Source organism: Sabethes cyaneus, chromosome 1 (assembly GCF_943734655.1).
Source record: "Sabethes cyaneus chromosome 1, idSabCyanKW18_F2, whole genome shotgun sequence".
Classification (NCBI taxonomy): Eukaryota; Metazoa; Arthropoda; class Insecta; order Diptera; family Culicidae; genus Sabethes; species Sabethes cyaneus.
This window is the reverse complement of record NC_071353.1, coordinates 172922965-173044860: the sequence shown is the minus strand read 5'-3', so window position 1 is coordinate 173044860 and position 121896 is coordinate 172922965. Positions and strand designations below refer to the sequence as shown.

Below are 121896 nucleotides of genomic sequence, written 5' to 3'. Positions count from 1 at the left end.
CCTTGGGACGTCTGCTCTATCCAAAAGCCTGTCTCGAGTCCCGCTTCTTTCTCTCTCTTCCCGCCTCTGTCATTCTTCTCGCCGTTCACACTTCGACGCTCTTTCTCTCTCATACACACTCGCCTGCTCTACTTTATCGACAACACCAAGGCTGCACCACTACAGAATACAAACGAGACATATCGAAGTTATGGAACGTTACAGGAAAAAAAGCAGTAGGGTATGTTGCTACATCGTCGTAATTCCCATCCTATCAAACACAAATTATTAAAAATATCAGCATTTTTATGACACACAATGCAAAACTAGTTATTCCCTAATATTTTAGTTTGTTGTCTATCATACACGATCAATCAAAGTGAGCTCAGATCTTTTTAAATGCTTTTTATCATTAAAGAAGTCCAACCAGCTAAATTTCCTACGTTTTTTCGTGCGACGAAGAAGAAAATATCGACTAATCGTTCTAATTTCCGTCATTCATAAATAAACATAGCTCACGCAAGGCATTGTCGTTATTCTACAGCCAGGAAAACTTGCCTGACCTGCAGAAATTTTGTAGAATAACATTAGTCATGCCGTCCTACACAAATACATGCGCGTTAGCTTCGTAAACATTGTTGTGATTTTTAGTTCGGATGATGAAAAATTTTGATGGACGGATTTTGAAACGGTACGACGAATTTTAGAAATAAAGTCAGTTGCGTAATTTCAATAATATGCTTTAATAGTCGCTTTTCTGTGATTTCAAAGTTCACGGATCGGAAGGTAAGTGTGTTTTAGTCAAATCAGCACAAGAACTTTTGGAGTATTCATTAAATCCATCCAACAAATGATGAAAATTAGAATGGATTTACTTATTACGCCGGGAATTAGAAAAAAACCCTACAATAAAAGGAACAACGGAATAAAAAATTGAAAGGCAATTAAACGGGATAGAAAACAAAAAACGAGACTGGAAAAGGCAAAACGGGCCTGAAAATAGAAGAAAAATAAAGAAAAAGAGGAAACAGCATTTAGAAAAAATGGAAGTCGTGAGTGAAAAGGGGGGCAAACGAGACACTTAGAGCGAAGATAGAACAAAAATGACAAAAACGAAGAAAAGAAGATTACAACGGAACAAAAAACAAGACAAACCAGAGAAAAAAAGAGGAATATCGAGAGAGAGAGAGAGAGAGAGAGAGAGAGAGCCGATAGAAGAACTGAAGAAAACAGAAAAAAGAGGTTAAACGGGATAAAACAACAGGAGAAATATGGGACAAAATGGAAAAGAGATGAGAAAATAGAACAGAATAAGAAGAAAAGAAAAGAAGAAAAATGTACCTACCAAGGCAAAAGGTAAAAGCGGAGTGAAAAGTCCGAAAAATGGGAGATAAAAAGCAAAACTGGACGGTGAAGGAAATAAAAAGGATCCAAAAATAGAATAAACGTGACAGAAAAAACAGCGGTAGATGCCCCCAGGAAAAAAGGAACAGACAAAGACCGGAAACGAGAAGTAGGGTTAGAAAGAGACGAATACTGGAGATTAAAAAGGAAAACGCGAAATGAAAAGACGGAAAGCGGGGAGAAAATGCAAAATATAGAGTGAAAAACAAGAGAAAAAACTGAAAATTAGAAAAAGTGGAACAAGACACTAAGCAAAACGGACCAATAGAACAGAAAGCACGAGACAGAAAAAACGAAAGAAAAAGTTTTGCATCTTTTGGAAGAATAAAGAAGAAAAGAGCGAAAACCAAGAATATATTCTAGAAAAGAAAAAAATGTACAAAAAGTGGAAAAACGAGACTAAAAAATGAAAACAAAAGAGGTAAGAGGGAATATATCAACTTCAAGCAAAACTTTGTGTGTAATTTCATGTCCATGTCCAAATTTGGTTCTAATGTTATGTCCTGTTTCTAGTTCATTTCATCTGAACAGATCTCATGTCTAATTTTAAGTAAAACTTCCAATTCAAGTTACTCCAAATTAAGACCCAATTTCAAATCCGATTTCAAATCAACTCTGATTCTATTGCAGTTCCAAGTCTAATTTCTAGTCCACATTATACTTTGATTTTAAATCCAATTCCCCTCGAGAGTCCGTAGTTTTCTACGGAGCCATTCGACAATTACTCGATTTTCCAGGCCAAAATATTCTTCTGCAAGGTCGGCTACCCACCTTATGTTAATGTTTGGGCACGCTAGTGATTTTGAGTGGAGTAACCTCCTCGGGTACTGAGGGTAGTACGAGTCTCTATAAGACCCTTAATTCATGAACAACAGTCCTGTAACCAATCAAAGACGGGAAGTTTTTTTTTATTTCACAACTCGGTCAATAATTTTATTTTCACAATACATACATACATCTTGTTAGCATTTTAAATGCGCATCTACATCCTAATCATACATTAAAGCTCTTCTAATTGATATTTGTTCTATATTCGTTTTACATCAATGTGTATTTTGTTGGCTCATTACTGAGCCGTTCGGTATATTTCCATGTATAATATTTATTTGTTTTCAACATTAGCAAAACAGGTATCCAAAAGCATTTGGACACAAATAGCAATTTCTTCTGTGGTCTAAATAGCATAACAAAATATTTTGCTGTCATTTGCTGCTAAATGTACTTCAATTTGCCGGATTAGTCCTCAGATGGAGTTTACGGATTAGTTCACACGGTAGTAGGCGGGAGTTAGTACACAGCTCGTCACAATGGATAGTTCAATTTGCTAAGCTTAGTAAATAACTAAAACTGGTGATTCTCAAAATAGCTTGCTAAACTGCACATTAAATGCATCAAAACGACTATTGCATGCTTGTTTATATTAGGTAGCTCACAGTGAACTTACTGCATAGTTTCTTAACTATACCTACACTCAATACTAATCAGTTGAACATTTAAACACTATTTTATAACTACATATCGACAACAGTCAATCACCACTACGCAGTTTGGGACTAGATTTGATAATAATATACTTTTTTCTTGGGAAAACATCTTCTGATGTTTCGCCGCCAAAAGTTTCTATACTGGATCAAGCGAAATTTCAATGATATTTACAGTTTTAGGAAATCTTTAAATTTTTCGATGTTTCGATATGCAATCAACCCCCCAGTGTTACGTATAATTTTCTGTTCGCGGTATGATATTTTCTTTAGTGATTTGTTAATCAAAGTTTCCTGTAAGTTGAACAATTCGCCATCCAACGATCGTAGAATCGCTTGAGGTGCACATGTATCCCATTTATATGTAGTACCCTTGCTGAGCAAAAACAGCTCCGCTTCACCAGTAATGACCTTTAATATCTTGTGACCCGCCCCTGACGAGTAAACAATGTCGTATTTTAGTTGATTCTTAAGGAACTCTACGTATTTAGATTGTTCCGATGGTGATAATATTGCAATTCTATCTTCGTTTTCAACCGCAAGTACATTATTAAATTTCAAATCGCCTACAGTCAATCCCCAGTAGATTCTGCTCTCGTAATCGTCAGATTCATTTTTACTAGCAAATGGTTGGTTAACTACACCAAGTATTGGGTCACCACAGACTGTTTCGTAAACACCAATCAACACTGTAACACAAGTCAATCCTGACGCCATAATGTTTGGATATTTAGTGGTTTTATCTTGTGCACGAATGTACTCCGCAGTTGCATCTATCGGATCAATCCAGATGCCTAGTTCGGAAATATCATTGTCCAAAGCAATTGATTCATCCGGAATTTGCCACTTATCCAGATCGATTTCGACTTCTCGAAATACTTCCTCAACCAGTTGCACGGCTGCTTCTCTATCGCCATTCAAGACCTAAAAGGTATGTTTACGTAACAATCAATGCAGTATGCCATAAACATAGAACATACAACCTTTTGAATATTATCGATGGTATCACCCTTATCGTCGGTCACAGTAACTGTAATTGATTCACCAGTTGCATTAGTAAACTTGGGATTTTCCTCCCCTCGAATATTATCTTGCAATCCTGGAAACTATTTAGCAATGTTGTACAATATCAATCGAAATATGCACAGGGATATTTGTAAGATTACCATTTTTCCAATATCACGCTTGACTGTTTCCTGAATTAAACAATCGGCCAATGTCTTGAAATCATGTTCGAATCTTGTGTTGGACTCTTCGGCACTCTTTTCTTGCACCAGTAAACTAAAAAGATGCTCATCTTTGCGGCAGATTCGGGCAATATTGGCGGCCTTTTCCGAGGCTTTGATAAGTTCCTTAAGCAATTCGATGGCTGACATGTTCTAATTCAATTACACTCGAATACAGCTAAAATTACTTTTCTTCAACGTATATTTTGATTTGTTGCTAATATTTATGTGAGAATTATTCAAAACAACTTCGGGGACCTTCAAACCAACTTGGGAAATTACTGGGATATGCAGTTAATAAGAAAACTACTTCAGATCAACTTTCTTTCACAATCCATCCGACATATGCGGACAATTCTCCTATCTGTCTATATAACAGTGTGACCTTGAAGGAAAATATTGCCGTTGCACTATTTTTCCAGCCTAGAGGTGTACGCGATAGCCTTAGGAATTCTATTTTAAGTTACAACTTTGGCATCCTTCCCATAAATTATTCCTATAAGAATGACGTTCGCACGGTCGGGGTGTTGCTTGCCTGCAAACCTATAAAATGCAATCAACATTTTGTTTATAGCATCTGCGTAGGTGGGGTGAGCTTTCCCAAACATAATATTTATAGAGCATAAAAAATAGAGTTTATAACCACCAAACCCAGACACTTTAGTCCAAGAAATGGTGCCAGAGTTGAATTCATTTAGGAATTTTTTTCCATTAAATACACTTCGTAAGTGTTAGTGTTACCACTGTAGATATTTCTATAAATGTCTACAGGTTATGGGCTTATTGCACAAATTACGAAAATGGATCATGCACGTATCTATTGCTGTGAAATTTTTTGTTCAGCTGGAAGGAATTTGGCTACAGTGAAACGTGTGAAGAAACTAGATTGGGCTCACCAGACGTCCCGGATTATCAAGCCCAGAAAGTATCCCACATTGCGTAATTTCTTTATCGTGTCAGATGACTGTTGAAACGCTACTGATGAGCTCTGTGAGCTTTTTATGAAATTCTCTATTTACGAACTATGAAACAAGTGCATTCAACTGAAAAATTTATGTAAGATTTTATTGATGTGCCTTTAAATTAATTTATTATATATTACCCAACCTATTTAGCAAATAATCCCTTCAATATGTCTAACGCTCGTAGTCGTCGTCGTTATCATAGAACCGGGCTGGTTCGTGCTGTTTTAAAGAGTTATCTCCATTCAATTCAATTTTGAGCCACTCGCCGGTAACTTCTCAGAAGTCACAAGTCGCTTTCCAGGTCATCAAGCCATGAGAGATGCGCGTTTGTCCCCTTTGAGCCTCTTCTTTACATATATTTGATCTTCGGCGCATTTATTTTTAGTCTCTCCAATTCCGTTTTTATTACATTCAGATCAAAGATGTGAAATTCCGTAAGTAAATTGAACTCAGGAATTATTCGGTTAACTACCGAAAATATCACGTTCAGTAGCAGTGCTGCACCAGGGTCGAAAAACCTGAAGTCCCGCAATTAAGTTGAGCTTGGGAAGTAACCAGATTGATCCTCTTTCACTGGTTGGCTACTTTTCCGTCAGTTACCGCTGGGTGCGTGGACTGCCAATTAAATACCTACTGGATTGGCTCTACCAGCTGACTACTGGTTAGAATCAGTTAATCACAGATTACTTCGAAAAAAGGAACATTCTTCCTGGAATTAGTTACCCTAATCCGTTAAAAATCTAGTCTCCACTAGAATAATCGCAAGGTACGGCTGGGCCAATAACCTTCTTACTTAGTTGATTAGTAAGACAAGTTTTGGCTTATTGTTTCATCAAGATAAACATTTACAACATCCTCACCCGCGAGCAAGCCGAAAGCGTCAAACGAAAGCCTGGTCCCGGAAGCCCGACGGTGCTGCGCAATCGTAACGTGCTGCAGAAGCTGAAAATGAAGACTGTGGGCAAGGTGGTCTCATCGTTCCGCACCTTGGGCCTGGAGTTTGGAGCAACCGGTTAAATAGTGAATAAGAACTTGGCCAAAATAAACATTTTTATGCGAATGCGTCAGTCGAGGCTGTCTGTGCGTGAGTAGCCCATCAGGGAACGGCTGAAGGTGATGTCTTAATGGGTGACGAAAACTACTTGACGCTGGATGGCAATGACTGGCAGATAGATGACCGAGTACTTTACGTCTTTACGAGATTGGTTTTGGGGACGGGTTCGTGATAAAAGGTCATGACTTGGTAAAGGATCTGTTTCATTGGCATCCGTGTGAAAACCAGTGTTTTGTGACTGATAAGAAATCGTAGATACACAGGGGTAGATGCCTCGCCAGGCGTTTTTTGCACTTCATTAAAGGCCCAAACAGAATGCTGTGTCAACGCTGCCGTCAGCGTCAATTTGACAGTAAACACATGGGACAACAGACTGTCAGAATAACGCTTACGGACGCGTTGACGCAGCATTCTGTTTGGCCATTAAGTCCCATGTTAGACTGCACAGTTTCAGCATGCATGCTGCAATGGACAGTGGACTTCAGTTCATCTCAAAAGAACTGAGTGCACCAAATTGGCCCTGGGTTCGTCCAGTATTGAAATATTGGGGGTAATGAAGCGAAAACAGTGTAGGAAGAGAACAGTCACACAATTTCATGTTTTATTCTTAGAAACTGTTTCGAATAAAAAATTTATCAATGCGGGACACTTTCCGGAATGCTTAGTAATCCGGGACAAGCCATCCAAATCCAAGATAGTTCCGCGTAATCCTTGACGTCTGGCCAGCCTAATTTAGGGAAACGAGGGAGCGTCAAATTATGTTTCCTCCAAGGGCGCCACAATGTCGCACTACGATTCTGTTTGACCTTAAAGTTGCCCAAGTGGATTTGGATGTCCCCTTTCGGGATTTGCTCAACCACACTGTTTAGCTGGCTGTGTAAACTCAGCAGGGCCGCATGTGCCGCTGGGCTCAATAGGAATCCAACTCCTCTTTCTCGAGTAGCATTTTCACCTCATATGCCCGAGTAGAGAAAAACATGCCTGCCCAGGTAACCAATAAGCATTAAAATAAGCAGTAAATCAGTCGTTTATTAGCATCCCTGGCGTTTTATACTGCAGTCTGTTGTTTATCAGCCTTTTGACTGCATAACTGTTGTAAATTGGCATCCACAATTCTATTTAAATTCTTCTTGTCGGTAACTAGCTGCAAATAAGCATTATCAGCACTATAAGAGGGCTAGCAGTAAAGTAGCCGCATATTTCGCCAAAATAGCATTTAATGCAACTTAAATGCTTATTGGCTTGCATTTAAATTGCATTGGAAATGCTTATTAGTTACCTGGGTGGATGATGCCTTGTGCCAGCGGTCCTCGTAGGGTTGCCAAGTCTGAAAATTACAAAAACCGGCCGGTCGGTCCTGTCTTAAAAAATGCGGAATGGGGGGAGGCGGTTGTGACAGCATATTGTAGCATGCCTGGAATGTGTAATGTGCGTTAGACAGTCGCAGTTTCCCGTGTAAATAGGATGAGCAGTCAGTTGTGGAAATAGCGAACGGCAGGAGATCACAGTCGCAACCACAGCGAACCTTGAATGGATATTGAAGAAGTTTTAGAGTGACAACTACTTGCTTCTGGCACCAGTGGACAATTTAATGTCTATTACCGTCAGAAGCAAGGTATTGTCACTGTAAAACTGGCTATCTTCAATGATCCAATGCTCAGGATTGCTAATAAATTTATCGGCAAATCCAAGGCAAAAAGTACAAATCCGGCTTCATATGTCGGAAAACCGGATTGACCGGCCACCGGCTTTACAATTGAAAAACTGGTTACTTGGAAACTCTATAGAGGTCCTATAGGTCCTCGCTAAGCCCCAGAATTTCAAACTTCAGGTGGTCCCAGCTTTCGTTGCAAGTTTCTATTGTTTCTAAGTATTCAAATTTACTTAATGGTGTGACTACAGCGCTGGTACCAAAAGTGGGTAATATGCGTTTACCTAAAAAACAACTTCCCGTGCAGAAGTGCCGTTTTATGTGAAATGTAAATCTTTTTATTGCAGGTTGCAGTGAAACAACTAAACGCACAGCAACTGCAAGGAAACAGCCAAAGATCTGCAATCAGTGCTGCGATCTAAATGGCCATTGCAGTGCTTCATAATAGAGAATATTATCAGCCGTTTTTCTTCTTCAAACAATATCAATCAAATTGTTTCCACGCTATTTTCTATTTTCAGAATATTTTTAACAAAAATTGTGTGATAGAATCTAAAAACATCACATGTTATGCTGCGAGCATGTTTGTTACATTAATGCAATTTTTTATTCCAAAGTTTTTCGAAACTTTAGCATCACTGGATACGAGCACAACAGCTCTGACAGCTTTTGGTAAACAAACATAGTGGCACCGAATTTTCGTAACATGAATTTATGTCTTGTTAAATTTAGGTCACTTTGCACTATATGTTGAATTATTTGCAGTTGTATATTTCGAAATAACCATCAAACGATCCCAGAACGTATCTATTATCTCACTCTTCTTCTGCGTCTACTGTTTAGTAATCACCCATTTGACGTCTCGCAAAAATTTGGCATGAATCAATGACAGCTCGCTGCTGGGATTTTACTTGCATTTTGTCTGCAAGTTCCTTGTATTTCGCGTTTTTGATGCAATCTGCAATATTTAGATTGAAAAATATTTTTCTGTGTATTTATAAATTACTTTCATGCGGAAGCGCTAGGTAGCGCTGACCATTGCTATAATTTTAAAGCACTACCAAAATCCGTCTCCGGCACAGACGTCACATAAGTGACGTTTATGATGCTGCTGCTAGTAGTGCTCCTTATGATTTATGCTGTGCTGGATTATTGACCATTTTATTAAAATCCGTCATAACAAGGGGTTTTCAAGTGCATTTCTCGCATTTTCATGTATTTCACACATTAGGCATTGATTTTCAGTAAAAACAATAAGGTTTATTGTGTGTAAGTGTTAACCGGTGCTGGTGCTGTGACCAATTAGTTAAGTGGCTTTTTTCTCTCCTTATTTCGACTAGGATCTTGCATAGGTCTATCATCAAAAGTGAAAAATGGATGATCTAATTACACTTATACGAACGGAAATTCCGGAAGGAAGGCAAAACCTTCAGGAGAGTTACACAAACCTGGAGCGTGTTGCCGAGTATTGCGAAGACACCTATTATCGGTAAGTCCTAATCCAAGTCATCTTTGGGTGGGGCAATATGAGTGCTGACATTCCATGGTGCATCATAATGCATTTTTCACATTTGAATTTCACTGAGTGTCACGCTCTGTTAATTTATCATCCAGTTGAAATTCAACCAATTTGCTAACGATTTCTCATTGTCAATATTAAAATAAAGACTCAGTCTTCGATTTTTAACTAAAATTCGTACATATTCTATACATCCCACTTAAGTTCCGACAACAAAAAGGCTTCTTTGGAGGAAACTAAAAACTATACTACCCAGTCGCTGGCCAGTGTAGCGTATCAAATCAACACGCTGGCATACAATTTTCTGCAACTGATGGATCTTCAAGCCACTCAAATAACCGAGATGGAGTCCCAAATGAATCACATTTCCCAAACCGTAATGATCCACAAGGAGAAGGTGGCTCGCCGCGAAATAGGTGTACTGACGGCAAACAAAGTCAGCACAAGACAGTACAAAATAGTGGCCCCATTAAACCCGGAAAAACCTATTAAATACGTTCGCAAACCAATTGATTACAGTTTGCTTGATGATATCGGCCATGGTGTGGCATTAACTAACAACAATCAAAAGAAGCATCGTGTATCCAGCCAAGGGTCGATTCAGTCCCTGGCAGCTAACATTTCGGTGGGTCCACCACCAACCACGAAACCACCGACTCCACCACAGATCACACGTAGTGCAGGACACACCGGTACTTTAGGGAAATCATCCGGCAATACCGGCACACTTGGGAAAGCATCCCGAGAGTATCGTACACCGCCGGTGGTAAATCCACCAACGGTTCCCTCTCATTACGCACCAAACTTTCCAGTAGGACATCCTCGACGCACATCGGGTGGTGAACGTGGTCCTGGCTACAGTGCACTTCCGATGCCAATGCCGCCGAGTCAGATTGCGATGCACCATCCACCGCAAGTAGGCATGGTCCATCCGATGCCTCCGTCAACCATTCAACATCAGTCAACCTTCGATGAGCGGAACAGTATGCCACGTTAGTATCCTAGCAACGCTCTAATGCAATTTGTTTATTTAGCTAACCATTGCTGGTCAATGCCGTTCTAAAAAAGGACGTTTCCCTATTGTTTAGTTAAGTTTTGTTTTTTTACATTGTTTTGCTTATTTTTATCCGATCGGTAAGTAATTTCACTTTCAGAGTATAAAGAATTGGTGTCAAAGATTTGTGATGTTCATTAACATGAAATCATTTTTCCCATTTAATTTCTGTACACAATTAGTGCAACTTTGTTGAAGTTGGGAAGCAAAACATACCTCTAGTATCTCTTGTATTACTGCCAAAACACTCATAACGAACGCAAGACCAGTAAAGTGTTGCAAGTAACCCCATGTACAGGGTAACTTGCAACACCCCTATTGTCGGTTCTTTCCTCAGATTTTTCTAGTTGCTATTTTTCTCATAATCATAATTCAAAAATACTAATAACTTAGACCCTAACGTTACAATTCGAAAGTTATACCAAGTCAAAGTCGAAGTTCAGTGTTGCAAGTATCCTATAATAGTATCTATAATATTTTTCCAGCGCCTCCTTCACCGTTGACCGTAACTCACGAGATGCCGGACCACAGTCACATCGGAATGCATACGCTTAGTCGCAACATGCCCCGTCCGGGCTCGCAGTCTCCACCGCTGCCACCGCCTCCGCCACCGGAGGAATCCGATCATGCCGACTTTGGTCGACCGAGAAACACCCAAAGCCTGGTGGCACCGATCGTTCCGGCTGATCAGAACCTTCCCGGTTGGGTGCCGAAGAATTACATCGAAAAGGTGGTGGCCATCTACGACTACTACGCCGACAAGGACGACGAGCTGAGCTTCCAGGAAAGCTCCGTACTGTATGTGCTGAAAAAGAACGACGACGGCTGGTGGGAGGGCGTGATGGACGGAGTCACCGGTTTGTTTCCTGGCAATTATGTTGAACCATGCGTATAATTTAAAATATACATTTAACTACTACCGTACCGGACGATATAGGAGTTCGATTAATGTCTAGTATCGCAATTAAATAGTCTCTATCAACATATAAATTATAATTTCCGATATAAATTACATTCGATACCAGTTTTCTTTCCATATGCTGGAACGTATACAGTCATCTGAAGAACAATAAAGCCTTTGAATAGGTCTAAAATGTATTTTTTACCATTAACGATAATGAAAGAAACTGCAAAGTTTTCTATTATTGCTTTTAATTTTGATTTAATCTACTCATTCATCACTTGACGTGCTTTGAGTGCTGCCAAAGCTGCTGCGGATCCGATTGATCGAGGGAAGCTTAGAGCCAACCGGTGGACCCATTACGCGGTCTGGATTGATTACGTTGCCTTCAGCATCGACCGGTGGCATTGGCGACGAGCACCACTCGGAACCAGAGCTTGAGCTTCCGGGGGAGTTTATGCTAGAAGAAAAATTTTATGTAGAAATGCACTGGTAGTTGGAGTTACTAAAAACAGTCTATTTTGTTTAATAACCACTAACGAATGACAATCTTTATTGAACAAATTGAGCTCATAACATTGGCAGAGCAAGGCCTACTACATCTGCCCCCTTAAAGGTAGGTTAACCATCTTAGGAGTTTTAATTCACGGATAGAACGTCATCTTGATCGGATGGCTTCGATGTTGGTGTGGATCAAGCTTCGTCCTCTGCTTCTTCAATAATCGAACAGGATACTAGCCGGATGTACCTACTGCTGGACCGATTCTTGCAGGTGCCATTATAGATTGAACCTCATCGTTGGTAGTTGTTGCGTCTCTCTCTCTCATAAGTGTCACAATTGTATCGAAAACGCATTTGGTTGACATTCGACATCACTAGCTTCGATTCACCTGTCATATCCAGCACAACGATGTAGTCTACGGAATCCTTCCGTTCGATGACTTGGCCAAGAACACAAGACTTAGTGACCTAGTCGGCTTATTCAAATCTGTAATTGATAACTCCATGTGGACGATTGAACTGCTCATCTTGTTCGAGGTTTCTTTCAGTTTGTGTTACAGGACCAGGTTTCCTTAGCGGGTCTAACATGTTGCGCACCGGTGTACCAAGGAACGCTTCAACTAAAGATGTCTATTCTATTTGGGTATGGAGTGATACAAAGAAAAGAATGTGTGCAGATGCTCCAGTGAGGTGAATCTTCTCCGTAGCTCAGCTTGCTCAGGTCTCGCGTGAGAGTAGACAAACCGTTCTGGTTAGCCGTGGTATGGAGCAATATGGAGATAGGTGATACCATTTCCACGACAAAATTACTGGAACCTCAAGTCTCACGCAGCACGTCTATCGATTGGGCCAGCGAAGGAAATATGAACACTTTGCCACGGCCGGACTGCAATGGGCGACGACTTCAGGGTTGCTTTCGATGGAGAATTCGTTGCTTCGCTGCTTACGGCACATCGCCACCGACATTGGGCCAGTAGATGTAACTGCTCGCCATAGCTTTCATATAATTTCATCCATTTCAGGATGGTCACGATGCAGCCGACGAATAATCCGCTTCCGCGACTTCGATGGTACGATGATACGATCGCCGAACATAACTCATTCGAAGACAACTTAGAGTCCATCTCGTCTAGCGAAGAATTTCTTGACATCAGGATCGGCAATCTGATTCGCATGTGCTACAGAACTGCATCCTTCGTTTCAGTCACGATCATCTGGTGCATAACTTGTAGGTTGGTGATGGTGCTGTCGAGAACCGCTTTCGTTTCATATTCAACGTAAAGGGAGGCAATCACCAGCTCCAGCCAATTCTGCAAAGATATCGTCTGGGTTTGGCAGAGGATGCCGGTCACATTCCAGCGCCGTAATCTTCACACACACGAACAGTTACGTTGTCTGATTTGCGTACGACGACTACTGCCCAGTCCGAGAATTGAACCGGAGAAATGATATCGTTTTTCTGCAGTCTTTGAAGGTCAACGTCTACTTTGGGCGGTGCGGCGTCTGCAACGACACGCTTGGGATGAGCGTCGGGATCCAGGTACAGTTTCACTTGCGGTTTCTCAGCGTGCTTTGGAATACTGCCGGGAACTGGAACGTTGACAAAGCTGGTAATCGGCACCGACCAAAGATCGAAAAGATCCATAATCTCGATTCCCAAAACGTTGAGTTCAGCGTTGTCTGAGATGAAGATGCGAAGATGGTGCTTGCGCCCAATGTCACAAATCGTTCGACTGCTTTGATCCCAATGCCAATAGCCTCTTTCTTAAGTGCTTGTTTCTTAGATCTGTAGGAGGTGTGCGAAGTGAACGGATACTCACGGACATAGTGCTGGTCACCGCACTTCCAGAGAGTTTTGGACACTTTTTAGCTCTTCTTTGTGGCAGGATTCTTCTAGTTTTCTGGAGAGACAATGTTGACGTTGTGTGCTTCTCTGATCTACACCACCAGTGTGTCCTGCTTAAGGTTGGCTACGTCTCCTGCCGCGATTTCATCGGCTATCAGCTTCAAAAGCAATCTGACTCGGACGTCCAGATTCTGTACCGATTGGAGTCCACAGACAAAACGGAGCGCTTTGAATCGATCCGGTGTCAGCTTGGAGAGATGAAACACTTCACAGTGTTTGTTCACGGCACGGTAGGCATTGGTAACGGCAATGGAAAACGGACTTCTGGCGACCGAACGATTGCCTCAGCTTCTTGGCGGTCTCGTCCAGAGTCCCAGGGATGATTGGGAAGAATAGTATTTACGTAGGATCTCTCGTATAACGGTGTGCTCAGCTTGCATAGAAGCAATCAATAAAGACAAATCAGCCTACGAATCAATAAAGGCAAATCAAATCAAGCCATCTCACTCGCGCGGCATCATCCAAGTCTTCGCCATTCTTCATGAAAACGTCTTCGTATCTCGCATACCAGCCGCAGAGAAAACTTCTGCGATTGGTGAGCTGCAGAAGCACGTTCTTCAGATCCGCATAAGACCTTTTCGTCAGGCATGAAAATTCCGATATACTTGAAGGACTTTGAGATGCTTCTCGTCGTTAATTCCTCTAACCGTAACCATTACCTTTGGTAAAGACGGTAGTTGGAGTAACTAAAAACAGTCTATTTTGCTTGGTGGTTGACTAACGGATGACAATCTTTATTAAACAAATTAAACTCTGTAAAACTTTAAAACTGTACTCAGCTCGTGTGTGTCCGCAGCTCTTATGGATTGTATGTCCATCTCTGAACGTACGTACCGTTGAGCTCTTCCAGCACACCTCCTGCAGCGCTACGACGTCGAACTTGCTGCTCTTCCATACGTCGGAGAACACTCGAGTGCTCCCTTGGAAGTTAAGAGTTCCACATCCCGAATTTCCAGTCCATAGTCCTTTTTCGTCGCATTGCTCTATTTCGCATGTAACAGTTCGAATTTTTTTCCTCATTCATTGCTTAATAGTTTCTCGTGGTGGCAGCTTGCAAGGCCTACGGCACCAATCCCCTGTTTCGCCGGAGGACCAACAAGGCTCGAAAGAGCCCGCTTTCCCGGTCAGCATACGATCTTGGCTTCCATTGGGGTTGGTTACCCGATCTCCAATAAGGTTAATCGTATCTCGGCTGTTTTCACGAGGAGGCAGGGATGGGAGTTGCTGAATAAGAGGCTGTGAACCAGTGTAGGAAAATGTTGCTAAATCTTTTGTATATCTTGTCGCCTGTGCATGATCCATCCTTTCTCAGTGGCAAGATTTCTTCAGCAAGACGACTGTCTTGAAGAGCATTACGATAAAACTTGTTAACAATTTAGGCAATTACCGTCTAACAGCTAACAGCGGAGATGCCGAGCATGGCTTTCAAGGAGTATAAAGGACATGGGTGGTTGGAGTAATATCCATCCTAGCGCGTAGTCAGTTAGTAGCAGCATAGGGCATGGGTAGACGTAGACATAGAATCCTATAATCTTTGTTATATTACTAATCCAAAAATGGCAATCAACATGTTGACTAAAATTCTGCCCGTGTTTTCTTTTTCTTTTTTTTTTGTTTTTTTTATGGGGGCGACAAGAGAGTAACAGATGATGGCGTAAGTACGACGACTACGACAAATGAGTCCTTGAGGCCAAGATATAAATGGACGTGGAACAAGACAAATGGAGAAAAAGAAGTTACGGGGCTTAGAGAAAGCCAATCTCTGTCATTTCTTCCGCCTCATTAATTCATCAACAATTAATTATGGCAATAGCGGGGTCCGCATGGACTCTTTTAGCCATTATCGCCACTCCTGTCAACCAGGGCTTTTAAGGAACATGAGAACAGACTTGGCGGTGCTTGCTAGAGTCAGTAGCATCGTTACACTGGCCCCGTGATTTTTCTGTACTCTAACAACCGGCTGCGAAGTCTGTCGATAAAGAAGGGTAATGTCTAATGACGGTTTAAGCCCTTGACTTTGCTCTGGGAAACGGAAACAGAAACGGAATGGTTTTCGTATTTTTTGGCTTTTTAACTCCTTTTCTATTCCGTTTTTCGTTTTCTTTTATTCCGTTCTTTCACTTGTTACGTCCTGCTTTCCTTCTTTTGTGTCACGTTCTGTTTACCTTTTCCGTTCTTTGTCTTCCGTTTTAATTTTTCTCTCTATTTTTTCGTTTTCTGTCTCCTTTTTTCTCATTTTCTGTTCTCCATTTTCTTGATCCCGTATTTTCTTTCTTTTCCTTCTTCTTTTTCTTCTCCTTTTGTGTCATTTTTTTCATGTTTTCGACCAAGTTTTCTTACTCACTCCTCATTTTCTTGCTTGTTTTCCTAGTTTTCCTGATGGTTTTCCTTTCTTTTCTATAATTTTTCTCATTTTATCTTCTGCCCTTCACCTTTTCTGTCCAGTCTTCTTGTTTTCTGCGTCCTTCTCCCCCTTTTCGCCTGTATTTTCTCGGTTTTTGTTACTTTTTTCTGTCCCGTATTTTTTTCTTTTTTGCCCCGTTTCTTCTTCTTGTTTGTCCTTTTTTCTCCTTTTCAGTCCAGTTTATCTTCATGTTCTTTCTCGTTTTCATACAAAAAATTGCTTGCGCGTACAGCGTATTCGGTAAATATACAAGAAAACAGAATTTTATTCAAGCATAACTTAGGAACAACAAAAAAAAATGTAAAAATTGAAATTTTATCACCAAAAGATTAAAAATTGACAAGCAAAAATAATTTTTCGTTTTTTCTTTGGAGTTTTCCACCATCACTTAACATAAAAAATAGACTTAAAAATGAAAATGAATATCAACTGGTTTTAAATTGAACTTGAAACTAAACTTGAAATTGGATTGCAAATCTGACTTGAAATTATTCTTGAAGTTGGACTTCAAGATCAAGAAATTGTAATACGTACCCTCGCTCCCGGAAATAAATTGGTGGCAATTTATTCTCTGCGTAGTCACGACCAGCTGTGTGCCGTCCGCTGCTGTACGTACTGGCATGTATTTCCTGCTGGTAGAGTGCGTACAGCTCACGTAAATCCTCTGGAAGCTCTACTTTTCCCTCTAAATGTATCGTTCGGTGGAATCAATAATAAATGACAACAAAAGTTTAGCATAATTGCCATACCTTCGATTATTCTTCTCTGCGTGCTGATGATATCCTCACACAATCTTCTTTGCCGCTCGGCTCGCAGCAATTGCAAATCCCGCCGTCTCAGTTCCGCTTGACGAGCCAGCCGTTCGGCTTGCAAGGAAACCTTCGATTTAAAGGTCAGAAAATAAAGTAATTAAATCTGGAATTCATAAAACGTTAAACCAAAACAAACCTTATCGGCTTCCAATTCATGGACTCTACACAATAGGGATAGAAGTTCACGTTCTTCATCGCTACTGATTCGCTCCGGTAATTCCTGTTAGCAGCGTGTTTTGATGGTAATTTTTTTTACTATTATGTTCTACATTAAGAATAACTCTAAACTCTCTAAATGATTACTAAATAAACTGTTTTTATTTTCAACTATAATTAAGAACTTACATCTTCCAAAGTAACTCCCCTCTTTCGACATTCCTCTAAATCGTGCTCAGTCGAAACCCGTATCTCGTTGTATCGTTTCACCTCCTTTTCTATGGCAGACAACTCATTCCACGCCGAGCGCAAAGCAGAATTACCTTCCGAATCCGAGTCTGGAAATAGCAAACATTCCTGCTTATTGTTGAACTTTTTCATTATTCGGAAAAAACCTTCTTACCCTCCTCGACATCCATCCGATCGTACAGCTTGCCCTGGCGGCTCTGCCAGTGGGAAATCACCATGTGCTGCCGTTCCGCATCCAGCTCCAGCCCCAGCAGATGGCTGTCGGCTTCCAGCAGCCGTCGCCGCAGCTTCATTTGCTGCTTAAAAGTGTGCACTATTTGCTCCCGCAAATACTTCAGCTCAGCCTTTTTCACGTGACCCTCATCGGAGCTGGAATCTTGCTGCTGCTGGTGCTGCTGCTGCTGTTGCCGCTGTGCGGCCGCACCACTTCGTGGTCGATCGGAAAGCATTTTCTCCCGCAGTCGGCTTACTTCTTCGCGCAGTTCCGAAACCAGCGATTGATAGTGAGCCATCGGAAGTTCACGATTTTCCTCTAAAATCGTGGGATTTTGAAGTCTCGTTGTGATGTGGTTAGCCCTATCCGCGTAGACCAGTGTGTTCTTTGTTTCGTCCCGGTGCTTTGCATCCGGGGCGACATGGGCTATCATTACCGTTTTACAGCGTCCGCTTAGGGCCTCTTTCAGAAGGCGAGTTAATTTCGAATCTCTATAATTAACGTATCTGGCGCCGCCGGCTAAGGCGTTGATGCAATTTCCCAGAGCTAACAAGCTTCGATTGATGTGGGCTCCTTCCTGTAGGCGTTTACCACGGTTCTTCGTTTTTCTGGCACGCTCCGAACCGGCCAGATCGGTTAGAAATAATCGGCCTTGTTTAGTGCCGATCGAAGTTTCATTTTGCACCGTGATGCTCAGTAGGGCATGGCTTCGCGAGGAAGTCTGATTAGCTGCCGTTGGTTCTACCGTACGAGCCTTGTTGCCTTTGATCAGCAGTTGAATGACTTCCTGCTTTGAAGCGGTTGATATTTCCGACAGTCCGGTCACTAATTGATTGCCTTTGTTATCCTGCCAAAAATGTAAAGGATGCTAAAGCTGATGAGTTTCTGCTTAGCAAGTTACCAACAAACCTCACGCAATTCCAGCGGTCCACCGGGATTCAACAGATCTCGAATGAGTTCATTGTAAATTTCCAAGTACGATAGCGTTATCTAGTGGGGTTATGAAAACAAACTTTGGTTACCATTGGTGATGGATGAGGGAAATTTAATAGTTCATGTATAACCGCGCGCCTCCATTAACTCACATTTGATGGAGACGCATTGTGGTTTTCGTTGCCAAGTTCTTCTCTTTAAATGTTCTTTGAGTTATATCTGCATTTCAAAACCACTGAAAACTCTTCAAAGAAAGCGCATTTCGGACAACATTTATATGATTATGTTTCGTTTGTTTCAATTCATCATACATTATAGAATTTATGTTTTAGGAGAATTGAAAGTTATCTTTTAATGTGAACTCAGCAACTGTAATAATATTGGTTACGCAATTACACTTCAGCCTTTGCCGGTATCATAAAAACAGTTGATTTTAATTTTTCCTTTTTACCTTGTCATAAGAATAGCAGATCGTTACACAATTCGAGCTAGCAACTAGCTTCCATTCCCGAAGCTAATGAAATAATTGAAATTACCAGGACCTGAACGGCAGTTGGGCATAGCTGTTGGTTTGATTAATTGACGGTGGTGGCGTGAGCGCTGAACCGCTTGCAGTGAAAAATCATTTATAATTACATAGGTACATATTTCCATCAATTTGCTGCACCGGACCGCAACCGATTCGGTAACTGAAATATTCCTATGCGGGTATGTGAGTTACTAACTATATGTCGGTTCGGTTTTGCCACAGATGGATGGATGAATTGGTCAGTAATAGTTGAACGGCACCGCACCCGTATTGGAGTGTAATGTCAAGGGTTTCACTATCGATATACGTCAAATGAGTTTATTTTGTTGGGTATAGTATTCTAGCAAAAACGAATGCTATATATTAAATTTCAATTTTGATTATTGGCGATTGGTCAATGGTTAATGGCTTATGCATTATAGAAAAGTTTATACATTATAGAAAACTTTTACTTGGAATTAGACATGAAATCGGACTTAATTCTTTTAACAAATATGAAAATGAATGTATCTAATGGATTGGTTAAAACTTAGACAACATTGTTACAGAAAGGTGCGTATATATTTCGACTACTGTATAAAACAGCCTACAGTCCTTCTATGGGTCAATGTTAAATTTTATGAGTTTGCCGATCAATAACGGAAACTGTGAGTACAACTTTCTTTCGAAAACATCATGACAAGCATTACGTGCAAAGTGTTCAGACCAATGAATGCGCTTGCTAACAGCTTTAATTGCTTTTTATTGATTACGAGCCGTTTATTGACTGTTGTCATTCAAACCGATCTTCAGTGCTGCGGGCTATTCGTTTAATTATTAATTCCAACAGTCGAACGTAAACAGTATTTACTGGAGATCCTGAAACATTAAAGGGTTACAAGCGTACACAATCCTATTTCTGAATAAATTATTCGAAAAAAATACCTTCAGTAGAATAAATCGTGACGCCCCTGACATGAAAACGTTCCGTTTGCCGTAAACCGTTATCACTATAAATATGTCTAAAAATTTTCATAACCGATCATATACGCGGAGGTTCCGGAAACTAATATACACCATTTCACCAGGACCAGATCACATCATTTACATCGATGAATTTTTTAATGAAAACATTTACCCTACGCATGATGGCGGTTCAGTTTTAGTAGCTGATGCTCTACCACGTTGATGGTTCTTACTTTTTCATCTCTACTGGTTGAAATTACATTCCACTGGAAGGTAGTTTCCTTGCAGCTGCTTGAATATGAGTACTATATCGTTGCTATACCCGATCTATTCATCGGAATAGCAACAAATTCGTTTCAAGGTTCACGCCTTATGGAAGTAATTTCACTTCAGATTAAACTAGGGCAGAAGGATGCTAATGAACAATTGAATTTGAAAAACTAATATAATTTCGAACGAAATTATTCTATTTTTTATGAGTAATTAGTCTTTGTTCGTTTGAAATTTACAGACAAAAGATATAATTATTCCGGAATCCTATATGCGTTACCAATGAACTTCAATCACATTAATAGCATACAATAATATCAAACTTGAATTCAAATTTTGTACCGTCTTCGATAAATCGATCCGAAAGGGCTCACACTGCTAGTATTAGGTTATTAGAGTTCGTTAATGCCATTATGTCACATTCCGGCGGCATTACCTTGTGTATAATGAACGGTCATATTAAGATGTCATCAAACCTCTTCATGCAAGGCACGTGGAGTTCAGTTCCCGTTTCAACGGTCCTCCTGCCAGTTAGTCAGTACCGACTAATATCGTATCGGTGACGTGCAAGTGCGTGATAAAGCGAAAATATCGATTTCCCAGCATTACACGCAAACGTTTGCTTGCCTGCTTTCCTGCCTGTCTGACTACGGAATGTTATTTCAAGATACATACCTACCTTCTTGCCAACAGGAATATGCCAGTCAATTAATAACTCTTCTAGAAAGTGTTGATTTACCTTGAGTTTATGTTTCCTTGAATAGAAAGCTAAACAGACCTTCACTGGCAGACTTTACAACACACCTCTAGCGGAGTGATTGGTATTTGATAAATGACAATGTTTAGGGCTTCAATTCCTTTAACATTTTATGCCATTTGTTTGCAGGCAAATCTGATTATTTTAGTATAAACAAAAAAGGGGTAAAAAATGGGATCGCTAATTTTTCTAGCAAACATTAAATAAATTGTAAGTATATAATCGTTTTAGCCATTCTACATAGATATTACTTTAAAAATCAGGAAAAACGGTCAAATTACCGCAACGTTTAAAAGGCTGTATTGTAACGAAAATTCTCACAATGCAAGAAACAAAATCATTTTTCTTCACTTTAATGTGTCTACTTTTTACTACTTACGGTAATCCCTATAAACCGACATTCATAACCACCCGACCGACATTTATACCACCCTTTCAGAAATCGCCTCTTATCGTCCAGCCACTAGCCTACAACTGCTATCGTTCCAGATGTAAGAGAGACGCACCCCTTTACTGATTTGAGCCTTCCTCCCGGCTTATAAGAGACCACCTGCTCCTTTTGTCAGCACCTCTGCGCTGATTCTTTTATGCCAAAAAACATATGTGCCAAGTTTTATGAAGAACCATCCCGGCGTTCCGGAGTTATAGCGGAACTTACATTCATACTCATGTTTCTCGTCCCCCCTTTTGGCTTCTTCCTGATCAGAGCAAGAGAAACGCAACCTTTTTTACTTATTTGGACCACAAAAAAAAATAGCGTCGAAAAAATTCTGCACAAGTCCATCGAAAATGAGCTATGGATAACGAGACCTACGTGAAAGCGGACTACAACTAGATTCCGGGGAATCAGTATTTCACTGCAAAGGATAAGTTTGATGTACCAGAGAACCTCCGAAAACTAAATATGTCACAGTTTGGCAAGAAATTCTTGAGATGGCAGGCAATTTGTCCCCAAAAGCGACTTCTGCCTCTTCTGAAGTCTCACTATTGTTCTACGATTCTCTGGTAAGATTTGGCTTCATGCCATTAAGTAAAGGCCGTGCTAGAGTGGCATAAGGCAAATAATATTCGTGCCGAAAGATCATAACCCCTCAAATACACCAGTGCTGCGACCAATCGAGAAATATAGGACTATTATGAAGCAGAGTTTTCTGAAACATCCTAAAGTAGTCAAAACAGTTGAAGAAATGAAGAAAGTATGGGTAAATATGCAAAACATGTCGATTTTGAGGTTCTGCAAAATCGTGTGGGTGGAGTTTTGGCCGAAGCACGGGCATTCGGATTCGGAGGCGAAATTTAATAAAATAAAGACGGTAAAACTAAGTTTAGTTGTTTCATTTGATGCCCTGAAAGTTTGATAGCATTCGTATAAAAACTCGAATTTTGCGAATGAATTTTGTGTGGGTTGCAATTTAACCGCGGACACCCTCTAATTGCTAATCATTTCTACGTTAATATCAGATGGACAGATCTTAATGTTTTGTGCAAATCTTTTACTTAACTCCTGGTGATCACGAGAAAATCGACTCGACTCGGTTCTTTTTGGTCTACCGTCAATAAATGTTGACACAAGGCTCGTCGGTAATTCATTTAGACCATTCCTGGTTCAACAGCGAGAAAACATATAAGATCATGAGAAAGAGACCAAACGAAAAAAGAAACTAAAGGTTGTTCCTAGTGAAGGTGCTAAAAAGCATTTCCTAAAGGATCGCAACGTCGTCGGCAAAAGGCAGAGAAAATGCAATTCTAAATCATTAATTTTTGTTATATGCTCCTTAAACACAGAATAAAATAAACTGTTTGATAATTTAATAACAAGCATTGTTAAAAAAAAATATTTTATTGCCGAAAAAAAATAATAGAAGAGGCATGTCCAAGGTAACTCTGTCAGTTACATAAAGACGCTTGATTTACTTGTTGTTCTACGAAAAAACTAAAAAAGCAATATTATATCATTATAATATGCTATATATCTATATTTGAAATGATAACGATACAAATGAGTAAACGGTAGAATAACCAGAATAACGCATAATATTGAGAGTCAAACTTCGAATATACCGGAAAAATGTCAAAAGTAGTCGTCGTTCGACGGTACACGTTTTGACATTTCTTTTGGATACAAAAAATTCATCTTCGCTTATCTATGTTTACTCTACTACTCTATTATAATATGAACTTATCCTGACAACAAACGCCTACTGCGATTCTTACTACAGAAATACAGAGACGACAAGACACCCACCGTTCGAATCAAAGCGGAATATTCCCCTCAAGTTCTCATGCCAAAAATGCAGGGCCCAGATAAATATCACGTAACATCAAATTCGAGTGCCACGAGTAGAAAACTGTTCTTTGGCTAATTTGAGTTTGAAGGACCCAAAAGCATACGAACATGCTGTACCATACAGAAGAAGCACCGACCAACATGTTCGTACGCTTTCGGGTGCTATTGGTGTTAAAAGCATAGTTAGACACATAAATCATAAATTAGACTTGAAACCGGACTAGAAATTAGTACTAAAATTGGACTTGAAATCGGACCTTGCAAACGGCATTCACTTTGGAATAATTTGAGTTGGAAGCTTTATTTCGAACTGAAGTGCAAAGTGGAGCTAAACTTGGAGTAGATTTGGACTGGACGTTTACTTGGAATTAGACATGAAATCATAGTTAAGAGAGAATTTAAAGTTTTTTTTTAAATTGGATTAGAAATTTTGGTTGAAATAGGAAATGAATTACACTTGGAATTGGACTTGCACTTGGCCTTTTTTGTTTATTTTTCATTTTAACTTAAAAATAAAGCTAAATTGGATCATCAAATTGGATTTAAAATAATGCTCAAAATTGAACTTAAAATTGAAATTAAAATTGGACGTAAATTGGACTACAGATTAAATTTGGAGTTACATTTGAAATTGGAATTCAAATTTTACTAGAAATTGGATTTGAAATCAGTGTTTAAATATGACATAAAATTGGAATTAAATTGGACTTGAAGTTGAATTTGACATTGAACAGAAAACTAGACTAGAAGTTTTACTTGAAATTTCTCTTGTTATTTTTTTTTAATCAGGTTTTCGGTTTCATTTCACTGTTTTTCTTCGTTTTCTGTCCAAATTTAACTCTTATTTTTCACTCATTTTTTATAATTTTCAATCCCGTTTTGTATCTTTTCTTCGTTTCTAGTTTTCGTCTTTTTCTAACTCTCCACTTACACGTTTTTTATTTTCGTCTGCTCCGTTTCTCTTTTAGATGATTTAGATTTTTTTCTTTTCTGTCACGTTTATTCTGTTTCGGCTCCCTGTTCTCCGTTTCCTATTTCTCTCCCATTTTTCTCTCCAGTGTTACCTTTTTCTTTGGTCCGGTAGTTTCTGTTTTTATTTTCTTCTTGTCTGTCCAATTTTTTTCATTCCATTTCCATTCCCATCTTTTTCCATGCTACCTTTTTCCATTTATGTCCAGTTTGACCTTTTTATTCTAGTCATCTAGTTTTCTTTCTAGTTTTCTCCCGCTATTCTCCTTTTCCCTTCTTTTGTTTTCTGTTCCGTTTCCCTTTCTTATCCTGTTTCTCCTCGCGTTTTTCTTTCGCGTTTTTCCACCTTTTCTGTTTCGTCTCCCCACTATTTGCAATGTGCAATGCAATCCTTTTCTCCCTCTAAAACCTTTTTCCTGCCCGCATTTCTCTTTCTCCTCTTTTCCTGTCCCGTTTTTCACCGCTTTCCGCTTCGATTTTCCACTAGTTTTTTCTCTTTTCTGCTCCATTCTTCATCTTTTTCCTTCATTTTTTACTTGTTGACTGTCCCGTTGATTGTTTATCCTTTTTGTTTTTGTCTGTTCCGATGTTTCCAGTTATTATGTCCTGCTTTTCTTCCTTTTCTGTCAGGATTTGTTTGTTGTTTCGGCTTGTTTGTCTTCTATTTTCATTTTTTCTTTCCGTTTTCCTCTTTTTCCGTTCTCGTCGCTCAATTTTTCTGCTCCTGTATATTCGTATTTTTTCGTTTTTCCTTCTTTTGTCTCATTCCTTTTCGTTTCTCTTCCGTTTTTCCTGTTTTTCTGTCCAATCTCCCCATTAAATTTACATTTTAAATTAAAATTGAAATTGCACTTGAAATTGTATTTGAATTGAACTGAAACTAAAACTTAGAACTAAACTTAGAATTAGACTTGAGACCAGTGTTGAAATTTGACAAGAGCAGTATTGAAGGAAGGGTTAAACCCAACTACATAACAATCAATATTAAGCATAAAGAGAAAAAGAAAAAAAAAATGAAAATTTTTCATTATTCAGAAACCAGTTTTTTCGATTCATTCTTTTCTGTTTCATTTTTTTATCTTTTTCTTTCACGAGACTCTTTTCCAGTCTCGTTTTTTGTTTTCTGTCCCGTTGACAGCTGTCTATTTTGTTTCCATCTGTTCTGATCTTCCCTCTATAGATAATATTTAAGAAAATTGTGGAAGTGATTGCTAACGTTAGCCAGAAAACGCCTCGCACAGAAAATATGAATGTTAAAAAAATAAAAAAGAAGACCCAAGTTGTATTGGAGAAGCAACTTATCTTTCTCTGATGGATTGGGTTCATTTTAATAAAAGGAATTACAAATCCGAATAAAAGGGATTGTTAGTTGATTGTTAGTCGGCCATTGGCGAATATTAAGTGTAAACATTTTCATATGATCACAGACATACTTTAGCTGTGATAAGTTTTCGTGTTATTGACAAATTATTGTTTATCAGAATGGAGATAATAAGAAATCAATATGGTTACCTTAAATTTCTCCGCACTCTCAGATTCCTCTATAAATTTGAATATATCCGCAACCGCCTTTATCATCAGTCCACTTTCCTGCGATTTACCGTACGAGGTCGCGCTATCGACCTGGTCACCTTTTCTCGGGTTAGGGCCAAGCATGGTGTGAGTTTTGCCGGATCCGGTGGCACCGTAGGCAAACACCGCCGCGTTGTAACCATTCAGGACGTCCTGCACCAAAGGTGCCGTCGTTGTTTTGTACACCTCTTCCTAGACGACGATTAGGGCCGGGCGGGGGGAAAAACAACCAAAAATATCGATTTTTATTTGATTTCAGTTCAGTCGATAGCCGTCACGCGAACTATAATGTGGCACGTGAAATGACTGGATTACTCGATGCATCCTTTTTGGAATACACTGACTGACTATTAGCTGAACGTTAGCTGAAGATGTTTTGGTTTAGAAATGTGCTGCAATTGCAATCCTGAACACGTCAATGTTAACAAAGTCGTAACTAGATTTGCGAATTATCAACAACACAAAAAATGCATTGAAGTCCTCCAGCATTTCCAGTCGTCAAAGCTTTAAAAGTTAAAACACAACAAAACATACTTGCGTTGAGCTTTCGCCAAACACATAATCGTAGTTGTACTTCTTCGGCTTGTTGCGGTTACCCTCGTCGAAATGTAGCGTCCGATTCGAAAGGACCTGTACACAGTTGGGTTCATTGCTGTCGCTTAGAGGACGGATTCGTACGGCGACCTAGTTGGGGAAGGAAACACAACACAAGCAGTTCAGCATAAAATTAGCATAATACCTCGTTCTCGAGTTCTACTTATGCGGTTGGTTTGGTTGTCTGTAGTGATGTTCATTTCTTCGAAACGGGTGGAGTTTCAAACTTTCTAAGCATTTTATCGCAACGGATTTATCTTCATAAGAACTTGAAAGGAACTAGCAATTTCTTGCACGAAATTTCGAACGAAAATAGATTTAGATTTGCGTGACAGTACCTCATAAGTACCACTCACAAGCGAAGATCGGAAACTTTCCAAGGTAAAATTTGGTGAATAAAATGCAGGAGCTTAACTTGAAAATTACTTTCTTCTATCAACCAATGGAATGACCCAATTCATTTTTTCTTATCACCTAAATAATTTCACTTACCATTAAACGTTCGTCAGAATGTGCATTGGTGAAAGAGGAATTGCTTCCGGAACTGCTTGGTATAGCATTAGTTTGAGAGGCCATTTTGGAGTTTTGTAGTTTCAAATTCCTTTATTTAAACACACTGCTTTTGGGGAACACTTTTATGTACAATGGGAACTAATAATTAGGATAAATCAGCACTTCAAAGCTGCACTTTTTTCATTGTTGTTCGTTCAACTGCACCGCTGAAATGGATTGTGTTTGAGCAGATCACAATTTACTCCGTGCTTCTGGCACTAATTCCATTCAGTTCTTTGAAGATAATTGTATTAACAGTTCATCCATTTTTAACTGAGCAACTTAATTTCCGCCCACATGAAAACAGACCCACCGTTGATAAATGTTTAACGATCAAACAAAGTCCACCGCTAATATGCCAAATGTTTTTACTTAACAATCAAATCGATTCCGAGCGTATGTTTGGACCCGTTTCCCACGAAAGTCCTAGCAACTACTGCATCATAGAACTGTGGAAAGTATTCCACAGAAGCCACTATTCCTCGAACTACTACCGACCACTAGCTACTACCGACTGACGACACCACCTGTGCAGGACTAACCTTTCGTACGTTCATTTCCAGTCCGCCAGTTTTCCGCATTATCCTGCTGCCGTGTGTACATTTCAAATATTAACGTGTACTGTACAGGCGGGCAGAATGGTGTAGGAAAATGGAATTTGAAAAAAGTTAATAGAGGTAAGCACCTAATGTGGGCAACCGTGGCTAAGGATCATACCAGTCAGTCAGTCTACCACTGACTGGTTTGGGGGAAAACCTATCCGATACCACCGCACCTTGAAAGCTCAGTGGCAAACGGGTTGACTTATTATACGCTTTAACTAAAGCTCTATAGATGATTGAGAGATAGTCACGCAATAATTGCGGTTAACCAGCAGAAGGTATCAAGGCAATATATTTTAGTTTGTTTCTGGTTTGCAAAATCACAAAAAGCGTAAACATCAACCAGGTAGTAATAATACTCAATTAAAGTGCTTCTTAACTGTTGAGATTCTCGTAAATATGTTCGTCTAGAAAGCACTATTCCCTGAAACATTACAAACAGATCGTTTTACGAAGACGTAATTTATTGGGTATAAATATTTAATATGGCTTTGTCGCTTTAATAGATCCGGTGTGACTTTTGTTTACGCAACTGTCAAATAAAACTAATGAATTATATTTCTCACTTGTCCATCATTGCAATTGGAGGTCACCTTGTACAGACTAATAACAATTACCAAATGACTAACGTGTGGTAAAAACTGTCCACTCACAGCAAATCGTATGTCGCTGAGACCCAGCATGGATTCTTACCAAAACGTTCTACCGTTGTGAACCTCTTGTCATGATGCACCGAACTTATCTGCTGCCTTCGATAAGACTGGCAATGCCATCACGGCTGCTTAACTGGATAAACTGCAGCTTTTGGATCAAAAGTTTCACGTTGGTTTCAATCGAACCTAGTAATGAAAAAATCCATCATCACCATCGTGGTGAACACAGTAGTTAATGTTATATACCATTAAAATAATAAATTAATAAATCAAATATATCTACATCCCATTAAAATATTCACTACAAAAATTAGAGCCGTTCATAAAAATATTACAATCTTCAAATCATAAATATAAATATAAAAGTATACAAAATAAAATGGACTACGTATAAATTTATCCGTTTTTACCTTTGTTATACTATATAACAAAGGTTTAGGAATTGGTCGAAAAACACGAAGTTGATCTAAGGCCCGGAGGGCCGAGTCACATATATCAATCGATAGGGTTCGACGAATTGAGCAATGTCTGTGTGTGTGTGTGTGTGTGTGTGTGTGTGTGTGTGTGTGTGTGTGTGTGTGTGTGTGTGTGTGTGTGTGTGTGTGTGTGTGTGTGTGCGCTGCTTATTTTCTATCGCCTATTTCTCGGAGATGGCTGAACCGATTCGTCTGCTATTAGTTTCATTTGAAAGGTATTATTACCTAGTATATCACTTTAAAAATTGTTTCGTGATCCGACTATTAGTTTAAAAGTTATAAGCAAAAATGTGAAAATTACGTGACACGATTTTCTCCGGAACCACATAACCGATTTCATCGATCTTAGTACCAAATGGAAGCTCTTACTATCGCTAAACTTTACACCAATTTTTATTGAAAACAAACAAGTGGTTTAAAAGTTAGCCTTAAAAAACCAGTTTTGACAAGGTTCAAATGATCGCCTGTTTCTCAGAGATGGCCAAACCGATTTACCCGCTACTAGTTTCATTTGGCAGGTAATATAGCCGGATAGATCACTATTGAATGGTTTTTTGATTGGATGTTTAATTTGAAAGTTATGAGTATTTGAATACACCACACCAAAATTAACAATAATTTATAATGATTTTAACCAAGATAAATAACCTAATTTCAATTATTTTAATATCAAACGGGAGGTTTTCACACTACGAATATATATGCAAAATTTCATAAGAATTGGTTTTGCCGGTCATAAGATATTAACCCTCGAACACTAGCACCAACTTTTATAACACAGTTACTCGCGCGCACAATAGCCCAAAACCAAAGAAAACGTGCGCAGTAGAGTTTTGACTAGGAAAATTTGGTTTTAAGTTTATCAAACCTTTGGAAGAGTTTCTTAAAATTGAAAGCTCTATCGTCTGGTAGAATCTGAATTTTGATTAATCCCCCTAAAAGTGAAATAAAAAAATTATTTTCCATCAGTTTCAATATAACACATTGATGTGTTCTGCAAAGTTTTAGAGCATATTATGACAAGAAATTTTGCCGAGGATAGTAACCTTCTATCTCTTCAACGAAGAGATCTTATTTATTGTATATAAGTTTGTAAAATCAGTTTTTCTATTTTAGCTCTTTCTGTAATTGTTTTATGACTTTTTCAAGTATTACAAAGTTGTATAAATAATAAAAATACACAACTTTGCTGAACATAGGATACCTCTATGTTTGCTTGTTTACGAACTGTAGAACTTTGATTATAAAAAATACCCTGATTTTGACCCCGAATTACTCAACTACCAACAGACGGATATATTTTACATTTGCTGGTGGTTTTGCTGCATACAGACACCATTTCTCCATATGAAGAAACGAGAGAAAATTCCAGTTGGGACCAATTGCGGTACACCTCACATGCTACTTGCTTCGTTTCTGTGATGTCGGTTTATGCTAATCTATTTTCCTAACAATTTAAAGTATTAATGCATTGAATAATTCTGACATTTTGCACATAACAAGTTGATTGAAGAATATACGTTAGTATATACGTAATACACGATTTGTAACTTTATAACTATATGGCATTCAAAAACCTACACATGGTGTACAAAATACAACAACGTGAGTAACGTGAGTGAGTAATAAAAATTGATAAAATTTATTCGAGAAAACTTTATTGTTGTGAATCAAATAGAATGGCAATACAGGAAATTATGCATAGTTCAAAAACCTATAAACTAGACCTTTACTACGCAATGTATATGTTAAAGAATAATATTTCATCTTACAACTTACTTTTACTTGCACTTACCCTCATTAGTAACAACTTGCACAGCAATTTCATGAGAAAAGGAACTATCAAAATTTATAAGTGCTTCTATTTGGTTCAAATTTTGTAAACTTATTCAATTTCCAAAAATTTTATGTAAACCAAACGTGTCGATTTCTATCTCAAATAGCAAGTAAGACCGTATGGGGGGCCCTGTAGCTGCAAGGTTACCGAGTCTGCCTTGACAAGCGAGTGGTCATGGGTAGAATCAGGCCGTTCCGATGTTAAGTGACTTTAGCATGGGTTTATTCTCAGGCCCCTCCACATCCTTCCTGCTGCATTCTGCATTTACTAATAATGAAAGCCTCTTGCCAGGGCAAGTTATAAGAGTGGTACTTGCTTGAGGTGCGAATGAAGCCTCTTGTTCAAGGGCAAATTATAGCTTGTTCCCCATCCTGGTTCTAGGAACGAGATTGGTAATGCATAAGTAGTAAGGAACACATACATACACACATACACACCCTCACTCTGTGCTGAACTCTGCTTTACCGACCATGAAGCCTTTAGCCGGGACTGGTTATAAGAATGATACTTGCTCGAGGTGCGAATGAAGCCTCTTGTCCAAGGACAAATTATAACTAGTCTCCGCACTTCCTGGCTCTAACGCTAAGTTGGTTGAAAAGTAGTTAAAAGCGTAGAGGGAAAACGGGGTGAAAACACACCGACACTTTAAGCAAGGATAATAAGCAGTTCGCTCACTCTATAGCGATACTGCAATAACAACGAAGTGCGGAACAACACCCGGATAACATCACAATAGATCAAAATGCTGGTCGTAGTGATAATATCCACACACAAAAAAAAAGACCGTATAACAAAGGTTCCTTTCACCACTAGGTGGATTAAATCAGGTTTTTCTAAATTTTGTCAGTTACATTTTATGTCAAAGAATAAAATCTTTTCGTCTGTTTTAAAAAACTGTTTTGACGTGTGAAATACATAGTCTCTCAAACTCTGCAAGTGTTGATGCCCTTTTAATGTGTCTTGGCAACGAATTGAAAACGTTTATTCTTTTGCAAAATAACGAATTTTGTGAAGCACATGACAAAAAATGCAGTGTTCTCATTTCATTCGCGTTTCTTGTGTTGTATCTATGAAAATCTCTTCCTCGCTCAATTCGATTACACAAATAGTGAGGCAATAGACCATTGACTACTTTGAAAATAAACACCATAGTTAAATAAACAATTCTTTGCTTCACTGATAGCAGAGCGTCCAAGAACACGAAAATGAAGATAAAATGGACAGAAAAGGAGAAAAAATGGGACAAGAATGGAGAAAAACGGGTCAAAAAGGAGAAAAAATGGAATAGTAAAGGAGTAAAAGAAAAGGAGAAAATACAGGCGCTGGGAAATAGAGAAACGAGAACATGAAAAAAACGGAACAGAAAAAAAGAAAGACAAAACGAACAAAACGAAAAAAAATGTTAAAGAAAAACAATAAAAGCAGGACATAACAAGAGGAAAAACGAAATAGACGAAAACGAAAAACGGAATAGAAAAAAACAAGAACCAGAACCGAAAAAAAAATTGAAACGAGACAAGAAAAGAGTAAACACGGGCCTGAAAACGAGGAATAGTGAGGAAAAACGGAAGAAATAAGACGAAAAACGAAACAGAGGAAAAGCTGTTCTGTTTCTCCTGCGACCCTGAGGACTACTCAAGAGCCTCTGCCCTCATGAAAAGGGCAAAAAATGGGACATAAAATGTAGAAAAAGGTAAAACAGAAAGAGGAAACAACGGGCAGGAAAAGGAAATGTGGAATAGAAATCAAGAGAAACCAAAGGGAAAAACAAGCTTAGTGAGAGATAAAAATGGAAATGAGATGAGGCAAACGGAAAAAAGTCAAACGACATATTAATCGGTAAACAAAAAATGTACTAAAGAAAAAACTAATACAACAACTAATACACAAACTAAAGCACCGAATTCGGTAAAATTTTGCCGAAATCTCAACAGCGTTCGGTAATTTTTTTATATTACCATACGTTACTAAAGATCCGTAAACGTCGATATGCACCAGCGACATTTTTACCGAACGTTCGACTGCTGAAATTTCGGTAAATTTTACCGATTTTTTTTTAATGTACCAAAGAGAAAAAATGTCAACGGGAGATAAAAGGGAAAATCTGAGAGGGAAAGGAAAAAGGGAGACCAGAAAAGAGAATAAAAGTGACAGAAAATGCGGAATAACGAGACGTCAAAAAGAGGAAAAACGAAACAGACGAAGACGAAAAACGAGGTAAAGAATTACAATAAGACAAAAACTGGAAATGAAATATTGGGAAAAAGAAGAGAAATACGAAGAACGGGAAATGCATTAACAAAAAACGGTGAAAAACAGGACTGAAGAAAAGAAAAACGAGACAGAAAGCGAAGAACGGAACAATGCCATAGGAAACACAGGCGGGCAAAAGAAAAAAACGAGTGATAAAGAGGAAACACGGAAGAAGGGTGAGAGCGAGAACCAAGAAAACGGTACAGAAAAGTGGAAACAACAGAACAAACACTGGAAAAGAGAAACAAAGCGGAACGGCATAGAGGTAAAGTGTGTGAGAGCATAAGACAAAAAATGTCAATCCTATTTTCAAGGAAAATTTCGTGTCTAGTTTCGTGTGCATATCCGGTTTGAAGTAAAACTTTAAGTAAAAAGTTCTGAAGTAAAAAAGTTCAAATTAGTCCAGATTCAAGTTTAATTTACTTCAAACTTTGGGTTTAATTTTAAGTCAAATGATTTCAAGTCCAATTTCAATTCTAATTTTAGGTTCATTTTAGAGGATAATTTTAAATCCAATTTAAGACCAATTTCAATATTATTTTAATCCAACTCCACATTATATCTAATCCAACACCAGTTTTGAATAAAATTTCAATGTGAAGTAAAGCTTTGAACCCAACATATTAGTCCAAATTTAAATCTTATGTAAGGTGAAATTAGTCGTCATTCATTCTGTAACTTTCAAAAACAGTTCAAAAACAAAAATTCTGTATATGAAAATATATTCTCTGTGTTCAGATTGGCAAGAAAAATGCAGAGAATATATTTTTTAAAACAGAACTCCAGTTTCGGCCCAAAAACTGCTTCCGAAATTGGGCTTTTCGACGAAAAGTTTCCCGTTAATGTGCTATGTCAAGTCCGATTTCAAATCCAATTTCAACTTTGATTTTAAATCCGATTGCTAACGAAAGTCTGGAGTTTTCAACCTGATCGGCCGGAAGCTTTGTGATAAGTGTAATAATAGATTCGCCATCCTACTAGTTTACTCCGATTTTCCAGGCAAAAACATTCTTCTGAAAGGTCGGGTGTCCCACCTTTTGTTTATGTCTGGGCACGCTAATGCAGTTATTGCCTGAAATCTCTCTACTGTTCACTCGTTCGTTCAGTTCTTCAGTATGTATTGCTCTGTACTTTGGAACACTGGCAACTGGCATGCCGAAATAAAACAAAAAGATTAGGCATCGAGCTTCTAAAAGTATGTTTCGGTCTGGGTAAATCAAGTAATCAAGTAGATTAGAATAGCAAATCTAAATTTAAGCAATTTTCCAAACTTCACAGTTAGGGTATTGTCGTTATCGTCGGGCCACGGTAATGGTCGGGCCATCACGATTTTACAGTTTTAGCAACTCATGATATCTATGATACAAACATTGTAAAACTTCTTACTGTGATAGCTAACTTTTCACAATATTGTAAGTTTCAGTCGTGTATGCAAAACACCCGTACTGAATTCAGTGACTAAATCTTACAAAAAAAGTTTTCCAGGCGTAATGAACTTTACTTCAAGAAATGATTCATGAAATGCAATTATCGAGATAAATTTTGAAAATGTATGAAGTTTGTTGTGCTGCACACGAAGACTATAGAAAAATCCCCTCCAGTAAGATGTTTGGGAAGGCTAAGGTAAAATACTAGAAAAGCGCTATTTGTAAAGGTCGGGCCACTTGAGCAGTCATGGTTGAGCCAGCATAATTTTAAGCGCAGAAGCGCAATAATCACTAGAGAATATCAGTCATGTAAAATGTGACGAAATAAAGCAAAATTAATACGATAAAAACCTAGACTTTTGTTGTTTTTTCATTGTAGCTGTACACTTCGGAAAAGGCGATTGTAGCAATATTGATTTTACAAGATCGCCAAAATTTCGCAAAAATGCAATTAAAAAAAGGGTATTTGTACCTATATGAGCCGTTGTTCAAGGAATTCATTCTTTTCATGTCTCTATATAGAATTTCAATACGTAACGTATGTCTTAGATTTTCTGCGGTGACCCAACCTGTACAACATGGCCCGACTATGACAACATTTTTTATCTTCACGTAAACGCCTGTAACTTATTTATTTTATATACCTTATTCTTAGACCTTTGCAACGATGCATTTAGATTTTTAAAATTCCTTTTGAAACGAAAGTGATGGGCAAATTCCAAAACGTGGCTCAACCACGACGACACTCCTACATTTGAAAACGGTCCGTAAACCGTAAGCTTCCGTTTGATGTCCGAACAGAAGCGTTGTACAGCCGTCATGTCAACTTTGCGAATGCATCTCTTGATTCTACCAATCAACTGTTTGCAATTCGTGGCCCTCCAGTTATTTTTGTACACCAATGAACTCAAAATCCCGAGGAAATCTTCGATTGGGCGCACTGAGACAGAATTTTCGGGTCGTGGTTTTTGAGTAAAAATGGGATCGAATGGGTATTCAGGAACGATTGTGTTTTTTAGCGTAATGCGATGATGCTTTATCCGGCCAAAACACGTATTGTTCATCTGCATGATGCTTTTGTAGAAATGGGATCAAAAATTTCTTCAAACATTTGTCTGGTGCATCTTAATTGATAGCCAAACCAGAGGTCTTGATGTTGAAGAAACGAAAAAGAGAACGATATTGTTCTGCGTTCATAATTTTGGCTGGTCTTCTACTACCTTGCTTGCGAATAGTTGTTCGGGATCTTAGGATATGGTAAACAGTCGAAGCCGCAACATATTTGCTTTTTAAATGTTGTACCGTATACTTACGTTCGTAGAAGTGTTCTTATTAACATTTTTCGAGCCAATTTCTCTTTGGTACTTGTCCAGGAGAATTAGCGGAAAGCAGGCAGATACCTAAAGGCATACTGAAGGCCGATAAAAGGAGAAAACCATGCAAAAGGCTTTAAGACCAATAAGTTTGACATCACCACTTCTCAATTTGATAGAGGAAAATGTGGCTATCTATATCCGCAATGAGTCATTGCATGAAAAGCAGCATGCATACCAACCCGGTAAATCTAAGGAAGGCTCTGCCTTGTGTCATTAATTGAGAAATCGCTGAAACATCAAGAAACGGCACTTTGGGTTTTCCGTGATATTGAAGGCGCTTTCGATAACGTGTTGTCCGCTTCAGATTTTACGGCTCTCTTTCAAAACGAAATCGACTTATAATAAGCTTGATTCTAGCAATGCTTTTAAGTGGCGAAAGCACCCCCCCCCCCTTTCCCCTCTTTCCCCACCTTTCCCAAAATTTTCATTACTTTCCCCTAACGTCCCTCCATCAATTGTAAAAACCATCGTTTCAAAAAAAATTAATATTAATGCCTAACCGTATTTCAAGGTCAAAGACTAAAACACGAGTTTGGTCAACTCTCTAATCAGCTTTTCAATATTGCCTTGGAAGGTGCCATACGAAGAGCAAACGTGGAAAGAAACGGGATCATTATCACGAAATCTCTCATACCTCTTGGTTTTGCGGATGAATTAACCGTAGGTCAATGGAAGAGATAGCAATCTTAAATAGGAAGCAGCAAGATTAGAATTTACCATTAACGCTGGTAAAACTTCGTCAAAAAATTTAATTTGGATCGCTCCGATCGATTTACCATTAATTGCCCAACAAACAATTTTTTGAATAGTAGCTTGTTCAACTATTGTACAGCTAATTACTAAATAACAAGCGTTTGACAAGCTGTTATTCAACAAAAATGTTTGTTGGGTGGTGAGATCTATGAAAGGATACAGAGTACTTTTCTGCTCGCAATTTCGGGAAGTGCCTCGGAAACTCCATCTGGCTTTTACATCTGGCAAAACGAACTCGTTAGATTATATTCCAGTCATCAATAGCTACTTCTTTTCGTTTAAAGTGAACTACTGACATGAAAAATCGCGTTCCAGCAAGATAACGCAAGTATTCACAGTTGTCCGGTTGGAAAATTCCAGTTTTGATTTTTGACATTTTCGAGCACATTTTCTCTATCACAATCAAAGGTTTGTTTCGTAATCTTCGGTAAGTCTAAATATTTGATCTAAAATCAATCAGCACTAATCCTGATTTCATTATTCCGCAAAATGAATTATAATTGGACTCCTCATAAACGAAAATGTTGATAAAAGTTGGTACAGATTTGCAATAAATCATTTTTTGTTTTCTTTATTTCTTCGGCAATTCATGCACCAAACCATTTTAACACAAAAACATTCGGTCATTAAAATATTACTTTTCACGCCAATGTTTCGATCCCGATCCTGATCTCGTCTGCTAATATTTAATGACTGAATATCCAAAGTTCCAATCATTTGATATAAAATACCAGTCGATAAATGCCAGACAAACAAAGAAATAATTTTATGAGCTTTCCCAACTTGAGTTCGATTATAAGTTAATTGGCCAAAAAATATTAACGCACACATAAAATTTTACTGCTAATTTATTGCTTGGATATTGGTTTTAATTGCATACCAATCATGTTGAATCTTGAAAATCTTCAGCTACATTCAAACACTCATAATTCAATGATAAAGCTAACCTACATAGGGTATATGAAATGATAAGCGAAAACTTTTTAACAAGCTGACATTCACTAAAGAGTAAATAACACTAAGTAAGCATAATCTCTGTTTACAACCATAAAATATCATTTATTATGACTCGCATTACTTCTGTTTCGACAACTGCGAAGATGCTCAAGTAGGGCTCAAAGTTCGCGTTCCTTCTCCCCTGGTCACCAGCTCTACCAGCCCTACTCGAAGAAATGCAAAAGTTCATAACCTTTTCCCGGCTGATTGCAGGTAGCATGCAATTAAATCGCGGAGTGCTTTTGCCAAACAGCTCGAACGCTTCGGATGGTAAACACGAAGATGTGAACGACAGATAGCAAGGAAGCTCCGAAAAATAGTCCCACCAAACCGCCCAGGGAAACTGGAATACATTTTTTAACAATGTAAGATCGAAGCATAATACGAAAACTTTTTACAGTACGGCTTGGCTTACTGAATAAGTCAGTTCTGGTTTTCAGAGCATTTCGCACGAATTTACTTTCCGGCAGCGAGAGCATCCTGATTGTAACCTGGTCTTGCTGATTTTCCGTTTCACTGGAAATAATTTCGAAAATTGATGCACAAACTTCTTCAATTTCAATGATTATCTTGCCACCACCACCTTTCGGAACTGTGTATAACGATAAGCTCCGGTTCGACACAGGACGAAGTACACGCACATTGCTTCCGCTGTTTTGCTATTTCGGCTGTTTGTGTTAATATATTTAATTAATGGTTATATCAAAAAGAGTAAGGGGCAAAAATACACCTGATTTTTCCGTCAAACATGCTAGTCCCTCGTAATCGCAAATTGTTTCCAGGCGCTTAGCTATTTTAAGTTGAATGAAGGTAAGCAGAAAAACACTCAAACATTTTCCAATTTTCAACTAAAAAACCTACCATTCTTTAGCGTTGGCATCAAATGATGGGTACAGTTGCAATAGTGAATTTGCGTAACCATAAAACATTCCACGGAACAGGACGAATAGCTGTAAGTGTTGTACAGTTGCAGAGCTAAAATTAAACCAATCGTGTCGATTTTGAATTCGATAATTTCCTAAATTGCTCAGATTAATCGTACACTCATCGGAGATTTCCCATGGAAATCTACACCCTCGGCGGTGGATTGGAATATCTTCAACATTGGCGTGGTTTTCCATTCCAATTACTCTGATGATAATTTCCTTGCTAGTTCCCCAAAGGACCGGTTCCCGCAGCGAGCGTTCTATGTTGGCGAATGGAACGGCGTATTCATCATGCAAATAAATTTGCAAATCATCTTGAATTTTAAACCGCAGTATACCAGGTCCAGTCTGTCGGTTGTTAACCAATTTTACCCGTCTCTCGGGGAAACTGTTAAGTGAATTAATACTGTAGCACTCTCCAAACTCGGTTTCCAGTGGGAGGAAAAGCTGACAACAATCGAATGGCTCGTTTTGCCAGAAGCAATCCAATATCAAAGCCGTACAGTTCAGCCTAAACTTCTCAACGATGAGCGACAGATTTTTCGGGCACTGCAGGAGTCCTTTCGTACATTCTTCACATGCGAAGCATGTGCCACCGTAAAAAGCTATGTCGCTTATGACGTTGTCTAGTTTATAGTCCCGTTCCGGGCCGAGTTCTCTGGAAAAACAGATATTGAATTATATTAGTTTGCTGCAAAATTTCGCTACAGCACTCACTGGTCCAGCAAATCGGCGATGGATTCATCATTCAGCACCTGACAAACGGTGACGGCCGGGAAGGTTGTATCCCAATGTAAGCTGGAAAAAATCACCACTGAATTCGATGTTCGTAATCAAATGTTGGGGTCTGCGTACTACGCAGTATCGATGGAGAATGTAAGCGGATTATCTATAAATGATAACACTAGAAGGCGCGAAAAATTTATTGTTGTGAAAAGTAGCACTCCGGTAGTAATAATCCAGTATGAACTATAAACATTTTTAATTAATTACAAATTGGTTGAATGCATGAGTAAAATCACCATCTCAGAAAAACCCGAAAAAGGCTGTAAATCGTCATAGCAAAGAGCTCAAGCACGCCAATTTTTTAATGTCTTTAATGTTTAATGAATTGACGAATAATAAAATTAAACTACACGACAAGAAACAGTATACGACAAAACTGCTCACAATACAAGGTTTCCTCACAGGAAAATTCCGCCAAGCAGCATAACCTAATGCAATCAAAAAGCAACAAAGAGTATTGTTTAGAAAAGCAACGAACAATTATATGGGTAACTGATATAATCATCCAACGATCATATAACCGGCAAATTATGTGAACAATTTACGCTAATGGTTTCCTTTTCAATACCTGAAGGTGCCTTTTATTTCCATTCTCAGTAGATGTTGGTTAATATACACGCTTGATGTATTGCATGAATTATTGTTACTATTACCCTACCAATCTGGTAACTTGCTCTGTTGCTCTGTGAACGTGCCTCCTAGCTCTAAGACAGATTGCACGGAGCGTGCTATTCGTCTGGAAACGTCTGGACTGATGGAAGTCCAGTCGAGCAGTCGAATCGAACAGTCCAGTCGAGCAGTCGAGTCTAGTAGTAAGTCAAGCAAATGTGTCAAGCAGTCGAATCGAGTAGTCCACTCAAGCAGTTAAATGGAGCTATTCAGTCAAACAGTCAAGTCGATCTATCCAATCAAGCAGTTGAGTCGAGCAGTCGAATCCAACAGTTCAGTCGAGCAGTTCAGTTAAGCAGTCCAGTCGAGCAATCAAATCGAGCAGTCTAATCGACCAGTCCAGTCGAGCAGTCTAGTCAACCAGTTGAGCAATCGAGCAGTCCAGCAGTCGACCAGTGAGGTGACTGAGGAAATAACTCATTGCTACGAAAGCATAATGTCCTGTCAGGGGCCTGTTTTTAATTACCGAAAAGCCTTTTATGACGTCCTGTCAGAGAGCTGGTTTTCGGTACAGACATAAGCCTCTTATATAAATACTAGTTGAGCCCGAATCTTACGATCCGGTAAATAGAAATGTCTGTTCAAAATTCCGAAGACTGCGGAAACATTCCATTGACCAGATGTTTAATCTTCTTTAGTTCTTTGAGTTCTTATATTGCATAATATAGCTCTAAGAAGTTGTACCTAAAAGAGTCTTAGCCGGAAATTGAAACAAATAGTTTTTATGGTCGTTTTGGATTTGATTTAACTGAATAAAAACTTCTGGCTGTTTGCAACATTTATGTAGTCTGATTAGAGTAAAATGCTGCTTAAAAAATTCTTGATCGTTTGCTATCATTAACTCATTTTTTTAAATTTTGCGACTTGATTCGGTCTGATTTAACACCGACCATAGGCTATCGCGACAAGCAATCGAGTTGAGTAGGCGAGTCGAACAGTCAAATCGAGTAGTCAAATCGAGCAGTCTAGTCGAGCAGTTAAATCAAGCTGTTTCGTCAAGAAGTGCGGTGTCCGGTCGAGCAGTTGAGTCGAACAGTCGAGTCGAGCAGTTGAATCGAGTGGTCGACTCGAGCAGTTTAATCGAGCAGTAAGTCGAGTAGTCCAGTCGAGCAGTTGTATCAAGAAGTCTAGTCGAGCACTTGAGTCGAGCAGTTGAATCGAATGATTTAATCAAGCAGTTGGGTCAAGCGGCTAAGTCAAACAGTTGAGTCGTGCAATTGAGTCGAGTAGTCAAGTCGAATAGTTTATTCGAGCAGTTGAGTCGAGTAGTCGAATTGAGCAGCTGAGTCGAGCAATCGAGTCGAGTGGTCCAGTCGAGCACTAGAGTTGAGCTGTCGAATCAAACAGAAGTCAAGCAGTTGAGTCGAGCAGTCAAATCGAGCAGACTAGTCGAGCAGTTAAATCAAGCTGTTCAGTCAAGCAGTCCAGCTGAACAGTTTAGGCGAGCAGTCGAGTTGGGCAGTTGAATCGAAGACACGAGTCGAGCAGTTTATTCGAGCAGTCCAGTCGAGCAGTTAAGTCGAGTAGTCCAGTCAAGCAGTTAAATCGAGTAGTCTAGTCGAGTAGTCTAGTCGAGCAGTCTAGTCGAGCAGTATAGTCGAGCAGTCGGGTCAAGCGGTTCAACTGACCAATTAAGTCGAACAATTGAGTCGAGCAATCTAGTCGAGCTGTTGAATCAAGCTGTCAGGTGAGTCGAGCAATCAAATCGAGTAGTCTAGCCGAGCAGTTGAATCGAGCAGCCGATTCGAATAGTCTAATCGAGTAGCTGAGTTAAGCAGTTCATTCGAGCAGTCGAGTCGAGCAGTTGAATCGAGTAGTCCAGTCGAGCAGTTGAGTCGAGCGTCGATCGAACAGTTGAGTCGAGCAGTCTAGATGAGCAGATGAATCATGCTGTCCAGTCAAGCTGTCCAGTGGAGCAGTTCAATCGTGCAGTTAAGTCGAGCAGTCGGGTCTAGTAGTAAGTCAAGCAAATGTGTCAAGCAGTCGAATCGAGTAGTCCACTCAAGCAGCTAAATGGAGCTGCTCAGTCAAGCAGTTAAATCGATCTATCCAATCAAGCAGTTGAGTCGAGCAGTCGAATCGAACAGTTCAGTCGAGCAGTTCAGTTAAGCAGTCCAGTCGAGCAGTCTAGTCAACCAGTTGAGCAATCGAGCAGTCCAGCAGTCGACCAGTGAGGTGACTGAGGATAGAACTCATTGCTACGAAAGCATGATGTCCTGTCAGGGGCCTGTTTTTAATTACCGATAAGCCTTTTATGACGTCCTGTCACAGACCTGGTTTTCGGTACAGACATAAGCCTCTTATATAAATAGAAGATATGCAATGGAAGTACAGTAATGTTCCCATTTTGTCAGCCCCATGGTGAATTTTGAGTTGAAAAAATGGGAAAACTGACAACATCGGGAATTTTTTTTTCAAAATTCAAGACTTAAGACCTTGCAATTTCGAAGACTTCTACTAAAAATTAAATTAAATTTAGGGGTACTAAATTGGTTAACCGAAGGCTCAATGAACCGGGCACAGCACACTGGTCCAAAGCCCGTTTTTGGTGCGTATTAGCTTTAAGTGGAAAAACTTATTATAGCTTTAAGCGGGAAAAATATTATTACAAGAAATTTTGCTGAAGACAGTAACCTTCAATCTCTTCAGCAAAGATAGAAAAATCCTATTTCTCATAAATGAAAAATCGTTAAAATCAGTTTTTCTATTTTAGCTGTTTTTGTAGTTGTTGTATGACTTTTTCCTGTTTTACAAAGTTGTACAAATAGTAAAAATACATAACATTGCTGAATGTGGTATACCTCTATCCTTGCTTGTTTAGGAATTATAGAACTTTTACTATAAAAATACCCTAATTTTGACGCCGAATTACTCGCAAGATAGCATCATTTTATTCAAAAAGTCTCCCCAGAGAATCGGAATAGTTTCAAGCAGGCTGAAAAGTTTTAAAAATCATGTTTAAAAGTATTTCAGTTGAGTTTTCTGTCAAAAAATACTCCAAAATATTTGACAGTGTCTGAAAGTTTTAAAAGTGTTCCTTTTCATCTAATGTTGTTTAAAGTAAAAATTTTTTTTCCTTCTCGTAAAACCGGAAAGCATAAGCGGAAGGCTTTGTTACGAAAGGAGTACCGAGAAATTGTGTTGTGGCGAAATGGATCTCAATCAACATTCGTAATTTAATTGGAATTGATATTTTTATCAAGGATATAGTCTTCTACAGAGATAGACTACGCATAGGAAGGTTAGGTATAACATAACCAGTCAGTCATTTGTTCATCACTAAGTTGAATACTTTTCAGTTGCACCCATCGAAAAGCGTTGTAAAAAGCAACGAGTAAAACGACAATGTAATCTTTTCGTTGCTGGCTCAAGCATCAAAGTAAAACTTGCATAATGCAGTCGATATTTTCAATTTGGTTTCAAATGAGCGCGAAGGTTAGAAAGAGCAGCAGGCTGGGAGAGTACGCATATCACGTATTAATTAAAACTTTGTAGTTTTTATATTGTAAGAATATATTTTCATAAATTAATTTCACCAGATTGTCTATGTTCCCAAAAATGTCTTCACATACAGGCAACAGGCAGATGTAAATTAATTGAAAACTCAAATAATAATAATAACAAAATCGTAACTCTTTAAATCCTATCTATCTGCCGATCTCTTAACGGCTGTAAACAGTGAAACTAACGTTGTAATCTAACGGCCAACCAATAGGCATGCGCTGTTTTCATTCAGATTGGATTCGAAATTAAAAGGCTTATCAGTTGCATTCGCTAAATTCACTTAGTTCCTGTGCATCAGCCGATGATGCTGGTTGCAACCAGCATGCAGGAAAACCCGAAAGGATTAAACAGCCACATACTCAAAATTGTGTTTCAGTGCCAATGAATTTCAACCTGAAGTGGTTCAGTGAATTGTCAGTGGTCGACCTTATTCTATAGCTATGTAGCAGTTTCAGTTGAGTGCTTAAATTATTATTAACAGTTATGTGGTTCCTAAAATTATTTCGTATAGTTGCAAACAAAAAGACAAAATCCAAATCTGATTAAGAGTTGTATCTTTTGAGTGTGGATTGTGCCGGATATCAAAATAACGTTTACATTTGTGTGTAGTAAACAAAGCATAAGTTAGGACAAATTATAAATAAAGTTGTTAACTAAACAAGATTAAGCAATGAAACCAAATTGATTTCAACATGTTCAAAGAAACGAAAGTGTACTACGAACGATTTACGTTCACCACCATCGAATTGAGTGTACTTTTTACAAACATTACGTCGAGCTCAAACAAGCTAACTTTCGACGCGTTTGATCGTAAAATTGCATCAAACGATCTCATTGAGCGTTCGAATGAATCGTACTACCGGAACGGAAGCATCGAGCAGCAGCAGCAGCAGGAGCAGGAACCGTACAATACCGTTCTGTTCGAGTACGAGGTACGGGATTCGTTATGGATTGTAGTGCCGATAAGTGTCATCTATGTCGCTATTTTCCTAATTGGAGTGCTTGGCAATGTGATAACCTGTGCCGTGATTTCAAGAAACAAATCAATGCACACAGCAACTAACTACTATCTGTTTAGCTTAGCTATCTCTGATTTACTGCTTCTGCTATCGGGTAGGTATGAGAGCTTTCCTTTTTCTTGCTAACGCAAACCGTTTTCCTTTTGGTTTACAGTTTTTTTGCACTTCTGTTAGCTTCTATTGTCTAACTTTCTGTTGAGAAAAACGCTTTTACTTTCGAAGAGAAAAAATCTACGCAATACTTCCAGCTTCCAGGAAACAAAATATCAGATAGGAATTTGCCTTTGAAGACCCTTCATAAGTGCTTAATGAACTAGTAGTTACATCAAAGAGTAAAAGTAAGGTGATCCTTCTGAAGATGTTAAGTTAACTCATTCTGTGAGAAAACTTTATGCATACTTCTAGCAAAGTGCAGGAAGTGCAGGTTTGCATTTACGTTAGTGTAATTTAAATTAACAAATAACAAACAGAAATTATTGTGTTACAAACTTTCAAATCGATAAAATTCTTTGTTAAATCCTCATGTATTGTTGATAGCTTCGATAGGATCAAACTGATAACGATCCCTTCCCGTAACATTTTCGGATTACAGGAGTGCCCCAGGAAATCTATTTCGTGTGGTACCGATTTCCGTACCCTTTCGACAATTGCATGTGCATGCTGCAAGGATTCGCCGCCGAAACTTCAGCCAACGCAACGGTGCTAACCATCACGGCATTTACGGTGGAGAGGTATGTTAAAGATCAGCTAGACCACAGACAAACAGACATACCCACTAGCGTGTCCAGACATAAAGAAACGGTGGGGCTCCCGATCTTTCCGGAGAATATTTTGGCCTACAATTAAGTTGAAAAACGTCGAACTTTCGGGTGAAGTTGGATTTGAAATCAAACTTGAAATGGAATTGAATTTGGACTAAAAATTAGAGCTGAAATTGAACTTAAAATCGGACTTGACATAGGGTAATGAATAAGACTTTCATTTGAGATTGAAGCTATATTTAGAATTGAACTGGAAATGGGATTTGAAATTGGACTTAAATTTGGAAATTTCCCTTAGAATTAGGCAGGATATCGAATTATCGAACTATCGAAGAGAGTTTGAAGTTTTTATTTGAATTCGATTGGAAATTTGATTTAAAATGGGAATTGAATTAAATTAGAAAAAAAATCTCAAAATTGAGCTTAAAATCGGAACTTAAATCGGACATCAAATGGAATTGAAGCATTGACTTGGAATTACCTTTAAAATGAGACTTGAAACTGGAATTAAAATTGTACTAGAAATTAGTCTTGAAATCAGTGCTTAAATTTGACTTAAAATTGATCTTAAAACTGGAAATAAATTATATTTGAAATCGGACTTAAAAGCGGACATGCAATTGGACTAGAAATCGAACTTGGTACTGGATATCAAATTACACTTGAATTTGGACATGGACACAAAATTAGACACGAAGTTTAACTTGAAATTTGGATTGTCATATTTCGTCTTACTCTCCTCACACATTTACCTCTTTTTTGTTTCGTTTTCCTCTTTTCCAGTTCCGTCCTGTCAATTTTTGTTCCGTTTTTTCTGTACCAGTGTCTTAATTCTTCCATTTTTCTCTTTTTCTCTTGTTTTTATTTTTCTCATTTTTTCTTATTTTCTGTTCTGTTTTTTCTCTTGTTTGTTCTCTTGCACTCATTATTCTCTATTTTTTTCAGTTTCCCGTGTTTTCTCTTTCCTTTTCCTGTTTCCAGTTTACGCCTTTCTCTAACTCTGTTTATCTCCTTTCCTTCTTGTTTTTCGTCTTGGTCCGCTCCGCTTTTCCTCTCTTAGATGCCCCGTTTTTTCGTCTTTTTCTCTTTCGTTTTACGTTTCTGTTTGGTGCATTTTTCCTGTTTTTCTTTTTCTTTTTCTTTTTCTAACTCTTTTACCATAGCCTTCTTATTTCCTTCCCATTATGTCCCATCTTTCTCCTTTTATATCAACCTCTATTTCTCGTTTTCTACGTTTCCTCTACTCTCTCTCTCTCTCCCTCTCGCGTCATTCCTCTTTTTCCATTGATTTCTCTTGTTTTTTGTTCCATTTTCCCTTTCTTGTCTCCTTTTCTTTTTCATTTTTTATTCTTTTCTGTTCCGTCTTCTCTCTATTCGTCTCGTTTTACCTTCTTTTCTCTTTCGTTTGACCTTTTTTACCAGCAGTTTCTTCTTTGTTTTGTTTTCCTGTCTCGTTTATCGCCGTTTAGCGTTCTTCCTCTGCCCTCCTGTCCTGTTCGTGTCCTGTTCGTGTCCTGTCCTCTGTCCTACTTGTTACTCCTTTTTCTGTTTTTCTCTTTGGTTTTATCCCGTTTGTCTTTCGATTTAAGTTTTTTCTTTCCATTTTCCTTTTTCTATTCTCATTGCTCTGTTGTTCTGCTCTCGTAATTTTTCCTTTTCTATCCCGTTTTTTTCCTCCTTTTTATTGCATTTTTTCCCATTCTGTCCAACTTATGCTCTTTTTCTTTCTAGTTTTCTTTACTTCTTGACTTGAAGTTAACCTGAAGGATTGAAGGATTTGAAATCGAACAATCGAGTTGGATTTTAATCAAAGTTTAAATTGTACTTTTGATTTGGCAATGGTCATGAAATTAGACTTGAAACTAAACTTGAAGTAGGAATTGAAATTGGATATAAATTGGAACCAAATTGCGCTGGAAATTGTATTTGGAATTGGACTTGAAACAAGATTTGAAATACTTATCGCAAAAATAGAGGTAGATTCCTACTTGAAAAATGTAGGTTTCTGGATTACTGAAATTATTTTATTTTATATTAAACTTTAACGAAAAGGTAGGGTACGTGGCTCAATCTGGGCACGCCAGGGGACATATTTCTTTGAAAAAAAATCCCACAAAAAATATTATCGCGCACATTCTGCTTAAACACTATCCACAATTCCACACGATCGACATTCCCAAATATCAACTTACGACAAGAGTATTCTTCGGACGAGTAAGTATTTTTCTCTCTCTTTTTTTTTTGTAAAAAGCGACACCTTGTTAAATACGGAGACATTCAAGCAAGCAACACTAAATTTGTAATGGCTGTTACAGCTTGCGAAGAATGGGAAAGTGAGTGATGTGTCTGTTTGTCTGTTCCTAAAATCATTATCAAGTGATTTTTTGTTTATTTGTAAAAAAAATCATCGGGCTCTTGGTAGTTTTCATGATATAAACACATACGATAGTAAATACATACAATAGTACAATTACAAATTTATCATCTAATGGGTGGCAACAAAAATTTTGGAATCTTTACGAGGCCCCTGTACTCAACAGCAAACGAGCTCAGAGAGAAATGAGAGTATGTATGTGTTAGCTCTCTCTCTCTCCTATTTTTGTTAATATTTTTTGTTTTGTTTATGCTTGTCCAGTTTTGCTAAAAATGGCGTCGAAACAATGCTTCTTGTTTCGGGAGCACGTTGTACACTTCTACGAACTGCAACAGAAATCTCGGCAAAAAGCATACGGTACAACATTTAAAAAGCAAATATGTTGCGGCTTCGACTGTTTACCATATCCTAAGATGCCCAACGACCATTCGCAAGCAAGGTAGTGGAAGACCAGCCAAAATTTGGCCGGATAGAGCAACATTCATCGCATTACGCCAAAAAAACACAATCGTTCTTGAATATCCATTCGATTCCATTTTGTGTGCCACCATCGTGGCTTCCGGTCTTAACGAGTATATGTGTAACGTGTCACTACTCCAAGAGTTACCGGAGAAACTTCCACCCGGTATAAGGCTGGGCTGGGCCTTCCATCGGCAACAACTGGACCAGGTTACACTATCGGAATTCGGAGATTGGCTGGGAAAGTTGGTCGAACCAGCGAGCATAATCACAATGCCATCCATCAGTATTCCGAGATCACCCGAGAGACGAGGCAAGAAGGACGAAAATTATATAAACGTTCATTCGGAAAGCGATTCCAGCCTTGATGTTCCTTCGCGGGATCGCCCGATTATAGCAACGGAAGTTTGCTGTGTGTGTACGAACGAATGCAGCAGCCCAGAGAGATGCCCAAGGTTCCTCGAAATGGACATCGGGTCCCGTTGGACAATTGTCAAGGAAAAAAAAGATTGTGCAGGAAGTGTCTGCGAAGGTTCTGTTTCGGTACGTGCCAGTGACTATATACGGTAAGGGGAAGCAAGTGAAAGTCATTCCCCGTCAAGTGACCGAGACAAAATACAAACTTGTAATCGACCTTCTCGGATTTTCACCAAACTCGGCCAGATTGTTCGTTCTGGGTCAAGAAGTAAAAATCCTAAGTTTGGTGCCGATTGGACTTTCCCTCGATTTTTGGGAAGAATTAGAATTTATGCTTGCTTGATGCTTTTTCTAATAAAAGGGGGGGTTCCCAAAAATCGAGGGAAAGTCCAATCGGCACCAAACTTGGGATTTTTGCTTCTTGACCCAAAACGAACAATCTGGCCGAACAATTTTCACCTAGTTTGGTGAAAATCCGAGAAGGTCGATTACAGGTGACTCGGACACTTGACGTGGAATAACCCCTATGTTTTTCTCGACGATGGATCGTCGGCAACCTTGATGGAGCACAGCCTACTAAAAGAACGGGATCTAGTGAGAAATCCTTATCCACTATGCCTCGACTGGACGAGTGGTTTGCAACGAAAGACAAACGAGTCAGTGGTGCTGGCTCTCAGGATTCCCGGAGTAAATGACGCCAGTGAGGTATTCGAGCTCCCAGAGGTCCATACTGTTCGGGATCTATCTCTTCCAAAGAAGTCTTTGTCAGTTCCGACGATGGCCTCCAGGTATCGTTATCTTGAAGATTTACCATTGGAACCCTACGAAAGTGTATCACCACGAATCCTACTAGGGATGAACAACTCTCGATTGGGCCATGCCCTGAAGAGCGTAGAAGGAGAGGAAAATGAACCGATGGCGTGTGAAACCCGCCTTGGCTGGATAGTATATAGACTCTGCACAGTGGAATCCGCGGTGGCAAACGCTAAATACAGCGGTCATCACAGTTTCCACATTAAGCTGCGTGTTGGAAAGGCAATGAACCCGAGCTTAGCCTTGAAAAGGTATTTTATCGAACCACCCAGCAAACATTTTCGTACGTATATCAAAGTAACAAATTTGATATATGTACCAATATATATCTAGAAAAATCGCATTCGATGCATGAAACCAGCATATGCGTACTGTTTTGGAGGCGATATACGTACTGCAAATTATATGAAAACAATTCACATTCATAAGTATTTGTATACGATGAAATCCGACTCAACATGATTAGTTCCATAATACTATACAATTCTGTGACGAAAAGCGTATGTGAATCAGTTACTATCATTTTGTATGAATAAATGTAAACTAGGGTGCGCTTTATTAAGTTTTATGTACGATTTTGAGTTTGTTTGGCGATATTTAAGATGATTTTCACACATTGTTATACGATTTGTGGTTTGCTGGGCACCAGGAACCTCTGGTTCATTCAAGCTATCAGCTTCGAAGGATGAAGAATGTACGTTGCAAATCTTGTCTACGGAAACACGTGTGGTGGGTACCCATTACGAGACTAGCTTACTGACCAGCGAGTTCCCGAAAGTGCATAACGACGAAAGGCGAAGTTTGGAGTTCGATGATCTTGATTCAAAGCGGAGGCTCAACTTCCCAACGGTTCCAGATTTTGGCAGCTGCTTGAAATGCTTGGAACAATCTGCCAAGAGGACCCTCAACGATCTGAACACCTCGCGCGAGCCTCCTGACGAATTTCTGCGTTCCATGCTAATGGAGATTGAAATAATACTAAACTCGCAACCGCTCACTGACATACCGCTAGATAACTTTACTGAACCCCCCCTAATACCGAACCTTTTTCTGTTAGGGTCGTTTAATGGGACAAAGCCCCCGATCAGTCTCGACGATAGACCTGTTGTTCTTAAGCAATCATGGACGATGGTCCAGCTGTACTCGGACATCTTTTGGAAGAACCTACCTTCGCCGAGTAATCGTGCAGACAGCGAGAGGAGTCCTGGAGAGACCAGCGACCAAGGTTGCGGTGCGAGACGTCGGTGCAACGGAAGGTAAGCCACAGTGACTGCAGTGGAGTACCGAGGGGGAGTGTCACAACCCTACGGGATGCGACGCACCTTGCGTCCATGTACGTTGTTCAACACCGCAGAAACCTTGCTCCGAATTGCCAACTGTGTTCGTTTGACGGGCGACAGATCGTAAGTAGGAGAAAAAGGCAAGTCATCAAAGTGCGATTGCGAATGTATAATGAGCCGAAAAAGTGGTTACAATTAATTATTACTAAATATATTGATTATCCTAGAATTCAACTTTACGCTAAAGTGATTAAGTGCTAATTATTCTAAACTAATCGTTAACTAAATGTAAATTGATTGTTATACGCTAGTTGTTAGTGCTACTTACATGCAAAAGGTAAAATTAAAAGATTTTCTTATATCTTAACCTAAGCTAACACATGCCATTGCAGTTCTTAAACCTACAGTAAGGAAATAATACGGACATTAAGATAGAATAAGACTAAACGTGAGTAGTTAACATGCACTTAACTATACGAATATTGTACTCTCACCCACTAGGGACTTTATAACCTCTTCTTCTTCAACACGAAATATACATCGGGTTACGAAACCGGAAACGATTCTTCTCTATCCGTCCAGTTGCTACTGCAACAACCAGAAATTTCAATAACCAAACACCATGTTACCCGGCCATTAACCACCAATATCGTTAATTTTTGAGAATTTACTCACAATGTTAGTCGAAAACTGTTTCTGTTTCTTTTTCAACTGCACCGGATGCAATAAACGTGACTCAAGCTAATTTCTGTCTCCCTCTGAAATCATGGCACGCTATGCAATATTGGCAGGGTATGTTCAAACACAAGGTGAGTTTGTCTGTGATGTGATGATGCACTGATAGCAACACACTTCCAATGAAATAAAATGAGTCGAGCTTCTGGTGAAAATGAATAAATGGGAGGGTGTTAGCCGAAAACATTGAATTTTTAACCGACAGGAACGACTCCATTGATTTCCTTTGATGCTCGTAGTAAAAACCGACTCTAGCGCGCAAATTAAAACCGAAATGCAATATATAGCACGACCAAGCCGCTACTTGTTGACTGTGCACTGTAAAATTGCGAAAAAGATGAATAGACATATGACGTTGTCAACGCTTCTAAAATCCGGCGAGCGAATGAATCGAAAAAATTTAATTAAGTGACTACTTGGGACCTACAGTAAAATAAAATCCCATGTTCGGAGAACGCTTCATCGCTGGGCTTTTACAGTGGGACAGGCAAAAAGTGTTACATCCAGCAAACGGTTCAATGCCGAGTTATAGTAGAAATGCGAAATTGTAAATTGGCGATTTAAAATGATTTTCGACTTCAGGTGAAGCTCTGCTGGGTGAACGTTGTTTACGTTCACGTTTCAGTTTGAAATTTGAATGTATCAATTTGATTTACCTTCATTACCATACGTTGTAAATGTACTATTTTTCATCAATTTATTCATGGAAATAATATTTAGAGCTGGAATTTATGCCACCAGCATCAATTCGCTTTTTCAAAGCAAGCCATACCAACGAAGAAAGAGACCGAAGATCACAAAAATAACAGCCAATTAGGTTGAAAACTCTGCACTTTCGGGTGCAATTGGATTGAATATCAAAGTTAAAATTGGACTAGCACTAGTTCTAAAATTGAACTTGAAACAGAAATTAAATTAGACTTGAAATTGGGCTTAAATCGGACATGCAAAAGAAGTAAAGGCTTGGCTTATAAACGACTTTAAGACTTGACCATTTTTTATCGACAGACTTCGCAGCCGATTATTGAAGTACAGGACAATTACGGGGCTGGTTCTAATTTTAACTTGAAGTTTTGCTTCATGGACACGAAATTAGCCATGCAATTTTGCTTGAAAGTATGTCTGATATTTTTCGTGTTATTCTCTGGCACGTTTTACCTTTTTTCTGTTTCGTTTCTTGCTTTTTCAGTCCTGCTTTTCCAATTTTTGCTCCGTTTTTCTTCTGTTTTGTAACCGATTTTTAAGTTTTCGTTCTCACTTTTCCTTATTTCCTTCCGTTTATCTCTTTCTCTATCGCTTTCCTACGTTTCTATTTCCTGTTTCATTATTTTGTTTTTTTTTTCATTTCCTGTCGCATTTTACTTATTTTCGGTCCTGTTTTTCCTCTTGTTTGCCACTCGGTTTTTGTTAAATTCTTTCCAAATATCCGTCATTTCTCTTCCTTTTTTCCTTTTTTCGCTTACAGTTTTCTAACCCTTTTTATCTCTTTTCTATTACGTTTTTTTTTTTGTCTTTGTTCCGTTGTCCCTCTTTTTATGCTTCGTTTTACCTTCTTTACCGTCACGTTTATTATGTTTTTGCCTACTATTTTTCCCTTTCCTTTCCGGTTTTCCTTTTTTAACTCCAAATTTTTGTCTTTTGCTCTTCCATTTTATCTATTTCTTTGGTTCATTTCTCCTGTTTTTCTTTTCTTCTTCTTTTGATCCGCTCCCTCCCTTGTTGTGTTTCTCTTTTTCTATTCTCGTAAGTCCATTTACCTGCTCCTGTATTTTCTCCTTTTTCCTTTTTTTTCTATCCCGTTTTTCCTTCTTTTTTGTCCAATTTATCCTCATTTTCATATTTTTTAAACCGTTTTTCTCACTTTTCTCTTTCCTCTTTGGTAGGGTTTATTAATCCCTCACAACTCCCTTTTCCTTTTGGTTTCTTTTGCTATCTGTTACGTCTTTCCTTTCTTATCTCATTGTCTCTCTTTGTTTCATTAGTCTAAATTTCTCCTTTTTTGTTTTTCTTTCCCGTTTTCCTTCTATTTGTCACCTTTTTAGTCTTGTTTTTCTCTTTTCTGCTCCGTTTTTCAGATTTTTATATTGTTTTTCTGCGTTTCTCACCATATTTTTCGTTGTTTTCTGTTCCGTTTTGTCATTTTTCGTTTATTCGGTCTCGGTTTACGTATTTATCCCTTTTTAACTCCTTAAACCTTTTCTTGTTTGCGTCTGTTCCCCCTTTTCTGGCACGTTCGGTTTCATTCCTTTTGTCCGTTTAAACTTATTTCACGCCATTTTTTTTCCTTTTTTTTTGTTCAGTTTCCGCCCCGGTTCTGTTGCTCTTTTCCTGGTCTCGTTTCCTGCTCCTGTAATTTCTCCTTTTCTTTTCCTCCTTTTCTATTCTGTTTTTTTTCTCCTCCAGTTTTAGTTTATCCGGTTTGATCTCATTTTCTTTCTCGTTTTCCACCTTTTCTTAATCGTTTTTCCTTCTTTTCTCTTGTTTTTCTTTTTTTTTGGTTCTTTATGTGACAGAGCTAACCGAATTTGGCCACCGTCACTTAACTTAAAACTTGACTTAAAATTGAAAATGCACATAAATTAGTTTAAAATTGCCAATTAGAAATTGTACTTGAAGTTGGACTTAAAATCAAAGATGAAATTGGAATTGGAATCAGACTTGGAAACAGACATAAAATGTAACTTAAAATTGAACTTAAAGTTGGAATTGAAATCGGTTTTGAAATTGGAGATAAACAGAATTTAAATTGCGTTTAAAATTGTATTTGGATTTGGGCTGAAACTAGAATTAAAATTAAACAGGAAATTGGTGTTGAAATTGGGCATTTTTTTATAACAGTAGTTGTTTACAATCGACGGATGGAACGGTAGAAGAAAGTAATGAAACAAAGGCGTTGATAGTATCTCAGGGGAGGCAAGCTGTGGATGGGAAAGAGCGAAAAGTTAGATAAACGAGGGTCATTGAAGCAACGCTTTTTGAGTTTGTACAACGTTTCTCTTTACCCAAGCTGGGAGACTTTTTTCTACCGTTCCCTCCATCGATTGTTGAAAACTAGCGTTCTAAAAAATTAACTAAATGCCGGGCCTTATCATAAAGGTCAAGACAAAAACACGAGGTTGGTTTATTTTGTGTTACATTAAATTTTACCGAAAAGATGGGGCATGTACCTCATTGCATGTGCCTCAGCCTGGGCACGCCAGTGGGGAATCCATTTGTAGGGCGATTCATTCCCTTACTTGTGGTATTCTTCTAAGTTCTTCGATTTATTAGTAGTGAACAGAGTAAAATTTTAAATTTATAATGAAATTTGTTCGTTATGTTATTTTTGGTAACCATGGTTTCAAACGTGGGGACATATCCAACGCTCCAAGTGTTAGCAGTGTTGGTAGTTGGCAGCCCCTATCTTGTTACTAGTAAAGCATTAACGATAATTACATTCAACAATAAGATGATGATAATAGTAATCGAAAGCGAAACTTCAAATTTGCAATTATTAATTATTACGTATCGTTACAGATATTTTGCAATCTGCAAACCATTCATATCACATACAATGTCAAAATTATCCAGAGCAATACGACTTATTCTGGCAATATGGATGATAGCAATGTGCCTGGCAATACCACAGGTCAGTATTTAACAAAATAAAGTAAATTACGATACGACGATAATAATGATAAGAATGATGATGCATGATGGTGATAAGGATGATGATGGTGCACACCATTGAGAGGGACAATTTGGAAGAGTACATTTTCTAAACAGTTATAGATAAATCCTCTACCTGAAACCTTTTGACCTATAAACCCATTTTAGGCAATGGCATTACAAATTGACGAAGAGTTTAGCACCTGCACCGTTCGTCGTGACCAGCAGCAGCACGTGTTCACCTTGTCAACCGTTATTGTATTCGTATTCCCCATGTGCGTATTGACCATTCTATACATTTTGATCGGATTGCAACTTCACCGTTCGAAAGTTTGGATACGAAGAACGAAACAGGGCAGTAGCGTCCGTTTGAAGGTGGGTTGAAATTTTAATCTACACTTTAACATAAACTTTTTGATTAATTGATTAATTCCGTTTATTGTCTTCTTTTTTCTTCTCATTCAATCAATTCAGCAAAGTATTTTCAAGAGAAACTCTCAGCAGACCATCGTTAGCGTCAACTATCAGCAGGATTCACCGCAGCATTACAGTGAAACGATGCTTACATCTGCTATGCAGCTGCCTCCCGAGCAGCCGCAGCTATCACTACGCATCGGTAACAACGATAGCAGCAGACGAGACACAGCAAGTACAGCTACTAATTCCGGTCGAAGGGTATGCTCTCGAGTAAAGCGTACAAACTCTGCTCAGTCCGCAGATGGCCGAATTAATTACTCCAACAAAGCACAATACCACAGCAGCCGGCGTGTGGTGAAAATGCTCGGCAAGTTTAATCTACTTCCTACTTTTCACGACTTCCGACGTATATTTTTGGGTTTTTGCATTGCTAAAATTTTGTGGCTATTTTCATTACCACCCACCAGCTTACACCTGTTTGTTGTAAATATTAAATTTAATGCATAATTTATCTCTTTTTTATACAGTTGCTGTTGTGATTGCTTTTTTCCTCTGTTGGGCTCCCTTCCACGCGCAGCGACTTTTTGCTGTGTACGGCAATGATCAAAACCATAACGAAGCAATACGTAAAGCATATGAAATTTTAACATACATATCCGGTATATTGTACTTTGTTTCAACCTGTATCAACCCGGTACTATACAACATCATGAGCCACAGGTTCCGGCAGGCTTTCAAGGTTTGCACTTACTGTCATTTATTCGCTCGAGTTCCTTTCAGTCACAAAAATTTACTAAAACAGCAAATTTATTCTAGGAATGTCTCATTGCGCTTAGATTCTAATTCTGTACGGCTTCCCATTCATTGTTGCAGCCTTGCAGCCTCAGTCCTGCATAAAGCCCGAAAGAACCAAACCAACAGACATGAACGTAAATCAGCACCAACACATCATACGTTTTGCACAATTGCAACGTCCTGTGGTAGTGTCCTTCCGAAAGCTTCATCGCATCGAAACAAATGTGCGGTAGGGCCGGCGCAACGGTCAGCAAACGAATGCAACATTCAACAGCAACCATTTTTCCACTCGAACGAGTTTCATGCAACAAATCAACCAAACGCTAGCATTCCTCTCAGCAGCCTGCCAGGGTATGAATGAATCTATTCCAAACGGCCAGCATTCTTGCCGGCGCAAACTGGCCAACCCAATATGGATGCATTGGAGCAAAAAGGCTGGTAAAACCCACCAAGATTAACAGGATTTCGGTATTTATCCTTCATAGTGTGCTTTGTGGAAATATTGGAAAACTCAATTGAACTTTGTTGGAGGATTTCATGTATATCAAACATCAGTGAGATCTCAAAATGTTATGTTCACAAGCTAGGAAAACATGTTGAAACCATAAAAAAATAGTCTGTCCTCATCAACAAAGTCCTTTACCAATCAGTCATTACCACGTGCCGCTGCAATTAAACGAGATAGTTTTACACGGAGCGAAAGTTCACCAGAGCAGAGACACAGAAGACAGGTATAGAAAAAGCTTTCCATTGAAATATTTCACTGCACAGCTGTAACGACATTTATCGTTGCGTCACAACGGCCATAACAAACCGACATTTATCAAACAAAAGCTTAGTGAAGATTGAAAGAATGTGTGCACATTTTTATTTATTTAGATCAAGATCGGTAATAAAATAGAGTAGATAACTCAAAAATAATAGAAAACGGTATCGTGAAGTGTTTTTCATTAAAAATCTGCTGTAGTGTAGCCTAAGATTGGAAATGAATCCGAATCGTAATGAATCCAGTAAGTATGGGAAAATGAAAAATGCGGGATTTATTGCTGGAGCTAATAAAGCAGAGGCAACAAAGTGGAAACAAAACAGCGAAAAGGTAAAACAAACCTTTCTGAGAGAACAAAGAAGGGAAAAAGCTCGCAACGAGAAGAAGATAGCAAAAACCAAGTCCAAGAAAATATAAAAAGCTAATCGATTTACGAGTCGACAGCAGACAGCAGTCTCCTCGTGCTCAAGAGAAAACTAAACAACTTGATACGTCCAGTTGTAGTGAAGGCAATCCTGACCCAAAATAATGAGGGGATGCAACCCAAGAAACATTTACACGCTCAATAAACAGTTTAGCAGCCATAATTATTCAGCCATAGCTGAATATGCATCGAATAAAATTTATGTAAACAACTGTACAATACTTATTCAGCCGAAATTATACAACCTATTTTATTCGAGACGGAAAAACACTTGTTAAGCCGTTATATCGCCTCTGTGCGCCTTGTTTCCAGCTTTGCGCAGATTGGCTATTTAAAAACACGCAAAAGCCTTTATTAAGCTACATTACTGCTTCAAAGCAGCTATTAGCAAGTCCGAAGCTTGACTTAGATGTTTAAGAGCTGAAAAAAGGTTTTTATTTCTAATACTAAACCATAGTTCAGCTGCAGGTAGAATAAATTCAGCTATAAAAGCGTTTGATCAGCCTGAAATTGTAACTTGAGTAGCTGCTTTCAAAGCTGCAATGGAGCTTAATAGAGGCTTTTGCGTGTTTTTAAACAACCAATTTGTGCAATGCTGTCAATTCTATTTTTAGAACGAGAAATAGTTTTGCAATGCTTTGTCAGTCGCTTAATCAACGTCTTATCAACCTTTATGCAGCCAAAAAAATAATCTATTTTTACGCAGTTAATTGGCTAATTCGCTTATTGCAAAAATACCGGCCGCTCAGATTGAAAACTCCGAAATTCCTGATTGCACGATGCACATTTTTTCATAATAATTTCATAGAGAAGGCGGGATACGTGCTAAAGCCTAGACATACTAGCCTAGAATTAAAATTGAACTCAAAATTTAAGTTGGATTTCGACTTGAAATCAATCCGAAATTGGATTTACACGTAGACTTAGATATGAAGCCTGAGCTCAAATTAAACTGGAAATTGGTGTTTGGATTGAAATTCAAAATTAGACTTCAATTCGAATTGAAAATCAAACATGAAATAGGACTTGAAGTGGCACGATGAATTGGACTTGAAATTGCACTTGAAATTAATTTTTAAAATCGGAGCTAAAATTGCACTTTGGCACAAAATTTTACTTCGAATTGAACCTGAAATTTAACTTGATATTGGACTAGAAATAAGTACTACAATTGAACCTAGAATCAATCATGAAATTGTACCTAAAATTATATTCAAAATTGGCATGAAATTGGACTTAAGCTTGAACCAGTTAGGACCTAAAATTTCAATTCAAATTGAACTGAAAATTTACTGGAACGACATTTTACTTAAAGTTAGACTTGAAATTAGACGTGAAACTGGACTTGATATTGGATTTAAAATTTAATTTGAATTTTTACTTGATATTGGGCATGAAATCAAACTCGGAATTCGGTTTCAAATTGAACGTCAAATTGTGGTTGACATTAAACTTGAAATTTTATTTGAGACTGGATCTAGTTTTACGCACTTAGTTCATTTATCGTAACAAGACCATACTATTGAATTAGCCTCCGTACTTTCCAATTACACCTTAAGGAATTTCTTAAGTTAAATTTTATAGATAATGTGGGCATGTGCCCCAGCCTAGGCACACCAGTGCATATGCTTTAAATAAGTTGGAGAAATGCTGACAACAAGGTATAAAAATCCCAAAAATACTGACTGAGATCTATACCTTTCTAAATTGGTAAATTGCTGCCCAAATTAGGGAGGAACTGGATCTTGCTTCAAAAAATATTACTTCCAAACTGTATGTTCCAAAGCATATAAAGAAAGCCGTATAATTTGGACAGGTCAGAGCCTGAAATAAATGAAGTTTAATCAGAAGCTCGTGAAATAGCCAAGACCATTTTTGCGCTATAGGGCTGCAATGCCTAGGGCTGCGAAAAAACATCGCACTTTTTGCTACCAACGGCATTGCAGCCTTATAGCGCTGTAAAACAATATTGCAGGTAAGAACAAAGTTTTTCAAATTCTGCTTAACTGACGTGAAGTAATCAAAAGAGCAAAATGGAAGCGAAAAGAACATGCGAAGCCTGCATGCTGCAAGAGAGCAAGAGCAAGCAGTCAACTATCGCATTGTTAAAAGAAATTTGTAGAGCCACCGCTTGAAGACAAACAGGAATACTATTCAATGCGAAAGTTGGACAGCGTGACAGAACGCTATCTAAAGTTTTTAGGCCAATTAGTTTGACATCCATAGTCGTAAAAACTGAGAAAAATATCGCCTATTACATTAAGGCAATATACTTAGAACAAGCTCCATTAAGTAAATGTCAAATCACATTTCAGAGCAATAAATCCACAGTAGATGCATTATGTTAGTTAGCAAATATGTTAGTTGGCAAATAGGAGAATTCTATTCATAGAAAAGAAATCTCACTGGCATCCTTCCTTGATATAGTGGGAGCTTTTGACAACGCTTATCATAGATCAATGCAAGAAACTGTGAGAAAACATGAAATTGACATCTGTACAACAAATTGGATGATGGGGAAATGGCTTCCTCGTTTGGGAAAAGAAGTCAAACGATGAAAACAACAAAAAACTGTCCTCAAGAAGGAGTTCTTTCTCCTCTACAATTGAGTTAAAGATCATGCGAAATACAACTAACGATAAAGAGTTTGAGTGGTCAATCTAATCATTGAAGCCGTTGAACTCGCTTCAAACCTCAGGTATCGCAACAAACTATTCAAAGGTCTCAAAAAACGAATCAAAGAGCAAAGAGCAAAGACTTTGGTAAATTAGGAAGTCTTCAAGAGCCTCCTTGATTAATTAAACCGACGAAATCTAAAGGCGGCTAATTGCGACTGAACATTCATCCAATCTGTCGATGATGGAAGAAATGAAAGACTTCGCCCTTATTTTACTAGCAGTGAAGACCACACCGTCGTCATTTACAGTTGTTTACAAACACAATTGTTCGGTAAAAAAGAAACACAATTTTGAGTCTTATAATACATAGAAAATAGAGCATATATTTCTAAAAACATATCACAATTAGGTTAAAAATTCTTAACAAGAAACTAATCTACTGCACAGCCAGGTAAATTGATTTAACATTACGGTCGTTATTAGCCAAACTTTTGTAACACTAAGCACGAATTTTTATACATTAAAATTTCGAATGGTGACCTCCCTCAATAGAACCGACCCTGTATTCGATGACTTCAATGTGAAGTCTTTTCTACACCCATACACGACACATTGTGTTCAATCTCCGATTAGGAACCACAACATGAAAGTTTTATTATTAATCTATTTTACTTAATTACAGCTCCCGAAACCATATCGTATCGTTTCACGTGCCTGAGGTTAGTGACTATAGTACCACAGACATTTTTCGTTTGTTTCTTTTCAAACTTCAGGATCCACTCTCTTGGTGTAGGAGTCTCAGTTAGGATTTCGTTCCTTTGTTGGTAGTACAAAATTTATTATTTGTAACGCTTTCTCTTAGTTTTATCTCTTTCATGTACGCTTCCAGATCGTCTTCCTGGCCGAAACCTGCATGCACATCGACGGCGAGTGGTGATGACTCTTTCGCATTTCTTTCGCTGCCATTAGGATGCCGCTGCACGGCACTGTAAAACTGCACCGAAGCCTGTCGCCATTGCTGCTGGCGGTCCTCTACGGAAGACGCGTGACGGAAGTATCGCCAAAACTTTAGACCATTGCGGTTTTTACGCTTAATCGATATCTTCACCGGGCCCTGCTTGGTGTACTTCAAATTGACCTGTGTGCTCCTGTGGATAGGATGCTCATCTTCGTACATAACCGTCGTCGGTGGACTTGGCAGCGTGGCGGCCGAGCGCTCATATTGACGGGGACCCTTCTGCGATTCGTCGAAAGATAAACGGTTCAGTTTTACGGTTAATCGGGAAACGTTCTCGGTAGACCGAGACGAGAACGAGTCGCTCGACGAGTAGATATTAATGCACAGTTCCTTACCCTCCGGGTAGAAATCCAGATGGGCCGACACGGTCGGCGTCGATTTTACCGGGCCCAACAGCGGAACAACGGTACGGCCATTCTCGCGTCCCGTCGTCGCCATCGTCGTCGACGACGCGGTGCGCTCGTAGCCACAGCCGAAACGCTTCACAGATTGGCCTCGCGATAGCGCTATGGAATCGAGCGATTGCTTCTGAGTGGATGATGAGTACAGACTGTCGTCCTGGATGGAATGGCCTAGAACGGGATTGCGGGACATTAGAAATGGGGTCAGCAGAAAAGCTATGTGATGAGTTTTGAATATTTGCATATGTCATTTTACAATTGGTTAAATCCTAACAACCAATAACAGAATTCCATGTTTCCAGAGTAAACGAAAACATACAGCCGTACTCAGTTGTCTTTACATGCGTTTATGGAAACAATCGAGCAGTAGGCCCTGCCATAATAATCGTCCTTGTCAATCGGTGTTGTTGTTGAAAATTTATCTCACATTTAAACATTTTCATTTCGATGTTGATGCTACTCTAATGTTAATAATTTTATAGTTCCTAAACGTCAGGCTTTCGTACCATACGGGAAGTGCTTTTATTCTCTAACCTTCTACGAGCGATTGAGCTTTCCAACAGATTATATCTCATGAATTATTTAAAAGGAATGCGTTACGTTACATCCAATCAGACGGCATAATCAACATGTAAAAGGAAATTCCGAATAAACAACGCAGACGAGACGAAAGCAGCTTCATCTGTTGGTTTACTGTTGCTATAACATGCATAGGATTCCGGGTAGGAAAATTGTACCAACCTGTGTATTCAGAAGATTCTTTGTTTGCAGCCGGATGTCCGTCGCTTCGGCAGAGGTTTCGATAGGAACGCAACGTGCAGGTTGTTTTTCGCGTAACGCAGCAGCAGCGGTGGCCCAACGTCTCCTAAACAGAATAGACTGTAAATGAATCTTAAATGCCCATTTATCATATGGAAAATATGTGAAACGGTTTGATAATGATGCAATTGATGAATAAAATCGTTATTATACTGGAAATTGGGCGCACTTTATAAATGATATATCTTCGGAAAATAGAGCTAAACTTTACCTAATACTAATTCTCTAAATGACCATTAAGTAACTAGCAAAATGAAAGTTGCATTTTACCCTCAGAAAACAGAGTAGAAAACTAAAATAAACCTCTAAAACGGCAATTTTTGAAAAATTCTAGCAAAATCTTAAAAGATTTATTTGAAAAACAAGCCTGCGAAATATTTTTAATGTCCGTCCCTGGTTAAAACCTACTCAAAACTCAAGAAAAATTAATTTGGAACTCAGAAACTTTACTCTTTTATTGAATTCCGAAAAATAATCATTTCAGCAGTGTCTCTAAGTACTGTTATTTTCTGAAAAATGCGTCTTGCAATATATATTCAACTTTCAAAAACGATTTTAACTAAACTATAAGAATCTCATCTGAACAAATCCATTATTAACAGTTCTACACCTGTGTTAACATGTCTCACACAACACACCGTGGCAGATTTATTCGAGATTTTGATCGATATGTGCCAGCAACAACCGCCACCTAACTTATTAACAACGAAGGGTGCATTTGATGGATGCATTCACTAAAATTCATTCCATAAACTCCACATAAACTGCCACGCAAATGTACGTGATGTAGGAAAGCAAACGTTAATGATAATGATGATGATGATGGCAAAAGGTGAGCTCGTACCTTACGGGGCGATGCAATGAAATAAAAAAATGAGAAACATATTTTTACAGTTTGTATAAATATTATGTCAGGTGTAACAAAAAGTCGAACTCCATGAAGAATGAAAACTTTGAGAATGGTTGAAAAAAAAAGTATTATGCAAGTCGCAGATGTTTTACTGACAGTGTTTTCTTTTGCAGAAAGCACAAACTTTACAGCTCCTTACCTTGAATGCCTGGCGGAACTTGTTGCTCATAATATTGTACAGCAGCGGGTTGATGCAGGTTGATAGATAGTACAGGACACCGGAAATGTAAGTCGTCACGATGAAATACTCAAAAATCAGCGGATGTATCGGCCGATTGAACTCGTCGACGCCATAGATGTACACCAGTCGCTGGGCGTGGAACGGAGCCCAGCAGATGAAGAATGCTACCACGACTGCGACTGAAATTACAAATGATTAGGTAGTTAGCTCATATGCATGTTGAAGAAAAATATATAGAACGTGCAATCATTTGTTTATTGATTTGGGAAGGTTTTTACTATTTCAACACCATGACAAAGCATCCGATTTTGTCTAGAACGTCTAGATATCAGTAATTACTATTAAATTATATTTATAGTAGCGAAAACACTAGTGATAAAACATGTTTGTTTTTAATCGTGTACAATCGAGTTCAGCCAAGGTCTCTAAAGTATTTCACGATAATGAATTCGCTGAATCATCGCTTTTTCCAGGAGAATAACCATGCGTTACCTCTCTCTTCGAAATCGATGGAGTCACCTTACCAATTATTGTAACACTGAACAAGAATCAGGCGTTTCCTTTCTTGTCAGAATCTATGGATACGCCTTGTGAACAACTGTTGCGGTACTAAAATAAACTAGAATCCCTTATTACGTCCATTAATTTTACATGATTTCTTTTTACGTCCCTTTTTCCGTAGCTTCAGATCGTAGGACTCAACTAAGTCAATTGGCTATGAACCTGCCGAAGAAGCAGCTTTCTTACAGTCGACCGAATGCAATTGTGAATGGACAGGATTCGATAGGGAAACCTGATTTCGATTCTCATGAGCTACTTAAGGGGGCATAGGTAATAGTTTTCAATTCCGAAAAATCATATTTTTTTAATTGATTATTTCATAAGATTAGCATGTTCGAAGCCGTTTGGATGAATTCCAAAAATTGACAAAGTTACAGCTATTTGTACTGTACATGGCTGGAACGAACACACAGCGAATCTTCCGCGTTATTTAGAAGGAAATATTTGAAATGAGGCAAAAATATGCCTTAAGCCTTAAAGGAAAATTAGTCTCGACAACTCGAACCACAAGCGCACGCATCGTAGGATGCTATAGTGAGATGAGCGAAAATGGCGAATTGCTCGCAAAGCTCCGTGCTAAAAATATAGTGATCGGTGCGCCACCGCTTTCTGCCAACTGACAAACGCATAAATCACGGACTGTCACACATTCAACACTCACTGAGAACCAGATTAATCGCAACAGTGGAACTTCCGTCCGGATTTTTCCATTTTTTTTCGGAAAAATAAAATTTCGAATTAAAAAGATATTTGCTTGTAGTGATTACATATGGCTTGGAGAGGAAATTGCACTGTACGTGCAGTATGGAAAGCTAACTGCCTAGCTACAACCCACAGAAAAAATTGCAGGAAATCCAACGAAAACTAATTAAAAGTTATTACGTTGAGCGTCTTAGCAGAATCTCAAATACAAGTACTTCAACGAGAAGCTGTGCGTTTCCCCAAACAAAATGTTGATTGGCTGTTAGTTAGAAAGTTTATGTTAGTATAGTTTAATTGCTTTTATTCGATATACAGCAAACATGGCCCGGAATAAGTTTTTCTTGTGAGTTAATAGAGTTTTTTTAGGTTTATGCAGTGTTGGCGACATATCGCTTACATACTGGAGGTGACGTACTGTCGTACGTACAAAGTCTTGCAGTTCGAAAGTTGTCGCTTCAAGAAGCGTTTCGGAATCAATATCCATAATCCTAAAAAAATCTTTATTGACTCACAATAAGAACTTACACCGGACCATGTTTGCTGTATATCGAACAAAAGCAATTACAATATACTAACACAAACTTGCTCTAACAGCCAATCAACGTTTTGTTTGCGGAAACGCACAACATCTCGGTGGCTTTTCCGCCATTTGTTCTGTAGCTTGTAGCAAAACATAGCAACCTGATTTTCCATCCTGCAAGTTCATTTTTCACGTACTGTAAGCAGTGATTTTTCTTACTTTCTACTACTGAATTATATTTTTCCACCCACACTTCTAAATGTAATCCAAAACTAAATGTATCGGTTTCGGTAGATAAAGCCAATTACACAATTTCGGCTGCGACTACAAAGACATCAAAATATTGACAAAAAAAGTGACGAAAAGAAGACAATATGACGTCAAAACAGCAACAACAAAGATGATAAAAACGACAAAAAATCGCCGGACAAGGTAATAACAAATACCAAAAACAGAGCTCAAAAACGACACAAATACGATAAAAATATTGCAAAAATCCTTATAAAAGATGACAAAAATACAACTAATTCGAATAAAAGACAACAAAGAGATAACAAAAAATGGTGAACAGGCGTCAAAAAGACAGTTTCAAGCGGACTAAAAGACGACAAATGAATGTTAGCCACAAACTGGTCAATACCCAACAAACACCGAAGCTGAATTAAAATGCTACTGATTTGGTCACAGCTGATTTGACTCTGAATACATGTGGTAGACGCTGAATAAATTTAAGCAAAGGCCTCTGTATTCTATAAGTGATTAAGCAGCCAACGAATGCGCTGTAAATCCGCTGCTTCACATAATAGTGTCACAAGCAGATTGGGCACATCTTCAACCTCTCCACAAACCATCAATATGCTCAATAATTGTGCTATACTAGCTGAATAAACGATTTGTCATCTTAATAAACAGCCCTCCCACGAAACATTTATGCGCTGATTAAATATTTTAGCAGCCATTATTATTCAGCCATAGCTGAATATGCATCGAATAAAATTTATGTAAACAATTCTTTTGGAAATTGGAGAACTTATACAACCTATTTTGTTTAAGGCAGAAAAAACACTTATTAAGCAATTATATCGCCCTTTATATAATCTCTATGCGCCTTGTTTCCAGCTTTACGCAATTTGGTTACTAAAAAACGCGCAAAAGCCTCTATTAAGCTCCATTGCAGCTTCGAAAGCAGCTATTAGCAAGTCCGAAGCTTGATAAAATCACCAAATTTACATGTTTAAGAGCTGAAGAAAGGTTTTTATTTCTAAGCCTGAGCCATAGTTCAGCTACAGGTAGAATAAATTCAGCTATAAAGCGTTTGATCAGCCGGAAATTCTTAGTTGGGTAGCTGCTTTCAAAGCTGCAATGGACCTTAATAGAGGCTTTTGCGTGTTTTTAAATAACTAATTTGCGCAATGCTGTCAATTCTATTTTTAGAACGAGGAATAGTTTTGCAATGCTTTTTCAGTCGCTTAATCAACGTCTCATCAACCTTTATGCAGCCAAAAAACAATCTATTTTTAAATTTCAAAAATGGAACGCGCCACATTTATTTTGCTTTGGCGTCATAAGCTATATTTTAAATTTCGAATAACTTTAATTCGTATTTGCAAGCTAATTAAAAATGCATGTCGTCATCTTTCGGGAACCATTAATTGTCTTACCAGGGGAAAAGATATCCAATTTACCTGACGCTGTTGAGGGCCAATCAGACAACCAATCAAAATTGCGAGAGAAAACCCGCTGACGTGAGCCGACAGTTCCTTTTATAGTACTTAGGAACATGGCCCTTCTTTATCGACAAACTTTGCCGTCGGTTATTAGAGTACAGGACAATTACGCGGCTAGTACAATGATTCTGCAGACTTTATAGCAGCACGGCCCAGCCGAGACTCGGGGGCTGGGCAGGGACTTTACATCACTTTACGAAAATTTTAAAAAACGTTAATTTATTAGCATCGCACGCACTTCTAACTTTGTTAGATTTTCGAGGTCGAATTAAGTAGGATTATTTGTGTTGAGCGTTTTGAAGGCTATGATTGAAATCGGGCTTTTAGAAGTTTGCCGGTTGCACACAATAACCGTTTTTGGTAACGATTCCCTCGGCAATCGCACCCTATGGTTTTGAATATCTTGGTGGTATTTTCTTGCATACCCATTCAGTCATCGTGGTAAAGCCATCCCGCATGAGTGACCCCTCCGTCCGAAGACTTGGAGTGCTATCACACACACACACACACACACACACACACACACACACACACACACACACACACACACACACACACACACACACACACACACACACACACACACACACACACACACACACACACACACACACACACACACACACACACACACACACACACACACACACACACACACACACACACACACACACACACACACACACACAGTTGACAGCTCAGGAGATAGATACTCGCAATTTCACAATTTTCCCGCATTTCACATTGGAGCAAACCTTCCCCTGTGAGTGACCTCTCCGTCCGAAGATTGGGATCTAGCTACTAGGCAGTCTGATAAGAACCTGAAAAATGAAACACGGAGACGTTGTTTTGACCAAACCCGGTTTTATTTTTCAACATACTCTCCTTTTAGGTCGATACAGCGAGACCAACGATTTTCTAACTTTTTGATACCGTCCGAAAAGTACTCGATCCAGAAAGGTCTCCAAAATACGCCTCAGTTTCAGCTATGAGCTCGTCATTTGAGTAAAAACACTTACCGGTGAGCCATCTCTTCAGGTTAGGAAACAAGTAATAGTCGCTGGGGGCTAGGTCTGGTGAATGCGGTGGCTGGGGAACCAATTCGAAACCGATTTCATGCAATTTTGCTTGTACAACTAAGCATGAATGAGCAGGCGCATTGTCGTGATGATAACGCGGTTTTTTCTTCTTCAAATGCGGCCGCTTTGCGGCGATTTTGGTTTTCAATCGGTCTAATAATGATGAATAGTATGCTCCGGTTATGGTTTTACCTTTTTCAAGATAGTCCACGTATATTATGCCATGTGCATCCCAAAATACGGAGGCCATAACCTTTCCGGCCCATTGTTGCGTTTTTGGATGCTTCGGAGCATTTTGGCCCTGGAACACCCACTGTTTTGCCTGTTGCGTCGACTCAGGAGTGTAGTATTGGATCCAGGTTTCATCCATGGTTATGAATCGGCGCAAAAACTCGGTCGGCTTACGCGAAAATAATGCCAAATTCTGCTGGAAAGTCGTCACACGAATTCGTTTTTGATCCACTGTGAGCAAACGCGGCACCCGGGATCATTCAACATCATATCATGGATTTTTTCGATATTTTCTGGTGTAGTGACCTCTTTTGGGCGCCCAGATCGTTCAGCATCAACTGTGCTCGTACGGCCAAACCGAAACTCGGTGAACCACTTATGAATCGTTCCAATCGACGGTGCAAGTCCGGGTAATACTTATCCAGCTTGGCCTTGGTCTCGGATATCATTTTCTTGCGTAGATAGTAGTGTTTGATCAAAACTCGTAACTCAGATTTTTCCATATTAAAAAAAATCTCGGAGGTTAGTCGATTCTCCGTGCTGTAACTTGTAAATGCGTGAACATAAATGGCTGAAGTTTTGACAGGCGTCAGCTAGAAGGATCAAGCTCGACAAAAATGGTTCACATTAGTGAACACTAATGCCATCTCTTAGAATTTTCAGGTACATAGCAGACTGTCTAGTATCACTTCTACTGTCAACACTTAACAGCTTGCTCAGAAGTGGACTTAGGATGTAAGGTTTTCGAGCAGTTGGGAATAGTCAACTAAATTTTTAGAGACAATACAAAAACTTGTAACCAACGATTACAAGAATAATTAAAAGACAACGACAATAATGAAGAAGCGAAAAAACGATGAAAACAGATGAAAGACGACAAAAATATCAGGAAAAACGCCAGACAAACAACAAAAATATCTAAAAATTTACGCCTTTACTATGAATAAATGCAGAAAAGGCGCTGAAAATACGATAAAAAGATGGCAACACAGCGACAAAAAATGCCAAAAAAATATAAATGACGACAAAAAGATGGTTGGTTTCACCAAAGCAACCAAAAACGTCGCAAAAGACGATAAAAATTACATCTCGCTGAGAAGAGACAAAAAGATAACACAAAGATGTCAGAAAGGCAGATGTTAACAGCAACGAAAAACGACAAGCATGCATAAAAAAAACATAAAAACGATAAAAGACAACTGCAAAAGGTGACGGAGTACACATAATAAAAGACAAAAAATTAAAGACAAGAGCCAGACCAAACCAAATCATGAATCAAAAATGAAAGATTTGATTGAACATTTGATTAGCAAATATCCCGGACGAACCAAAAAGATTCGCACAGAATCTCGCTGATGGGTACAACTTTCTGAAGGGCAAAGTTCAGTTTTGACATTCAATGCAGGAGCAGTTACTGCGGTTACTATGGAAGCCACTACGTTTGTTTGCTGGTTGAGTAGAAAAGTGTAAACATTATTTAGTTTTCGCAGACCAGTCGAAGAGGTATTTTGTTAAAGGAAAGCGAATTTTTGTGCAATCTTAGCTCTCATTTGTGAAATAATCTTTGCATTGGGTAAATGTGACAATATTTCAGCAAAAATAGCCACAAAACCGCGCTTCCGTATAACTAAATTCCTTTTCGGCTGACCTGCGAAATCTAAACAATGTTTGCATTTTTCCACTCTACCGGCAAACAACCGTAGTGGCTTCCATAGTAACCGCAGTGACTGCTCCTGCGTTGAATGTCAAAACCGAACTGTGCCCTTCAGAAAGTTGTACCCATCAGCCGCCATTATCGCTTATGGAAAGCTGGATAGGACTATCACTATTTTTTGCCAATAACTGCTAATTTCCATTGCATCGTGATGATAATTTGGCTTTTCAAGTTCGTCACTTTAAATTAGCATAGCATAGTTTCTGAATTTACTGAGCATAACACTTTTGTTCGGAAAGGTTTCAATCGTTCTCTTTTCTTTCTCAATCAACACACTGTCTTATCGCATTGCTTTGAGCGACCTGATAGAGTTAATTTGCAAAAACTAACTCAACCGAAGAAAAACGTGGCAAAAAACTTCGTGTGGCCGTTCAATTTTTTGAAAACACATTTTTTCAGAGATACAATGAGGCCACGACCACAGTAACAAGTGGAAAATGTACGTTGCATTAATACTAACAGAGGCACATGGGATATTGATCTATTAAAAATAAAAATCTGTGGATGAACATCCTGCAGGACGACCTTGCTCCAGTAAAATCCGAACAGGAACACGCAAGGAATGCTATTTCTGTGTAAACAAAACACTTGTCGGTCACAGAATGAGCAATGGTAAATGGCATTTTGTTTCTGGTGCACTTAATTAAATTGTAGATTATTGCGATAACTCTAATGCTCACAAGGCGTATGGAAATTTGAACAAATTGCCTTTTCTATTTTTAGAATTAAGTAGAAACCAACCAGTTGGCTGTTGGAAATAAATTTTGCTCACAAGGACGATTGTAACAATCTGTGCCCTACTTGAATGTCCATTTGCATCCACGTAGGTACTTTAATCCGAGCTTAGAAACATGCTTTGATTTTTATGGTGCCTGAAACATTAGCTAACAACAAACCACCCACCCTCGCTCGAGTATTAATTAAAACGTTTGGAAAATTGTCAACGTACCTAACATCTTCAGGACTCGGCGCGTTCCTTGGCTCGTTCCCTGCTGTCGATTATTCGGGCAGGCATTGCTCCTCCGCTGTAGCGTCCCGTCTCGCTGCATCAGCGACGACGAGCGCAGCTTCAAACCAATCAACGCGTACAGCACCGTGATGAGTGTCATCGGAGCGAAGAAGAAAATAAACGTCGACAACTCGAACGAATGATGAATAATTACCCGCTTCACCACGCACAGATCTACACCCTTTTGACTTGTGACGCCAAACTGGAGTGCCTGCGGGACGGCCGATACAATCGCCACCAACCATATGGCGAAAATGAACCGAACGGCCCGGGACAGTTTCGACATCGTGTGCGACAGGAACGGGTGGCAGATTGCGACGTAGCGCTCGATAGTGAAAGCCGTAATGGTGAGGACGGTCGCGTTGGCCGCCGTTTCCGCCGCAACTCCCCGAGCGACACAGAAAGCTTCGCCGAAAATGTAAGGATATTTTCGCCAGATAAAGTACATTTCCTGCGGTACGCCGGACAGCAACAGGAAAAAGTCCGACACGGCTAAACTGAAGAGGTAATAGTTCGTTGCGGTATGCATGGATTTGTTTTTCGCTATCACGATACACGTGCTTATGTTACCGATGACACCCGTTACGAAAATCAAGATGTACATAATTGTCATCGGGATTACCACGTAGAGCGGGTCGTGTTTTGGACCGAATATTGCGATTAAATCATCCTCATTCGAACCGTTGCCGGGTAGTGAGGAGTCGTTGACGTAGGTCAGATTTAATAATACACCACTGGCATTCGCTGCCACTGATGACCAAGTTTCCATGGTTTTCTTCACAACTGTTGTGGCTTCCCTAGCGGGCAAGTGTTTTCTTTTATATGTATGTCTTCCCTCAAAGGTTTTGTTGATGGATCTATCGTTTATAGAATTTCATGCTATGCCTCCATTATTGTTGCCTTTGTTGACTTTATTGAACAGTTTGAAGTTTATCCGGTAGGATGAGACAGCAAAAGGGTTGTCACTTCTGTCGGTATTGAACGAAGAAGAACGTCTTGACTGGAAGGAGCAATCTGCTTGCACGAACTGAAACGAAAACACAAACAAGGTGTAAGATTAGAAGACGGATGTGTTGTTGGATGTTGGAACTTGTGATCATTGTCAAGTACGTTTGTTTTACCTTGTAATAGAAGGATGCAAATTATAAACCAATAGTTTCCTACATTCAATGATTGAACCGACCGTCAATGTTTATGGGATTTATTTGGTTCAACACAGCCATTGATGGTAACCTATGGGAAAATTATGGGTTTACATCTTAAGCACAGTCATCAAGACCTTCGAGGACTAATAGCTCGGAACTTGAACTGATATATATTTATATTCTTACAAACACCCGACATTGCAGAACAATTTTTTGGCCTGGAAAATCGAGTACTTATCAAAAAAATACCTATCGATTAAGTTTTCTTTCAAGGTGAGAAGGTTCTAAGGTGAGAACTTCGGACTGTCGGGTGCAATTGGATTTAGAATCAAAGTTGAAATTAGATTGAAAATAAGACTTAGTGCTGGACTAGAAATTAGACTTGAAATGGGATTCGAAATAAAGTTGAAATTGGATTGCATATCCGTCCATTGGATTTGAAATTAAGCTGGACATTGAGCTTGAAAACGGACATAAATTGGATTTAAATTGAGCTGGCGATTAGACTTGGAATTACATTTATTCAAATTGTACTTGAAATTGGACTTAAAATTTGAATTAAATTAGGCTATGCACATTGCACATGGGACTTTGCACATTGGACATTGGCACAAAAGTAGACACAAAGTTTTACTTGAAATTAGTATTTATTGACATATATAGTCTTGTTGTCTCACATGTTTTACCTCTTTTCTGTTTCTTCTTTCTCTTTGCCATTCCCGGTTTTTCACTTTTTGTTCTGATTTGTTTCTTTTCTGTACCGTTTTCTTGCTTTTTACTCTCACTTTTCTTCTTTGTCCTTCTGTTTTTTTTTGTTTTTTTTTACATTTTTTATCTTGTACTTTCTATTTTACTGTTTTGTTTTTCTTCATTTCAATCCCATTTTTTCGATTTTTTTCAATCCTATTTTTCCTCTTGTTTTTCACTCATTTGTTGTAATTATCCTTTCCGTTTTCTATCTTTCTCTTTCGTTTTTGCTTTTTACGTTACCAGTTTTCGACGTTTTCTACTTTTTCATGCCGTATCCGTTTCATTTTTCCGTTTTTCATCTTTCTGCCTTTTTCTTTAACCCGTTTTTCCTGTTTTTCTATTCTTTTTTCTGTCCCATTTTCCTAACCCATCGCCTTTTATATACCGTTTCTTTTTTCCGTTTTTCTCATTGCCTCTATCGGTTTTCTTTTTCTTTTCGCTATACTTCTTTTCCTTATAGGTTTCTCTCATTTTCTGGTCCGTTTCCAGTCTTTCCTGTCTGGTTTTCCCTCTTGTTCTATCCCGTTTTCGCACCTTTCCTGTCACGTTTTTTTTTCTTTTTCCGTCACGTCTTCAATCTCTATTTGTCTCATTTCCTTTTTCTCTGCTATTCCTATTCCGTTTATCGTCTTTTTCAGTCCTGACTTTTCCATTTCTTTTCCATTTTTCGTTTTTTCTTCCATTTTTCCTCAGGCCAGTTATCCCTGTTTTCCAGTCTCATTTTTAGTTCTTTCTCTTATTATGTCATACTTGTCTGTCATATTTTGTTTGTATTTTTCGTTTTACCCCGGCGTTTCTATTTTGTTAATTTTTCTTTTCCTTTTTTCTTTTCTCATTTTTCAATTTTTCTGCTCCTGTATTTTCTACTTTTCTTTTCCTTCTTTTCTATCCCGTTTTTCCACTTTTTGATTCTGTTTTTTTCTTCTTTTCTCTCTAGTTTTTTCTCTCATTTACTTGCTCATTCTCCTCGAAGTTTTATCGTTTTCTCTTCTTTTCTCTTCCGTTCTGCCTCTTTCGTGTCCTGCCTCCTCTTTTTAAACGCGTTTTCCTTTTTTTCGATTTCTTCTTTCCCACTATTTTTTCTTTTTACGTTCCGTTTTCCCTTCCATTCTTTCGTTTTTCTTTTTTTATGTCATTTTTTCTTCTCTCTTTTTTCTTTGTCTAGTGTTTTTGCTCTAATCCAATTTGCCCAGTTTTTATCATTTTTTGGACACCTTAACTTTGCTTGCTTTTGGTTTTTTGCTTTGGGTTTTTTTTCCATTTTGTTTTTTTGTCCAGTGTTTTCTGTTTTATTATTTCTTTTTCCTCCGTTTCCTGTCCCACTTTTCCGTAGTCATGCTATTTTTCCTCTTGTTTTGTACTCATTTGTAATGAGTTCTTGGTAATTTTCTTTAACGTTTTCTATCTTTTCTTCCGTCTTTCCTTTTTTCGTTTCTAGTTTTCGTCGTTTTCTATTGTTTTATTCTCCTTTTCGTCTTCGTCTGTTTCGTTTATCATTCTTATCCTCTCCCGTTTTTCTTTGGTCCGTTTCGCCTGTTTTTCTATTCTTCCTTTTCTATCTCATTTTCCCAACTGATATCAATTTCAATTCCCATTTTGTCCTGTCTTTCTACTTTTATCTGTCGTTTGACTTATTTTGCCCATTTCTTCCATCGGTTTTTCGCTATCTTCTATCCTCTTTCCTCTATCGGTTGTCCGTTTTCCCTTTTCTGTCCCGTTTTTCCTTTTATGTCTAAATTTTCCTCTTTCTCTTCCCGTTTTCACACATTTTCTGACGTTTTCTTTATCTGTCCGCTATTTGTTTCGTGTTCCCTCCTTCTCTCTCTCTCTCTCTCTCTCTCTCTCTCTCTCGTTTTCCTCTCCTTCCTCCTTTTTTTCTCTTCTTTTCTTGTCCCGCTTGTCACCCTTTCCAGTTTGGATTTTTTTGCTTGGTTTTCTCTTTTCTGTATTATTTTTTGTCTTTTTTCTCCCGTTTCTCCTAGTTGTTGAGCCCATTTTATCTTATTTTCAAGCTATAATCCTATTTATCTTCCGCTTTCATATTTTGCTTTCCATTTTCCTCTTTTGTGTTCTCGTTCCTCTAGTTTTCCGTATTTTCTCCTTTTATTTTCCTCTTTGCCATCCCATTTTTTCACTTTTTGGTACCATTTTTTCTATTTTTCTGTCCAATTTGTCCCCTTTTCTCTCGTTTTTTATATCTTTTTTTTTCTTTTCTCTTCCGTTCTGTTTTTTTCTGTTCAATCTCCTCTTTTTCCTCTATTTACGTCTTCCATTCTGTCACGATTTTTCATTCAATTTTAATTTCTTTGTGTTATAACTGTTAATATTCGGCAGGGCAGGGAGAAATTTATCAAGACTGAAGTTTGATGTTTTCCCGACGTTTCGACACTTTGTTGGTATCTTTTTCAAGGGGTAATATCATTTTGTCTTTGAAACAGACACCAACAAAGTGTCGAAACGTCGGGAAAACATCAAACTTCAGTCTTGATAAATTTCTCCGAAGACTGCCCTGCCGAATATTAACAGTTACAATTGAATCCAGTCGATAAAAAACACAACCTAATTCTTTGTGTTAATTATTCTTTTCTTTATCTCTAGCGGTTTTGTTCTTTTCCAGTTTGTCAAATTTTTGCCCTGTGCTCCTATCCGTTTTTTTCACCAGAAGTAGCAGGAGACTTACTTATACCTACAGCGTGTTGTTTGGTGCATGAGATATAAATTTTAAAAATGAAATCTGAAATGAACCTGTTTCATTTGGAAGCAACTTTACCAACGTGTTTGATAAGTACAAGTACAACGTGTGTTAGTACAAGTCAAGGCGCAGGGAAACACACCCCACCACAAATCAACAATCTGTACATGCGGTGTTTCCTGTTTTATGATGAGCAATTTGGTATTATAATTTTCTCAAAAAAGTGTTGTTTTTTTAATTCAATTAAGGCAATATTTGATGAAAAAATTAATAAATATCAAAAATACAATGATTGTTGTTTGACAGATATCAACCAAGCCGATTGATTGACATGAGGTCAGAAGTTGTCTCCCTCTCTTCTATCTTTTTGGTAGAGTTCTTCATTTTGACCCAGCTTTTGACAGCTCACATATGAAACCTGAATCGTCCGATGACCATAGTTTTTCTATTCACTGTGTTGTCTAAGGCGAGCTGAGAAGAAAAGTTTACTTATAAGCTATGGTCTTATCTCAAAAAAAAAAATTTAAATAATAAAACGTTCTTTAGGTTAGCTTGCAGTTTGTGTCCGAAATTCCACTCAACGTTGAGATTTGTGCTCAATTACAATTCACAATTTTTATTTTTTCACAGTCAACTTTTTGAATATTTGTTTTCGGTAATTTATTTGACAGAGAACTGAACGGTGTGGAACAAAATTTCCCACCATTTATTTATTAATCGTTATGTTTCTGTCAATACAAAAATTTTGTCCGTATCGTATCTAATTAATGTTTCAAATTCATGTCAATTTCTATTTCGAATAGAGCGGGTACGATTGTATAACATAGAATCCTTTTACCACTAGGTGGATTAAATTTGATTTTTCTGCAGGTATGTCACGTGAACTCGTGGATCTACTAACATCCCATTTTTATGCATAACTTTTAAATCAAACATCCGTCCAAATTATATTCAACATTGATCAACTTCAATACAATACCCTTCATATGTATGCAAGTCGTCTACCATCTACTGATAAAAACGAGTAAATATAAAACTAAAACAGGGGCAACAAATATTTTTACAACTTTTAAGTTGTATATTCTATGGGATAATCGAGTCATTTAGTATCATGTAAAACTAGTCTGCGAGTCACCTATAGAATTCAGACTTTTAAAGCCAAACCGATGACCTTTTCTCGGTAAGTAAGACAAAAAAAAGGCATCAAACATTGGTTCATCGAATGAATTGGGCTTTTTTTCTGTCATCAATAAAATAACTCCAAAGTCATGATGATGATGAGCAAATACTTATCCGAAGATCACGATACAGCAGAACTCATTTCATGTACACATATATGACCAAATTAGCGATGCTGTACTGAGCATGAGGTAAATCATCATTTTTTTCGGCGGAGGGGGCTTGGAAACAAACAAATTCGCCGTCGCAGCCAGGGCGTCACAAATTCAATTATTTTTTTCCTACGTTTCCGCACTATGTACGTGTGATGTACAGGTACTCGTTTTTCTTGGAAGCTGTGAACCATTGTGAAGCCTATAGGGAACAGCAATTCGATGCTATTTATCTTTCAAGATTGAAAACGGAAAAATATATGAAAAATGAATCGAAATGTTTGTCACGTACTACCGTTACTGTCCACACCATTTCAAGTGATTATTTGTTACGCTAAATGAATAACTTTACAGCTAGATTCCACACCATTGGACATCCATCCGGACACAAAAATCGAACAAAACACCTTGCCAAGAGTAAGAGACTTTTGGTGCACTTCAACTCATGATTAATGAGAAACGGTCATTAGCTGTATGTTAGCGTTCTTAAAGCGAGCGCAGAATCCTGTTCAGTTTCAAACTGAAGATTTTCGTGTCTGGCTTAAAAATGTTTATTTTCGTTGTTTTTAAGTGGGCTCTCGAAGTAGGTTGAAGGGTACAGTACTTGAGCATGCTGTAATAAGCAATTAGTTATTCTGCTTCCTGGAATCCAGCGATAAATAGGCTGCCAAACAGAAAACCGGCGCAAAATAAACCTCAACCGGATACTAAGCCTATATGCACGCACAGTTAATTTATTCATGCAGGTCAACCGTACCGGGGAACACCTCGGTAATTTGTAGTGGACAAAACAAAGCAAAGTAGAGGTGATGATCCGCATTCTTCTGTTCTGATCAGTGGCTGGGGATTCACCTTATAGTGAACTTTCAATCTAAACTGCTAATTCATCGTTTCCCCTTTTCTTTTATTCTAAAACCCAATTTTATACCCGAAAAGCAAGTGAAAAGTTAAAAATATTGAATCTCGATTGAACCCAAATTTCAAGATTTATTGAAATTTGTGACCCAATCTGCAATGCAACCTAAAGAACGTGATGTTTAGTGCTTTGGGCTGCTAAAACTTCCTACTTCTTGCACTTGCTCTAACTTTTAATTCTTTGCGGCGGTTTTCTGAGCAGACTATGTTGGCAAGCGGAAAAAAAGAAGGACATAAATTGAGTGCCAAACTGACTGCCATAAAAATACTCCGAATACTTCCCATACTCTAATAAATAATTTTTAATAATTGCTCATCATAAAACAAGAAAAACTGCACAAACCAAACCGCATGATAGAGATAAATAATTTGTGGTTGGGTTTCGTGATTTCCCTGCACCTTCATAAGTGGAACCAAAAATTCCGACTACCCACTTCCGCTGCGGTTGTAAGGGCTTTGCAATGCATTGCAAGCTCTACTTTTACCCACCTGGTTCCTCATGTCAGTACTTCCCTGGCAACGTTGTCCAGTAGATTAAATTATAAGAGTTACTTTTAGCACTGTCAAGAGGCTTCATCTGTGCAATAAAAATTTTGAATTCGAACTTGACATCTCATTTAAAATGGGACTTCAAACTGAACCTGAATTGCAAGTTGATTGGACATGTAATTGTACTTTGTATCGAACATAAAGTGGAACTAAACTGGACTTGATGTTGAACTCCAATTAGGCTTGAAATTGAACTCAAAAGAATTGAATTTGATTTTAAATTAGACTTTGAGTCGGAGTGGAAATTGGAGCTAAATTCGACTCGGAATTGGTTTAAAATTGGTTTTAAAAATGGGACTTGAAATTGGTCCTCAGTTGAACTTCAAATTATACTTAATATTAGGTTTGCAACTCTTCTTCAAATTAGCCTCGATATTGGACTTTAAATCGGAGTTGAAATTGGAATTAAATTAGGTAGATTGGACTTAAAATGGGACATTGCAAAACAAGCAAAGCCTGTCCCCTCTACCTATTTCCCAGGGGAACAAGACGAAGTTCCACCACGCAAAAGATCCCAGGAAAACCAACTGAGAACTCTTTGATGAGAAACTACTGCGTGAAAATTCCCAATTTGATCAAAACATTCAGACAATACAAAAGCTTGTAACTACTGCCGATTTAATCACAAGCAAACTGCTGACTACCTACGAGGAAAATTGTCCACTAAAGACCAGATCAACTGACAAAAACGCACCTTGGTGGAACAAATCCCAGAAGTACTAATGAAATCCACGAGAAAACTCTTCAATAGGACATAGTTATCTCGATGATGGGAACAATACAGAAAGTCCCTAACTGAGTACAACATGGTAATTAGAAAATCACGTAGGAACAGCTGGAGGCAAATGTGCGAATGAATTGAAAACTCATCTACCTTAGCCAGGTTGCAATAGGGTCACTCTAATGGACTAGGTAGACTGAGAAAAGAAAATGAAACTTTTTCCAATAGACTCACAGGAAACGCTTAGCATGATGGAAAAACACTTCCCAGGATCGTTTTCAATTGACACTGAAATGGATCGAGGAACCAACTGTAGCAACGTCTTGACCTGTCGCGTCTATGATAGAAGTTAGTTTGGGAAAAATTGAAAGCTCTATTGCAACTAAAGAAATCTCACTAGTAGCCTTTCTTGATATTGAAGGAGCATTTGACCACACTTCACATTATTCAATTGAAAATGCAATGAGAAAGCACAGAGTTGATCACAAAATAATCAGCTGCTACTGCTACATTGCTACTCGAGAAATTTCTGCCCAGCTTGGAGGTATATCCCAAACGAGGAAAACAACTAAAGGTTATCCTCAAGGTGGCATTCCTTCACCCTTACTGTAGTCACTAGTCGTTGACGATCTGCTCAAAAGCCTAACTGATAAAGGCTTGGAGGTGATTGGTTTCGTGAACGATGTAACAAATGAATCTCATTAGAGGGAAATTTGATAATGTAAGAAGTGTGCAATATATTTCATAATCAAATGGGGCAGACAGGAGGCCTCGAAAACAACAATTGTTCCTTTTACACGCAAAAGGAAATACACCATTTCGAAATTACAACTCAGTGGAACACGGATACAAATGTCCACAGTAGTAGAGCATTTAGGAATGATATTGGACCAAAACTGAACTGGAATGAACATCAGTCAAACCAGACCAAGGGTAACCTATGCGCTAGATGCTTCGACGCTCGAAAACGGATGGAGTATGATACGTTCGGTCGTCAATGAGGCCGCAAACGCGGTGCTTAGCGAGGAAACCCCGAACGCGCGAAATGATTGGTTTGACGAAGAATGCCAACAAGCGACAGAGAGGGGAAAAAAAGGTTAGAAAAACTATCTAACCATATCCATGAGGGAAACTCTGGCCAAGTATCGTCGAGCGCGGAATGAGTTAACTACGATCGTGAGGAGAGAACAGCGTCAGAAGGAGGATAGAGATCGTGAGGAACAACTAATCCGGGCTAATGACATGCACAAGCTTTACAAGAACACAGGTGACAGGCGCGAGGTGACAGGTGAGAAGCAGGCGGAAGCAGTTTTTCGATGAGCATCTCAACGGCGATATAACAGAAGGAGACGCAACGGAATTCTACAAAAATGGTCAAGAACCACTAGCAACGGCACTCTCCGACAAATCCTCCAGAAATGTCGGGAGTACAACTTGCCCACGCATCATAGTTATTTTCGCAGATTTCAAGGCAGCACACGATACAGTTGAACGCGAATAGCTATGGCAGATAATGCATGAGTACGGTTTTCCGGACAAACTGACGCGGCAGATCGAAGCTACCCTGGGGCGAGTGATGTGCTATTTGCGCGCTCCGGGGGCACTCTGGATTCTTTTCGAATCGTGCAGAGGATTGCGGCAAGGGGATAAACTATCCTATATCGCTATTGAAGGTGTGATCCGGCGTGTAGGACGATTACGCATGGAATTGCTCAAATGGACATGAAGTTGGACATCAATGGGACTTGAAATTGCACTTCAAGTTGCTCTAGAAATCAAATTGGAAACTTGGAAATTGAATTGAAATTAAATTAGACTAGAAATTGGCTTTAGAATGGAACATTGATTTTCAAACTCAATTAAATTTCGTATTGCACTCGAATTTAAAATTGTAATTAACCTTAAAATTGATCATTGAATTGCATTTGAAACTGGACATGAAATCGGAGGTGAATTCGAATTAAATTAGACTCGGTATTAGACTTCAAATGAGACAATAAATCGAACCTAAATTGTATTTTAAAACCGAACTTGAAATCTGATTTGGAATTAGACTTCAAAATTAGTTGAAATGAAATTAGACTAGAAATAAGCTTTAAAATGGGAAATTTAACTTCTTAAGGCTTGAAGCTAGACCTTAAAGTTGGATATTAAATTGTACTGGAAATTGGGCCTGCAGTCGGAGGTAAAATTGAAACTAAATCAGACTGAAGTCTGGACTTAAAATAGGACATCAAATTGCACTTGAAATCGAAATTGGAATTTGAAATTAAACTTGCAATTTTATTTGAAATTAGACCGAAAATTGAACATAAAACTAGACTTGAAATTAAATTAGACTAGAAATTAGCTTTAAAATGGGACACTGAAATTGGACCGCACTTGGGACTAGACCGGAATTTGAACCTTTAAACAAGATTGCACTTGAAATTGTACCTCCTCCGATTTTAGGGAGGTAAAATTTGAATTTAATTAAACTTGATATTGGACTTAAAATGAATCAATAAATTGAGGTTGAAATTGAACTTGGGATTGGACTTGAAAATGGACTAGAATGTAAAGTTCAAATCGTACTTAACAATTGACTTAAATTGACATTTTCAAGCAATGAATCTCCTTATCGCTCATTTTATAATACCGGGCTATTGAATTGAAATTTCAAATTAACCCAACATTTCCATGATTCGCCGGCATTGCGTAACATTATTAAAAAACAAATCACAACAATTTTTTCACCGTCTATTTAGCTAAAGCTGATATAATAGGAAGTAATGCACCACGAAAAACCGGTTCCCTAGTTCCGTAACAGTCAGTGGAAGTGGAATGTGTCAAGTCAACAGCGACGTTAGCCGCCACCGTCCGCTTCTTCACCATCATTGCTCTTACATTATCGTACCTATGCTTCTTTTAATTCACGGAATTACCCATCATACCTATAGTTTATCTTCCCGAGCACTTCTGTCTTGAAAACCGCGGCATGGGTTCCAGGAAAAATCATGAAAGCTGAGGTCTAGTTAGCCTAGACTAACTAGACAGTTTGTTTGTGCGTCGTAAACCAGTCAAGTGAGAGCTGTCAATTTAGTTCATTCATTTAGTTTTAATTTAGGACACACACAGTTCGCGAAGGTATAATTTCTCTCTATCATCGGTATAAAATATTGTTTTTGTTCTAGAAAAAGTTTTTAAAATTATCCAGTAGCTAGCCGACCGGAGTCGAAAACGGAAGAACATCCTTGAGGCATGCTTTTGAAGCTTTTTGCCGCGCATTTGCGCGTCACAGAATTACAAATATATAATTTTGTAGCAAAATAGTAACAATTTTTTTTCACAAATATTAAATAATTGTCTTTGTATTTTGAAAGTTTAACAATAATTTTATTTCAGATCCCAAAACACTCCAACATAGCCTTGTTAATTTGCATTGAACTCTGATAAATTTCAAAATTCGCCAGTCATGCCGATTAGCCATTTGACATAGCATTTCTCATTGTGAGGTAAAATATGTAAATTTAATGCCATTCTCGTTCCCATAGGTGCTACTCATTTCGAGTTTCGTATGGTCATATCTTCCACATCAAGACTATGTAGTAATATCATTACCTAAACTTGTGTCAGTCAACCCTTATGCAGTCACTTGAGCACTAAAGATCAGTATCCATAGCTTCCAATATTCCAATCAATAGGAGAAATGCTACCACACGTGATAATCCACAATTCAGCAAAATTTTCTGTAATCCAATCGTAATGCTAACAATTCCGCCAATCTGCACATTTAATCCACACTCATGTGTAATCACATATAACAGTATATCTTCAACGACCAATCGAAAGATCTCCAATGAGTCACCACACTTTTTCCGTTATCCTTCCGTTCCGTTTATGAGAATTAATTAAACAATTACACGACACTATGCTCGGCACTTTTCTTCACACTGTTCCTGCTAAACTACCGAATGAAAGCATGTTCAAAGCATAGGCCGAAGGCATAAACACCAATTATAATCAACCGGCGTTTCAATAGGGACTAATGATCTATTTCAGGCCCGGTCATAACCGAATCGCTTGAACAAATAAATGTACACGCGTCCCGAAAGGTTAGATTAATAACCTAGTTGTTGTTATAGTAAGCATCTCTGCTCTGCGTTCGCGTAAATTTTGTCCTCCATGGAAGGAGATGAAAACAACAATTGGCAACAAACTATACCGCCAACTACCGGCTACACTGCTAAAGCACTTGCAAGATATTCGACGGTCTGTACTATACTGACTGCTAACTGCAGCACGCGGAATTATGTTTGCTAGCTTGCCTGGCTGTCTCTGTGGCAGTCTGGCAGTTGTGTTCATTCCGCTAGCTAGCTCTAGCTCTAGCTAGCTGCTGCCGTGCCATGCCGGCCGGGGTTAGTAGCGTAGTAAACGAGCAACCAGTAGGTAGGTAGGTATAGCATGAATGTCGAATGAATATTTCCACGTTTGTTGTCCGGTTCACACAGCCTCACGCTACTGGCTGTAGCAGAATAGAATTAACAGCATTATTTTCATCGTTCACAGCTTCTTTTTTTGTAAATCGATTCAACAGTTGAGGGAATGGAACTGTTGAACAATAGTGTTTACTTTGAATGATTATTGCTTAGGCAGTCGTTTTCAGCAACTAGATTAAATTAAAGATTTCGAACTTAAGAAAATTTATTGCGTAGAATTTTTTTACAATGAAAAATTACAATACGCAAAAAAAGATCTAACGTTCTCAACAGTTTTTTTTTGTTTCTCCCTGAAAATGAAGCATGAGCTGAAGCATCACATCTGGCGTGTCGGTTAGATAGCACGTTACAGCATCAGTGATTTTAACATGCGAACATTTTTGTGATTATAAATAACATGTAGGGTCTTTTTTCATGAAGCTCCAAGAGCACTGTTGCTGCGCAAGGTTAAATGTGTACCGATGATACCAGTTGTACGATGATGATGGCACCGACAAATGGCCATTACGACTATGAGAACTTCTATCGGCCCTATATTATTAAATTAATGGAAGATAGCTGTGCAACAGCAGCGGTCGTATCAGCAAAACCAATTTATCAACTGATGCATGCAAAAAAAAACTACATAAATCAAGTTAATTCAGCAGCTATTTAACGCAGTCTTTTCCCCGGATAGCTTTGCTGCGGTAATTATTATCAACCGTTTTTACTATTCTCCTGGAAAGGTGAGATAGCAATTATAGACTCATTGCTCATCATTGACCTGATTGATACTGGCCGTATATCATGGGCCCGGACAGTCTTCTCAATTTCCACAGCTTGAAAAGCAGACGAATTCCGGTGAACTATTTCTTGAATGACTGTTCAAAATTAACAAACTATTGATGACTCTGCAACTTGTTTTAGTCCCAGTCGCACTCGTACGAATTCATTAAGTTAAGATGTAATCTTCCTCGTCATTGTTTATACTACACCGTCCTTACTGGGAAGTCCCCTTCTCAAGCGCCTCCACGAGGTAATTCCCTTATTCTACAATTGTAATTTTAAGCAAAAATTAGGCTGCGAGACCTGTTCCTGGTCGTGGAAGTTATCAAATCGGTAATCTCCTGTCGTACTTCTCAGTTAACTGTTCAAAAGAAAATCTGCACGCCCCTTTTAATTATGTCCCCGCACACGCCTCTTGCGGTAGAAACAGGAATTATTTGACATAAATTTGTTGACATGTTTATGAAGAACAATTGGTGTCACGATCCGTCGAAATATTTCACCTTGTTGTGGAGCAGTACAGAATGGTACTTTCACAAACACCTGACAGGTGGCTTTACAGTTGTTCACCGGAATCTTCGCAATGGCCGATCAAAAGATAGACATATTATTCAACTCTTTCGTGGTCGATCAGGTCCTTCTCCGTTTTGTCCACAAAATTATTGAAGTAGTCCTCCATTTGAGCTTAACCCTAACATTTACTATTGATCCCAGTTGGGGGACGTTGGGAGCGTTGGTGATCATCGGACAAGACGCCGTAGAATACGCCATCTTACGTGAAAAGCAGTTCTCGTAGTGTGAAGAAAGATTGTCGAGCGATTTTCCTGGTTCGCGGATAACCGGTGAATATCTCCAGCAGTAACCGGTTCCCGTGATTGAAGAAAGTGGTCGTGAGCTAGCCGTAGTTTTCTGTGAACGTGTTAGAACCGGGGCAAAGAACCGACTATTCCAGGTGCGTCGGATAATAGGGTAGTCACGTCTTCCACGATAGGACTATATTACTAGTTCAACGACCAACGAAGAGTTTCGTCCACGCGTTTAACGTAGAGATTCGTCCACGGCGGGTGTCTGGCCAGCTAAAATACCTTTTGGGAATCCCCAGAATCGTCATTGTAAGGCCGGCTGCAGTGTCACCGGTCAGCGCCGGAGTTTCATCCACAGTGAGCGGCCACCCGTTCATAGTACATAGTACCAAGTGGAAATCCCCTGGTGTGTCATCGATAGCTATCGTCACGCCACACGTTTTCGTCAAAGGGAACGTCCGTTTCTCGGGGGAGAATACGGGGAGGACTGGTTGAGCCTGGCCTCCGCTCTTTGTGATTTGATCCGACGAGTTCCCTCTTCGTCTGCGAGTACGGTGGACAAAAAGCGAACGTTAAACTGGAAGAGATCTGGTCACAAGTACTTCTTCATCGTTTAGCTGGTTTATCTGACCTCCCGGCCTAAGGCGCGGAACGTGAGGCTACCTTTCGGTCTTCATTTTTATCTTCCGCGCAGCACTGTCGGGCGGCCGGAATCTGGCTTCCGTACAGCACTTTCTAGCGGGATAATATGTTGCGAATGTTAGATTGCTCTATTCGGTGGATACGAAGTGCTTCATCATGTCCAACTTCTTGGTTGGAAGTACGAACAAAGCATCGAGCGTAGTTACTTGACGGTTTTCACCATGCAAATCAACTGATAAAGTGGCATGAAAAATCGCTAAAATCAGTATAATTTTTAAAATATACGTTACTAGCTGACCCGACAAACTTCGTATTGCCACAAATTAACCTGTGTTGTACATAAATCATGAATCTCGGATGATCTTTGTCACAATCTCGAGTTTTGCAAGCCCCCCAGTGGGCGGCGCTTCCGACGGCGGGTCACCGGCAACACCCGCGACCGTCTCGTCCTGAATGATCTAGTGTTACTATAGATAGTTTTTGTGGTCTTGTATTGACTAATGTTTTATGGAAGAGTCTCGAATTTCTCGAGTTCGATTAGTTTTTGAGTTTCGCAAAAAATTCTGTTTTATTTGTATGAGAGTCCATATCGCCCTACCACAGGGGTGAGAGGTCTCTAACTATCGTAAAATAAATTCAAGACTCCAAAATCTCCCACATGCCAAATTTGGTTCCATTTGCTTGATTAGTTCTCAAGTTATAAGGAAATTTGAATTTCATTTGTATGGGAGCTCCCCTCTTAAAAGGGGAAGGGGTCGTAATTCATCATAGAAAAAATTTCTGCCATCTAAAACTCCCACATGCCAAATTTGGTTCCATTTGATTGATTAGTTCTCGAGATAAGAGGAAATTTGCATTTCATTTGTATGGAAGCCCACCCTCTTAAAGGGGAGATGGGCCATAACTCGCTTTCTAAAGAAGAGAGGGGACTCAATTCACCATAGAAAAAAATCTTGCGTCCAAAACCACTTACATGTCAAATTTGGTTCCATTTGCTTGATTAGTTCTCGAGTTATGAGGAAATTTGTTTTCCATTTGTATAGGAGCCCCCCCCCCCTCTTAAAGTGGGGAAATCCATAGAAAATATACAATAGAAAATATTCTTGCCTACAAACACTCTAGAACTAATCAAGCAAATGGAACCAAATTTATCATGTGGGTGATAAATTTGGTTCCATTTGCTTGATTAGTTCTAGAGTTATGAGGAAATTTGTATTTCGTTTGTATGAGAGCCCCCCCCTCTTAAAAAGGTAAGGGGTCCTAATTCATCATAGAAAAAATGGTTGCCTCCAAAAACACCAACATGCCAAATATGGTTCCATTTGCTTGATTAGTTCTCGAATTATGAGGAAATTTGTATTTCATTTGTGTAGAAGCATCCCCTCTTAAAGTTGGGAGGGGTCCTAATTCACCATAGAAAATATTTTTGCCTCCAGAAACCTCCACATGCCAAATTTGGTTCTATTTGCTTGATTAGTTCTCGAGTTATGAGGAAATTTGAATTTCATTTGTATAGGAGCCCCCCCTCCTAAAGTGGGTAGGGGTCCCAATTCATCATAGAAAAAATTTTTGTCTCCAAAAACACCCACGTGTCAAATTTGGTTCCATTTGCTTGATTAGTTCTCGAGTTATGAGGAAATTCGTATTTCGTTTGTATAGGAGTCCCCCCTCTTAAAGTGGTGAGGGGTCCTTATTCACCATAGAAAATATTCTTGCCCTCGAAAACTTTCACATGCCAAATTTTGTTCCATTTGCTTGATTAGTTCTTCAGTTATGAGGAAATTTGTATTTCATGTGTATAGGATCCCCCCTCCTAAAACGGGGAGGGGTCCCAATTTATCATAGAAAAAATTTTTGTCTCCAAAAACACCCACGTGCCAAATTTGGTTCCATTTGCTTAATTACTTCTCGAGTTATGAGGAAAATTGTGATTCTTTGGTACAGGAGCCCCCCCTCTTAAAGTGGTGAGGGGTCCTTATTCACCATAGAAAATATTCTTGCCCTCGAAAACTTTCACATGCCAAATTTTGTTCCATTTGCTTGATTAGTTCTTCAGTTATGAGGAAATTTGTATTTCATGTGTATAGGATCCCCCCTCCTAAAACGGGGAGGGGTCCCAATTTATCATAGAAAAAATTTTTGTCTCCAAAAACACCCACGTGCCAAATTTGGTTCCATTTGCTTAATTACTTCTCGAGTTATGAGGAAAATTGTGATTCTTTGGTACAGGAGCCCCCCCTCTTAAAGTGGGGAGGGGTCCTAATTTACTATAGAAAATATTCTTGCCCTCGAAAACCTTCACATGCCAAATTTGGTTCCATTTGCTTGATTAGTTCTCGAGTTATGAGGAAATTTGTATGGAAGCCCCCCCTTTTAAAGAGGAGAGAAATTATAATTCCGCTTATAAATAGGGGAGGGGTCTCAATTTACCATAGAATAAATTCTTGTCACCGAAAACACCCACATGCCAAATTTTGTTCTATTTGCTTGATTAGTTGTCGAGTTATGCAGAAATTTGTGTTTCATTTGTATGGGAGCCCCCCCTCTTAGTGGGGGGAGGGGTTTCTAACCATCACTAAAACCTTTCCTGGCCCCAAAAAACCTCTACATGCATACTTTCATGCCGATTGGTTCAGTAGTTTTCGATTCTATAAGGAACATACGGACAGACAGACAGACAGACAGATAGACAGAAATCCTTCTTTATAGGTATAGATTACTAATGCTTTACTGAAATGTAGGCCCTTTTTGGCGCTCCTACGAGCTTGCGCTCTTGGCGGGGGTCCGTCTGGTCAACCACACGCTACGGCGCTGCCGAGAGCTCAGTAGGAAGATTCTGAGGCGCGCTAAGTACAATCCTGGCATCGCCATCCGGGACAGCTACGATGCCAACTAAATATCAAATCACGCGGAATATCCTTATAGGTTATAGATCTTACAGTGCCAGTAAACAACCGAATCGGCACTTGAAGTAGAATTTAGAAACCAAGAAGCGTGCTAGGCGTTTCGTGTTCGTGTGTGCTGATAAATTCGCAAAGAAGGCCATGATCATGATAACGAATATGATAGCTGTGGACTGAACACTAAAGGGCCAAACAGAATGCTACGTCAACACGTCCGTCAGCGTTACTCTGACAGTTTTTCCATGGGTTTACTGTCAAATTGACGATGACGGATGCGTTGACTCAGCATTCTGTTTGGCCCTTAAGTCTTTCATCATTTCCACAAGTGTTTGAATATTTTGCCATTCATTCGTAAACATCCCAGCTAGCATTTTCATATGTATAAAAAAGGTAAAAATCAGCATTACGTACAGATATACATGCTAATAAATCGTATTTGATGCGCAAAATTGGCATATTCGTACTATTTTGGAGGCGATATACGTGATAACGAATAATTTTGAGCGTTACGACTATATAAGTATTTATATACGATAATATCCGATTAAGCGCGAGTCGCTCCGTACTACTATACGATTTGGTGCTGAAAATCGTACGTATGTCATTATATACGATAGAAAATCTACATGGTCCCACTTAATCCAGCTTTAGTTACGATTTCGAGTTTGTTAGGAGATATTTACGATAATTTCCGTACATTGATATACGAGTTGGTGCTAGCTGGGATAAAGGTAATGCTATACTCTGGCCTGATTTAGCTAACTGCCACTACTCTAAAGTGATGCTAGAGTGGTATGATGCAGCTAATAACGGCTGACAACTAAAATTTTAGAATTTTTTCGAGGCCCCTATACTCAACAACAAACGAGCTCAGAGAGAAATGAGAGTATGTATGCATTAGCTCTCGCGCTCTCCTCTTTTTGTCAATATGTTTTGTTTTGTTTATGCTTGCCCAGTTTTGCTTAAAATGTCGTCAAAACAAGAAGCATTTCGGGAGCGCATTGTACACTTCTACGAACTGCCTCAGAAATCTCGGCAGAAAGCATACAGTAAAACGTTTAAAAAGCGAGTATGTTGCGGCTTCGACTATTTACCACATCTTAAAATGGCCAACAACTATTCGCAAGCAAGGTAGTGGAAGACTAACCACAATTATGGACGTAGAAGAACATCGTTCTCTTTTTCGTGGCTTCTACAGCAAGCCCTCTAGTTTGGTTATTAATTAAGATGTGCACCAGACGAATGTCTGAAGAAAATTTTAACCCCGTTTCTACAAAAACATTATGTAGATGGACAATACGTGGTTTGGCCGGATAGAGCATCATCGCATTACGCCAAATCCCATTTGTATCCAAAAATCACGACCCGACAAATCTGTCTCAGTGCCCCCAATCGAAGATTTCTTCGGGATTTTGAGTTTCTTGGTGCACAAAAATAACTGGAGAGCCACGAATTGCAAACAGTTGATTGGTAGAATCAAGAGATTCTACCGTGTAACCGTTGGCTACAAGTTTTTCTATTGTCTCCGTCAATTTACTATGTTTTTCCAACTGCTCGAAAGTCCACCTCTGAACAATCTGTTTACAGTAGGAGTGATAACCTTCCAAGTCTTCGGACGGAGAGGTTACTCACAGGGGAAAATTTGCTCTAATTTAGGTTGCGAGTATCTATCGCTAGGCGAGCTGTCAACTATGTAAGTGATAACCAGGAGTCTGGCAGGCGGCCATGTTTTTGAAGCTGACATGTCGATCGCAGCATAACAACACAACATATCGCTAATATTTTTAAATTTCGCTCCTGCAACTTTCTGTGCTTCCGATTTGATGCTAGATATTTCTACCAGTTCCAAATGGCAGTTTGAACGCACCGCCACGATCAAAACAAAGCAAAAATCAGCAATGACAGGTGTTTGTTTTGTGTGTTGCTGACAGTTAACGTTGATATCGCCAGAGTCGCCAGTCCTCTGGCGATATCACTCCAAGTCTTTGGACGAGGCGGTCACTCATACGAGAAAGCTTTTTAATACCACCACGAAGACTAGCAACGGTGTGCGAGCCTTCGGACGGAGGGATCACTCATACATAGTTCCGCTTACAGATACGTCGAAAATACAACTAAGGTATTCAATGCCTCAGAGTGACATTGCCGAGTAATTTGTTACCAAAACGGCCTATTGTTTGGAATCGGAAAGCTTTTGAAAGCCCGATTTCAAACATACAGAAGCTCTAAAAAAGCTCAATGCAAATAATAAAACTTAATTCGATCTCGAAAATCTGCTAAAGCGCGGTGATGACAAATTTCAGTTTTTTTTTTAATTTTTATAAAGTACACAGGGTGCAATGCAATGGAGAAGGCAACTAGGAAAAAGCGCCCAACATAGCTCTAGCCATCCCAAGCCCCTACCCAGCGCCTCCACGTGATCATACCTGGAAATACTTCAATTTGTATAATTGATTAGCCAAGCTAGGAGGTGCGGGTTCGTGAGGGTTTCTGTTCCTAATCTTACAACTGTTGTTTTAGGCATCCATTGAACCACACGACTTTACGGGAGGTCCACTTGATTTAAAGGAGGTATTATTTCTGGTTCCACTTCCTTGAAATTCTCACAGAACATTGTGATTGATAAAAGAGGAGGTGGTCCCCAATATGGTGAGGAGGTCCAAATAAGGAAAAAGGGTTTTGTTTGTCTTACATTATGAGAATTGCCGAATCGATAACCGATATACAAATGGCTGAGTGACAAGAGGGGGATCTGAAAAGGATGGGAATGGGCACCGGTAAACCATGGCTCTCAGCTAGTATTCAAATAAAATGGATAATCTTTTGAAAAAAAATCATGACAATTGACTTCATTTGTGTTTTATATCCTTTCAAAGTTCTATGTCTCTATAAAAACTGCCGTTATAAACATAATTTCCTGTTCCGCATGTTCACCGAATGATGAACCGTCCTCAAACTGCGGTTTCAAGTAAAATTAAACAACATAGATTAGCAAATTGAGATGCAGCTGTAGCTGCAAAGTCCGTCGTTTCATCAAGTGAAGCAATTTTCAACTATTCGCAACCCTAGGATTGTTTTAATGTAAAATTGTATTATTCATGCTGATGCTACTAAGCTTATGGTTTACATTCAGGTGTTCACCGCTCGTTACCTTTTGCTTTGGCATGAATAATGTCTTCCAGCAATGAGTGATTAGCACCGGTAAACCATGTGAGCGTAATTAATATCCCATCTCCTTTTTCCGGACACTTCCGTACGTTCAAAATGGGTCAGTTTATTTCCGAAACTGAGCGATTTTTTTTATATTCCCCTATCATACACATCATACGACAGTAGTTCCGGCTACCCCATCCGCCATATATGTATCCTGCTGGCACAATACTTCTGAGAAATGCGGTTTACATCTTTTGACAAATTTCAGTAAATAATTAATCGAGACAGAACAAACCCCCATCCCACAATCCGATAAGGTTAGATAATACCTAATGGTGATGAGTGGGGAAATATCTGCTGTAGGTGCAGCTTTCCATACATAGAGGATGGTTTGGCAAATCAATAATTCCATACCCCAAGCGTACATTTCTTTTTATATTCTTGCTTATAAAAAATCCTTTTTTCAAAAGAACTTTTCTTGGAAATAAAAATCCTGCGGTTACACGTAGACGACTAGTGTAGCGAAGTTTGTCTTAAAAATTAAGTTCAACGTTTGTGGCCGGTACTGACGATTGCTAGTTACTGTAAATGGAAAGGGGATTAGTTTCACTTCTAATGGGGTGAATCGAACGGAATGCACAGCAAAAATAACAAGATAGAAGCCGAAGCCAAAATCACGTGTCTTCATGAAAACCTTTGCTAGAAGAACCTGTGAGCTTTCACGAACATCAAAGCTGAAGCGCCTACATTCTATACCAGGCCACGTTGGGAAGAATCTCCTAGGTACCTATTACTGGTCTGTTATTTCTACACACATCCGGACCGCCTTCCATGTCTCCTCAAGTGCAGCCTGCGTTCAAGATCGTCGGTCGTTTCGTCTCCTATGTAGTTTTGCGGCCTCCTGCCCGTTTTTTTCGGAGCGAATCAAAATTAAAACAGCACACCGTGCTTTGTTTCAACGCTTTGACGTTTGTCTACATGCACGTGGTCTACTAGATTGACGAATGTTTGGTTGCACTGCAAGTGTTTTGTTTAGTAAATTCAGTGTATTTTCAACCACCTCGACTAATTTGATAGAAATCGCTTAATTCATACAAATAATAATTAAATTAACAAATTCTTACGTAAACTGTTGAATATTAGGATCATTATTAAAAAATAGTAGTTAACAGGTACCTAATATTTATTAATTTATTAATTTATTTTTATTAATTCATCTGACACTAGTCTACATGAATACAATTACTTATAACAGACTGATAATTCGTAGTTTCTGCGCAAAACTATGTGATGGCTCTCCGAAATCAAATAATTCTTCCATTCTCGTAAATGTTCTATTGCAGGCCGTAACTGGCTCGTTATATCCAAAAGCGGCGCGGTGAAACGGTGTATGCAGCAAACCGGTTGATCTAAGGTTACGTTGCGAAGCGCGGTACCGCCCAGTTAGCTTCGAGGTACGATGCTGGTCTAACAAACCAGTCGTCGTATGTTCGAATCTCGGCTAGGCAATGCTTGCTAGATAGAGTTAGTAGGATCGTTGCACTGGCCCCGTAATTTTCCTGTACTCTAACAGCCGGCTGCGAAGTCTGTTGATAAAGAATGATTTGAGGCAGTAGGGGTCCTTGAAGTCCCGTCTAATTTTCGAGATAAATCCGAGCTGACGCAATGCTTTTGAAATAATTGCTTCGCGATGCGCGTTGAATGTGAGCTCAGTGACTCGATGGTCGACTCTGCGTAACTCTGTGCCATCAATTCGGTAATTAAAGAAGATCGAGTTTTTTAAGCGATAAAAGCTCATCGCCTCGCATTTAGTAACACTTATTGTGAGCCAGTTTCGTTTGCACCAAACAACAAAAATATCGAGTAGAGCTTGTAGGCGGCGACAATCATCAACTTTTTCAACTGCCAGAAACAGTTTAAGGGCATCAGCATACACATACCTGCATCCGGTAGCCTGCAACTGGAAGGTGACGTCGTTGAAAAACAGCGAGAAAAGCAACGAGCCCAAATTGCTGCCTTGCGGGACTCCAGAAACGTTAGTAAATTTAGAGGATATACAGGAACCAAGCTTCACACGCAGGTACGTGCTCAGCCATTGTATCATCTGTGGAGATGCATTGAGCCGGGAAAGTAATATTGCATGATCAATTCGATCAAAAGCTGCTCTCAAGTCTGTGTAAATTACATCAACTTGCTTCTTGTTCTCCATATGTGAGATGCAAGCCGAAGTAAATTCCATCATGCTTGTGCAAACTGAACGACCAGGCATGAAACCATGCTGAGCTGAAGATATATAATTTTTTGTGCGGGACAACATCACTCCGCTCACGATTATCTCAAACGGCTTTGACGCTGCAGATAGGCTCGTAATTCCACGATAAGTTCTTACGTTGCTACGGTCGCCAGTTTTATAAACGGGGAACATAAACGACTGCTTCCAAATATTCGGGAATTTGCATTGTTCAAACGATTTGTTGAAAATAGAGCGTAGAGGAGTGACCAATGGCACGATGCAACGACTCAAAACCACAGCTGGAATACCATCTGGTCCGGCGGAGAAAGAACGTTTCAACTTTTTTTGCACCGGCTATTACCATTTCATTTTATTGATCTCAAACACGCTCAAGTCGATCAAATCAGCTGAAACATCAACATATGATGCAGCGATTTGTGCGTCCAAATCAGAAGCAACCTTATCGGCGAATACAGACGCAAAAAACTTAAGCAAACTGCTCACAAGAGTCAGGAACGGTTGTAGATTCAATTCCATCAAGGTGTGGAAGGAACCGGAAGGAATAAAAGAGCTTTTTCTTTTCGAATTGATGAAATTCCAAAAGGGTTTCGGTTTTTTCTGGAGGTCAGTTTGCCCACGTAATACATAAGATTTATATAGATTTACATGCGCGGGGTGCCCCACGCAGGCGAAGCCGGTCGCTTCACGAGAGGTACGTTCGAATTCATCCGTCGCGATATAGCATCACAAAACTGCAGAGCCATCTCATCAACATCGACACACGCAAGTAAGGTACTCCAATCGATAGAAAGTAAGAACCGTTCCAGTCCAGAAAAATCGATCTAATGAAAATTCAATTTTTTGTTTCATCAACAGGAAGGAACGGGGCGGCATGACGATCGACCGAGAATAAGTAACCCGAAGTGCAAAACACCAGGTCCAAAATGCGCCCAAGATAGTTTTGTTGTGTATTGACTTGAGTGAGATTCAAAAAGTTCATGCCGTCAATCAAAGCCGCACTAGCACCAGGCAACTGAGCAGTGGACCCTACATTTCGAATCCCATCTGATCTCCATTAAATGCGAGGTTGGTTAAAATCACCGCACACCAGTAACGAGTCACCATCAGAGCATTTATCCCACAGCTCACAAACCGATAAGATATGACTTTCAATAATATCGATGTCTCTTGCCCTATCAGGCGGAACATACGAGCAGCAGAGCGACAATTGATTACCACGGACAGTAGCATCCACACAAACTTGCTCTATGTGAGTGCTGTGGTTCCTACCATGGTTGTGGTTTCTACCATCAAGCTAGGGTAACGCTGTGCGACGGCAATAAGAACACCTCCGAAGCAGGCTTTATCGCTGTTGCGTGGATTACGGTCATATTGTTTACTAGTTGAGCCCGAATCTTACGATCCGGAAAATAAAAATGTCTGTTAAGAATTCAGAAAACTGCGGATACATTCCATTGGCCAGTATTTGCGAAGATGGTTAATCTTTGTAATAGTTCTTTCAGTTCTTATATTGCATAGTATAACACTAAGATTTTGTACATGAAAGAGTCATAGCCGGAAACTGAAACAAATAGTATTTATGATCGTATTTGATTTTATTTAACTGAATAAAAACATCTGGCTGTGTGCAACATTTATGTAGTCTGATTCGAGTAAAATGTTGCTTTGATCGTTTGTTATCATTAACTCATTTTTTTAAATTTTGCGATTTGGTCCGGTCTAATTTAACACCGACCATATGATATCGCGACAAGCAATCGAGTCAAGCAGTTCGGTCGAGAAGTTGAGTTGAGCAGTTGAATCGAGTGGTCGAGTCGAGCAACCAAGTTGAGCAGTTAAATCGAGCAGTTCAGTCGAACAGTTTAGTCGAGTAGTCCATTTGAGCGGCTGAGTCGAGCAGTCGAATCAAACAGAAGTCAAGCAGTTGAGTCGAGTAGTCCAGTCGAGCAATTGAATCGAGTAGTCTAGTCGAGTAGTTAAGTTGAGCACTCGAATCGAACATTTTAGTCAAGCAGTTTAGTCGAGCAGTCGGGTCAAGCAGTTCAGTCGAGCAATTGAATCGAGCAATTAAGTCGAGCTGTCAAATCAAACATTCAAGTCAAGCAATTGAGTCGAGCAGTCGGGTGGAGTGGCTAAGTCAAGCAGTTAAGTCGAGCTGTCTAGTCGAGCTGTTGAATCAACCTGTCAGTTGAGTCGAGGAATCAAGTCGAGTAGTCTAGTCGAGCAGGCGAATCGAGCAATCTGCAACCTGCAATCTGCAGGTTGAGCAGCCGAGTCGAGCAACCGAATAGTCCAATCGAGTAGTTGAGTCAAGCAGTTCATTCGTGTAGTCGAGTCGAGCAGTTGAGTCGAGTAGTCCAGTCGGGCAGTGGAATCAAGCAGTTGAGTCGAGCGTCGAATCGAACAATTAGGTCGAGCAGTCTAGTCAAGCAGATGAATCATGCTGTCCAGTCGTGCAGTCGAATCGAATAGTCCAGTCGAGCAGTTCAATCGTGCAGTTAAGTCGACCAATCGTCCAGTAGTAGTCAAGCAAATGTGTCAAGCAGCCGAACGGAACAGTTCAGTCGAGTAGTTCAGTTAAGCAGTCCAGTTGAGCAATCAAATCGAGCAGTCTAATCGACCAGTCCAGTCGAGCAGTCGAGCAGTCTAGTCAACGAGTTGAGCAATCGACCAGTGAGGTGACTGAGAATACAACCCATTGCTACGAAAGCATGACGTCCTGTCAGGGACCTGTTTTTAGTTACCGATAAGCCTCTTATGACGTCCTCTCAGAGACTTGGTTTTCGGTACAGACATAAGCCTCTGAGAAAAACGAAAAAGAAGAAGAAAAGAAGGCTGAAAAAATAAAATTCTGTCTTCTTTTTCTGTTTTCTCTGGCTGTGTTACGTTTACAAACCTCAAAAATTATAAAAGTCTTTGCCAAGCTACTACCAACAAAACAAAAAAAAGTTTGTTCCAACATGTTGTGTAGTTTCTGAGAAAAAGGTAGGGGAATGTCGTCGTGGTTGGGCCATCTTTTGGTCCACAAATCTCGTTTCAAAAAAAACTTCGGAAATTTAACAAAGGTCTTATCAATAGTTCGTATTTAGACCTTTGTTAAATTGCCAAGTTTCTTCTGAAATGAGATTTGTGGACCAAAAGATGGCCCAACCACGACGACATTCCCCTACATAAAGTTTGAAAGTCGTGGTTTTTCCAGGAGCGGCGTTTTATTCCATCGAAGTTGCTCCTCGCCGCACTGGAATGCTTTTGTGTATGATCCTTTTTCAACCACTTCCCCACAGTGGTCGGATCATTACAAATTTAGTATCAAAATAAGCGGAAAAGACTGCAGGATCAAAATCTAAATTGAAAAAATAATGATTTAGGTAGTCATCGAGTGAACTGATTGACAAAATTAAGTGCCGGTATAGCTTACTCCCATGCACAGTAATCCAAAAGGCCGAAAAGTGGAACTTTTTTCCTAGTGTCATTTGTTTTCATTTTATCATTTATGGTCTTCAGCACTTTTGTTCGTATGAATATCCCCCTTAATCTAAAACTGTCAAAAGTTAGTCATTGCCTACTATAATGAAAATAAAAAAATAACTTTTCTGTGTTAGGAAATATAGACATAGTTTCTTCAGCAAAGTTGTAAATAATATAAAAACAAGCAACTTTTCTGAAGAAATAAAACTTCTATCTCTATCGAGTGCTGAACTATTGGGCATATTCTTTAAAACTTCCTTAAAAATTGGTTTTTCATACTTAGCTTTTCTTAGTTGCATTTTACTAGAATACGATGTTCTAGGCAATTATCGAAGTACTCAAAATACACATTTTTGCAGAATACCGCAAATCTCTTGGACCTTTACTTGCCAAGTTATCGCATATTCAAGCTTTAAATTTCCATAGCTTCACGAGCCCATGGGATAAAATGGGGCAAGCGGATTTATGAAATCAGCGCTTCACCTTAAAGCTTAAGTCGAGTACTATAAATATAATACGGCAAGCATACGTTTTATGTGTTTCACGTTCGCTATTGGCTCGATACACGTCCATTTTTGAGTGTTAGTAGATAGGTTTCTTCGGCAAAGTTATAGAAAATATGAAGGCAAACAACTTTGCTAAACAAATGACATTTCTATCTCTATCGAGTGCAGAGCTATAGAGCATTTCCTTTGAAATTTCTTCAAAAATAAGTTTTTCATACTTGGCTTATGTTGGTTGCATCTTACAAGAGTATATGGTTCTAAGCGATTATTGAAGAACTCAAAACACATGTTTTTGCAGAAGGTTACAAATCTCCAGGATCTTTCCTTACAAAGTTATCGCTTATTTAAGCATTATTTTTCCTTACCTTCACGAACCAAAAGCGATAACTTTGTAAGGAAAGGTTCTAGAGATTCGCAATCTTCTGCAAAAACGTGTATTTTGAGTACCTTCAATGATCGCCTAGAACCAACATTTAGCAATATTTGCTCTCAGATCTGACAAAATGATCATTTCCCTTATTAGGGTGCCGGTCGTACCCCCCGTATCCCTAATAAGAAAACTTACATGATCTGTCATAGGTTTACAACATAAAAGAGAAACGTCTGGCACCTAAATTACTAAACTAAACTTGGGGTTTTGTCTTGACCTTTGTAATGAGGTCAGGCATGTTAATAGTACCTCCAGGGCGAGACAAGGCGTTAAGGGGAAAGAGCGTAAAATTAGGTGAGAAATAACTTTAAATTACTTTCAAACAAATTTGAGATAGTGGATTAATTTCTGCAAAAGAGGTCAGCGAATTTGTAGTAAAAACAAACGGAACACGTTGTCTCACTTCTGAATCACGTTCCACAAAATTAGCCCTAGAAGCGATCCTATTTTTATTTTTTCAATTATCATTCCATATCGCTGCGCTGTTTTTATTTTTTCAACAGGTAGGTAGCTATACCAATACGACATTTTTACTGTTTTGCTGTCTCCTCCGCATTCTGACATGGTTTGTCAAATCATTATAAGGTATTTCAACTCCCGCGGTAGCTGAAATCTTAAAGTCCAATGAATATTAATATACGGTTACGGTGTAAGCAACAACAACAACGAAACAGTACGTTCATTCTTGGTCACGGTGACGGCATCCATTAGTGTGTTTGTTTACTTGGCCGTGCGGTTGGCGTGAGAAAATAACCGAAAGAAAAAATATGTCCCGAAATTCTGCACAACATATGGTTGTAAAACCAATCAATAGTGTAAGTGAAAATTTCCGGTGTGAGTCGCCTCGCTTAATGAAAGGCGGTGGCCAACGCGGTGGCGGTCGTAGACTTCCATAGAATTCGGTTTCGTTTGTGGATGATGCCGCTCTACATATTTTCACTTTTCAAAATGACACATAATGTGAGTCCTGAGAAATTTTGTACTCACTCAAGTACATAACTTTGAAGTGTACATGTTATGCTATTTATATAACCACCACCAGATTCATCGATTGGTCGGAAATGTAAAATATTTATACAAGCCTGTTTATTTTGGATGGTCTTTGAGATGCAAAAATATTCACTGCAGCCGGGCGTATCAATCTGATTGTAACCTTGCAGCATACATTGAAAACAGTGGAACCAAAGCATGAGCTATCAAACTCAAAAGAGGAGATATTTAGATGTATGCACTGCTAATATACTCATCATCAATTCAATCATCACTAGAGGATGCGATGATGCGGAAAGGGGCTTTAGTTATCCAAATGAAGCACGTGTCTGTTTACCTATTCGGCGATGAAAAGATATTATCTGGATCAATGCAATGGCGCGGCGAATGAAAACAGAACAGCTTTTCAAATACCATACGATAATCAATGAAATTCGTTATCAAAATATTCTCGTTTGCTGCTCCAAATTAATTCAATAGTTCCTTTTTCAAAATTTTTGTAACATTGGACCTGTTCAAATCTACTGAATAAGCTTTATTGTTGAATCAGCTTTTACTTTGTACTTGGTTCTGAACTAAGTGATTGGCGGAAAAAAACGCACTTGTAGAAGTTGTACAATACATTACAGACAAATTATATGCGAAATGCCAATGACTTCATGCATCACAGTGCAAACTGCTTGCTTGTGGGTAATCACGTTTATCAATTATCTTAAAACTATAAAACGATTAATTTCGCCTCGTACATCGAAGTACCTACATTGGGGCGCCTGACAAGTCTTGAACTTGTTTTTCCTGTTCTGATCGGATGTCTCCTTTCTAATTATAGCTATCTAGCGTTATTAAATGCATTTTGCTGTAATTCACCTCGCATCGCAGTTAGAAGAGGCATTTCCTTTTCAACAGCAATTATAAGTATTGTCCACGGTACTTTTGATATCGAAGTGATACTTTTTCATTACTTTCATTCATTCGCACTTACTCTCTCAATAATTCTTGTTTATTATCAAAAAACAACTAGAAATCAATTTTCTGTCCAAAGTACGAAAGCCAAGTTTTTACGAACACGTTTCGCACCAACTTCTAACTGTATTGCAGGACAGTGTTACTGTTCTACTTTTTGTAACAGCAACTTCCAGATCGGATTCGAACGGCATTGGTTTCGGAATTGGGTCGCTGCAGCCGAACCTGGTCAATCATCAATCGTTAGAACCGGCGGCAATGTCCCTCCAAACTCGCTTGTTTTTACAACGGACGTTGACGACACGTTCTGCATTTCCATCAATTCGGACGTTGTCCGTGCACGGAATATAGAAAACAAAAACTGCCTACGAATAATGAATGCAAATAATTTGAATAATGGTGAAATATAATGAGAAACACGGAAGAAACCGTCTGCTTTCTTTTTCATTCCACGTTGCTATGCTATGTTTCATTTCCTAATTTTCCAACAAAATCATAATCGAACTGGTCATAATGTGACTTGGAATTAATATTAAGCAGAGATTAATTCTATTGAAGCTATTTGTCAACAGTTGCTGAAATCCCTTTTTTGAACTTTATAGTTCTAGTGGTATTTAGTTTACTTACTGGAAAGTTCATCTACGGCTTTCATTTTTCATTGCCAGTTGATAAAAATAGTAAAATTCTACTTCTACTGATGCAGAAATCCAATATTATAGCCGTAGATTTTTGGTTGCTCGAACACTGACCTAGATGCTGAAACACCTATCTATGGTTTCTGAAGTGCCACTTCCTTATGCATCACGATGATATTACCGCCAAGTCGGTAGACGCGTAGGGATGTAAGTTGTGCGGTAAATTCAATCAATTTAGTTGCACTAGCTGAAGTACCTACCATCTATGAAGCGCGCAAGATTTCCGAACCGTTTTCCAATGGCAGTTATAGGTAAATCCCTTAATCTCAACCAAGACGGAATGCTCTCAATTGTGTGTGCAGATTGCATATTCATTGTACTGAGTGGCGGTTACTGTGACTGGGACCCGGGCGGGAGCGAAGAGCAAAATAATATCAAAATGTGTTACGGAAATCGAATAACTCAAATCAAAATTTGGTCTTGTTTTGGCTGAAATAACAAAAAATTTTGACTGTTTTGGTAAAATAACAAAAAATAATATCAAAATTTTGCTCCTTTAAGGTCAAAAGAATAGTCAATAAAAAAAATTATGAAATATATCGAATGCCATTTTAAGGCCATAATAAGACATGATAACAAAATCAGCTATGAAACCCATCTTACAACCACTGCACTGTTTTAAATATCTACTCAATAACAAAATGTGTTATCAATGTATCTCCATATGTATTCAATAACAAAATGTAATATTATAATACAGTTTGATATTGTTTTCATATTTTTTGCTCTTCGCTTCTGCTCGGGGATGGTAAGAAATAAACCTTTGCACGGTGCCTAACCTCTACTCTGGTTTGAAGTTTTTGTGTGGTTTGTTTTGATTCCCTTTGCAACCTAAATTTATTGCTAGTGGGTTTATTACTTGTAATTCGTACCACTTGTTTGTGGAAACCGGAAATGCCCGACTTTTCCGAAGCAGAAAAATGATAGCAGTTCTGCATAACATCTATTTTTGTCATTTTTGCTTCTGGGTCTTACGAATAAGTAATCAAAACAAACCCCACAACACCGTCAAACATAGGACGAAAAAAACGCACTGACATCTGCGTGCAATGCTTTATTAAGCAGCCAATTCGAATATGTGAATCGAGCAGTTAAGTCAAGCAGTTTATTCGAGCAGTCCAGTCGAACAGTTAAACCGTGCTGTTGAATCGAGTAGTTGAACCAAGTAGTCTAGTCGAGCAGTTGAGTCGAGCAATGAAATCGAACAACAGTTTATTTAAGCTGTTGCAACACGGCACTCCCCTGTTAAAGGAAGTTGGCTGACAGACCCCTGACCTGACGTTTGATATCATCATTAACATGTACGGAGGAAGGATAAAATAAGTTGTAAAACTAATATCGATAAATAATTGCAGTTTAAGCGACACAAAATAACGGTCTGCTACAAAAAGGGTTTCTTTCGAAACATTCTCAAGAAGAAAGTGTCACATATAGGACACAGAGATCCAACCTCGAAATACGTCTTCCGATGCTGAATCTACTGCTGACGATACGGAGATGAATTTGACTGCGACGCCGTGCGAAATTTGTGGACCGTCACCTATCGATGAAGAAATGGTAGAATGTGACGGATGCGAAAAATGGTTTCATTCCCGCGATGTAGGAGGAGTAGACGTATCAAAGTCAGCCAAGTGGTACTGTAAGGGTGCTGGCAGCTGGCAGCCAAGTGGTACAAAAAGCAGCTGAAAGAGGCTTCCAAAAGGAAAAGTAAGGGTCGTAAGAGTACGGAAGAAGCTAATCAACTTCCTGTCGATCCAACAAAAGGCGTTTCCAGTATGGAGCAGAAAATGAAAGCACTCAAGGAAAAGCAAAAGCGGATGGAGGAGGAATTGGATGCAGAAATGATGTTAAAGCAAATGGAGAGAAAAATGATGCTGGAAATGGAAAGGAAGATGCAATCGGAAGAAGAAGAAGAAGAAAAGAGACTGTTACGGGAAACAGTTCTCAAAGAAAAGAGCGAGCAAATAAGGCGAATGGAAGCTGATCAAGTGGCATTTGAGAAGCAAGTAGCGACGCTGGACCGGAAGTTGAGCGAACTGAAGAATGTGTCAGGTAAATCGTCATCGAAGATCGCACGGGAACAGACCGAAGTTTAAAAGCTGAAAACCTGGAAAAGGTAATGCAGAAGAGGACTCCGAAAATGAATTCGACGACTGCGAGCGTAACAGCGGTCAGTCAAAACTATCGATGACGCTGCACAATGTCGGCATGGTAGTGCAGAAGCAGATTGGGCCTACGAAAGCACAGTTGGCAGCAAGGAGGAGCTTAGCGTACAAACTTCCTACGTTCTCTGGTAAGCCATCCGAATGGCCACTGTTTTACGCGGCTTACAAGGCTTCGAACGAGATTTGCGATTATATGGACCATGAAAAGTTCGATTGCAAGAGTTTCTGACGGGCGGTGCTCTAGACTTGGTCAGTGGGCAACTGCTTCTTCCGCAGTCGGTCCCAAGAGTGATCGTAAACTTCGTGCGCACTATGGTCGTCCGGAGCAACTGCTTAAAAGTCTACTTGATAAAGTCCGCAGACTAGAGTCACCAAAATCGGACAAGCTAGCTAGTTTCATTTCCTTCGGAAACGCGGTAGAGCAGCTGTGCGAGCACTTGGAAGCTTCGGGACTTCAACAACATCTGGTTAATCCGCTATTGATCCAGGACTTGGTCGACAAACTACCCGACCCTGATAAGCGAGAATGGGTTCAGTATAAGAGGCACGAAAGGGAAGTTACATTGCGTACTCTGACGAACTTTCTCCTGGATATGTTGGCGGATGCAGGTGAAGCTAATGTCAGCTTCGACAATAAGTCAGAGTTCAGATCTAACGGAAATGGACAGTCTGCTAAAGTGAAGCTGATGGAGAATAGAATATTTTTTAGTGACAACGAATCCGATATATTGAGTATTGAAGCGAACCAGCGTAAGATCCTGAAACCCTGCAAGGTATGCCAGAACACGACCCATCGTCTGAGGAACTGTCCAGAATTCAACAGGCTTTCGTATTCCGATCGGTTAAAGCTGGTGACACGCGAAAAATTGTGTTGTGTGTGCCTAAATGAACACGGTGGACAATGCCGACTTAAAATCTCCTGCAATGTGGGAGATTGCAACGAACAGCATAATGCATTGCTGCACCCGATCGGAAACGTATCGGGATTAAGTGCGCATTCGTGAGTCGTAGAAAGAGTTTAACCGAAATAAAAATGTTGGAAAATCTCGTTTTGTGTAACGACAAAATTTTGACTGGGTCCGCCCCTGCGTATGGGTTATTAATTTTATGTGATAAAATGTACAAAATACTACCAGGTGGGCCAAAATATATAGGTGGTCCAAAATACTTCGTTACCCTATGGATACAGTCTGGCAAAAGGAAAGGATTACCGTTCATTCTCTGACGTTTCACTTTTAGGACATCAATTTGGACTAGATTCAATATTTAAAGGTAAACGCACGAATCAGTTGAACAATCGCTATTGATAGTGGTACATCATGTTGATAAAATAGCTATAATATAATGGGGGATGTATCAATATAAATCAAACCAATGGTCGAATTGTGTACTTCAAAACATTTACGAATAATATTGTGCTTTGCAGCTGTACCTGGATTAATCCAGATTATTTTCTCTAATGGCAATGTATAGGACAAAACAAAACAGCAACATTGCAGTTGTCACTCTTTCTCTTTCTCACTCACAGCATTCGCATTGTCGCACTTTTTGTGCCAGTCGCACTTTTAGACTGCGGTGTCCAGTGAGGTGCAAAAGTAGAATCAATATATATAGAATGCCAGTGTCGCTGTTTTTCTACAGGACTCATTGTGGTAAACATGATGCTAACAATCTGTATCAAGTCTGTGAATCGGGTACTTCATTGTCAAAGTTGCTTATTGTTATTTATCTGTTCTTTATCTGTGCGCTGGTTGGTGCTGTCATCAGTACGCTCATCGCTGTGTTTTCATGCCAGTGAAATGTTTTTAAACGCTCATTTTCTTTTCGTCCGGATGAATTGAATCCCTCAACTGGGTCTTTTTGCACCGATTTTTTCAGAAATTTGAAGCAAGCGAAGTTTACAATCACATTACTTGGCAGCCATATTCGAACTTTAAACTGGTTGTCAAAGTTTGACAATGAGATTCCCCTTTTGCTGAATCTCAGGCACACACACATATGCAAGTATAATGTAACTACATTACCTGAATATGTATGATGTTTGCCACGTGCACTGCAGCGACACTGGCATTCTATATATATTGATTATACTGGTGCAAAATGCGGGATATTTAGTTACCGCATTCATGGTCGCTTTCAAAAGGTTAAAATTTATTATTACCCTAGTTACAAGTTCTTTGGAAAGCATCGACTGAAATGACAGTTTATCGTGTCGGAGTCGGAGCCTTCGTTGTCGGTATTCGCTTTGTTTTGATTTTGATTTGATTGGTTCTCTGCTTCTATCGTAATCGTACTTCTGCAATCGAATAAACGTAAAGCATTTAAAATCACTTTGATAGAGTAATTTTCCGTATAAAGAAAACGTAGGGAAAATGCGTCGTCGCGCGGGTGTCGGTGCGATACAGCGGCAAAAGCTGGAAGCGGAAAAGTACCGCGACAAGGGCACCGAACTGCACGATTCACAGTTCGAGCAGATGGTCAAACAGATGGATGCCCTGAAGGAACATCTGGAGGAATTCGCCGCCAAACACAAGTCCGAAATTCGAAAGAATGCCCAGTTTCGGCGGCAGTTTCAGGAAATGTGTGCCGCAATCGGGGTCGATCCGCTAGCGTCCGGGAAGGGATTCTGGAGCGTGCTGGGGATGGGTGATTTTTACTACGAGCTTGGAGTGCAGGTGGTGGAGGTGTGCTTGGCATCGAATTACAGCACAGGTAAGCGTGGGGTCATACTAAAAAGTAGTTTCAGATAATAGCAGTCGCTTTCCGGCAGCGTAGGTGGTTTAATGGAATTGAGCGAGCTACGCAACCGCCTTGTGGCGGCTAGGGGTCGCAAGCAAATTCATCAGGAGATTACTAACGAAGATATACTGATGGCCGCTAAAAAGCTAAGAATCTTTGGTAACGGTTTTTCGGTGTATCCTGTGGGAAAGGATCGCCACATGGTGCAATCCATTCCGGGAGAATTAAGCCTGCAGGAAACGGCGGTCTTGAGCGTAGCCGCTAATCAGGGACAAGGGTTCGTTACGATAACAGAGTTGGTCACCGCTTTGGGGTAAGCTGATAGAGAGATCAGAGATATGTTTATAGTTTTTATTCAAATAAACGGTTTATGCAGGTGGACTGAGACACGGGCTCGGCAGGCGGTCGATAAGATCCTATCCGATGGACTGGCGTGGATTGACAATCAAGGTGATGAAGAATCATACTGGTTTCCCAGTCTCTTTCCTGGTCGGCAAGGAAGTAAATTCTCAATGTGATATTAGAGATTATTTTTAACATACTCTGTGTAAAATATACAACAGTTATTTGTCACTTAACCTTTTTAATGAGACTTTAAACTTTATTTGAAAACTTGCCTAAACCAAATAATTATAGGGTGTTCCGAGGCAAGGAGGGTACTCCTTCATTTCTTCGCTGTGATACTTATTTTATCTTATCTTATCTCACACTAACGCAGCCAATGCTTGAAGGCATCCTGGTAAATAGCGATTGCTTGAATCGATTTTCTTGTCAACGGCCAGACTAACAAGAATCATGAGCTTGATGAGCTAAAACGAAACAAATAATAAAATTAACATATTAGGTTAACCCGATAACTAAGCTGTGCGGCTCAACCGTCTGCCCATAATCTCAGCTTTAAGATCAGGCATCCGGGAACCACGCAGCATCGCACCTCCTACCTTAGCTACTCAATAGAGTATTACCGGGTATGTGGAGGTGCTAGGTAGGAGCTTGGGCTGGCGAAAGCTATGTTGGACGCTTTCTCGTTTGCCTACCCCATTTCATACCCAAGAATCAAATGGAATTAGAAATGATACTTAGTTCCATTCAACTCATTGAAATCAAGGGGAAGTAAGAAAGCGTGGACCTCCCGTAGCAAACGCTTCCCTTGAAAATATTGATTAATTTACAGATTATGCAGTATGCAGTCGTTGGGAATATCTTTGCTAATAAAGGTTAAATGATACTTCGGACCCTCGGGGATGAACTTATGGTTTCTTAGACCAAAAACCAGGCTGCAATACGCCAAGGTTACAGCGCTTTATTTCGCTCTCTGAAAATAGATGCAAAATTATCATAATTTGTTTATTTGTATAAAAAATCAGCAGGCATTTCGGCCCTACTGATACACTTAACCTAGAATCTACGAGCTTGTGCCAGGAATCGAATTTTCAGTAGCTCGCGGCTAACGGTTAAGTCGAAACTAGGCATTAAGCGATTAAAGTGGCGTTGCAGTGGTGTCGAGGTGGAGCTGGATGGGGAACGATATGAAGTACCTAGGGGCCATCCAGATACCACGTGGACAGAAAAATACCAATTTTTGACCCCCCCGTCCCCCTCCGTGGACAAGCGTGGACATTTGCTCAGCCCCCACCCTTTCCCCTGTTTGTCCACGTGGACATTTTTACATTTTGAAAATTTTGGTTTTCAACTTCATTTATGCAATATTTATTGAAAAAGCTTACGTGAAAGGAAGCTCCAGTCTAAAGTCACCGACACAATGCATACGAATTTTTAGTCGTTGCGGCAATTTGAGTTTTTTCATGGTTTTACCGTCAATTTTCCTCAGCGTCTTAAAATCCGTATGTAAGGTGTTTGGATCTTAATTCATGTTCTACTGCAAATTATTATCGACTGCAAGAAAGTCCGTTTCAGCTTAACTTTCGCTTGACGATTCCTCTTTGTCCAGAGCATCCCCTACTAGCACGGTTGTTACAAAGTTGTTGTGGTAGCCGAAATATGACTAATTTCAGTCTTAAATCGGTTGCTTCAACTAAATGGACCTAAAGTGTGCTACTGGGGTCTTTGTCTAACTAGAGCACTTCAGCTTGGCCATCTACTTCAACACAACACAAGATCTTTCCGACACGATGTGATTCGTAAAATTTTCTGAAGGCGAATCCTTTTGGAAATACGTTGCCCATGGATACCTTTTTTGTGGTGAGCTGCATTTGATGTTGAGGCAAAATGCCACCCACATTTGGTGCAATCGATGGATTCTTCCAGGCTAGGCAGTCAACATCTACGTGTACTAACGCAGGCTTAATCTTTTCAACAAGATTTATGCCAGATATGTGCTCTCGTAATGCTCGGTTCATGTATTTAGGTCAACATATGCCTCAGAAGATAAAATTTTATTTAAGATGCAAGTAGTCGTCATCGATTCTGCCAATTTCAAAAGAAGTTTTTTTGTTTGAAACAAAAATTCTGTCCATGAAAATTGATTCGCTGTGTTCAGATTGGCAAGAAGAATGCAGTATTTACGTTTTTATAAACAGAATCCCGCTTTTGGGCCCAAAAACTGCTTCCGAAATTGGGATCTCCGATGACAAACGTTAAGCTCAAAAACAATCACTGATCAATGGTCAATGTTTTTAATTTCTATTTTTTGTAGGAAAAAAAACTTGTCCACGTGGACATTTTCCATACCCCCTTTCCCGTTCCGTGGACAAGCGTGGACATTTTTATACCCCCCGCCCCCCTCTAAGCTGTCCACGTGGTATATGGATGGCCCCCTAGTTGACATGTGACAACGATGTAAGCCGCGAAGTGAAACGACGAATTGCAGACGCGAATCGAACTTTCTATAAATTAAGTAGCCAGCTGTAGTCCCGTAGTTTGCAAATTCGCACAAAACTGGCAATCAACTGGAGGGGGCGTTCTGATAGCAGTTCGTCACGGATTAAGGTGAAATTAGTCGTCATCGATTCTGCAAATTTCAAAAGCAGTTTTTTTATTTGAAACAAAAATATAGTTCATGTTCAGATTTGCAAAAAGAAGCATTTCTATAAACGGAACCGCTTTTGGAGCAAAAAACTGCTTCCGAAATTAGGCACTCCAATGAGAAGTTAATGAGTTAATGATGGTAATGAGTTTGGAGCAGATCTGGATTTCAGTTGAGCTACATGATCGGAACTTGTTTTTATGCGCTGTGTATATCGTGTCTGACCGGACTCGTGACATTGCTCTTGTTAATGCGCACCGCGAGTCTGTCTTCGCTGTGATCGAGAGGGCTGCTCCAGTCGACCAGATTATGATACTGGGGGACTGCAATCTGCCTGACATAGCGTGGAAGCAATCGCAAGGCGGTTTCCTGTATCCCGACCAAACTCTTTCTGTACTCCACACTGGTGCTACCAGAATTCTAGACAGTTACAGTTCCGCCACCCTGTCACCAATCAATCACGCCGTTAACGAGCATAACCGCTGCCTGGACCTCTGGTTCTTTTCAACACAAGATGCCACTGCCTTTAGTTAAAGAAACACCTCATCTTCTTCCGTTAATCATCTGTGTGGAAGACAACTATAGTAGCGAAAAAAGTAAATCGTTCCGGATCACGTGCTCCTTGGCAAACGAGTGAATGGCGAAAACTCAAATCATTGAAAAGAGCCGCTCTACGAAAGTTTTCCAGACACCGTACGCTCTCACGGCAGCATCACTACGTTAGAGTATATCACGGGTTCAAGCGAGTCACTCGTGTTTGATTTCAGCAATATCAACGTAGGATTCAGAGGAAACTCAGGTCGCACCCCAAAGCTTTCTGGAAGTTTGTGCAACGCGGAATGCGGGCTACCCTCCTCTATGACCTATCGCGATGAAACTGCCTCAAATTTCGCAGACATATGCATCTTATTTGCTGAAAAGTATGCTAGTGTGTTTAGTCATGAAAGTTTAACCAGCGACAATGTCGACTGCACCGCAAGGAACGTCCCATCGTATGGTCAAGCTCTCAGTAATCTGGGGATAAATCCCGAGATGATCTCCATTGCCGCTACGCAACTAAAGTCCTCCTTCAATCCCGGGCCAGATGGAATTCCGTCAGCTCTCCTGTTCGAGCTAATCGTCTTGGAGCCACTGTTTTCACATTGCAAGCAATATTTGAGCGCGGATCAGCATGGATTCCTCCCTGGTGGATCCACTACTACTAATTTGCTGTGCCTTACTACGCACACCGTCGACAACATGTCTGCAATGACGCAAACCGACTATTTTCAACTACACGCTGCTATCGAGCGGGTCGATCATATCAAAGACCTAGGTGTAATCTTCGATACAAAGCTAACATTCAGACAGCATGTATCTTATGTCGTCAACAAATCCTCTAGGACCATGGGATTCATTTTTAGAATCGCCAAAAGACTCACAGACGTCTACTGCTTAAAGCATTATACTGCTCCCTGGTCAGATCGACTCTGGAGTACTGTTCTGCGGTTTGGAACCCGAACTACCACAACAGTTCTGCACGAATCGAATCCGTCCAGCGCCGCTTTCTGCGTTTTGCTCTTCATCGGCTGCCCTGGCGTATCACTTACCGAGTTACGAACATCGATGTATGATGATCTACCTGGATACTCTCTCTACACGGAGAGATACATCTAAAGCCCTGCTAGTCGCTGATACTCTGCGAGGAAAAATAGATTGCCCTCAACTTCTAGAGCGAATCGACCTTAATGCGCTGCCGAGATCCCTTTGAAATACTGCTATGCTGAGGACGTCATACCACCGTACAAACTACAGCAAATACGGGGCCCTCCGCAGTCTCCAGAGGACGTTTGACAAAGTAGGAAGTAGCATTCATATTCGACATCCATCTATCGCGCCAAACTCTTCGTGAACGATTCAACCGCTTCTTCAGCCGGTCCAATTAACTTGTCTATCCATTTAGTTATAATTATGTGAATTTATTACTATTTATACACTTGACCACTAGTTTTAAGAAGTTAGACCAGCATTAGAACCATGTAAATCTGTTGATAATAAATAAAATAAGAAATAATAAACTGCTGATATTCGCTGGATGGTGCAAACTCAACCGCTTGGTACTAAACCCCGACAAATGTGAAGTGATACCGTTTTCGAGAAAGCTGAATATTCGGTTACCGATTATCAAGCGTTCCTTTGCGCCGTGTAGATTGTGTCAAGGATCTCGGGGCACTGCTGGACTCTAAATTGACTTTCAAACAGCATGTTTCATTCGTTGTCGACAAGGCCTGCAGAAAAACTTGGGATTCAATATGCGTATCGCCAAAAACTTTAAACACGTCGGGACTTCAATGATACACGTCGAGACGTAACTAGAACCGTCTTCGTATCAGATGTTCTGACATCCCGGATTGACTCTCCTGTACCGCACCGGCGAACTAATTACAGTACTTTCGGTGCTATAATCGGCTTACAACGGAACTTTAACCGCTTTGTGTCCTACTTCGACTTTGACGATAGTCGCAATGTGCTGAAAAACCGATTTAGAACTCTAGCTATTAGTTTTTTAAGTAGTCAGTAGGACAGAAAAATCTGTTGACTTTTAATTAATAAACAGTAAGGCCATTACAAATATTTTATGAAGTTTTTGTCCTTCCGGTGTTCGGCCACAGAATAAAAATAAATTTGACTCATATCCTACAAATTATTTTTTTGCCCCCCGATTTTTCATGCCAATTTCCAAGGGGGGGGGGGGGGGGGTGACAAAAACTTTAAATCTGATTTGCAATGGCCTAAACTGATTGACGAATGCTGAGCACGTGGCGAGATTGCCCGACGAAAGATTAGCTATACTCTTATTTTATAAAGAATGATTTTCACTCCACATCTTCCTGGTAAGTGCAATTGAAGTGCTGGTTTTTCTGTCGAAAATACTCGAACTTTATGTGAAAATTCCAGCAGTAACCTATAAAAACCTACCTTTTTATAAAAGACATACAAAAAGTACATCTATGACCTGTGAACCGACTGATATGCGCGAACCAACACAATCCGTTCAGACTTGATTATTATCCAATTCAAAGTCTTTCAATTTTTCGTGTCACCGTCATTTTCGTTTTCGCAGCATGCCATGCCACCCTATTAAAACGTCAACGCATCTAAGACCTGTACTTACGTTTTTACTACCTCGTACGAAGAAAGTTTAAGCGAATTAGAGCTATCAAGGTAAAAGTAAAGGAACCTCTGGGCTAGAACTTCCTCATTCGATCGTAAAACCAGTTGGACAACACTCACTAATACCAGCGAGCAATGTGATCAATTTAGAAAAAAAAGCCTTCCATTTCCTAACTCATGAGTTCTGTGTATTTTTTAAATGTTTTATTCGTTCCTTTCCAGTTTGAAACATGAGGTACAGTACATTCTAATACTGTATTAAATAAATAATGCCTAGTGCCATTTTTCTTTTTTAAGTGAATCGTCATTCAGTCGATCTTATTTTGTTTTGTTTTTTTAAGGTAATTTTTAATTATAGCGAGACAAAGATTGGTGCCTTTCATCATTGTTCCAATTTATTCAAATCTGCCCCAAGTAAAAAATAATCTCCGGCGGTTCACAAATTCTTCAATACGTTTGAAATTTCTAGGTTTCATGTAACCAAGTAAGATTTTGCGTTTTTTATAATGGTAGACTATCATTAGTTACTTTATAGGTGTGCAGCTGCAATAGAGTGAAAAGCAAAAAAGCGAACTTTCCTTTCAATGTAGTGTTGTTTACAAGAAATGGATGGGTAAAAGTTTGTTGTTTGTTGTCTTCGCGCTATCTTTCTTCACTTTGGACTGTTTGTTTTTCTGTTTCTTTTTTTTTTACGTTGCACAAACAAAACTTACATACCCTGTGGAACAAATGGAAGTATCCGGATAAGAGATCCTATTGTGTGAGATGTTTCTCTAAGTTCGTCTTCTCTGTCTCAGCGCTCGATTGTTCTTTTGCACAGCTCGATCCAGCCGTATTAGCGGACTTCGAAGTAGGAATTATTACAGGACTTAAGACTAAACTCTGTTCTCTTCTCTTCTGCTGAGTGTGTGTGTATGTGTGGTGTGTGTGTTTGTGTGTTTTTTTTTTGTCGGATGGGTGTGTGTCTGTTAAACTACTACGCTATGATATAATTAAAAATGGGAGGGCAGGGAGTATACGTCTGAGTGAATCCGTAGGATTTAGTACGGCGTATGCCTCGGTTGGCGGTTGCCACCGCCGCCTCCACCTCGCTGTTTGCCTCCCTGATAACCGCCGGCACCTGTGGTTCAGTGGATGAAATTGAAAATAAAAAGAGAAAGAAGAAAAGAAACGCTCATTAGTATGTGTTGTTCTGCTGACTGTCCGGGTAAGCATGGATAGCATGGGGAGTTCAATCGCTAATTTTAAAATTTTGCACTGGGAACACATTATCTTGGATACGATCGTGTAACAATCCTAATTGAGTTTGAGTACTAAAAGTTTCAGGTTGAAGAAAAATATTCCGGAACAAATTCGTTTCGTTTTGGGGTGGGATTTACTCCTCCCGAAAGTGGAATTTCTAAAACTGATAACAATTTCGACTGCAGAAACGAGCGCATGGCCAAACAGTGAGACAAAGTTTCCACACATGCAGTATATTATAGTAGTACAGTATAAAAGAGGGTGTTGTGTAGTCACGAACGAACGCAGAAAAAAACGTGGCGTTAGAGGTTTTGAGAAACACTAATGTTTCAATTTTGAGCAAAAAACAACAAAAACAAAATAAGTAGGTACAGAAATACAGCTTTCTAGAAGGTCTAAAAAACGGTTAGATCTGCATCACACCATCATCACAACAGACAAAACGCACTCTATGAACGGGTGGGGCGAGGCCAGATTTGGGCGGTTATTAATCGCGTGAATTTTGCGAGGTTGCATGCCAGGACTGTGTTCATCTAGACTGCTGTTCGTCTAGTTCGGTTTTTTATTTTTCTATTTGCCTAGAAAGCTGAGGAGGTGTGGTGCAAGCCATTAATTTTTTTTTCTTTGGTTTTTTTGTAGGAAAAAGCAACAACAAAATGAGAAATGAAGACAGGTTTTGTGTTTTTTTTTTCACAAGTCCAACTACCTTTACCCCCACGAGGACCAACCGGTCGACCGCCGTTCATTCCGTAGCCATCGCTGTAACCTCCGTAATAGTCGTCTGCGGCGGTTGAGTTGAGAGTTCGGTTCGGTTCGGTTCAGTTCAGTTGAGTTGAGTTGAGAGAGATATACAATGCAATAAAGAAAACAATGAGGGGAGAAGCAAAAAAGATGAACTTGGTTTCTGCACTTTTTTCTCTGGACTTGTTTCTTGTGGTTTATATGATGATGGATAGTTTAAATAGTGGGGAGGGGGATTAAAGAGCGCGCGCGTGTGTGCACCATGTTTATTTTTATGGGTGAAAATTAAAAGATATTTACGAGTAAAATTACATGAACACAAAGGATGCACGAAATACATGGCCAATAATAAGTTGAAAGCTACCGCAAACGGAATACGCTCTACCGTTGAATTGCTACTGTTTTACTTGATAGGAATAAAAAAGTACAAATATACTGGAACCGGATTCTGATTCTAGTTTGTTTATAAAGCAAATTAGCAGTTCTGTTCCCAAATATTCACAAAATAAACAAGTAGTGACTTTTGTAACCATGGTTGCTTGCTTGTTGATCAAAGCAATCATGCCAAATTCACGATGAACATCGGTTATTTGTTCCGAATTAGGTAACCAATTTTGCTTGTTTTTTAAATTTTATGTCAAATGTGTAATCAAAAATTAACGTTTAAATTGTGTCCAAATGATTGATTTTGTGCTCATTCTATCCAGTTCCAATCCGGATTGAATAAACAAATTCGACATCAAAAAATTTACAAAACGTTCAAAAAACAGAATTTGTTTCCTTCTACATTTTTTCTTTGTAGAAAATCACCATGCAAAAATGGGAAAACGGCTTCCATATTTGAAACATTTTACTTTAAATGTAAACCTCTTTTTTAATTCAAAGCCGTGAGCACAGATAAGGGCTAATAATTGAAAGGTCTCGAGTCGAAAATGTATACAAGCCAAGTTAGAGTAATTTGAATTGAGTGTTTGTCGCCATTTTTAAATTTAAAATGACAGATGATTATTTGAAACTTTTGGATAAAACCCTCCACAATATCGGAACGGAACACAATATCCACAGAACGGAAATCAAAAATCAATATATTTTCCATAACTTTGCCGAAGAAACTAACACGAAAAAATGGACGTGTATCGAGCCTTTAGCGAACGCGAAACACATAAAACGTATGCTTGCCGTACTCTAATTTGGGTGGTTGGGGACAAGCGGAACCCATACAAGTTTATAGTACTCGACTTAAGCTTCAAGATGAAGCGCTGATTTCATAAATCCGCATGGGCTCGTGAATCTATGAAAATTTAAAACTTGAATATGCGATAATTCAGCAAGTCAAGGTCCAAAAGATTTGCGGTCTTCCGCAAAAACGTATATTTTGGGAGCTTCGATAATTACCTAGAACATTGTATTTTTGTAAAATGCAACTGAGAAAAGTTAAGTATGAAAAACCAATTTTTAAAGAAGTTGTAAAGAATATGCCCTATAGTTCAGCACTCGCTAAAGATAGAAGTTTTATTTCTTCAGCAAAGTTGCTTGTTTTTACAATATTTACAACTTTGCCGAAGAAACTATGGCTATATTTCCCAACATAAATAAGTTATTTTTTTATTTTCATTATAGTTAGCGATGACTAACTATTGACAGTTTTAGATTAAGGGAGACATTCATACGAGCAAAAGTGCTGAAGACCATAAATGATAAATTGAAAACAAAAGACACTAGGAAAAAAGTTCCACTTTTTGCCCTTTTGGACTACTGTGCATTCCAAACATGCCTTAGGACCATGGACAGATCGCTTAGACAGACGAAAAAGCGATCTGGGCATTCAAACAGGAACTGATTCGCGAAACGACCGCGCTGGACACGAACCATTATATAGTGGCAACAAAGCGTCGATTTACCGTGCCTGAAGATTCCCAGATTCGGCAGAAAGGTCAAGAAAGTCTCGGAAAATCCCCGAACCCAGACGTGCTATGGGCAGTTTCAACGTCTGTCCAAAAACTCATAACAGATGGGGAGCGATCATATCTCGATTCTCACTCACTACCAATCCCAAACGAACCAGTGCTAAGCCAACCAAGTGCCAACCAAGGAGACCACGTTGGATATATCAGAGATGTGGATTGACCTGTGAAATATACAGCAATCGGTTGGTACGGGATGTCCACGCTTTCTTTCTTTCCCTTAGTTTCACGAAGTTGAATATAATTAGAAATAATACATTTCTGGTTCCACTTTATTTCTTGGAAATCTCTTTTTGCGGTACAACACATGCTGCGCAGTTGAGCCGGCCGTTGACAAGAAAAATGATTGATTCAAATAATCGTCGTTTTCCAGAATGTTTTCAAGAATGTTTTCAAGAATTAGCTTCGTTCTGCCAACGTCGCCATTCCAAAGGGCAGGCAAGCAGAAGAGCTCTACGCACTGGCACTGGTGATCGAAGGCCATTAAAAGGATCGTCAATGAAAGTAGAATAAAAGCGCTGAGAGCGGCTAAACGTTTACCAGAAAATCATGCTCAAAAAAGAAAGAAGCCACCTTAATTATACAGGGATGTGAGGAACAGAAGCCACCAAATCAGATTAAGGCTGAAGGACGGAATCATTACCAGAGGCTCCTGCAATAGTCGCGGAGATTCTTGCAAATTAGTTCGCGGGCAGCTCCACTGTCGACAATTATACTATTGACTTCATTGTAAGCAAAATAATATCTCTATCCAAGGGTCACAGGAAATCCCGTCAACTGATCTTCGTGACCCTATAATAAAATGCACCGTTCTCAATGGTTAGGAGCTTGACGTTGTGCTGCTTGTTAAAAGCCAAAGGAAAATCAGCTGGGGATGATAAAGTATGCGACTCCATGCTGAAGAACCTGCCCACATCTGGTAAGGTAATGTATACTAACATTACCTTACCAGATGTGGACCCAGAATACCGGAAGAATTAAAATACTGGTCGCAGTGATCATGTCCATACAGAAAAAAAGCTAAACCCGCTAAATACCGGCCAAGCGCTTTGACAAACTGCGTGTGGAAGTCCATGGAACGAATGGAAGTCGTGGTTTAAACCATTTCTTGTGACACAACTGCCTCTTCTTGATTATAGGACAGCATGCTTTCCGAGCTGGACGCGATACGAGCACGTATTTTGCTACGCTGGGAGAGATATTCTCATAAAAGGCCAAAGAATCCAACCATTATAGCGAATTAAAAAGGCATATAATCGCACCCACATAAACCACCCACCACTAGCACTTTCAACAGCGGATCGACTGAGGGCTCTCAGACTCTCAGGCAATATCCGCATTGTACAATCTTTTCAAGTCACCGTAGGTAACGCTAGATCCGTAATTCAACCAGAAGAGACAGGAGTGCCACAACGGTCAGGCTTCCCAGGATGCTATTGATATGCCCATTGGAGAGACTATTCGAACTCTTCGCAAGAAAACCTAGACGGCAGTTCGAGCAGTCGAAAGATAGGCTACAAGAATCCAGTTAAAGTTAGTTAAAGTTAGAAAAAAAAAACAATTGGATCTGCATTACTGGCTGGCCGGCTGGCAAGCTGGTTACCACTTGGGAGACAGGAAAATTTAAATACCCGAGAAATACCAGCCATAGATTTCCAAAAATCTAAGAGTGCCCATGGTCGTAAGAAGTCGTACCAGAAATCGGGTTTCTAATGAGAAAAACCAACAAAGCTGCTGGTAAGGACTGCAGAGCTTTACCAACATGATCGAGAAACGCTGGTAACGTCTCTACACTGGGTTTTTTTTTCAAGATTTGAGAAAAGGAGGATGGGTCAGGGAATTATGGGGGTCCGCGCAACTACGGAGCAAATTAATATCATCCGACAGATCTTGCAGAAATATCGGGGGAGCGCAACGTACCCCCGCTTCACATCTTTATTGATTTCAAAGCAGCATACGATAGTCGATCGGGGTCAGCTATGGCAGATAATGTACGAAAACGGTTTTCCGGATAAGCTGACGCGACTGATCAGAGCTACTACATTGGATCGAGTAATGTGACGCTTTCGAGTCCCGCGTCGGAACGCGGCGAAGTTTAAGACAAAATGGCGGCTTATCCTGCATACCTGCATGTTCACCAAGGGTAGCCCCAGTTCCTAGGCTTCACAGATGACTTTGAAAGCGAAGTCTAGGAAAATTAGTATTTGAAAGCGCTGATGACCGCGGACAACGCTAGTAAAGAGAACCAGTGCTGTATATAAGAGGGAAATCGGGACTATCCGCCGCACAAAGCTGATAATGCACAAACCCTTTATTAGACCCGGTAGGTCTTTATGAACTTGAAGCCATGACGATGGTCACGGAGGACGTACGCGCCCCTGCCTTGTTCGAGCGAAAGGTCCTGTGAGCGATATTTGATGGAGCACAAACCTAAATTGAAGTTTTTTAACGTACGTACCTATCGATTCCGTCTCCGGTCGGGCCGGTTCCGATCAGAAACGTCCCGATCGACGTGTGTTATATAATAGCATACGTTGTATTTTGATCGAAGCAAAGTTTCTGATCGGATCCGAGTCTATAGAATAGGAGATTAACAGTGGAATTTATTTGGAAAAAGTGTTTTCTTTAATTTCAGAAGTACAAACTGAAAGTGGAAAGTGCTGGAGGGGTATGAATCACGAGCTACAACAGGCGCTGCTTTAGTGATTCCCACCGTATAACTGGCATCTGATCTCCAAGAAGTCAAACGAGAAGTCCGGTTTTAAAGACCGCTAACAAAGCTGCTAATAAGGACTGACTGTCTACGAACTTTACAGACAGGGTCTAGACACGCTAGCACCGGAGAACCGTTGTAGAAACACTGAATTAATATTAATAGATAATTGATTCAAGTAATCATCATTTTCCAGGATTCTTTCAACAATTGGCTGCATTTTGCCAACGTTGTCATTCCAAAGACAAGCCGAAAGGCCGGGCCGATGAGCTCTACATTGCTAAGGGTGCATTGAAGAAAAGCGCTTCGCCAAAAGTGGCCAAAGGTTTACAAGAAAATTATCCAGCAAGAGGCAGAAGCCACCGAACGATATAGGGGGGGGTAGAGCGAGGAAAAAGTGCTACCAAGCCACTAGATGGAATCCACCAAAAATCAATTCCCGACTGAACAGTGGATGAAAAAAGATCAACTCGTTAAATACTAAGAGATGGTCTCACGATGGCGATGCAACCTGCAACAGTCGCGGACATTCTTGCGAGTTACTTAGCTACAAGGGCCACGGTAGATCTCGATCCCATTAAATTGTCCCCACCTACCCTATTTCCCTAGGCGAATTCTTCAATCACTTTCTCTTATTCTGCCGACCAGCAAATTACACTCCTCCCGTGAGTTCCTTATCTGTTCTTTTTCCCGCGCAAGTTTATTACCAAACTCAGTCGCAAGCAGAGTTTAAGAGCCCACTGCGGCTAGCTCTCGAACCCGCCGTGGTGCTTTTCCTGTCAGCCACGCGGAAATGTTCGTATGTTTAATTTTCGTTCTTCGAGCCATAAGCCATACAAAAAAGCAGTTTAATTGAGCTAATTTTTAACTTCGCTGTACCACTGGTGGCTGTTCTACTTTCTGACCAGCACTTCTGACTAACTAACTGACTGACTGACTAACACAGAAAGGCTGCCAAAAAGGAAGGTTATCTTCAAGGTAATGCGAATAAAGATGGCTCAGGCCATTCTCGATTTCAAACTGCTTTTTTACCAGCTAGAGATAATCTGCAGCGCCTCGGAAATACTGTTCGAATAATCACTGAGTAATCTCCAACCTCATGCCATCTAGTACCAACCTTTCCAGGTCTGGTAGCGTATTTGTGTGGGCTCTGGAACCCTGTCTTCGAAGCAGAGGTCGACAAGCTGGCTAGGCACTTGGGAGACAGGGAAATTTAAGTACCCGAGAAATCCCAGTCATAGATTTCCGGAAACCCAGGAGTGCCCATGGAAGATAGTAATGTCACAGCACCAGATCTCCAAGAACACTGAGTTATTTCCAAAATTTAGGAAGAGAAACTACCGGATGCGTGGAATGGATGGAAGGTGTGAGTTTGTCCCATCCACAAACAGGGTTTTTACCGTCCGACAGATCTTACAGAAAAGTCGAGAGTCAACGTCCCCACACATCATATCTTTGTCTTTATTGATTTCAAAGCAGCAAACGATACAGTCAATCGAGACCAGATTTGGCAGATAATTCACGAAAACGGGTTTTCCGGATAAACTGACGCGACTAATTAGAGAGCAATCAATGGATCGAGTGATGTGACACACTCCGTGTGGTAGCCAGCTCCTATAGGCTTTGCAGATGACTTAGATATCATAGCCAGGAACTATTTTTGGCGGAGTGCAAACAGATAGCGAAGAGTGGCGTAGGCGTATGAACCACAAATTACAGGCTCTTGAAGAGATTCCCATGCTACACCTGGCGAAAATTGGCAGACTGCGGTCCAACTTGCTAAAGATGGCTCGCCCAGTTTGAAGCCGTCTTGCGTGTGTCGAGCCGCTCAACGAATTGGCGACGAGTCCAGCTCGGTTGTCGGCTGATAGAAGCAAGGGAAGACTGGGAAATTGGCGACGAGTGGCTGCCCAAGATCGAGTTGAATGGAGACGACTGCAGTTGAAACAGCACGAGCCACCCCGGCTGCTCTAGGCTGCCGACGACGATGACGAGATTCCCGGAAAGCCATAGATGAAGAGGCGATGAAAAAACACAACTAACGCAACACCCTGAGTGGAGCAAATTTCAAGGAACGAGTGGTTCTCTCCAGAGTGAGAACAAGACACACCGGCGTGATCCATGAACTAGGAGGAGGCGGAGATGTTCGAAAACGATATACACTCAAGTTGCTTTTTACGCGAAAGATACGTCCCACGTAAATCAGAACCGCGTAAATTCCGAAATTCGCGTAAAAAAACCGCGTAAATTCCGAAACTCGCGTAAAAAAGTAGTTCCATAACATCCCAAGCAGCCTAAGGGAAGCCCTGAGTAACGGATCCAGTGTATAGGAAGCTATCAACACGGAGAATAAAAATGTAGTTTCAACCATATTTATGGTTGTTTTACGCACAAACAAAAATTTCGTTTTGTTTCAAACTGAAATGTATGATTGAAATGAAAATATTTATTGTTACATCAATGTCAACTTCAAAATTGAAAATACTTTACTTTTAATTCAAAACTGTTATTTACTTGATTCAAACAGAATCTCGTTTGGAAACAACAATATTTTCAGGTTGTTATAAAAATATTTTATTGAGGCTTAAAACAACAATCATTTTGTTTGAAACAAACTGGAGCTTTTTCGCTCCGTGAATAATCCAGATCTTAAAAGATGCGAACTTGTACAATAGTATGTAACTTAAATAAGAATTAAATTGAAATGTAATCAAACATTTTAAGGGCGAACCCACGGCTCACGACTGAAAATCCCAATTTAAAAAATACTATCATTGGGAAAATTTGGGAAAATGACGGGTGGTTGCCCAAAACTCTATCAATAGAAACTTTTTCATAACCAGGGTGATTGTTAGAGCCCCAAAATTAATGAACGCCATTTTGAAATTCAAGATGGTGGCCAATTACTTGAAATTTTACATGAAAACCCCTTCGGTACGGGCTTTTTTTAAAAAGTTGTTTACAGTTATAAGTCGAAAACTGATATCTGTTATTCAAACTTATCCAAAAAACAGTCTCCGCTATCGAAAATCGTTGTGCATTAGTCAGTAGGGAAAAATCATTTTTTGCTCCATTTTCTTTGTGGCGTGTGCATGGAAATCGGTATAATTATCGACAGCTTGATTTTTTCCCAGAATAGTGCTGGAAATTTTGTGCGCGGGCATTAGCTGAAGAGACGAAAGCAATATTTTCACAGAAAACATCATGCAAAATTCTGCCATTTTCTCAAATATCGCTCATTTTTAAAATTAAATTAAAACTATTTTTCACAGTAATCCAGCAAGAAAATTTTTCCCAGTGATAGAAAACACCACTGAAAAATTAAAACTATGTTCAATTCAAATGCAAGTCAATAAGCATTTAAGTCACCTTAAATGCTACATAAAAGCTAGTTTGGCAAAATATACAGCTACTTTACTGCTGCTCTTATAGTGCTAGCAATGCTTATTTGCAGCTGAAATGTTGAAAAAATTGATTTTGGATTACACTAGATTTAGTTT

At 39.4% G+C, this 121896-nt stretch overlaps 8 protein-coding genes across 9 annotated transcripts in view; 3 read left to right on the top strand and 5 right to left on the bottom strand.

The window, feature by feature from the left end:
• Positions 1–2341: 2341 nt before the first annotated feature.
• On the bottom strand, positions 2342–4457 carry LOC128744534 (inositol polyphosphate 1-phosphatase). The gene is made up of 3 exons (XM_053841609.1): positions 4031–4457; positions 3848–3970; positions 2342–3788 (listed from the first exon to the last, which is right to left on the bottom strand). The coding sequence occupies exons 1-3, from the start codon at positions 4238–4240 to the stop codon at positions 3036–3038; spliced, it is 1086 nt and encodes a 361-aa protein (XP_053697584.1). The 5' UTR covers positions 4241–4457; the 3' UTR covers positions 2342–3035.
• A 4460-nt stretch (positions 4458–8917) lies between these two features.
• On the top strand, positions 8918–11411 carry LOC128742702 (abl interactor 2). Its single transcript, XM_053839145.1, has 4 exons — positions 8918–9029; positions 9101–9249; positions 9484–10271; positions 10819–11411. Exons 2-4 carry the CDS (start codon positions 9134–9136, stop codon positions 11226–11228), a joined length of 1314 nt encoding a protein of 437 aa, XP_053695120.1. The 5' UTR covers positions 8918–9029; positions 9101–9133; the 3' UTR covers positions 11229–11411.
• Positions 11412–11504: 93 nt separating this feature from the next.
• Positions 11505–26908, bottom strand: LOC128732447 (kinesin-like protein KIF19). Its single transcript, XM_053825697.1, has 10 exons — positions 26825–26908; positions 26273–26422; positions 25679–25930; positions 18386–18466; positions 17417–18323; positions 17203–17351; positions 16994–17077; positions 16795–16924; positions 16580–16730; positions 11505–11694 (listed from the first exon to the last, which is right to left on the bottom strand). The coding sequence occupies exons 1-10, from the start codon at positions 26906–26908 to the stop codon at positions 11505–11507; spliced, it is 2178 nt and encodes a 725-aa protein (XP_053681672.1).
• A 10907-nt stretch (positions 26909–37815) lies between these two features.
• Positions 37816–39560, bottom strand: LOC128732446 (sodium channel protein Nach). The gene is made up of 7 exons (XM_053825696.1): positions 39538–39560; positions 39039–39152; positions 38901–38981; positions 38300–38841; positions 38119–38232; positions 37988–38047; positions 37816–37925 (listed from the first exon to the last, which is right to left on the bottom strand). The coding sequence occupies exons 1-7, from the start codon at positions 39558–39560 to the stop codon at positions 37816–37818; spliced, it is 1044 nt and encodes a 347-aa protein (XP_053681671.1).
• Positions 39561–43828: 4268 nt separating this feature from the next.
• On the top strand, positions 43829–55919 carry LOC128732808 (pyrokinin-1 receptor-like). Its single transcript, XM_053826207.1, has 7 exons — positions 43829–44255; positions 44754–44892; positions 54517–54628; positions 54817–55023; positions 55123–55432; positions 55593–55804; positions 55882–55919. The coding sequence occupies exons 1-7, from the start codon at positions 43835–43837 to the stop codon at positions 55906–55908; spliced, it is 1428 nt and encodes a 475-aa protein (XP_053682182.1). The 5' UTR covers positions 43829–43834; the 3' UTR covers positions 55909–55919.
• Positions 55920–60050: 4131 nt separating this feature from the next.
• LOC128732807 (pyrokinin-1 receptor) lies at positions 60051–82881 on the bottom strand. 2 transcript variants are annotated; one of them, XM_053826205.1, is made up of 6 exons: positions 82244–82881; positions 70481–71567; positions 62956–63176; positions 61829–61952; positions 61022–61258; positions 60787–60905 (listed from the first exon to the last, which is right to left on the bottom strand). In XM_053826205.1, the coding sequence occupies exons 2-6, from the start codon at positions 71307–71309 to the stop codon at positions 60886–60888; spliced, it is 1431 nt and encodes a 476-aa protein (XP_053682180.1). In that variant the 5' UTR covers positions 71310–71567; positions 82244–82881; the 3' UTR covers positions 60787–60885. The 2 variants fall into 2 exon arrangements, with proteins under 2 accessions (XP_053682179.1, XP_053682180.1); XM_053826204.1 differs by having other exon boundaries at positions 60051–61258.
• A 22339-nt stretch (positions 82882–105220) lies between these two features.
• LOC128745392 (vacuolar-sorting protein SNF8) lies at positions 105221–106129 on the top strand. Its single transcript, XM_053842456.1, has 3 exons — positions 105221–105570; positions 105634–105910; positions 105974–106129. The coding sequence occupies exons 1-3, from the start codon at positions 105231–105233 to the stop codon at positions 106113–106115; spliced, it is 759 nt and encodes a 252-aa protein (XP_053698431.1). The 5' UTR covers positions 105221–105230; the 3' UTR covers positions 106116–106129.
• Positions 106130–111908: 5779 nt separating this feature from the next.
• LOC128732839 (RNA-binding protein squid-like) overlaps positions 111909–121896 on the bottom strand; it is a 23044-nt gene continuing 13056 nt past the window's right edge. Inside the window, exons 6-7 of the mRNA XM_053826243.1 lie at positions 113685–113759; positions 111909–112856 (exon numbers count right to left, since the gene is read on the bottom strand). Of these exons, the coding sequence (XP_053682218.1) occupies positions 112777–112856; positions 113685–113759 (155 nt within the window). The 3' untranslated portion in view covers positions 111909–112776. The remainder of the gene's footprint in view (positions 112857–113684; positions 113760–121896) is intronic.

Bases quoted from the DNA above. Each gene is read 5' to 3' on its own strand.
- LOC128745392 (XM_053842456.1), top strand. From the start codon at position 105,231: ATGCGTCGTCGCGCGGGTGTCGGTGCGATACAGCGGCAAAAGCTGGAA. The intron at 105,571-105,633 runs GTAAGCGTGGGG...CCGGCAGCGTAG, and splicing joins GGCATCGAATTACAGCACAG to GTGGTTTAATGGAATTGAGC. The intron at 105,911-105,973 runs GTAAGCTGATAG...CGGTTTATGCAG, and splicing joins GAGTTGGTCACCGCTTTGGG to GTGGACTGAGACACGGGCTC.
- LOC128742702 (XM_053839145.1), top strand. From the start codon at position 9,134: ATGGATGATCTAATTACACTTATACGAACGGAAATTCCGGAAGGAAGG. The intron at 9,250-9,483 runs GTAAGTCCTAAT...ATCCCACTTAAG, and splicing joins TGCGAAGACACCTATTATCG to TTCCGACAACAAAAAGGCTT. The intron at 10,272-10,818 runs GTTAGTATCCTA...ATATTTTTCCAG, and splicing joins TGAGCGGAACAGTATGCCAC to CGCCTCCTTCACCGTTGACC.
- LOC128732447 (XM_053825697.1), bottom strand. From the start codon at position 26,908: ATGGCCTCTCAAACTAATGCTATACCAAGCAGTTCCGGAAGCAATTCC. The intron at 25,931-26,272 runs GTATGTTTTGTT...ATCGTCGTCTAG, and splicing joins TTGGCGAAAGCTCAACGCAA to GAAGAGGTGTACAAAACAAC. The intron at 17,352-17,416 runs GTAAGAAGGTTT...TGCTATTTCCAG, and splicing joins TCGGATGGATGTCGAGGAGG to ACTCGGATTCGGAAGGTAAT.
- LOC128732807 (XM_053826204.1), bottom strand. From the start codon at position 71,309: ATGGAAACTTGGTCATCAGTGGCAGCGAATGCCAGTGGTGTATTATTA. The intron at 61,953-62,955 runs GTAAGGAGCTGT...TATTCTGTTTAG, and splicing joins AGTTCCGCCAGGCATTCAAG to GAGACGTTGGGCCACCGCTG. The intron at 61,259-61,828 runs GTTGGTACAATT...ATCCCGTTCTAG, and splicing joins AGAATCTTCTGAATACACAG to GCCATTCCATCCAGGACGAC.
- LOC128744534 (XM_053841609.1), bottom strand. From the start codon at position 4,240: ATGTCAGCCATCGAATTGCTTAAGGAACTTATCAAAGCCTCGGAAAAG. The intron at 3,971-4,030 runs GTAATCTTACAA...ATTGCTAAATAG, and splicing joins AGCGTGATATTGGAAAAATG to TTTCCAGGATTGCAAGATAA. The intron at 3,789-3,847 runs GTTGTATGTTCT...CATACCTTTTAG, and splicing joins CCATCGATAATATTCAAAAG to GTCTTGAATGGCGATAGAGA.
- LOC128732808 (XM_053826207.1), top strand. From the start codon at position 43,835: ATGTTCAAAGAAACGAAAGTGTACTACGAACGATTTACGTTCACCACC. The intron at 44,256-44,753 runs GTAGGTATGAGA...TTCGGATTACAG, and splicing joins TTTACTGCTTCTGCTATCGG to GAGTGCCCCAGGAAATCTAT. The intron at 55,805-55,881 runs GTTTGCACTTAC...AATTTATTCTAG, and splicing joins GGTTCCGGCAGGCTTTCAAG to GAATGTCTCATTGCGCTTAG.
- LOC128732446 (XM_053825696.1), bottom strand. From the start codon at position 39,560: ATGGAAATAAAAGGCACCTTCAG. The intron at 38,842-38,900 runs GTGAGTGCTGTA...CTGTTTTTCCAG, and splicing joins ATCGCCGATTTGCTGGACCA to AGAACTCGGCCCGGAACGGG. The intron at 37,926-37,987 runs GTGTATTTTTGC...TAACACAAACAG, and splicing joins ATGTTTGACGGAAAAATCAG to CCGAAATAGCAAAACAGCGG.